Source organism: Eretmochelys imbricata, chromosome 6 (assembly GCF_965152235.1).
Source record: "Eretmochelys imbricata isolate rEreImb1 chromosome 6, rEreImb1.hap1, whole genome shotgun sequence".
In the NCBI taxonomy this organism is placed as follows: Eukaryota; Metazoa; Chordata; order Testudines; family Cheloniidae; genus Eretmochelys; species Eretmochelys imbricata.
In genome coordinates, this window is record NC_135577.1 from 24,096,977 (window position 1) to 24,241,155 (window position 144,179).

At 41.6% G+C, this 144,179-nt stretch overlaps 1 protein-coding gene across 6 annotated transcripts; it reads left to right on the forward strand.

The window, feature by feature from the left end:
* Positions 1-2,675: 2,675 nt before the first annotated feature.
* AP2A2 (adaptor related protein complex 2 subunit alpha 2) lies at positions 2,676-110,826 on the forward strand. 6 transcript variants are annotated; one of them, XM_077818248.1, is made up of 23 exons: positions 2,677-2,841; positions 38,275-38,343; positions 62,238-62,380; positions 63,369-63,562; positions 66,195-66,324; positions 66,731-66,832; positions 68,980-69,088; positions 69,314-69,464; positions 71,822-71,990; positions 73,134-73,271; positions 75,082-75,264; positions 79,548-79,645; positions 79,848-80,079; positions 82,920-83,093; positions 86,727-86,890; positions 89,236-89,313; positions 90,099-90,181; positions 90,769-90,858; positions 94,292-94,415; positions 101,775-101,891; positions 102,105-102,174; positions 104,011-104,145; positions 105,336-108,568. In XM_077818248.1, the coding sequence occupies exons 1-23, from the start codon at positions 2,775-2,777 to the stop codon at positions 105,411-105,413; spliced, it is 2,898 nt and encodes a 965-aa protein (XP_077674374.1). In that variant the 5' UTR covers positions 2,677-2,774; the 3' UTR covers positions 105,414-108,568. The 6 variants fall into 6 exon arrangements, with proteins under 6 accessions (XP_077674369.1, XP_077674374.1, XP_077674368.1 ...); XM_077818243.1 differs by lacking the exon at positions 89,236-89,313 and adding an exon at positions 110,671-110,826 and having other exon boundaries at positions 2,676-2,841; positions 68,980-69,464; positions 105,336-105,415; XM_077818244.1 differs by lacking the exon at positions 89,236-89,313 and having other exon boundaries at positions 2,678-2,841.
* Positions 110,827-144,179: the final 33,353 nt, after the last annotated feature.

Below are 144,179 nucleotides of genomic sequence, written 5' to 3' on the forward strand. Positions count from 1 at the left end.
AAAGAAGTATGGGCTGGATGAATGGACTATAAGGTGGATAGAAAGTTGGCTAGATTGTCGGGCTCAACGGGTAATGATCAATGGCTCCATGTCTAGTTGGCAGCCGGTATCAAGTGGAGTTCCCCAAGGGTCGGTCCTCGGGATGGTTTTGTTCAATATCTTCATAAATGATCTGGAGGATGGTGTGGATTGCACCCTCAGCAAGTTTGCAGATGACATTAAACTGGGAGGAGAGGTAGATACGCTGGAGGGTAGGGATAGGATAGAGAGGGCCCTAGACAAATTAGAGGATTGGGCCAAAAGAAATCTGATGAGGTTCAACAAGGACAAATGCAGAGTCCTGCACTTAGGACGGAAGAACCCAATGCACCGCTACAGACTAGGGACCGAATGGCTCGGCACCAGTTCTGCGGAAAAGGACCTACGGGTGACAGTGAACGAGAAGCTGGATATGAGTCAACAGTGTGCCCTTGTTGTCAAGAAGGCCAATGGCATTTTGGGATGTATACGTAGGGGCACTGCCAGCAGATCGAGGGACGTGATCGTTCCCCTCTGTTCGACATTGGTGAGGCCTCATCTGGAGCACTGTGTCCAGTTTTGGGCCCCACACTACAAGAAGGATGTGGAAAAATTGGAAAGAGTCCAGAAACACAAGGAAAGGTAATATATTTTATTAGACCAATGTTGGTGAAAGAGACAAGCTTTCCAGCCACACAGAGCTCTCCTTCAGTGCTGGGTACCACACTTGGGTACCACACTCAGGTACCAGTGTTATGCTCTGGTGCCCAGACCCTGCAATAGGCTACCCACACCTTGGGGGTGGCAGGGAGAGCTGGTGTTATTAATAGGGCTGTCAATTAATCGCAGTTAACTCACGCGATTAACTCAAATAAATTAATTGCGATTAAAAAAATCAGTCACCATTAATTGCACTTATAACAATAGAATACCAATTGAAATTTATTAAATATTTTTGATGTTTTTCTACCTTTTCAATATTGATTTCCATTACAACACAGAATACAAAGTGCACAGTGCTCACTTAATATTATTATTTTTGATTACAAATATATGCACTGTAAAAATGATAAACAAAATAAATATTATTTTTCTGTTCACCTCATACAAGTGCAAACTCTTTATTGTGAAAGTATAACTTACAAATGCAGATTTTTTTTTGGTTACATAACTGCACTCAAAACCAAAACAGTGTAAAACTTTAGAGCCTACAAGTCCACCTAGTCCTACTTCTTGTTCAGCCAATCGCTAAGACAAACAAGTTTGTTTCCATTGACGGGAGATACTGCTGCCTGCTTCTTATTTACAATGTCACCTGAAAGTGAGAACAGGTGTTCACATGGCACTTTTGTAGCCGGCGTAGCAAGGTATTTACATGCCAGATATGCTAAACATTCTTATGTCCCTTCCATGCTTCAGCCACCATTCCAGAGGACATGCTTGCATGCTGATGATGCTCATTAAAAAAATAACTTGTCAATTAAATTTGTGACTGTACTCCTTGTGGGGGGTGGGGGGAGAATTGTATGTCTCCTGCTCTGTTTTACCTGCATTCTGCCGTACATTTCATGTTATAGCAGACTCGGATGATGACCCAGCACATGTTAGTTTTAAGAACACTTTCACAGGAGATTTCACAAAAAGCAAAGAAGATACCAATGTGAGATTTCTAAAGATAACTACGGCCCTTAACCCAAGGTTTAAGAATCTGAAGTGCCTTCCAAAATCTGAGAAGGACGGGATGTGGAACATACTTTCAGAAGTCTTAAAAGAGCAACACTTCAATGCAGAAGCTATGGAACCCAAACCACCAAAAATGGAAACCAACCTTCTGCTGGTGGCATGTGACTCAGATGATGAACATGAACATGAGCCAGTCCTCACTGCTTTGGATCATTATCAAGCAGAACCCATCATCAGCATGGAAGCACGTCCCTTGGAATCTTGGTTGAAGCATGAAGGGACATATGAATCTTTAGCGCATCTGGTACATAAATATCTTGCAATGCTGGCTACAACAGTGCCATGCGAACGCCTGTTCTCACTTTCCAGTGACATTGTAAACTAGAAGCAGGCAGCATTAGCTCCTTCAAATTGTAACCAACCTTGTTTGTGTGAGTGATTGGCGGACCAAGAAGTAGGACTGAGTGGACTTGTAGGCTCTAGAGTTTTAATTGTTTTATTTTTGAATGCAGGTTTTTTTGTACATAATTCTACATTTGTAAATTCAACTTTCATGCTAAAGAGATTGCACTACAGTATTTGTATGAGGTGAATTGAAATATACGATTTTTTTGTTTTTTACAGTGCAAATATTTGTAATCAAAAATACATATAAAGTGAGCACAGTACACTTTGTATTCTGTGTTGTAATTGATTAATACACTTCCAAATGTAGTAAACATCCAAAAATATTTAAAATAAATGGTATTTTATTGTTGTTTAACAGCACGGTTATTTTGTTTAATCGTGTGATTAATCGCGATTAATTTTTTTAATCGCTTGACGGCCCTAGCTATTAAGCATATAACCCCCCTTGACTCGCCTTCCCCCCTCTCCACGCAGCAGGGGGCGCTGCGGGGCCCTAGCTCACCGCCTCCCCCCCGCCCCCACCTTGTTTTGCCGGCCGGGCTAGCGGGCGGGCCCCGCGTGCGCCTGCGCAGACGGGCGGAGGCTGAAGAGCCCGAGTGCGGAGGTGGTGGCGGTTGTAGCGGGTCTGTTTTGCTGACGGCCCCGGGCTCAGCTGCTGGGCCAAGATGCCGGCCGTGTCGAAGGGAGACGGGATGCGGGGCCTGGCGGTCTTCATCTCCGACATCCGGAACTGTGAGTGCGGCCGCGGGGCCCGGCTGCGCTGGGAACAGGGGGGCGGCGGCGGCGGCTGCTGCGGGTCCGCTCCGGGGGGGCGCTTCGGAGCGGGGCCGTGCTTGGACGGGACGTCGCGGGGGCCAATCCGGGAGGGGCTGCTTGGAAGGGGGGAGCGGGGGCCGCCCTGGGGGAGGGACTGCTGCGGGGGGGAGAAGCAGGGGCTGTTCTCGGAGGGGGGGGGCGTGCTGACGTGGGGAGGCAGGTTGCGGGGGGGGGTATGCTGGGGGAGCTGGGAGGGGCTGGGTTTGTATGGGGAAGGGGGCTGTGTGTGCCTTGCTTTAAATGGGGTGTCTTGGGGAGCCTGTACGGTCAGGGGACAAACAGTATGGGTGGGCTGGGACTCGGGCTTTCTATTATGATGGTGTCTCTAGTTCAGTGGGTGTCTGGCCCGTCCTCCTCTTTCCCCCCCATGCTCGCTTTGAGATCTCCAAGCGCTGCTGCGCCCTGGGGTTTCTTTCTTAGTGACTTGTGGTGAGGGGGACAATCTCATTGCATGATGGCTAGTACCTAGTTCTTGGTTGTGTGGATAAAATGTGGATTGGGGTGGGGAGTTATTCCAAGTCCTCGGTTGTCATTTTAGCCAATGCAAAGGCGTGCAGTGTGTGTTAAGGAGGAAGACTCTGGCCTTGTTCCAGAGAAAACGTTGTGGTAGTGGAACTGATCTCTGTCCATCCCCCAACCCTTCTTCGTGGACACACTTAAATCTGCTTTACAAGAGGGTTATATCAATTTAGCTTAATTCGGGATGCTACTGAATTAAGCTAAATCAATGTCAGTCGTAGGCCCGTTTAATTTTGCCCAAACAGGGTGTTTGTGCCACTCTAAATTGTTTAAAAAAAATCTGTTCGTTAGACAAGTGTAACGTGCAGTCACAGTTTTTGTCCCTGATCTTTGAGAAGCTCAAAGGTGAGGTGAAAAGAGTAATGAAAAGAAAACTGTGTGGCTGAGGGTGATGGCAAGGTGGGGGTTGTATGTGTCAGAGAGAGAGTCGAACACACATACTCTGCTGTGTCTGATAAAGGGAAAAGGTAGAGGAGGAGGGGCGCATGCTAGAGAGAAGCCTGAATTCTTGGAGTTCTTTGTGTGATCTTGGGAATTGGATTAATATTAAGCACAATGATAACTCTTCTTAAAATGTTTCCAACCAAACACTGCAAGTTCATGAGAACTCCTGAACACAAAATTAGTCATTGATCAAATGTCACTGACTTTCAATATGTTAAATAAACTAAACTAACACTGAAGTGTTAACTTAGGTAAAACTCTTATAAAAAATTACCCAACAGTGTTACTTTAATATTCCTCCATGATACTGATGAACTAATGGGATCATTGAAGCCATTTGTCATTCTTTGAGTATATCTAATTCGCTTGGATACAAAACATGTAGGGATTGTGGCTTGTGCTACATATATACAGACTAGATGAGAGGCAATATGATTTTTCACAATCAGAACTGCGCAAAATGAAAATTCCATGGCTGGAAGAAATTAAACTTTGCTTGCAGTTGAAGATGATTGGGACTCTTGGAATTGATAACTAAAAAGGTGGCGCTCATTTCTGGAGCGGTAATGGTTGTCTTAGTGTTCCATATTGATGATTGGCATTATACAGTTTTCCTGCCTAGACACAGTATAAAAAAACCTCATACACTTTGTACGATGAAGACAAAATGCAAGCAGTGGTAATGGAGGCAGAGGTAGAAGAAATGACTCAGCTGGAGTGTGGATAAGGATGGAAATGGGGGCAGCATGGTCTTTAAGTAATTTTCGGATGTATCTATTATATAAACAAGGCAACAAGCAACCTGTTGTATGGTGGTGACATTAAGGATCTCTAGCCTGCAACTGGAGAAGAAAGATGGTCCAGTGGTTAGGGCACTAGCCTGGGACTTGGGAGATCCAGGTTCAATTACCATCTCTGCTACAGACTTCCTGTGTGACATGGGGCAAATCATGTAATCTCTCTGCTTCCATTTCCATTAAAATGGGGTTAACGACACTTCCCTACCTTACAGGGTATTATGAAAATAGATAAACGGATTGACCATGGGGCACTCAGATACTGTGGCAATGGATGGTTAGGCAACTAGGAGGGAGGTATCTAAGATGAGCCAGAAGCAGATTTTCTTATTTTTTCATTTGGTGGGCCCAGCTATATTACAGATTTCCTGGTGAAATTCAGAGTCCTATGTAAGCTCTGGGAATTCAGTGACATTTAACATGAAATATAACTGCTATCATGCTTAATACTGTAGTGACTGCAACCATCGATTGTTTTCAGGCAGTTGTCCAAGAGTGCTGCTATTCTGTTCTTCATAAAGATTGGTTATGCTAGCTCACACTCTAAGAACACATAGCATGTTCCTATTATTTGGGCTGAATTAATGGACCAAGAGAAAAATCAGGCAGGTGATAATGGAACCCGGAACAGATGAAACACACAAGAGAAAATTAATGGTCACACCAGTTTTTCCATAAAAGCTAATTTGGGCTCTTGATTTAGCCCTGTTAGTTTTGCACAAGGACTTGAATTTGGAGGATATATCACATAGTAATAAGTTGGAGAAACTTAAAACGTGTAAGTGTCTAGTAATATTGTGAATCGTGTGCCAAGACACTGCTAGGATGCTAATAGGCAGACATCTCTGAATGTCATCAGCCTTAGAAGGATCCAGCTGAAGAGAAATAAAAAGGCCTTGCTTGTATTTGCTGCATGAACTAGGTTGGCAAAATGTAATTTTGTAATAAAATCAATAAAATATTCACCCTCTCATTCTTCAGACAAGTTTTTTCTTACTATACAGATGCTGCTATAAAACGAAAATAATTGAGCTCATTGTTTATATTTAATTCATAGCAGCAACACTGATCCTATATGAAGACTCTAGTGACTTTCTCTCACATTTTTCTCTAGTATATCCACTGTCTGCCTCTGATAGACATTGTTTTCCTCAATTCATAATATAGAACCTGGTATTATTTTGTTTGCTACTAGTAAGCAAAATGTAATATAGAATTAAGTGCATAATTAAAATGAAGAATGCCTTGACAACTAAAGCAGAGCAGTAATGATCACTTTAAGTATTTCTAAGATAGCACCTACCACTGTTGAATAAAATAGAAGTTGATTCAATAAAAGATATAACCTCACCCACCTTGTTTATTACTTATTGCTGTCCTTTACAGTAATGTTTACATAGTGGACTTTGTTCTTCACCTCTCTGGGGTTTTCCAGCTTTGCGTACTTTTTCTTTTCTTGTAATCCTCGTCTTTGTGGATATGACTGCAAAAAAGTGGCCTTGTAATATGTTATGAAAAAAGCAAAACTCAGGTTCAGCCTTGTTTTCTGGAAGGCAGTTCTACTGAGATGGAAGGCAGACTGGATTGAGTACTTTTCTCTGGATATTGTAAACGTCAGTATGAGAAATGCTTGCATTGTTCCTTAGGAGTGCAGCTGTGTTTGGTTGCGGATGAAACTGGTTGTGAATTAAACTCTGTTGTTAGGCCCTGTCTGTGTACACCCTTAAAGATTAAAACTAGGGCTTTGAATTCCTGCTGGACGTGAACTGGGAATGTGTCGCTGGGGCACAACCCAGTCGTAATATTTTTCATGGGCCTTTTTTGTTAAGGACAGACTTTTGTAAAGTCTGTGTAAAATGGATTTTACATTGCCTACACCCTCATCCACAAACACAGTGAATTATAATAATCCAATCCATAGGTGACTAGCACAAATCAATAAGGTCAGAATTTCATCCTAGACGAAAGAACATAATTTCACAGGAACCAGAGACAGAAGGGTTTCTCACCACTGTTTCTGCCTGGAAATCCATAATTAATGATGAGTGCAGTAGGATCTTACGGACTTGTACTGTCTTAATAAATATAGATCAAATGCTGTGGTGGAAGTGGCATTGTCTTGTAGTTTTTGCAGCATGCATTTTCCCTTTCCAGTATTGCGACTTCTGTCTTGTTTACATTCAGTTTGAGTCAGCTCTTTTTCATTCAGGTGCTGATCATAGTGTCTTCAAGGGCAGTGATTTCTTCTGGTAAGAAGTTGAGATAAAGCTGATGTTATGAGCATGTCGTTGGCAATGGAACTTGTGCCTTCTTGTAACCTCTGCCAGTAGTCGGAGTATGCTAAGCTGTCACATCCCAAATTTAAACCTGATTGAAGGGTATAGGATGTCAGTGAATATTAACGTTGGAATTTGGTTGAGTATTCTTGTGATCGTTGTCAAGGAAAAGGAGGTTGGAAAGAGGTGGAAGCTTAAGAGACTGTCCTTCATTGTCCGTAGTTTCATGAGCCTCTTACTGACTATTGCATGTTTAGGGAGATTTAAATGTCAATTTGTCAGTAGGCTCATTTACTTTTGGGGTAAAACTTTCAAAAGTGCCTAAGTAATATTTTTAAAAGGACAAGGATTTGTTTTTGCAAGTAGTGACACAGGCATTACTTAAACTTTCCAGTACTTCCTGTACATGATTGGGAAACTGGATGGTTGCTGCCCTCTATTCTAGTTTGAATCTTCTGGAATTGGTTCTGTACGTGGGGTGGGGAGGGATCTGTACACCAAGTACAGTTAATTCTACTTAAGTCAAAGGCTAAATATTTGACACACTTGTAATCTTGTGCATAAAGCCCACTGTCATGCTGGGTTTCAAACTTAACTCTGAATTGCTTGGACTCAAATTTTTAAGTGTAGATATTTCTTTTATTACTACTGGATTGTGTCCTGAGGGATTCAGTGTATATTTGTATACAATTTAGATGGAAAGGTTGCAAGCAAATAAATTAGATGGTTGTTCAAACATTGCTTCTGTAACTGATTCCTTCCTTGTTATCACAAATAACGTTATTTGGATTAAGTGTTTGATTTTTATTTGTTAGTACTTTCAACTCGTGGGTGATAGAGAATGGAGGATTGGCTGCTTTTGCAGGTGCCATCATTAGCAGTTGAAGAAGGGAGGCTGCTCATTCTGGGCCTCCTAGCATTCCACAGCTAGACACTTGAGTTAAACTGAAGTGCCTAGACAAATTAACTTCCAAATCTCTGCTGGAATACTAATGAGACTCTCATAACAGATAAGCATATCAATAGATGTTCCTCCTGGTGTTGGAGCTTGGGCTCTGAAACCCAGTGAAAGGGATGGGTTTCAGATCCTGGGCTCCAGCCTGAGTGGAAATATCTATACTGCTATTTTTAGCTCTGTGGCCCAAGTCAGTTGATCTGGAATCTCAGGGTATTCTGCAGTTACACACCCATGGCTGGCCAGTGCCAGCTGACTTGGGCTAATGGGCTGTTTAATTGCAGTATAGACATTCAGGCTCAGACTGGAGCCTGGGCTATATGACCCTTTGAGCTGAGGGTCCCAGAGCTTAGGCTGCAGCCCTAATCGGAATGTCTTCACCACAGTTAAACATCCCCTTAGCCCAAGCCTCAGGTGCCCGAGTCAGCTGGAACGGGCCAGCCATGGGTTTTTAATTGCAGTGTAGACATACCCTTAGGGAGTGGGCAAGCAGATTGGTTTGTTGTCTCTATATGCTATATTTATTTACGAATGTTTTCTCAGTCCCCATACATGTATTTGTGTAATGGTTTACAAAATTCTTTGTATCTTTTGGCTTCACAGATATGTGCTGAGTGGACCATTATCTATATTGCATGGTTCTCTGTTTCGCGTGCACTGTCAGGATGTAAACAGTTTTTTTATTTGGGGGAGCTAGAGTTTAAAAAATAAACTAGCTGTTGAATATCACTTCAGTGAGTAGTTTTGTACCATGAGTAAATTTGTCTACTGCTAGTAAAGTGTAAAAGGAATTTCTGTTCCAAACTGAGTGATTTCTTTCTTTCTTAATGCAATCCCTAGATTTTTTTTTCTTTTGCCCGGAGAGAGGGAAAAGCCCCCTATTGTGTGCACCAGTACTGTAGACAGTTCCAGTAATCATTAATTTCTGCTCTAGACTTTATTCCTAAGTTTCAGAGCCACTTCACTGAAAATGTTGGTAGACCTTTTAAATAGCAAAGGCAGTGGTGGAGGTGGGAGAGCGGGTTGCTTATATGAAATCGAGCTTTTTTTTCTTAATGTTGTCATTTGTTAAGGTTACAAAATGGCACTGAAGCCCTTTTAGGGCTAGCTTCTGCTCTCAGACACAATGTGAGATACATCCAACAATGCAAAATTGTAATGTGGTAACTTAGCAGAGCTACTGATACTAACTCTTAGTACTTCTCCTCAGACGCCAGCTCTTGCACCTTTTTCATCTTCTCCCCCGTACACCAACCTTTTTCTCTTGGGCTCAATCCTTGGTATTGCAAAAAGTTCATTTTGTCTTCTGTTAGTGATGTGATTGCCCCCTTCAGCATTCCCCAGTTGCATGGAGATATCTTACAGACTACCTTTTCCCCACTTTGTTTCAAGAAAACAATCTCTATTTAAAAAAGATCAGGAATATCTCTTACACATTGTAATAGCGTCAGACCTTGGATTTATATTAGAATAAGCCAGACTCTCAAGCCAGATAAGATACTGGATGTTTTTATGTTACCTTTTTCTGTATTTTAGAAATAAAAAACAAATTATAACTACAGGCATTTTAAGAACTGTTTTCAGTTGCTTATAACTTTGCCAAATTTAAACTGTTTAGGTTGAAATTTTCCATGCAGGATGACTTTCGGAGAACACCTGAGGGGAAAAAACTAAGCAGTCTTGATGAATTTAAGGACATTTTTTTGCCAATATTAAATGTTTAAAATATTTCTGAGAAACCCTAGCACCTTCATGCTTGGGGGTGGGGATCGGCACTGATTTCAGAGATGCTATTTATTGTCTCTGCAATCCACTCAAACTTTATATCAGCCTCTGAAAATTTCTGTTAACACATGCACAAAATTTCTATTTCTTGCTGTTTGGGCCACTGTGCTTCCCCCCTAGGTAGCATGGATGAGGAAACTGGCTAATTAGAATGGAACGGGATAAACTCCAGAGGCAGAACGGGTGCCCTGTGTGGGGAGAATGGGATATAGGCACACAGTATGCAACCATCCCTAGAGGGTATTCCTCCAGAACCTGATACTGAGCCCCAGATTTCTGAGTCCCAGCCTTCCTATGCTGTTAGCAAATAGCATGAAACCCATCCCCAGCAGTGTCTCATACCCCTTTAGAGGCTGGTCCACAAAGGATGGAAATCTGCTTGTGCTACCAATTACTTAATTAGCTCAAGTGGTACAGGTTTGTACTATGGATCTAAAGGTGCCAGTCCTGCCATTGACTTATGGAAGGGTCAGTATGATTCCATATGATATTTTGTGTTTTCAGTTTGCTTCTTAAAATTTTTAAAGAAATGTATACCAGAAAACCACATTAAGACAAACATGGAGGTAGCAAAATCAGGCACTCAAGATTAGAAAAGAATTAAGGTTGCCTGCAGCCTTAATTTACCTCCTTATGGATATGCGTTATGGTAGTATTTAGTTGTGACCACCTACTATTTTTTCCAAAGGACTCCTACTTCACTCAGCCCCCAGGATAGATGGTGCTTTCTGAATGGTTGCTCTTCAGTATTTTCTAGACATAAACGATGGGTATGTAGATCAATGCACTGAGCTTCCCAGAAGCTAATTCTAGGCAAACTCACAATGCCTAAAACACTGAAATTATTAAGTGTTTAAATTAAAAACTTTGTTTACTATATCTGTTAAATATGTTCTGTCCACAACATCAAATCAAAATAGTTCTTGCAACATTACAGCCCTTTTACTGGAGTAGGCTGGCCAGTTATTTTAAAAAAAAAGTTATGTTTTTCACTTGGTAAACCATGACACAGCTTAATCCCTAGGGTCATAGTCTGTGGCATAGCTATGAATTGCACTTGTCTTCTGAGCCCCAGTTTAGTGCCTTGGCCACAAGAGCATCTTGCCACAATTAGTTTATATTTCTGTATCCTACCATCTTCACCTTAGTTACTGTAATCTGGAGGCTTTCAATTGTTCTTGCATAATGAGGAAACTTCTCTGTTAACTTGTTCTGTATCCTACTCTTCAGAGGAGATGCTAAATCTCCTGTCGTCCTAGCAACAGATTTGAGGCCACCATGGCTATTCAAAGATCTCCATCTTCTCCCAGGAAACCAATGTATGTGGAAGTGTCACATGAAAAATAGAGCCTTTCTACACAATTAACTTCCAGAGGATCCATTTTCAGCATGATTGTACACTGTCAGTATACAAATGTAGTTTTGCAAGGGAGGCCATTAAACTATGAAATGTCTCCCTACACTTGAGAAGGGGCTCCTAGTACACAGTTAATGATCCTTTACAAGTGATTAACATGATGTACAGAATTATTTTGATTCTCCTCCCCCCTTCCCCCCATGACATTCTGGGGAATAAGAAGCTGAGTCTGAACTGAATTTCAGACTTCCATGGGATATTAAATCTAAGATTACCAAAGCTGCTCACAGTGGAGCCTTCTAAATTAATAATTGAAATGAAAAATAAATTTACTGGTTAAATGTATTGAGTTCTGTGTAGTAAAAAAAAATGCATATATTGGAATAAAAGATCTAAGACTTATAGATGCAATGATGCTTTAAGGATTACTGAATTGATCGCAAGCGACAAATCCAGGAACAGTTTAATCTCATGATTGTCATTTGTTGCTTAAGTTTTGGAGTGATAAGATGAGCTTTGTCTCTGTCAAAGTAACTTGCTGCCCTTAAAACTAAGACATTCCTTTCTAGAGCATGGCATAATGCAATCTTCTGATATAATCCTGACATATAGCATGCCTAGCTCCTCTCTTGATTTGGCCAGTCAGTTTAATTTTAAACTTGACATAAAATGATCCCATCAAATGTGCTTAAATTGTGACCTTATCCAGATTCAGACTTCGAATCAAATGAGAAGTTACAACACTCCAAAAAAATTAATATTTACATCTGTTTTTCCTCCCAAAATGGTAAAACCAGAAACTCAAGTTATGCAAGTTATTGACACAGTCTATTACTGTCTTTGTCCCCTGCAGATGTGTTTAACAGTGCAATTTTAAATCTTAACTCTTGTTTTGATTTAAATTTTAGTGGCAGTGTTCTGGTGACAACTACAGAAGTTAAACATAAGGATGATTTTGTTCTACATTATAAACCGGGGGAGGGTTCTTAAGAGGATATGTGCACCTATTGGTATCTTTTGTATAGTTGTAGCTGTGACTCCTCGCCCCCTCTTGATTGCTAATGAAAATGGAAGTTCAAGTTTTCTGTGGAAAAAATAAACCATTACAAGACATGGTGCCCAAGAAATGTTTTAAAATGCTTCTACTCTCTCCCTTTGTCTGATTGGTCTTACAGAATCTATTTTAACTCTGGATGTGGTAGGTCTTATGATTTAGCTGATGCAAGGTAATGAGTAAGAAGCTGTGAATAGAATAGTGCTACATCTTCATTTCATTAACAGGTTTAACAATAGTAGACAACAAATTATGTCACATCTAAGAAATCCAGCTTTAGGTCACATGGCCTCTGAAATGTGTGTTTTACTAAGTTTTGGACCATTTCATGGAGACCAAGATTTCCAGTTCAAATGGAAATCAACCCATCTGATTTCAGAACTGTGGGATAATGTAGCAGTTCTTCATAATCCAAATACTTTGAAGGTGTTTTAAGGGCTTGTCTACACTGTGGGGTAATGCACTGTATGGGAGGGTGATTTCTAAAGTGTACTAATGAGCTGTGTTTTACTTGGTCCATGTAGACTCTACTGGAGTGCAATAAATGTTCTCTAGCACGCATTCATGTAATATTGTTTCAAACAGCAGTGTTACAATGCACTAGACTAGGGAACCTGTAGTGTGCTCCAGTAAGGTCTGTGTGGACCAATTAATGCACAGCATGTTCGTGCTGTTGAGAAGTCACTTCCCCCTTACCCCACTGTGTTGACAAGCTCCAACTCTAATATGTTGTTGCAACACTCTGTACTCTTGCCTCAACCATCTTTGCAAATGCTTGCTGTTGTTACTACAGCGGTTTCTGAGATGCAGGCGTTTCTGTCTTCCAGTAGTACATTGATTCTGTTGCTCAGTTATCAGAAATGAGGCACAACTGGAGAAAGTAGCATTTCAGCTTCTGTACTTAATCTTGACAACTGGATCTCACATATTTTTCCAGCAAAAGCAACATTCTATCTGTTTGGTAAGGGTGCTAATGGTAAATGGTGAACAGTGGTGCTGAGAAGAACTGCTGGAGGGTTTTACCTTAACTGATCTGAATAATGTAGGTAAAATAGTTAAGTTTGAGTTAAATTTCTTCCTCCTGTCTTAGACCTATTGGGCTTCGGCAACATGGGGCGGCACAGGCCAATGCTTTAGAAATAGCTGTTAGCGTTTTAAAGGCACTCCTGGGGAGTGGGGGCAGTATTGCAAGACTGGCTTCATGCTTAGAATCAGCAAAATAGGTTTCTTAAACTCAAATCTTTCTCTGTATGGTTAACGACACTTACTTATCTCCCAGCAACACAACTCTTCCAAATGGAGGTATGAAATAACTTTTTTTTTTTAACTATGAATCTCCACCCTGAAAATGAAGACTGTTAACAGCCATTTTTGCTACGGAAACCTATATTCCATTGCACTTCTTTAAAGTAAGCACTGATAACCCAACCCAAATAAAGTATCATCTTGATGGAATGTACCTAGAGAAGAAAGTGAGAGCTGCTGCTAGAGACACAGGAAACATGAGACTTCCCCTGTACATTTTTAAACAAGTTTCTCTTGAATTATTAGCTTAATGTAAAATCCAGAAAAAATGCCAACAGCCTGTTTTTAGGCATACTTTTTGTCTTCTGATGCTATTCCCTGTGTCTCCAGATGCTGCTCATACTTTTCTGTCTTTTTTCAGGCATTTTCTTTCAAACTTCTCCCCAGCATTTAGTTTCAAACCTAGATTCTGTCCCCCACCAAATTTCATAGATGCATTTTCCCCCTACCGTGTGCTGAAATGGGACAGGTGTCAAATCCCTTGAGGGTACTGTTTTTATACCTACTGTGACTTGAGAATGGTGTTCCTCTGTGTCTGGTTTGCACATGGGAAAATGGGTGCAATGTGGAGGAGAAGCAGAAGAGTGTAGATTGGATTAGGGGAGTGCACACTGAATTTTCTCTCTGGCAGAAGACACAACCCACTGTGTATCCTTTGTAGTACTGACCCAGGGGCTACCACAGTCAGTGGAAGTCATTGGTAGAACTGCTTTTAAGGAGCTGGCAGTGGGGAACAGTGTGGAGGTACAAGCTTCCCACAGGACTCTTGAGATTGGCCAGTTTGGGACCAGCCTACTCCTTAGGTGGAAAAAGAGAGAGGAACTCATTGAGGTGAGTAAAACTAGTAAGTCTCTTGAAGAGATTTCACTCCTTCCTGTGAAATAGCATGCATGGGAGGAACAGGGCCTTAGTGATCATGTAGTTGTTTAATTAACAAAAGAGAGACTTTGGCCATATTTCAACTGCAGAGTTAACCTAGGTTTACACTTGAGTAACGTTGATCGAGTGAGAGTTGCCACGCTGCAAAATAATGTTCTACCTGTTTTGTGTTAGCAGCTGACAAGTTGTGCTAACTCGAGCTGTAGCTTATGCCTCTTGACAGGCTGGCCAATTCAAGTTAAAAGCACCACCACACTGAAGCTGCAGGTTCTTCTGTGTGAACAGGACTCTAGTTAATATGAACACTTAAGTTGCAACTCAGGTTAAGTTTGCAGTGAAGACAATCCATCTGAAAGCTTTCCCAGTTTTTTTAATACTATATAATGTCTATTAAATGACTACATCATTTAAGGCACTTGTAAAAGATCACTTTTTTGCTTTTCTCTCTTCCTCGATCTATCTTTTTACTCAGTTTTCCTCCTTTTTCCTTTTAATGTGTTCTCTGCTTCCCTTTCTTCTCCTAGTACTACTGATTTAATTTTTAGTATAACAGTACTTTGCACAGTCTAGGGGTCTAGTAGAAGCAGTAAAAATTAACTAAAGCTCATTTCACGCTGGAGCTGCAAACAGCACTAACTAGGAACAGCAAAACTAGAACTTGAACGATTCTCCTTGGGCAATTAACCTGGAGAGGATATCTGAAACATAACTTGTATTTCTGAACAATAATCTTCAACTGTTATGATCTTATCCTCCTTTTGTGCTTTCCTCATGAATTCTGAAGATTTTGTTTCTCGGTGGACGCTTACTCATTAGGGTAACAATGTTAAGAGCAAGCTTTGAGCCTGAATTACCAGCACCTAATTTATAACAAGCCTAAGGATTTATAGGGGTTTGATGGACCTACTATGTATATCTGACTCCTCTGCCCCATCCCCCCCAACTTTGTTGCAATAAACTGTTGTTATTATCTACCGGCTTTGAAATATGAGGCCTGATGGACCAAAATCTGGGCTAAGTTAACAGAGGCTTTTGTGGATTGTCACTGAGAAAGTGCAGTTTAGCTGTATCAACTTCTGTTTCAATCATGTCTGAGCATGCTTATTGTCATCCCCAAATCCCTCTGAAATAAACAAGTTTAGAAACTGCAGATGAATAAGGAGACTACGTGGGCAAAGCCAGACTACTTTTCGTAGGTTCAGCTGGCATTCTGTAAAATCTTTTTAGAATAGTGTAATAATATAGCATTGATCTTAGAGATGTTGCCATAATCTTATGAATGTGTTCACATTGCTTCAGAAATATGACTACTTAATTACTGATTAGCGAGGGGGGGAAATAATTTTTTGGTGACTAATGCAGAAGTGCAAGAGTAGAAGCTTTAGGCTATTTTCATCAGGGTATTTCTTTCTTGAAGCTGTAATTTTTGCGGTAGGAATTAATGTCTCCTTAAATTAATTTACCAGATGAGGTTCAGATGTCCTAAAAGTAGCCAGAATTGAACTTCTTGTGATAAATGGTTTATCTGGATTTTGGGAAAGTTGTACACTTAAGTATTGGGTGTGGGAACATTATATTCTCACTGGAACTAGGAATTCTGTTTCATAGACCAGATTTTGGCATAGTTCACTTGTGATGATGCACTAAGTACCAAAACAGTAGACATTTCAACTAACTCAGGAGTAAAAACAAATACACTGTTTATAAACTTGCACTGAAATATTAAGTGGGTAATAATTTTCATATATGGATATCTTTGTGTCACTCGTGTTTAGTTCAGTTCTTGCTGTCTTTCACTGGCTGTCACAAAAGCAGACTGGAGGTTATTGGGAATTCACTGGAAATAATATGGATCAATGTAAAACTGAGAGCTTTCTATTGATCTAAATAAGTTAGCATGCTAGTCCCCATCTGTTCACTCAAGTGTTTCCCAAAAATGAAGTGGAAGACATTTGGCAGCACATTTGAGGAAAATAGGTTAGAAAAAGGGGAAAGGACTCCTCTTATTTTGGTCAGAAATTCATTGTCATGTAATAGCACATATAAAATGCCCATCATCATAGTATCTATTACATTAAACACGATCAGCAGCTATGTAACTACCCTACCTATGAATTCTGTCTGCTCAGGGCAAGATTTTCAAAGGCACCAAGTGCCCAACTACCTGTTTTGCCTTTGGAAGATCTGCCCTGTGGCTGTTCAGAAAAAGAGGACTTTTTTGGTCAAGCTTACTCCCTGCAAGGGCAGGATGTAGTCTAATGATTCAGGTCCTAAGATAAGCACCTGGCAGGCAGCTGCTATGGGGTGCTATAAGTCTGTGCAGTCTGTTTGTTTTCCCCCCTTCCCCCACCCCTTCACCCTGCTGTTCCAGATAACCAGCTGCATGTCAGATTAGGGAGAGGAGGAGGGTGGAATTGGCATCATACTTCATGAAGCTAATGACATTCTCTGTAGGGAAGAGCTAATCCTTACTGTAGTTTTGGCATCAGAGTTCTTCCATTGCTGATTAAAAGGAATAGTTTTCAGTGTATTGGTGCCAGAGCTATTCAGCATAGCAGTTCAGCAGAGCATACAATAGGTACTTTAACTACAAATTTACATGAACCTTTCCATCAAAGCGAAAAGTTGCCATTTAAAGGCAGGTGAAATGAGTAAAAATAATTTGTCTTTATTATACTAAAACTTAGTATAATAACCATGCTGATATCAATGAGTTACTGCAGTGGAGTTTTTAAAGCCTGCGTCCACTGTCAGTGGGGATCAGGAATTCAGGACTTCCTTGTTCTCAACCCTATGCTTGGTTCACTAGACCATTCTGCATCATACTTCTGAGTGCCTTTCTTTTGGCCCCAAAATCACATTAATTGGTCAGCAGAGTATTTAGATGAGATGGAATTAGTCTGAGAGTGTGTAATTCTATGGGCAGATTGATAGAAAGGTAAGGGGGGGGGGTCATTTCATTCTTAAAAATCTGTGGAATCATAATTTCAGTGGTGTCATTCTGCAGTGTGCTGCGGCAGCGGGGACTTGCTGCCCTCCTCCTCTCTTCTCTCTCCCCCCACGGCCCTCTAGTTGGTGAAAATTTTGATAATATAATATCATTGGAAATGGGCCGAGTTGTGTATCATTTGAAAGTCCTTTTTCCCATGAGTACAAGGGTACCAAACAAGACAGACCTAGACCAATTATGTAGATGTTAAACATTTTCTCAAATATACATATTTTTAATTATACTTTTAACACAGGCGTGTCAAACATGTAGCCCTCACAAGTTAAATTGTGGTCCTCCTCTGACAGCACTGTTACCAGTTAATGCTCACAACATGATACCTGGTGAATTTTTTTTTTTTTAATATTACAGATTACTATAAATGGAAGGAGGGCTTCAAGTTGATTTGCTGTCATTGGAAAAAAGGAAGTGTATCAGTGATTTTGATTATCACTTTGTTTGTTATGCCAAACGAGTTGTAATGAGGCACTGGATAAGATGTCAGCACCCAGCCAGAAATTAGTGAAATCCATCTGCAAATGGTATGCACATACATTACGTAACATAATTACAACCCCTAAGTAATTTATTACAAAATCCTTGTTTTTACTTTGGTCTTGATCATTTTTAAGGCATCAGTGGGGAGACAGAGTACCAAGTGGTAGCTAAATCTTCGGAGAGTACTGCTGCAGAGGCTTGGTTAAACACAGCGCTCAGTGGCACCTTATGTGCACCCATAAACTGAATTTGGCAAAGTTGGAGAGGAAGTACATTAAGCATGAGGAAAAAATTGAAGATGCTGGGACAAGTGCCAGCTGTGCGCAAGACTTGTCTTATGCTATGTTCCATGGCACACATTTTGAGAGGAACACCGGCTTCTTCTAGGGTAAGCTGGAAGTGCAGAAGCATCCATTAATCACAGTTTCAACACGACAGGTGAGAATTTGTATGACACAGTCACGCTTAGTGAGAACGACGTAAGTGGGTACGTTGGCCCAAAAGAGGCCCAAGCATATGACATTGCATATTATATTGAGTGCTACAGCAGTAATGCATGTAATGTGTTGTGTCAACAGGTAAAATCAATAGAAATAAATACAGACTTTTCTTTTAAATTTTTACTGCAAATTGTGGGACTCTGCTAGAGTTCTGAATTGCCTTGTCGTGGCTCTAATGGATGGGAAAGTGGTGGGGATGGCTGAAGTGGAGGCTAAGTACTAAGAGCTAAGAATTATGTGCTTTGAATGGGATTGAAGAGGAACAAATGTTTGAATAAGACAGAACACTGCATATGTGCCCAGCAAAAAGCAAACTAATGCATATCCTGCATGGTCTTCCTAAACCAGCACCTACTGACAACATGGTCAGTACCTTATGCTAGCAGAGGCCTTTCAGCATAGCAATCGTAGATAGTATGGCTGAGATGCAAGTTCTTAACAAACCAGAAACTGTTAACACCTGCTGAGATTTGGCTGAACTTTTCATTATAAGGCTACCAAGAACATACTGGACCTAGGACAAAGTCCATCTCCTATGGACACATGTGTAAAGGAATCAATTAAAAATCTTACCAGAAAGAAGAGACTCCATGGTATTGCACCTGTCCAATATAAAATCATTGACTCTACAAACACCTTTAGTGTCGGAATGAAGAAGCTGGTGTTTTGTAATTGCAGAAAGGATGGGTTAACGATGTACTTTGAAGGAAAAAAAGAATTGCTCGAAGAATTTCATCATCACATGGCATAAAGATGATGCTACCTTGCACTCTGTGTAGTTTCTTCATAGTTCCCATGAGGAGGCTGACACTAAAATGATCTTGCATACCATCAATGCCATAGAGAGGTGCTACTAAATGCTAGACTTTCGTACATGACAGATGTTGTAGTGCTTTCTGTGAGATGCTGTCCAAGACTTCTGCAAGGTTCTGTTTTTGTGCCTGCTGCTGGGGAACAGAATTGCTGTTTCTGTCAGAGATGATGTGTTCCCATCACTCGCACCATTAAAAGCTAAGAATATAAGAACATAAGAATGGCCGTACTGGGTCAGACCAAAGGTCCATCCAGCCCAGTATCCTGTCTACCGACAGTGGCCAATGCTAGGTACCCCAGAGGGAGTGAACCTAATAGGTAATGATCTAGTGATCTCTCTCCTGCCATCCATCTCCACCCTCTGACAAACAGAGGCTGGAGACACCATTCCTTACCCATGACTGTGCTGCCAGGTTTCTGGGCCCTTTCAGGGTGTGATACTGCTGGAGGGTTGGTTGCAGAGACCAAATTAACTTACTGGAAGGTATTTGATTCAGCCTCCAAGACACTCTCCTAGCTTTGAAGGTACTCAGAATGGCTGAGATCACTGATGCGGTCATAAATGCACTGGAGATGTGCATATACTGAGTTTACTGTTTGAAGACTAACATTGTGACACTTGCAGAGCTACACTGATGGATATTTTCCAAGAATCAGACAAAGGAGAAAAATTTATATCTGCAAATTATCAAGCAATGGAATAGCTCTGGGGGGATCGAGTATGTCCAAAACTACCCTCCACTATCTGGCATGGAGGGGTCTTGGCGGATAGACGGAGCACACCAGTTATGTGTGAAATACCATGCAGTTCAGTATCAGTCCTTCAGCTAATCAAATGCTTGTGAACAAAGACCAGATGCACACCACCCTGCAGATGTTTGGCCAGCAGCCTGCCTTATACACAGATGTGTGGAATGCAGACAAGGATTGGTGAGAACCATGTCTAGCAGCAGTGCTCTAGATGGAGATGACACTGATGACTTTGATGAATAAATGTGTTCAGTCCTAAATGTCAAGGCTAACTTCCCTAGCATTACCAAAATCAGTATCTTCTTTTATGTAAGCAATGCATCCCTGTATAGAAGCATAATTAACAGTTGTTCTAGGTTTGTCATGTTTGGTACCATTGTGTTTGTGGGAGAAAGGACTTTCAAGTGATATCGAACTTGACCCATTTCCAACAAAATTATATTAAAATTCCAGCAACTGGAGGACCTGGGGCTGGGAGGGCAGCAAGTCACTCCTGCCATGTAGCAGAGAGTGACACCATGAAAATGATGATTCTGTAGATTTATACAGATCTGATTACACCTCCCTTTGCCTGTCTGTCACTAACTTGCCCACAGAATGAGACTTTACTACATTATACTCCTATAGACTAACCCTGCATAGCACTTTCCCTCCTACCTTACTCACAAATATGCTTAGGAATTTAGCAAAATGTAGGGTTCTGTGGCTCTGGCTTTCACTAGCTCCACAGGCAGATGTATAAAGTGGACTAGGTAACACACGATTAGGAAAAAAGTGGTATGCTTCCAACTCTTGCCATCAGTGTACGTTTGTCTTCTATAACGAAGTTTTTCCTTAAGGAGAAGGCCTAGAAACTTCTTTCAAACGAGAGCTGAAATTCTACTTGAGTACAGATCTACTGGATAAGGTTAGATAGCAGTGCCACAGAAATATTCAGTTATACCATTGATTCACTGGAGTAAGTTGAGTGTAATAGTAACTACGAAATCAGGAAACTTGTCTCCATATAGCTTAAACAGCACACTGGGTAGAAAGTTATCTATCTAAAATTCAGTTGTAGTATTACAATTCCTGTAGAATTAAACTAAGTTGGTATTCAAGTTCAATATGCTTAGGAGTTTTAGCAACCTGTCTTGTTAGTGATATTAGAACAGTGGCTTAAGACAGCAAATGAATCTTTGAAATCAAAACCTTTTAGACTGTCTCGAATGTAGAAATACTCACGGAGGTGTTACCCTACTGGATCCTGAACACTTGCTGGACCAATTGCCCTTTAACTATAGCACATCTACACCCAGATAGTATAGGCTCTGCCATCTACTATTACAGTTCAGATGGTGATTCAGTAAGATGCAAATCAAAGGAAGGTAAGCAGAAATTCAAAATAATTGTGGTGTCCGGCACTCGGGTCTTAAGTAGTCCAGTTGAGTGCCAACCATAAAGATCAGAAATTAAAGAACCAAAACAGTATTCGTAATAGCAGAGTAAAGTATCTTACAGTCCAAAACATAGTTCAGTAATAAAGATTGTGCATAAAACATCCTGGTGTTCAGGGTAGCTGTCTGCATCTAATATTTTCTGGAAACTGCTTGATTCCATATTAGGGTATGTCTATAAGATCGACCTAATTTTGTAGCATAGAAGTCTAATTTTTAGAAATCGATTTTATACAGTCGATTGCATATGTCCACACTAAGCGCATTAAGTCGACGGAGTGCGTCCTCACTACTGTGGCTAGCATCGACAAACGGAGTGGTACACTGTGGGTAGCTATCCCACAGTTCCCGCCCATTGGAATTCTGGGTTAAGCTCCCAGTGCCTGATGGGGCAAAAACGTTTGTCGCGGGTGGTTTTGGGTACATGTCATCAGTCTCCCCTCCCTCCGTGAAAGCAACATCAGACAATCGTTTTGCGCCTTTTTTCTGTGCAGACGCCATACCATGACAAACATGGAGCCCACTCAGCTCAGCTCACCGTCATCGCAGGCTGTTCTGTCCTGGGTGCTGCCGTCAGCAGACAGTGCAGTAGGAATGCTGAGCATTGTCATACGCCGCTTCTTGTGCAACTCTGCCCTGCTGCTCCCCAGCGACGAGCTCAGGGGATCTGTTCTGGTCCTCCTGGGTGCTGTACTACTGCTAACAGTCGTCATCCACCTTTTCTGCTGCAACTCTGCTCTCCTGCAGACGCCATACCACTGCAAGCATGGAGCCCACTCTGCTCACCGTCACCGCTGCTGTTGTGAGCATTGTAAACACCTCACACATTACCCTGGAGTATATGCAGAACTGGGCTAAGAGACGCCAGCACGAGGAAGATTTTGATGAGGACATGGGCACAGACATTCCTGAAAGCACGGGATGTGGCAGTTGGGAAATTATGGTGGCAGTGGCGTGGTTGATACAGTGGAATGCTGATTCTGGGCCCAGCAAACAAGCACAGACTGGTGGGACCGCACAGCGTTGTAGGTATGGGATGATTCCCAGTGGCTGCGAAACTTTTGCATGCATAAGGCCACTTTCCTGGAACTCTGGGATTTGCTTTCCCCCACCCTGAAGCGCAGGAATACCAAGATGAGAGCTGCCTGACAGTTGAGAAACAAGTGGTGATAGCCCTGTGGAAGCTTGCAACGCCTGACTGCTACCAGTCAGTCAAGAATCAATTTGGAGTGGGCAAGTCTACTGTGGGGGCTGCTGTGATCCAAGTAGCTAATGCAGTCATTGACATTCTGTTATCAAGGGTAGTGACTCTGGGAAACATGCAGGCCATACTGGATGGCTTTGCTGCAATGGGGTTCCCTAACTGTGGTGGTGCGATCTTGGCACTGGACCACTTTGCCAACTAGTACATAAACTGCAAGGGGTACTTTTCAATGGTGCTGCAAGCACTGGTGGATCACAAGGGACGTTTCACCGACATCAACGTGGGATGGGTGGGAAAGGTGCATGACTCTTGCATATTTAGGAACTCTGGGCTGTTCGAGCAGCTGCAAGAAAGGACTTACTTCCCAGACCAGAAAATTATTCTTGGGGATGTTGAAATGCCTATAGGTTTCAGAGTAACAGCCGTGTTAGTCTGTATTCGCAAAAAGTAAAGGAGTACTTGTGGCACCTTAGAGACTAACCAATTTATCTGAGCATGGGCGTTTGTGAGCTACAGCTCACTTCATCGGATGCATACTGTGGAAAGTGTAAAAGATCTTTTTATACACATAAAGCATGAAAAAATACCTCCTTCCACCCCACTCTCCTGCTGGTAATAGCTGTAAATGCCTATAGTTATCCTTGGGGACACAGCCTATGCCTTGCTCCTACGGCTCATGAAGCCATACACAGGCAGCCTGGACAGTAGTAAGGAGCAGTTCAACTATAGGCTGAGCAAGTGCAGAATGGTGGTAGAATGTGCCTTTGAACGTTTAAAAGCTCACTGGCGCTGTTTGCTGACTAGGTCAGACCTCAGCGCAACCAACGTTCCCATTGTTATTGCTGCTTGCTGTGTGCTCCGTAATATCTGTGAGAGTAAGGGGGAGACCTTTATGGCAGGGTGGGAGGTTGAGGCAAGTAGCCTGGTGTCCGATTTTGAGCAGCCAGACACCAGGGCGATTAGAAGTGCACAGCAAGGCATGCTGCGCATCAGAGAGGCTTTGAAAACCAGTTTCATGACTGTCCAGGCTTCGGTGTGACAACTGTGTGTGTTTTTCCTTGATGTAAACCTGCCTGCTTTGTTGATTTTAATTCTCTGTAAGCCAACTACCCTCCCCTCTTCGAAATAAAGTAACACTTGTTTTGCAACCATGCATTCTTTCTTTATTTCTTAAAAAAAAAAAAAGAAGAGATAGCAGACAAGGTAGCCTGGGTGGGGAGTAGGAGGAGGGAAGGACAAGGCCACGTTGTTTATTGTAGCCACATTCAAAATCAAACTGTTGGTTTGAAAGACAGCCTTCTCTTGCTTGGGCCATCCGCTGGATTGGCTGGGTGACTGTAGCCTCCCCTCCTCCCCCCTGCACGTTCTTGGACGTCTGGGTGAGGAGGCTATGCAACATGGGGAGGTGGTTATACAGAGGATGCGGGGGGGGGGTGGCGGCTGTGCTCTTGTTGGCTTTCTTGCAGCTCCAACAGATGCTTCATCATATCTGTTTGCTCACCCATTAGCCTCAGCATCGCTTCCTGCCTCCACTCTTTGCGCTCCCTTAATTCTTTCCTGGCCTCTGCCACTGAATGCCTCCATGCATTAAGCTGTGCCCTATCAATGCGGGACGACTGCATGAGCTCAGAAAACATGTCATTGCAAGTGCCTTTTTTTCACCTTCTCATCTGTGATAACCTCAGGGAGGGAGATAAAGGGAGCATAGAAACATTTGCACCTGGGGGGAGGTAAAAAGGGAGAGTAAAATTGGGTTGGCTTCTTACACCTTCATAACATTTCGGAATGTTTTCAAACTGCAGCACCCCCCTTTCCCAGAGCAAGCAATGGATTGGGCTTCACATTTAAAAGGAGAGGCTGCAGTATTCGGGTAGATGTCCTTTTACTGTTCCCTTACAAAAATTCCCCTATTTCAACCAGGTTCAACCATGAACACTATTGCTTTTAAACCCTGTACTGTAGTTACAAATGTTCAGTCACCAGAGGTGCCTTCTCCAGCTTCAGGGTTGGGGATCCCGCCTTGGGAGAGTATTGGCTCCAGGGTGATGAAAAGGTCCTGGCTGCTGGGGAGAATGGATTCACCACTTGCCTGTTGCGCATTCTCCTCCTCTTCATCCTTCTCCTCTTCCTTATCCACAAAATCCTCTTCCGTGTGGCATGAGACTACCCCCTTGCAGGGGTCCACGGACAGTGGTGGGATAGTGGTAGGGTCCCCCCCTAGAATGCCATGCAGCTGTTCATAGAAGCGCATGTATGGGGCTCTGACCCGGAGTGACCGTTTGCCTCCTTTGTCTTTTGGTAGGCTTGCCTGAGCTCCTTAACTTTCACGCGGCACTGCTGTGTGTCCCTGGTGTATCCTCTGTCCAACATGCCCTGTGAGATTTTGGCAAAGATATTTGTATTTCTTCTTTTGGATCAGAGTTCTGCGTGCACAGATACTTCTCCCCATACAGTAATCAGATCCAACGTCTTCCTTTCGGTCCATGCTGGAGCTCGTTTGCGATTCTGGGACTACATGGTCACCTGTGCTCCTGAGCTTGCCACACTGACCAAACAGGAAATGAAATTCAAAAGTTCCTGGGGCTTTTCCTGTGTACCTGGCTAGTGCATCGAAGTTGAAAGCGCTGTGCAGAGCGATCACAATGGAGCACTCTGGGATAGCTCCCGGAGGCCAATACTGTCGATTTGCATCCACGCTACCCCAAATTCGACCCAGCAAGGTCGATTTTAGCGCTACTCCCCTCGTCGGGGAGGAGTACAGAAGTCGATTTTAAGAGCCCTTTAGGTCGACGGAACGGGGTTGGTTGTGTGAACGCGGTTATTTTTAAATTAACCTAACGCGGCTAATTTTGACCTAACCCCGTAGTGTAGACCAGGCCTTTGTTTGTACAAGCTATTTCCTAATCTGTGGAGAACTAAATGGCAAAACAGCCTCCAGATAGGCCGTGTGTGTGATACGATCATTAATCTTGATTAATGAAGCCTTTACCATATATAGTGTATATTCAAAGCCAAAGCTGCTTGTTGGCACCCCTTTCTTCTGAGCAACAATATTAAAGCAAGCAAGTTTGGATTAGAATCTCTATCTGCAGCACGTGGACAGTTTTTTTAGATAAAGTACTGGCTTCAATCCCAGTGTTTTTAGCCTTCTCTTCAGGAAAGGAAAATGTGCATCTCTTTGAGAACTGCAGGATAATAGCTGTTAGGTTGTGTAAGCTTCCTCTTAGCAGAGAATGAGCTGCCAAGTCAGGGTTAAGTGAGTACTTAAAGTTGCAACTCCTTGGAGGGTTCCATCTCTGCAGATATCTATGGAGGAAGTTGCCTGGGCACTTAATTAGGGGAAAACTGGTTCCAGTAAAACCCATAGGGTTAGGAAAAAAAACTCCCCGTGCCTCCTAGAATAGTATACTGCAGAGAGCAGTATCTTGGGTTCCTAATCAAGGTCTTTGTTCTCATTTTTAAACCACACAGAATGTTCCTCTGTTACTTCTTAAATGCTCTAAAACTTTCTGTAATTAGCTCTAATTGAGACTATTACAGTTCCACAGTATGCATCCGATGAAGTGAGCTGTAGCTCACGAAAGCTTATGCTCAAATAAATTGGTTAGTCTCTAAGGTGCCACAAGTCCTCCTTTTCTTTTTACTGGTCACAAACTCTACTTTCCATACTCTGGAGTTTATCTACTTTTTACTTTGTTATATATGATGCATTTAATGCCATATCTAACCAAATTCGGGTGTTGAGACTTGCACTGTTCAGCTTTACAGCCCAGTTTATTAAATTCAGTAGCTGGAGCCAACCCTGCACTAAGATATACCTCCTTGAAGTTGGTGATTAAAGAAAGCATTGCAAGGAAAAGAGCTGTCCTTAAACATTCTTAACTCTTAAGGCCCTGAAATGCCTTGCAGCTAGATGAGCCAAACCCAGTTGGAAAAACAAAGGAAAGATCATAAGAACAAATGGCTTTGTGCAGCTGAGAATGATACATCTGTATTAAAGCCTGCATGTGTGTGCCTTGGGCATCAAATGTAGCATGAGCGATTTGCATTTGTCCATGAAATGCATGCATTTACTTAGTCTGGCAATGGCAGCAATTTATCTTACTGGAGCAGCTCACTTATTTAATAAGTATTGAATAATGAACAATCAAAATATATTAAATACTTGGTCTCAGAACCCTGGTTGCTGCCAAGCTGATGTCATAGATCTGAAATGTCCTGTAACTGAACAAACCAAGAAGGATCAATTAATCTCTCGTTTTTAACTCCTCCCTCTCTTGTATCTTTCCAAAATGCTCTTCTGCTCTACTGGTTTCTAGTAAATCTAGCTAGTTCAGATTAGGCTGTTTTAGAGAATTATAATATTTATCTGATTGTGGGCTTATTTACTGTTAATTTTTTATCAGCGTACAGTAATTTTCATTCTCAAAAGCATTGTTTTTGACTGCCTGTGTTTTTCATCGGTTTTGTAATTACCCTGCAGCTTCGGGAAAAGAGGTGTGTTGATGGAGACTGAACACATTGTACATAATGAAGGAGGGTGGGTGGCAGGCTGTAAACTGTTAAATTCTAAGGGCATGGCTACACTTGCAGATGTAGAGCACTTTGAGTTAAACCAGCCTTCGGAGAGCACAGTAGGGAAAGCGCTGTGTCTGTCCATACTGACAGCTTCAAGCACACTGGCGTGGCCACATTTGCGGCACTTACAGCAGGATTGGGAGTGGTGCATTATGGGCAGCTGTCCCAGCATGCAAGTGACTGAATGTACTTTTCAAATGGGGGGTGGAGTGTGACTGACAGGGAGTGTGTTGTGTGTATGGGGGGGAGAGAGAGTGGGTTTTGGGGGGCTGAGCATGTCAGCATGCTGTCTTGTAAGTTCGGACAGCAGCAGACACTCCCCCTCTCCCCCTCCAGCATTCCACACGGACGGTTGCTTTGTCTCAGAGCAGATAAGCAGCCGTCTGTCAGAAACGGAGCTTTCAAAGGGCATATCTGCATTTCTGCAGCGATTCGAAAACAATGACAAGAGTGGCCACTTGACTTAAGGGGATTATGGGACGTTTCCGGAGGCTGATCAGAGCGCAGTAATGCAACACCTCGTTCACACTGACGCCCAGGCATTTCAGCCAAGACGCAGCAAACATTAATCTTCTTGCCGAGGTGGAGTACCAGCAGCGCTCTAGCTGTGGAGTCAGAGCGCTTTACATGCCTTGCCAGTGTGGACGGTAGTGAGCTAGGGCACCCGGGGCCGCTTTAATGCGCTCTATTTCTCAAGTGTAGCCAAGCCCTAAGTCTGGTAAACTGCCAAATCCAGTTAAATAACTAATTTGAAAATGTAAAGGATGCTGTTTGCCCCTCTGCTGACTGAGGTGCTTGAGTTGACTGGTGTTAGTTCTCTCAGGTACTGTTCTCAGGTGCTTTGAAGATGTGCGGCCTCAACAACACTCCTGCAACATCTGGATGTTTCTTTAGGCAGTGAAGCAGATGCTGAATCAATGGATACTACAGTAATGAAACAGCAGGCTCACTTATATAAAACAATTTGATGTATATGGTTAAATCACACAAAGCTCACTTCTAACTTCCTGATAGTAATACCTAAATAAAAGAACGAGGAATGCTTGTGGCACCTTAGACTAACAAATTTATTTGAGCATAAGCTTTCATGGATAAATGTTGGTCTCTAAGGTGCCACAAGTACTCCTCATTCTTTTTGCTGATACAGACAAACACGGCTACCACTCTGAAACCTAAATAAAAAGGTCTCAAGCTACCCTTGGTCTCATTGGTTGGCTTGGAGCTGTTTTGGTACCTTGTCCTCCAGAGAAATGGACCTTGGTGAACTTGAGCTTAGAGGTACATCTAACCACTGGATCACCCCATTTAGCAATTACTTACTGTGATGTTGTATCCATCTTTTGTCCATGACTTGCTGGCCTTCCTTTTCAGCCTCAAGTCTTGTGGTAAACCTAGAAAGACTGAAGTAGCTCAGTCTGAGGGAGAGGATGTACTCTGAATTGACATGGATACCCTTTACATTCCTGCTCTGGCTGTGCTTGAGTCTATCCTTTTCCTGCACAAAAGTATTTCCAAAGCCCAGGTGATCATAATTCAGCAGTTCTAACTTGCTTGGCTTTGCAACACTAATATTCCTGTAGTATAGTTCTTGTATGCAATTTCTCTCTCAAAAAAGAGAAATTTAATGGCAACTATAGCGACACGTTTCCATGTGGCATTGGTAAGGTTTGAACTCTGGGCCTTCAGCATTGCAGCACAGCTTTCTCTCATGTGAACTCAAAAACAAACATCAGCTGGCATCAGGAGTAGGTGGTCAGCTGCCGCCTCCTCTCTAGACCAACTATAAGCAGATGTAAAGCGGTTTCAGAGTAACAGCCGTGTTAGTCTGTATTCGCAAAAAGAAAAGGAGTCCTTGTGGCACCTTAGAGACTAACCAATTTATTTGAGCATGAGCTTTCGTGAGCTACAGCTCACTTCATCAGATGCATACCGTGGAAACTGCAGCAGACTTTATATATACACAGAGAATATGAAACAATACCTCCTCCCACCCCACTGTCCTGCTGGTAATAGCTTATCTAAAGTGAGCAACAGGTTAGGCCATTTCCAGCACAAATCCAGGTTTTCTCACCCTCCACCCCCCCACACAAATTCACTCTCCTGCTGGTGATAGCCCATCCAAAGTGACAACTCTTTACACAATGTGCATGATAATGAAGTTAGGCCATTTCCTGCACAAATCCAGGTTCTCTCACTCCCTCACCCCCCTCCAAAAACCCACCCCCATACACACACAGACTCACTCTCCTGCTGGTAATAGCTCATCCAAACTGACCACTCTCCAAGTTTAAAACCAAGGTAAACCAGAACACCGGGGGGGGGGGGTAGGAAAAAACAAGAGGAAATAGGCTACCTTGCATAATGACTTAGCCACTCCCAGTCTCTATTTAAGCCTAAATTAATAGTATCCAATTTGCAAATGAATTCCAATTCAGCAGTTTCTCGCTGGAGTCTGGATTTGAAGTTTCTTTGTTTTAAGATAGCGACCTTCATGTCTGTGATGCGGCGGGTTAAAAAAGCATTTTACAGAAAGTATAATTAAATGCACAAATCTGGCAAATTCTGTGAGGCAGCATGGCTAAGTGCAGAGACTTTGATCTGCCATGTTAAAGGTGTGTTTTACTCCCAATCCTATTTAACGTTTGAGGCATGAGACCCTGCTCACTAATTAAGAGTTGCGATGGGCACCCAGAGGTTGTCAAAACAATGCAGAGGGTTAAATGCACTGTACTGATGAAATGTTCAAGGATTTCACTTAAATTATAATGTCTTCACTTTGTCAATTTTAATCTGAACAGTAGCAAGATCTTCTAGTTCTGAATTATGTGAACCAAAAGTTAAATTTGATTGCAGTAAATTTAGAAAACTCACAGAAGGCACAACCTGCTATCTTTTAGTCTTGAGCGTAGTAAGCAAAAGCAGCATATTTATGATCTTATGGCTGTTCTCAACCACAGCTGAAGCTGAAGTAGTGGTACAGCTGTAAAAGGAGTAATGCCAGGCAGACACTTACTGTAATCAGCAGCAGGGGAGCCACCACTTTCCCCTGGAGCCACAATAATTTACTGTAAGGAGTCCGGTGGCACCTTAAAGACTAACAGATTTATTTGAGCATAAGCTTTCATGGGTAAAAACCCCACTTCTTCAGATGCAGGGAGTGAAAATTACAAATGCAGACCAATATACTGACACATGAAGAGAAGGGAGTTACTTCACAAGTGGAGAACCAGTGCAGACAGGGCCAATTCGATCAGGGTAGATCAGAGGGGCATTGCTGGCACATAATGATATGTGTATAACATTAGTGACGTGCAGGTGAATGAGCCTCTGATGGTGTGACTAGAGTAGATATGGGGACAGGGTAGGCAACGAGGTTTGCTACAGGGATTGGTTCCTGGGTTAGTGTTTCTGTGGTGTGTGTAGTTGCTGGTGAGTATTTGTTTCGGGTTGCCTGCTCTGTCCCCATATCTACTCTAGCGACACCATCAAAGGACCCAACCACGTCAGCCATATATAATGTTATATATGCCAGCAATGCCCCTCTGCCATGTACATTAACCAAACTGGACAGTCCCTACGTAAAAGAATAAATGGACACAAGTCAGACATCAGGAATGGTAACATACAAAAGCCAGTGGGAGAACACTTCAGTCTTCCTGGACATTCTGTAGTAGATTTGAAAGTAGCTATGCTTGAACAAAAAAATTTCAGAAACAGACTACAAAGAGAAACAGCAGAACTAAGATTCATTTGCAAATTTAACACCATTAATTTGAGCTTGAATAGGGACTGGGAGTGGCTGGCTCATTACAAAAGCAGTTTTGCCTCTCCTGGAATTGACACCTCCTCATCTATTATTGGGAGTGGACTACATCTACCCTGATCGAATTGGCCCTGTCTGCACTGGTTCTTCACTTGTGAGCTAACTCCCTTCTCTTCATGTGTCAGTATACTTGTCTGCATCTGTAATTTTCACTTCCTGCATCTGAAGAAGTGGGGTTTTTACCCATGGAAGCTTATGCTCAAACAAATCTGTTTGTCTTGAAGGTGCCACCGGACTCCTTGTTTTTGTGGATACAGACTAACACGGCTATCCCCTTATTATTTACTGTAGTAGTCCTGAAAAACAATATATTCAAAAGCAAATCCTGTACCTATTTTGATCCCAGGAATACAGGGGGGCCCCGGTATCGATTCCCCCCCCCTTATCTGTTTGGATATCCGTCACTCATCCATAGGGCAAGGTGTTCCAGTTTACGTTGGTCCAGATATCTGTCATTTGCACGGATCAGGACCGACATGAATCGGAACAGCTTCTCCTATTGTACAGTACTGTATTTGCGTCCGCTGACCACGTTCAAGGCTTATTACCTACTGAGGGCGTCCTCCATGCTCATTAAGGAGATGGCAGGTGAAGGAAAGCCCAGTGTAAAGGAGTTTTGGAAGTCCTACAATATCTTGAATGGCTTGGAATACATTGATGTGTTGTGGGAAGAGGTCCCTTCACAATGTATGAACGGTGTTTAGCACTGTGCATGGCTAGATGCTGTCTGCAGCTTCATGGGATTTGATGCTGTTCCTGGTCTCGAGCAAGAAATTGTTAGGTTGTTGAAGGATGTCTGCTTTGAGGAAGTGGAGGAGGATGATGTACAGGAGTTGTTGGAGTCTCATGCTGAGCAACTGACAAATGAGGAACTGATTGAGCTGGACCAACAACGGATATCCGAAGAAAGCAAGGACAATGATGTAGGGCTGGAAGCCAGGAATCTGACGACAAAGAATCTCTCCTGTTTCTTTGGATTGCTGGATGAGATGACGGAAATCATATAGAGCAGTGATACTTTTTGTGAACGGTCTGCCAAAGTCTCCAGGGCTCTCAGTGATGTAATGTCTTGCTAAAGGGAGATCTCTCGTTCAGAGATTCACACAGGAGAGCAGATGTTGATAAAATCCTTTTTTTAAGACTTCTGCAACCAAAAAGCCAGCCATGGAGAAGCCAGCCCAAGAAAACCCAGCCGCCACCCGTACCTAAATTTAGCAAAATTGACATTGTTTTATACTGTGTTACTGTTCTGTATTTACTGTGTTAAAATGTTCTGTGTGTTTGAACTGTGTTAGTAGGGTTCTACATTGAATAAAATAATGTTTTATGTGTAAAATGTGTACTTTATAACCTGTCAGTGTAAGAGGTACACTGTTTAGGCAAAAAGAGCATTGTCATAGGTGAGTGTGGTGAAGTGAATGCATCATCCACCTTATTCCATTATTTATTTCTTAAGGAGAAAAATTCCCTGGTATATGTCGTTTTGGTATCCATCACCCTTTTCAAAAACGCAACCGCAATGAATACAGGGACCCCCTATATGATACATTCCAGGGACTTGTTCTTTTTGACTTTGCATCTTGCTTGAGGAGGCTCAATCTGGACACTTGAAGTTGTTAAAAGGGAATCCTCCAAAGGCAAAGAAAAACTTGCCTCCATGCTAAATTTGACAGTTTGTATTTCTCTCAGTTGCCCAGCTAGTATGGGTGTAGAAGTCGATGAATTCAAGTGACCTTTGTGAAGATGGCTTTCTGGGCAGTTATTAAATGGTGTGTAGCTGAAAAGCAATTGCCTAGTCCTTATCTGTAACAAAAAACAGGGAAGGGACTTCAGTGTCCTAATTTGCAGAGCAGCGTAACAGCTCATTCTACAAAAATACTACACTAGTGTCCAACAAATTCAAGAAATGAAATCTCTAAGCTGTGAAGGAATTACTGATTTTATGTCCAAGGCATTAATGTAGCTGAAATCATAATAATATGTTGACCAAGCAGATGACTTGGGGATTAGTTAAGAGTTTGACTGTTGCTGGCCCTCTTACATGTGGAATATAGTAAATACTGAAGCAGCTTGTTGGCAGTACAGACAGAGTTGCATCAGCTGCCTTGTTTGTGTTTGATTAATCTCTGGCTGAGAAGACATTTCATTTATCATACTTTATGGCCTGGAACAATTTATATACTTTGACTTAAGGCAGGTTTTTGGCTATTGTTGTGACAGGGTTTTATACAAATTCTGGACTCTGCTATACATTTGTGGGTACACTGACTTTAAAAGTGAACGGAAACTTTAAGGATTTTGGAGCGTTCTAGCAATGTGTAGACTAGAACGCTGTTATATAACCATGTTTTCTGCTGAGAATGTAGTCTGGTGGGTTTTTTTTTCTCCCCCTACAGGGGTTGCTGACGTCACAAACGCATGGAGTATTTTGGTACAACTTTCCTTATGCTTAGATACCTTTGTAGTCAACTGCCACTAGAGCAGGGTTGGGCAAACTTTTTGGCCCAAGGGCCACATGGGGGTTGCGAAACTGTATGGAGGGCTGGGTAGGGAAAGCTGTACCTCCCCAAACAGCCTGCCCCCTCCATCCGCCCCCTGCCCCATCCATCTCCTCCCGGACCCTGCCCCCTTATTCAAACCCTTCTCCCCCGTGCCCTGATTGCCCCGACCCTTATCCACACCCCTGCCCTCTGACAGGCCCCCTGGGACTCTGCCTCCCGGGGCCCCACTCACTATCCAACCGTCCCCTGTTACCTCTTCCCTGGCTGCCCACCCAGAACCTGCTGCCTCTTATCCAACCTCCCCGCCTCCTTACCATGCCACTCAGAGCGGCAGGAGCTCTCAGCCATGCCGCCATGCTCCCCAGCAGGAGTGGCGGGGTCAGAGTGCTGGGGGCGTGGCGAGCTGAGGCTGTGGGGAAAAGGAGACAGCGGGGGGGGGGGGGGGGGGCAGAGGGCTAGCTGCCCTGACTGGGAGCTCAAGGGCCGGGCAGGACGGTCCCGTGGGCTGGATGTGGCCCATGGGCCATTGTTTGCCCACCTCTGCACTACAGCAATAAAAACCAATTCCTAGGCAAGAGTCCCAATAGGTAAAAAGCCTTTTTTGAAGTATTCTTTAGGGACAAGGAAGGGTAACTTTTTGTGGTTTAAAGGATCAAACTTGAAACTAAGATCCTGACTCCATTCTAGGCTCTGAGTGAGACCTGGAGCACATAAATTAAACCTCTTGTCTCAATTTCTGTATCTGTGTAATGTAAACCCTCCCCCCCCCATTTTGTAATGCTGATGTTAAATTCTGTGTTTAAAGTGGAGTTAGAGAGTTTAAAGATGTTATAGAAAGTGTTCAGTTTCTCTAATCTTAATTACAAATATTCCTAAATATTCTGTTAGTCTTTATTTTGCACTTCTCTTTTTATAAAAGTGTAGTAATTTGCCTACACAAGAGCTAGGTATTTATTTTTCTTCCTGCTGCCTCTCATAGAAATATCAAGGTTACTTAAATATATTAAATACATAACTGAGTTAAAAGTAGTGATATACCAGACTGATGTCAGCGTTCAGTGGTGCTTAGTAATCTAGATGAACTTTCAGTGCAACATCTCTTGTGACTCGATGCAGGTCTTAAGGTCAGCATTTTATTCTTCCCCTTTCTAAAAGATAAATGCAGGGGCAGCAGCTTTTTCAATAGTCGCTGAAATTTACATGAATGCTAGCTCTTTGTTTTAACACTTCCCACAATTTTGGTCATATAGAAACAAGTGGATTGCTAAAATAGGACCAAGTAACTAAAGACCAAAAGCCTTCTCTGCAGGAGGGTTTCTTACTAGAGAAATTTCCACACACTTCAGACTTCAGTACGTAAGCCGTTAAAATATTCTCATTTGTTATTTGCCATATCGTAAAATTAATGTAACCCCAGTTACTTCATCTTCCTTTCACACCATCCTGTCTTTATTTTGTTCTTGCAGTACAAAAATCCCAAGCCTTTCTTAAAGGTAGTGGGTAGGTAGGGTTGCCAAATTTCTACTCGCACAAAACTGAATCCCCCTTCCCGCCCCCCCCCCCCCCGCCCCCGTCATTCACTCTCTCCGCCCTCACTCACTCATTTTCACCAGGCTGGGTTAGGGGTTTAGGGTGCAGGGGAGGGGGTGAGGGCTTCAGCTGGGGGTGCAGGGTCTGGTGTGGGGCTGGGGATGAGAGATTTGGGGTGTAAGAGGGTGCTCTGGGCTGGGACCGAGTTGTTCACAGGGCAGGAGGGGGATCAGGGCTGGTGCAGGCGGTTGGGGCATGGGAGGAGTCAGGGGCGCAGGCTCCGGGCGGTGCTTACCTGAAGCAGCTCCCAGAAGCAGTGGTATGTCCCATCTGGCTCCTATGCAGAGGCATGGCCAGGCGTCTCTGCATGCTGCCCCATCCTCAGGCACTGCCCTGCACCTCCAATTGGCCACCATTCTCTGCCAATGGGAGCTGCGGATCTGGCGCTTGGGGTGGGGGCAGCGTGCGGAGCCCCCTGGCTGCCGCTACGTTATGAGCCAGGGTAGGAGGGGCCATGCTTCTGCTTCTGGGAGCCGCACAAAGCCACTGCAGGTGGGGAGCCTGCCTTAGTCCCGCTGCGCCACTGACTGTACGTTTAATGGCCCAGTCAGCCATGCTGACCAGAGCTGCCAGGGTCCCTTTTCTACCGGGCGTTTTGGCAACCTGGCAACCCTATGGTTAAGCCATTATTTTGGCCTACCTAATTGTCCTGCTGCATTGTTGTACTGTTTAATGGAAGCATTCTCTCCCAACATATGCCTGGACTTCATTAGGATTTTAGTGCATAAATGGGGCTATGTGTATCTTACAGAATGAAAAGTCAACATAATAATTCTCACAGCTACAACTGTTAAAATGACAAACAGAACCTTCAGTGGGACAAGTCACATTACCTAGCTGTTGGTACACTTCGCTTTCTTTACTTGTGTTTTGTTTACCCTTTGTTGGTACCGGGTAGGAAAGCACGAGTGCACCTACTGTGCTTTCCTTATTCCAGTGTAATAGACAGGGCCATCCCTAGACATTGTGGTGCCCTATGCAGCCACTCCGTGGGAGGGGCTGGCCCCAGGGTGGCCTCCGGCAGGGTGGGGGCTGCGCCCAATGACTGTGGGGAGCAGGAGCAGGCTTGGGGAAATCACCCCCCAGCACGAGCTGGCGGAGTGGAGTGGGTTCTGGCTGGGTCGCTCCACTTTCTGCTGCCCGGTGATTGCAGGGTGGAACCAACCCCTACTGACGGGGCGCCGGGAAGTGGAGTGACCCGGCCCCAACCTGCTCCGCTCTTCTCCCCTGGCTCCCAGCCTTGCCCAAATTGCCCCAAACTTCCTGGTGCCCTACACAGCTACCTAGTTTGCATATGGGTAAGGACGGCCCTGGTAATAGAAGTATTGATGGCAGAACTGAATTTTCCTTTAGTCTTAATCACTTTCCGGTATTTGCAGAACCTGTAGTAAAGCTCCCCAACTTTTTCAGTTCCTCTGAACCTTGCGTTTAAGTAAAAGTTTGAATTGTATTGGCCCCTGGGATTCTACTAACCGCAAAGGCAGGAGTATCATTGGAAACTTTCCTCTGGCCCTAGCTCCCTCACCTGCACAACCAGTTACCCTGGGTATTTCCTGTCCATCCGTTGTCTGGCTACGTTCTTTTGCATTATTGCTTATTGCCTTCCTTGCCGCAGAGGGAGTTTTTGATGCTCCACGTGGTCAGCATTAAATTTGTGGCACCTTGAAAATTAATGAATTATGCAATGCAATGTGACTGCATAGAAAGCATGATCCCTTGGTCATGGCGTTCTAGCTAAATACGGAAGAGTGAGGGCAGGAGTAGTGTTGGCTACTGCTGATATCTGGAAATCTAGAAGCAGCTGAACACCCAAGCAGCCTTCTAAATGTGAATTTACTATACGAATTGTTGGCCCACGTCTCCAATGAAAGGAGTTGAAATGGTCTTTGTCATTTTTTCCATTTTGCTTTCCTCCACCTGCAAACATTACCTCAGACATGCCTTGGTTAAGTCTCAGCCAGTTGATCATAGGGAGTAACTAAAGTTGAAGTGAACATAGTACTATAACTCCATGTACTTTTTGATATTGCTGAAATACCCAACCCAAAAACTAGTGTGTGCTGATTGCTGTGTAAAGTTACTTGTTTGTGAAGCTTAAATTATTTTAGATGATGATACATTTGCTTACCCCAAACAAATGTCAAAACACAGCCACTTTCTCTGAATGTCTGTGTGTATTTTTTTCTCCTCTAAGGAGAAAATACTTGACTCGTAGCTTCTTTTAAAAAAAAAAAAAAAAAAAAAAGGCATTACAAAATGAAAGCTAAACACTCCTTTGACAGCTGGTAGAGCAGTTTCCTATTGCTAGTGTGTAAATGCAAGTCCTCCCACATCTATGCCTTGCTCTTTTGTAGGCAAGTAGTATATTGGCTCATCATCAACATGCTCCTTTTTAAAGTTCTTTATTCCTGTTCTCATTAAGCAAGTAGGCTGATGCAGAGCAGAAAAATGCTGTGCAAGCTCCAAGGATAGTAGAGCAAACTCATGAACTTGTAGTGTAATTAGACTGTAAGGAACTTTAAATCTTCTTATTTATTTATGGTATAAATGTTTGATCAAAAGAAAGGGCATGCAAGCCTACTGATCATTAATGGCCACTTAAACCATTTAAACTTCAGGAGTAATGGTAGAAGGTTTTAAGACTACAGTAGTTTGGTAACTGAATTGCTCAGGGAGAGTTCAGAGGGCAAAATCAAACTATTGACTCGATTTTAAAATTGAGTTAAAAGTTTTGTTATATGTTTCCTGGAGTTCACACTCCAATTTGTTTTTTACGATTTCATTTTTCTATTCCTTACATGTCTTATCTCCGTTCCTCCCCCCCTCCCCTTTTTTTGTAAAAGAGCAGCACACACATGAAAGATAGATGCAAATAAACCATAGGTAAAACTTTAGAAAGCACTGACTTATTTTGAAAATTATGCCATGCATGATTTTTCTTCTAAATAATAGGTTAAAAATCAAACCTTTTTTTTTTTTGTTAAACTTTTGGCTATTTGTCAAATACTTTGAAACTTTGTTCTCCGGACATTTTAATGTGGGAGAGCAGGGTGATAAGCCTTTTTAATTAAAAAAAAAAAAAAAAAAAAAGGCTTTCCATTTCCCCAGAAGATGTTAATGTACTACACTTGGTGTTCACTCTGTAGTCTTCTGTTGCTGGGGGGGCGGGGGGAAGGTTCTTTCAGTGCCTCCACTTTTAATGAGTGGTGAATTGAAAAAACTGTGCTGAAAGAATTATAGACAAATTAGGAGCTGTTTGAAATGCTGAACCTTGATGTAAATTCTTTTGATTTCAGGCAAAAGCAAAGAAGCAGAGATAAAGAGGATAAACAAAGAACTAGCAAACATTCGGTCAAAATTTAAAGGTAAGCGTATTTTAAGTACCTTCAGATCTTTACCTTGTCTTTTACCCTATACTCTGTTCTCTCATCTCATCATGTGATTGTTTTCTTTCTGTCTTGTCTTTTTCATTTTTCTTCCTTGTTCTGGTCTCAAGTGAGCAAAATGCTAGTGTCATCTGTCAAAATATAATACTGAAAACTGAGCAATTGTCCATTCTAAATGATCTGTCAGCCTGTGGAACTCCTTGCCAGAAGATGTTGTGAAGGCCAAGACTAGAACAGGGTTCAAAAAAGAACTAGATAAATTCATGGAGGATAGATCCATCAATGACCTTTTAACGGAACTTCTAAAATTAGGTTCAACATAAGCAGTTCTAAATTTTAATATAGTAATAAAACATGAGCAATACTAAGCATTCTTATAAAGTGAAGGCTAGAGAACACTTAGCTTCCATGCTATGTAGTGTTAAAACTATGCCTTGAGTGTATATTTAATACATCATATATACCTATAATTGTAATCTCATCCAAGGTTCCTAAACATTCTGAATTTAAGTGTGTGGTTTGTGGAGTTGCTAGTGGCTGCTGCCATTTCCTAATGCAGTGTTTCACCAGCAGTGTCTTCACTCAATAAATGTTTATATTGACTTGTTGTACTGAGGGCTGCATTTATGACAATAGTAATGTGTAATTGGGTGAAAGTTGTCTGCATCTCCGAATTTACTATATGGTAAACCTGTTCTTAAGGCTTTTCTCAAAAGCTCCCCAAAAGTCTTTCATTCTCTGTCAAAAGTAGTGCTATTTCTAATCAGAGTAATCACTTGTTCACTTAACGTTTGTCTTAAAAACACCCCCCTCGAACAACAAAAGTTTTGTTGATGAAAAGCACCAGTGTGCTCCCAGCATGGAATATTCATATGCCGCAGGCCTCAGTGAATAGCTAGGAGATCCTGGTGTGCACATTTTACTGCCTGCAGTATATTTCAAACTTAGTAGATACAGCACTTCTGGGCTCTGCTCTCTTGATAACCTTGCAATAGTCCAAAGTTTTGGTGTGTTTAAAACTGTAAAAGCAGTGGACTTCAGATTTGTTTAGCTGGGTTGTTTTATCAGGCAAAGTCTCTGGACATGAAGCATCTTGTTAGTAAAGCATGTTGGGGAGCAAGCAGACTCTAGTTGACATGCTAATTAACAGACTTCTTTTGGAGAAACAAGTGTCTAGGCAAAAAGAAAAGGAGTACTTGTGGCACCTTAGAGACTAACCAATTTATTCTCAAATAAATTGGTTAGTCTCTAAGGTGCCACAAGTACTCCTTTTCTTTTTGCGAATACAGACTAACATGGCTGTTACTCTGAAAACTGCAGTGACAGTACATCAGTGCAATAATTTTCTTCAATGAGAAGTGACAATCACAAGATTGCATTATATTAGAGCATCAAACCTTTTTATCAATGCTAATATGTTCTGTACGTGCTCAGACCTGGAGGCAAACGATATCAGTATAATTGGAGCCAGAAGTGATCCTAAGCCTTGTCTACAATTGTTGATAATGGGTGGTGTTTCTGTAGACTTGGCTAAACAGTCTTATACTTATGCTTTGAACCTTGTCTGCAGTAATACTACCATAGTCCGCCATAGCACTGGTTATAGTGGTTTTGATGCAGGTACAGAATGGTGTATAGGCAAGGCTCTGAGTGTTCATGATTGTATTTCTCCCCCTTGTAAATCCTTGGTATTGTCCTAATAGCCATTTACAAACTGACTTGCAGCAGGTTCTGTGCAGATAATGACAGGGTAATAGAAGTATGTTCTGAACTTCATATAATTACTAGGTTATACAGTCCAGATAGCATGGTTGAATGCTTGGCTTATTCAGTTCTTTGACAATCTGTTTAGTGTTGGCGTAAATTCTGTTTGATGTGAGGTTTTGCATAGCCCACCATATTGCTGATGTAATCTCATCCAGTTCTATTTGTGCCATTTCTGGAAAAGTCACATTAATGTACATCTTCTCAGCTCTTCACCCCAGCTTCTGCAGACATGGTTATCAGACATATGGTGTTGGCTAATGCTTGTTGCTAATACCGAAATATGTAACACAGTGCTAATCAATGGCCAAATTTTCCCTAACAAGTTATTTTCAAAATATTAAATTTTGACTCTACTTAATCATTAAGTTAAGATTACTGTGTCTCTTAAATTTTTAACTATTCCAACATTTTAAAACACAAATTAGAACTCAAATCATGGTTCTAAAATCCACTCAGCACCTATTCTGATCATGTATCCCTACTAACCTTCTACCAATGAGCTAGACATACTTTTACATGCTTACCCTATCTAGATTTCCAGTATGGGCCACAGGCTGCCACCATCTCTACTCTCTACTGTACACTGCCAGCTGAACAGTCCACCTGCTATTTATGGGCCCCAGTCTCATGTCAGAACCATTGCGTCAGGCATGGTAACTTCTTTCAGATTATCTATCCTTCATTCCAAACACATCCTTCTTTATCTGCCATCCCTTGTGGGCCATAGAGTTCAAGAACCTGATATCTCCGTATGTGGCTGGAAAACTAGCTCTAGTCAGTGTGTTTGGCCTTCATTCTCCTCCTAGTTCAAAGATCTATTTTTAGCATGTTTACAATGGAATATCCTGTACATTGAAAGGAGAGACTTCTGCTTTAGGGCTAGAGGCTCACTTAAGTATCTCCACTTTCTAAGAAATAAGAAATGTCCTCAGTTTCTTTTAGAGCTAGTCAAGACTTATTATTAAAATGTTAGACTTTCTGGCCAAATCAGTGTTTCCTGCAGAGGACTAAATCTATAGGTGAAATTTACAAACATATTACAAATTATTTTCATATTCTTTGTCATGGAGCCACATAAATGCAAGTCTTCAGAAATAAGCCAGTTACCCACAAAGCTCAAGTTAATTTGACTGATTTTTTTTTTTTTCAAGAGTGGCATTCAAAATCCTACATTGTTACTCCTTGCAAGCTTGTTTAATCACAAGAATGAGAATTTAAAAGTTGCTGTTTTGATATTTGAAGCTGGGTCCCAACCCCCACTTTTCTCTACATAACTGACTTTTTTTAACAAATGAAAAACTTAGAGCATATGTAAATAGATACCATATGGGATAACTGTATGCTTTGCAGGGTACCAGATTACACTTTGTTAGTATGGCTGCTTTCTGCTAGTAGAATTCCACTGAGTCATTAGCATTGAAGGTCATTACATAAACATTTACAATTCCAGAATGTTAATGTGTTGAATTCCTTATTTTAAAAACCCCTTCCCTTGTAAAGCTGACTTTTCCTCAGATGAGGATTTTTTGAGGCTGCAACTCTCTCCTTTCCCTAATAACAGCTTCTTAAAAATCTGCCATATTTCTGTGCAGATTGAGGAAAATATTAATTAGTGACTTGCCAGGAAAGCGTGAGCATTGGGGCTTGTGTGTGTGTTTTTTAAAAGCTATTTGTAGGCAAGTTGTAGTTCCACAGCTGTTTGTATGGAGCCAAATTTGTAAGTATTCATCAAATGTTAAGTCTTCCTCTTGTTGCTATTATAGGTTTTTCATGTTGGCATTTCCCAAACATTGAACAGAAGTGGCTTTCTAAAATTAACTTGAGTTGTGCAGTCTTCACTGGAGTTGCCTTCAGCTAGCCCTGATCCATATTATTTATACGTTGTAATCTCCCCTCCTCAGGGACATTTTCTGCTGGTTGACAAAAGTTTCTTTTATTCTGAAAGCGGAGCTTGTTAATTGTGGGAGGGGAACATAGATAAGTGAATGTTGCTGTGGAATAGGGCTTAAAATTCTTAAAATCTTTATCATCACTGTGGCACTTGGTCATTAGATCTGCTTATACGCCCAATGTTAAGGAGCAATTTGACTCTGTTCCCATTAGCAGTAACGTGTTGTCTCCCCAAGCCAAAATTGGTGGTACATCTTCCAGTGAAATAAACTTCACAGACCTAAATTGTTTGCTTGCTTTATTTCACTATCTCTCTTTGCTACGTCTTTTAGCATCCTGTGCTGCTTGTTGTGTCCTTCTTCTTTACAGCTCTTTATTTCACAGGTTAATAAACTATATTTCCCTTTTGTATATTCTCCTCTCTTGGTTGTGCCTCTGCCCTTGCTTGGCAGCTTTCCATATCTGGAGGGGAAAAAATCCTACTGTCATTCTAGCATCTATTTGATCACCTGTCTTGTCTTTTTTTTTTTTTTTTTTTTTAAACACACTGAAATCTGTCCCAAGACCTCAATTAAGAATTTTGAACTGGCTGAATATAGTATATCCAATATTGTGTACAAAGTGTTCAAATCCTTTATAAAGCAACATATTTTAAACACTGGTAGGGTAGTAACTGGAGGCAAAATTGGTAGCCATTAAGTACTTGGTGACTTGTGCTGCTGTAAGCATGCAGAGGCCTAGCTGTTCCAATGCAGCTGCGGCGCTGTAAGATCGCTTGTGTAGCCGCTTTGTGCCGATGAGAGTGCTCCCATCGAGATAATGGAAACCACCTCCACGAGCGGCAGTAGTTATGTTGGTGGGAGGCATAGGGCTGTGCGCGCTACCATTTATGTCGGCGAAACTTACGTTGTTCAGGGGGCTGTTTTTTTTTTTTTTTTCCCCCACACTCCTGAGCGACATAAGTTTTGCTGCTATAAGTGATAGTGTAGTCATGGCCTTAGAGAATGCATAATGGCTTAATTGTGCACCAGTACAGAAAAGTTGTTTTGCAAATAATGTATGCAGCACCCTTTTATTATAGGGATTACTATTAGCTCCCCCATACTTAAGTTGCCTAATGCTTTCATTATAAAAGGTCCCTGTGACCTTTTTCTCAGAAGATCGAGTATTTCCATTGTTTCCAGTGAGTCTCTGCCATGTAGCAGTGAGAAAAATGGCCCAAAGCCTTTTCTTTCAAATGATTTTACAGTTTTAGCCAAATCTGAATGCAAACTTCTGAAAACTACAATTTCTCTGCTTTTGTAAGAATGCTGAACAAATTTTGCTGACTGTCAAGGTTCCTCCCCAACTCTGAACTCTAGGGTACAGATGTGGGGACCTGCATGAAAAACCTCCTAAGCTTATCTTTACCAGCTTAGGTCAAAACTTCCTCAAGGTACAAAATATTCCACCCGTTGTCCTTGGACTGGCCGCTACCACCACCAAACTAATACTGGTTACTGGGGAAGAGCTGTTTGGACGCGTCCTTCCCCCCAAAATACTTCCCAAAACCTTGCACCCCACTTCCTGGACAAGGTTTGGTAAAAAGCCTCACCAATTTGCATAGGTGACCACAGACCCAAACCCTTGGATCTGAGAACAATGAAAAAGCATTCAGTTTCTTACAAGAAGACTTTTAATAAAAATAGAAGTAAATAGAAATAAAGAAATCCCCCCTGTAAAATCAGGATGGTAGATATCTTACAGGGTAATTAGATTCAAAAACATAGAGAAGCCCTCTAGGCAAAACCTTAAGTTACAAAAAAGATACACAGACAGAAATAGTTTATTCTATTCAGCACAATTCTTTTCTCAGCCATTTAAAGAAATCATAATCTAACACATACCTAGCTAGATTACTTACTAAAAGTTCTAAGACTCCATTCCTGGTCTATCCCCGGCCAAGACCAGCATATAGACAGACCTAGACCCTTTGTTTCTCTCCCAGCTTTTGAAAGTATCTTGTCTCCTCATTGGTCATTTTGGTCAGGTGCCAGCGAGGTTACCTTTAGCTTCTTAACCCTTTACAGGTGAGAGGAGCTTTCCCCTGGCCAGGAGGGATTTCAAAGGGGTTTACCTTTCCCTTTATATTTGACACTGACAATTACTGAATATACACATTATAATTAGAAGCTGGGCTCATACCACCACCACCACCACCACCACCAAAGCAACAGTACACACTGCATTGGGAGCCCTGGGAGCAGGTAGCCTGTCTTGGGACTGTAGTGTGGAGCAAGCGTCTTGCTGGGCTTCTCTGAAAATCCCTCTGGATTTGCACATAGCTCCAGTGGCCCATAACCCCCCTGAAAAGTGAAAATGGGAAAGGCACTCCTCCACTTTCTGGGGAGAGCTGGGCCATGCTCCTTCAGGCCTAGTAAGTGGCCTGACAGAGTCCCGTCCCCTTCCCTTCCCTTTCTCTTTCTCTCTCTCCTTGCCACCCCCCCACCCCCCCCATGGAAAATGACCTTCTCCAGCTAACATAGGTAGCTCTGTAACACCAGCTGTGTTGCAGTGCTGAGTGTTCAGGGTTCAATCCTTGCTGATGCATAATGAGATTCTTATAGATCACATAACTTGTTTTTAATCTTCATCCCTTTTTTAAAAACAAAAGCAAACTACATAAGCTAAAGAACTCTTTTCTGTGTTACAAAGTCAAGTGCTTAAAAATTAAGAAATACTAGAATTTAGGTTGCCCGTGATACCTTACTCCTGTTTCCTTGTGCCTACACATTATGATGATTTTTTAGCTATTTAGGAAGATTTAAGACTAACAAGTTCTAGCCACCAACATGAAAAAATTCAGCCTGAGGGCTAGGATTTCACTCTGAATTTCAGCCTGAGTAATTTGTCAAAAGTATAATGCATCAAAGCCAAGGTTATAACAAAAGTTTGCGCAAACATGACTAAGTATTACTGTGTGCTCTGCCTATGCTTTGTTTAATGTTCTGTGTGACTCGTGTGTTCACTGCAGAAAAGCCTCTCTCCAGTTAGCTTACCATTGTACGTTTTCTTGCTTAATTTTCAACCTAGAATCATATTTTAATTAGAGTATTACTTTATCTTCACAATATAATCTGATATTCTGCATTGTGATAGTAAGAGATGAAATGTGATTTGTATGGTAGTTGGAAATACAGGAGTTCTTGAGGCCTTGGGGCATACTACTGTCCCAGTCTAAATGAAAAGGAGTGCTTGTGGCACCTGAGAGACTAACAAGTTTATTTGAGCATAAGCTTTCGTGAGCTACAGCTCACTTCATTGGATGCTGTAGCTCACGAAAGCTTATGCTCAAATAAACTTGTTAGTCTCTCAGGTGCCACAAGTACTCCTTTTCTTTTTTGCGGATACAGACTAACATGGCTGCTACTCTGAAACCTGTTCCAGGCTGTGTTTACAAATGCTCTGGCTAGACTAGAATTTTGGTTGATGTAAATTGAGTTAATTGCCAGCTAGTTCCAGTTAACTAATCCGATTGGAAATATTGGCGCTGTAGGGAGAAAGTTAAGGTGAGATGCTTACTTGTTGGATACTGTGTAAATTGCCTGAGGGCAGCCTTTCGAACAATGCAGAGCTTACTGATAGCAGAGCTGGGGGTGGGCAGAGAGTGGTACTAGAAAGCGATGCTGGTGGCTGCCTTTATTTTTTCCCTCTCCGCAGTTTAGTGTTATATTCCTAGCACACCTTTGACTCCCTGCTCTGGCGTAGCTCAAATCCAGTTATCCTCCTCATTGCTCTGCATCCTCAGACTCTATTGGCCCACATAGCTGCAGTACTCTGGCTTTCACTCCTACTCTTCCCCAACCCAATGGACCCGTCATGAGTTCTTTTGTAATTATCTTGTAGGAATGAGTGAAGAATTCCTTGTGGCTATTTCTCAAGGGCTGGGGCAGGCTGGCCCCAGACTTGCGTTCTGTGACTGTTCCTATCCCACTGCATGCCATAGCATGGGGATCTTTAGAAAAAAGGGAACTTCCGTACCCAGCTGGTGGAGCCCAGGCAGCCCAAGTGCATAGACCTGGGCTCTAGCACTGCCTTTATGTCAGCCTCAGGAAGCCCTTCCCCCAGTGTGTTGGAATTTCCCAGTGGTTAAGGGTCTATGCTAAATATGGACTTGGATTTTTCAGTACAAGGAAATTTGGCCACTAGGATTGGGGCTTCCTTGACTGTGTACAACAGAGTGTGTGAAACAAATCAAAACAAAATACAGGCCAAGGACACAATTAATGTTGGTGTGTAAAGACTGAAATCTAGGGGTCTTTGTCTTGAAAGAAAATTCTAATGTAGCCCTTTTATTTAAATATCTAGAAACATTGTGCCTTTTTTCCCCCAGTGGTAAATTGTAAGCATGGCTGTGAAGATATGAGTACTAGCAGTTTTAATGAGACTCTTTACCTGACTGCTTCTTAAGGAAGTTACTGGGTTAATAAATCACTTTAATCTGAAGATCTCAAAGCACTCTTTAAACCCTAAAGCTGTGAAACACCAGTCTCAGGTGCCAGCTATATGCTGATTCTACAGGCAAACTGTGTCTGTCTTCTCAGTGTAGTAAGTCAGAGGTCGAGCTGGGGAAAGAAAAGAGAAGTTCTAAATCCCAGTTGCCTGCTCTGATAACTCACTAAACTGTTCCTTTACCAAAGCTCAGACACTCTAGCCTAAGATGCTTCATTTTTATCCTTAAAATGTTTGTGATTTAACTTGTGCTATTGAAAGATCCTGTAATTGAAATAGTCTGTTCTGATTTCTTATCGGAACTGAAAGTCCTGTCACTGTTCCCTTCCCCAAATTGCGTGCAGAGATGCATCATAATGCACTTTCTACCAAATGATTAAAAAAGGGCTATGGAGAGGATGCGGGACAGGTGCTCGATGATTATACCAAGGAATACAACAGCCAGTTGCTTGTATTAGCGTAATATGAATACTTATTTTGTCTAAGCAAAAATGTTCATACCAAAGGCTGATCTTAGCAGACTGGTGACTGACTGACACACATTTTCTGTTAATGCTTTTTGAAGCAATATTTCTTTAGAGAGTTTATTTAGACCATAAGTATAAATACTTTAATTTAAGCATTCTTGGAGGGGGTTAACAGATTTTACTGTAATCTGATATTTAAATCCTGATTTTACTTCCTGATTTGTAGGTATCATAGTAAGCTTTCTGCTGCTAGTATGCTGGTTGCTAAGTACTTGAGGATTTGTAACTGATATTGTAAAATAACTCCTGGAGACTTTTGCTTGTTCACTTAAACTATTCAGTTAGGCTCCTTTCTATAATTCCTGCTACACTTGCTAGCAGAAGTACATAAATTACTCTAAAGTTTATAGATGTGAACATAGAAGCTACCAAAACTAGATAGCACATTACAAGCTGTGATATGAGTGCTTACGACCAGAATACTTATCTGCTGGTCCATTGGATTGCTGGAACTAGTGTACTAACTACACAAAAGCAAGTCATACAGAACTTAAAGCTAAATCATTGAACTGCACAAACTGGCTAGCAAACTTTTTGCACCAGCATGTGTGCTTGAATCCATTTTCTCTCTCCTCAATGTAAACCATTACCCCCTTAACATAAAATTGAAATCTTTACATTCCAGTTGGTTACTGGCTCCAAAAAAACTACCTTACTAATGCCCCCACAAGCTAATTGGACTGGTCGGGTGTTATCAATTTTGTGTGTAGACAGTCCAGTCACATAGAATTGAGTGTTCTTACTCTTTCTGATTGTATTCCATAGACTATACTTTAAAAACTGCTGTAAAATTGCAGACAACTCAGGATGTTTTCCTAATTTTCCTCTTTCTGTTGTGGCTTCGTTTATAAACTATCATTTGTACCGTATCCTTGTTTACGTTTCTGGTTGGAATAAATTCAGAGGAGATTTCATAATGTTGCTTTTGAAGTATGCTTTTCCTGTATTGATTATATGTCTGAGAGAAGCATGACCCACAACTGCAGTTCCTATTGGTGTGTGCACAGCTCTATAATTTGGTGTTAAAATCTCTGAAGTGGTGGGAGAAAACAAGAAGAAATTTGAAAGTGTAATTTGCCCTTCTTTACAACAGTGGAATTTACCTCATCAATGGATAGTAATTCCCATCAGATGACAAGAACACCAAGTTTTCTAGGGAAAGAGAAGTAATTTTTGTCCTGTTTGTTGTGGTTGAAACTGCTGACCAGAATTCTTTGGATCCTTCCTGTTTCTGCTGAATTTCAAACATAAGTTGTTACAGAAACTTATGTATATATCTTTCATTGAGGAGAACCTGATCAGAAGAAAAACATTTCCTGTTGCTTTCTGTTTCCTGTGAGCAACAAAATACGAACTTGCTGTTGGGGGTTAGAGGAAAATATATAATGCTTTGTCACTAAAACACTTGGTTTTTTGTGTAGTGAGATTCATCATGTACAAGGGATCTTTGTGCAATTTCAGACTACAGTAAACTGTACAAATCAGAATAAGTGCTAGGATGGAGACTTCAGTTGCACAAATTGAGGTTTCTTCAGCATACATAAGTGTGTCCAGGCATGTGTGTTTGAAGTGGGGCGGCTGTTGAGTTCTCACAACATACTTAAAATAACAAAGCTGTGTTTAAACTATTAGTAAGGTTGTTTAAACAAACTATACACAGTTCAATTTAGTCCTCGGTATTGGAATCCATTTTAGATTTTATTTTGTAATATAAAATGAAACAAACTAGGGCTGTCAATTTTAAACGCAATTAACTCACGTGATTAACTCAAAGTAATCACGATTTAAAAAATTAGTCGTAATCGCAGTTTTAATCAACTGTTAAGCAATAGAATAACAAGTGAAATTTATTAAATATATTTGGATTTTTTTATCTTTTCAAATATATTGATTTTAATTACAAAACAGAATACAACATTTACACTGCTCACTTTATATTATTTTGGATTACAAATATTTGCATTGTAAAATGATAAAAGAAATAGTATTTTCAGTTCACTTCATACAAGTACAGTAGTGCTGTCTCTTTATCGTGAAAGTGCTATTTACTAATGTAGATTTTGTTTAGTTAGTTTTTGAGTTCAGTTATGTCACAAACAATGTAAAAATTCAGAGCTTACAAGTCTACTCAGTCCTACTTCTTGTTCAGCCAAGTAACTAAGACAAGGAAGTTTGTTTACATTTACGGGAGATAATGCTGTCTGCTTATTATTTACAATTTCACCTGAAAGTGAGAACAGGCATTCACATGGCTCTTTTGTAGCTGGCATTATAAGGTATTTACATGCCAGATATGCTAAACATTCGTATGCCCGTTCATGCTTTGGCTTTCATTCCAGAGGACATGCTTCCATGCTGATGATGATCTTTTTTTTTAAAAAAAAAAAAAAAAAAAAAAAAAAAGCGTTAATTAAATTTGTGACTGAACTCTTTGGGGGAGAATCATATGACTCCTGCTCTATTTTACCCAAATTCTACCATATATTTCATGTTATAGCAGTCTCGGATGATGGCCTAGCACAGGGGTCAGCAACCTTTCAGAAGTGGTGTGCCGAGTCTTCATTTATTCACTCTAAGGTTTCACGTGCCAGTAATATATTTTAATGTTTTTAGAGGGTCTCTTACTATAAAATATAACTAAACTGTTGTTGTATGTAAAGTGAATAAGGTTTTTAAAACATTTAAGAAGCTTCATTTAAAATTAAATTAAAATGCAGAGCCTCCTCAGACCGGTGGCCAGGACCTGGGCAGTGTGTGCCACTGAAAATCAGCTTGCATGCTGCCTTTGGCACACGTGCCATAGGTTGTCTACCCCGGCCCAGCACATGTTGTTCATTTTAAGAACACTTTCACTGCAGATTTGACAAATCTCAGAGAAGGTACCAATGTGAGATTTCTAAAGATAGCTACAGCCCTTGACCCAAGGTTTAAGAATCTGAAGTACCTTCCAAAATCTGAGAGGGACGAGGTGTGGAGCATGATTTCGGAAGTCTTAAAAGAGCAACACTCCAATGCGGAAATTACAGAACCCAAACCACCAAAAATCAACCTTCTGCTGGTGACATCTGACTCAGATGATGAAAATGAACATGCTTCAGTCCACACTGCTTTGGATCGTTATCGAGCAGAACCTGTCATCAGCATGGACTCATACTCTCTGAATTGGTGGTTAAAGCATGAAGGGACATAAGAATCTTTAGGGCATTTGGCATGTAAATATCTTGCGACACCAGCTACAACTGGGCCATGGGAATGCCTGTTCTCACTTTCAAGTGAAGTTGTAAACAAGAAGTAGGTAGCATTATCTTCTGGTAATGTAAACAAACTTGTTTGTCTGAGCAATTGGCTGAACAAGAAGTGGGACTGAGTGGATTTGTAGGCTGCAAAGTTTTACATTGTTTTGGTTTTGAGTGCAGATTTTTTGTACATAATTCTACATTTGTAGGTTCAACTTTCATGATAAAGAGATTGCACTACAGTACTTGCAATGGTGGGGATTGAAAAATACTATCTTTTGTTATTTACAGTGCAAATATTTGTAATTAAAAATAAATTGAGCACTGTACTCTTTGGATTCTGTGTTTTAATTGAAATCAATATATTTGAAAATGTAGAAAACATCCCCCAAAAATTAAATACGTGGTATTCTATTGTTGATTAATAATGAGATTAATCGCGGTTAATTTTTTTAATTGCTTGACAGCCCTAAAACAAATTACTCTTCTTCCTCAGATATGCATCTCTGTTGCCACCTGTAGAAGATGAGTAGATAGCAGGGTAGATTTGATTTAAATCATGATTTAAATCACTAGTCAAGAAGACTCAATTTAATCATGGTTCTCTACATAAAAGTGTATTCCTGTTGGTTGTTTTAACCTTAATCCATATTCTTGACAATTCAGAGATAGATGTAGACTTCATTTTTAGAAGGTACACACTATAAATTTTTTAAATAGTGATTTAGTTTGAAAACTTTTCAGATTATGATATAGCTGTAAAACTAATGAATGATTGTTTGGTTATTTCATTTACTAAAGGTAATTGAAGCAGGTATTTATGAAGTCATTGGGAGGTGAACTGTCTCCAGTTCAACAGGTTAATCATTAATATTTGGAGTATTTTCTTGCCATGTTGTATTAGAAGGAGAACGTCACCAGACAGACATTTGTAAATAGTTTTATTTAAAACAACAACGTTAAGTATTCTGGATTTTTTTCTTCAACAGCAAACATATTTTAACAAAACAAGCATATGTCCCTTGCTTCTCACATTTATCTCCAGACTTCTTCTCCTTGTCCAGATCTATTCCGCCCCCAACAATATTCTATTCATTGAACTTTTTGAAACTTTGCACTCTTAGAGAGAGGTGAGGGATTGACTCTGAGTACACAAATTTGTAGAGGGACAATAGAGTTGAGATTTGTTAGTTCTCACCTCTATTTTATTTATTTAAAAACATTTTTGCTGTTAACAAGCATGTTACCTCTAGAGACACAAATCCACAGTTTGAAAACTGCAAAACTAAGCATCGCTGATGGTATCTTCTAGATTGAGCACTGAGTCCCATTGTGTGGGTAAATTAACCTAAATAATCTATACAGAAGCCTGTGGACTTCATAAAATTAGGTCCCTAATCCATTAACTATTGGAACTCCTTTACAAAACTTTTCTTAAACATTACATGAATATATTGTCTCATACTATAGAATTAGAATTTATAATCCCTGTTCCATGATGAGATATCTTTGAGCAGTAATGTATCTTTAGATAGATTTTTTTTTCCCCTCAAAAAGCATTTTATCAACAAAATCAGATTTAAATTTAAAACTGTGTTTGTGGGTTTTTTAAAAAAAATAATTGATTTTTATCCACCCTGATAGGTAGCTGCTGCTTCTCTTAAAAGCCAAGCTGGTAAAAAAGGAGAATCTCCAGTCTGAAATTTTCTCCCCAGTACTTCATCGAAGAACAGTGTGGTAGATGCAACGTCTGCGACTTGTCTTTCAGGACAGCTTTTAAAAGCTTTGTTTTCCTAATCTTGTTTTGAAAGATGAGTAGAAGTGCCAGGAAGGAGGATAACCAGTTTCCTTCCCTACTCAAAACTGCAAGTGCTCTGGCTGTGTTGGCACATGAGCCTGCATCACAAGAGGCTTTAGCTTGTGCTTTGGTCGTGGTCGTTCCCGCAGTCTGATGGAATTGGTTTCTGGCAGCAGAACAAAATATCAGTCTGCTTCATTGCTACTTGAAGCACAGCTTCAGGGATGCCTCTACCAATCCTAGAGGACAAACTGAAGAAAAAGAGCCCGAACACCACAGACACCGTTGTTCATTTTCTCCATTTGGAAGTGTCTTGTGAAACACTGACAACTGAGGTTAAAATTTCACAGCTGTCCAGACCCTTAACATACAAACAAATCTTTAGGAGCAAGCACTTGGGAAAGCAATCATTCTGGTGGCCTTTCCCTGGGTGACTGCAGTTGTTGGTAGGTTTGCCTGTTTCCTTAACCAGTGGATGCCAACAGTCTAAGTGGGTGTTATCTGTAGTAAGGGGTACTGTTTCATTGCCTTTCCTTTGTCCCCAGATCATGAAGGCCCTGGGTGTGTGTGTAGGTAAAATTTAAATTTGCATTTAAAGAAAGGCTTAACCATTTAATTATGTATGTAGAATACACCATATTCTCCTCAATTACAGCACTTGCAGTGTTTTCTGAGAGTTTACAAATAAATTAAACAGTTAATAATAATTTAAAGAAATTTAGCACTGTCAGATTTTCTTGTTCTGAATTTATCTCAACTCGGATGTTGTCCATTCCCACAAATTCACAGGGAAGTGGATCTTGAGTATGCCTTGAATAAAGTGAATGTAGATTTTTTTTTTAAACCCTTTAATTATAAGTTGTATCTTTGTTGTTTAGCTGAGGTAGAACACCAATTTACAGAAAATTTTAATTGCTATCTTTTAAAATGGCTGGCATCTTTTGCTCTCATTGGGAAGGAAGCCATGTGTTGCCTTTGGCAAAGATGGTCACCAGCACCTGCATTCACTCATTCCTCACAGTGCTCTTCTGCTTTCTGCACAAAATGTCCTTGAAAATCAGAACTTGTAATCTGGAACCACAAACATATTTATTAGTTACAATTGTATGGTTATTGCATGATATCACTGCAAGGCAGGATTATGATTGTTTGGATGCCTTAATTGTGTATTTCTGTAATTTAATGTGTTTGGGTTAAATTTAATCTTAAAAGAAATCCAGTATCCTTTGCTTGCTTGTTTTAGGGATAGTTAAAACATCCCCTGTAATACCTTGACTATAAACTACTGCTACTCAGGGCTTGTCTATACTGACACTTTACAGCACTGCAACTTCCTTGCTCAGGGGTGTGAAAAAACACCCCCCTGAACGCAGCAAGTTTCAGCGCTGTAAAGCACCAGTGTAGAGAGTGTACCAGCGCTGATAGCTATGCCCCTTGTGGAGGTGGGCTTTTTTTAGAGCGCTGGGAAAGCGCTCTCCCAGCACTCCGCTGCGACTACACAAGTTACGTTAAAGCGCTGCCGCCAGTAAAAACTAGCCCTCAGCTTTAATTTCACCTTTTTAAAGTTTTTTGTGTAGCACTGGAATACAAATGGTTTGCCTATTGGGGTTGACTGGTCTCATCTTCACAGTGGGATCCTTCAGCAGTTCTTGCAGAGTCCAGATGGTCATTTCTCTGACACAAGAAATTGGTTCCTGCAAAGCATGTTAAACATTTTTTTGGGACCAAGAAAGAGCATTTGAGTGTCCACTGTTCTGCAGCTGAGAGAGAACAAGGGGATTATTTAATTTCTCCTGGTTCCCAAGATATTCTCTTCCTTTCTGTTTTACTTAGGGGGAGGTTTTCAAATGCACAAGAAGGCATTTCAAGTACAGGAGAAGGAATTAACACCCACTTTCCATTTGACAGTCAGTAGGAATTTGGACTATTGTAATCCATTCTAGTTAGGCCTACTCTGGAACATTAATTGAAAAGTTCCTCTAGCACAGAAAGCTGTGGCAAGTTGACTTAATGAGTTGCATGCACATGACTGCAATACTGCACCTATGCTCTGAACTGCACTGGCTTCCCATCTGCTTCTCGGTGTAACTGAAAGGTGTTTTCAACCCATAAAATTTTAAGAGTTGGGGATTACCCTAAAAGGATTATTATTCCACATGTACCAATATCAATGCTATTTAAGTACAGTAACCAGCCCTTAATTATGAGGGTTCCAGACACTAGAGAAATCCAGGTGAACTTAGTCAATTTTTACAATACTCTCCAATCACCCAGCTTTGAGACACCCATATCTGATTAAGATATTAAATATCAGATTGCTTCTTGATCAGTGGCCTAACCACAGATTGTTTAAGGTTGGTTCGTGTCTTCGTCTCCAAATTAATAAACCTAAATTTCCCCCTCCCTTTTTCCCTTTCTTCCCCCCCCCCCAAAAAAAAAAAAACAAAAAACACACCCTGGCTTTTATCAATCAGAAGTATTCTTCCTTCAGATCACAGTGAACACCCATCACGTTTCCAGGTGTTCTACAGGAGACCTGGAGAAACTTGCTGGGGGCAAGTGATTGAAGCAGCCAAACTGCTGATCTGCTGACATCTGATTAAAGTTGAAAGCTATTAATTCATCTCTTCCCTTGGTGTGTTTTGAGGCTCCCCTTTTCAGTGGATTGCAGGGTTCTGTGTATGCTCCCTATTCCCATATGTCTAGGTGATTGAAAGAGACTCCTCTAGTTAAATCCTATATTAGTCTACTAGTGAGATACTAGTGTCATGTGAGGTGCTCACTAACCCTGCCTTGAGTGCAGAACTATCACTCTCTTGCTCCTTAAGTTTGGCAGAGACTAAAGACTGTAGCAGACATCTGTCCTAGATTCATGTTGACACTGCAGTATCCATCTGACATTTTTTAAATCCAAGCTGCCATCTCTCCCAGTTCTCTCTCCTTTTCCATCTCTTCCCAACAATCTCGTCTCCCACTTGCTCTTTAGTATTGCCTTCTGTTGTATTCCTCCCTCCCTTTGCTTTTTGCCTCCTTTGGTTGCTTGCCCTGACGTGAAGGTACTGTTCCTTTTTCACTAAGTGACATGAATCTAGTGGATTTTCACTTCACTGCTGTTGCTGATAGTATTATCTTTCTGCAGAATCAGCAGAGTTGTAAACATGATTCATTGCTGAGGGAATGAGAGATTTATTTGTTCTTTTCAGTTGCTTCTTTATAGATTGCCCCATCAGCAAAAGAAGATCCTGTCTGGCTGTACTGCTGTTGCTGTGGTGCTTCCGCAGCAAGAACAGCATAGTAAAATTGACTGTTTTGTCAGTTGACCTGTGTTGTTGCTTCTGTATTAGTCCTGTGGGAATACTGCGCCAAAACATTGAAAACTCTGCCACAGTAATTTAAAATTCTGCATATTTTATTTGTCAGAATAACACTATATAATCATGCCATTTTCAATTATTTTTGGTAATTTATTTAAAAATCAATGTCCACAAGTATGTAACAAGAAAGACAAGAACAGATTTCCCCCAGGAATAAAGAGTTAAAGAAGCCGCTATTTTGTGCTTTTGTTGGGCACCTCAGTATGGGTGTGCCGCACATCTTGGGGGGGAAAACTCTGCCCCTTTGATCTCAGACACCCGCACCTACTACCCCTCAGAGCCCAGCTGTGCGGCACCCTCTTCCCCCACCCTCCCCCCGAAGAGATCCAGAGGGAGAAACAGCCTGATGCTGGGTCCCAGGCTTATACGGAATTTTCTGCACGCCACCGCCTTCCTTCAGGACCTGCTGGGAACTGCAGCTGCCCAGAACCCTCCAGCTCCCCCTTCTCTCCTCCCCTCCTCCCCCACAGTGTCCTGTATTTGGGAGCTGGAGAGCTGGGCTCTGCTGGATCCAGCAGCCCCTAGTGGCAGCCAGCAGCTCTGCAGCATCAATGCTATAGGGAAAAATGAAATTTGGCACAGAATATTAATTCTACATTGTGCAGAATCCCCCCCATGAGTACTATATGCAGAAACACAGGCATGATTCATGGATAATTTAAATCCTTGATCTAATTGTTCTGGCACTCATGGTCTCTAGAAGTCAAGGCAATCTTGTTTGCCTTAAAATAAATATATTTTTAGATTATGTAAAGGGATTTTCTTCATGCTGGTCATCTGGGTTTTTTCCTGTCAGTTTGTCATATCTACACTTGTCTGATATAGGTTAGAAAACGGTTTCTTCCCATTTTTTCCACAAGTCTAGTGATATTTGGTATTTTCTTCAAGCCCTAGCTCCAGGAATCAAGTGATAACATGAAAATCTTCACTATATAATTTAAAAATTTGTTAGCCTTCATGCTTGTAGAGAAACTTGAAAATTTGGATTCTCAAAGCAGAAATAACAAAAAGCAAATACCTCCCCCTTCCCACCCACCCCTCCCTATCCCCCCAATCTTATGACTCTTCGGAGCCTCACCCAGTTTTTTTGGCAATATTGTAACCGGTAGGCATAATCTGCAATATGCCAGGCACTCTGTCTGACACTTTGTACAGTCACTGAGCTTGCTAGGTCAACTGCAACTGATTGAATTTATGTAATAGCAATGCTTAAAAATTTCTGAAATCTTCATAGAAGTGAATGCTGAAGTTCCTCAATATTTAGGCACCAAGTTAAATGGCCTGATTATCAATACATGTCAGTGAGTTGTGGGTACTTGGCACCTCTGAAAATCAGGGTCACGTCTTTAACTACATAAACATGGATTTGTTAACCTAGCTGTAGACACCCAAGTTTGAGAACTGGCCTGTTGATTCAGGTGCTGTAGATTAAGCTGGTCACTTCGCAGCCCGTTAAATACATGCCATGAGTTGGGTTTTGTGGCTTTTTTTGATAAGAGCAAATATGATTTTGGGATAATGTAACCTTTCATATAAGGCTTTATACCATACAGTCCTGTGCTGACTAATGCTGCCCATCAAAAAAATTGGTCATTGATTTGACAGATATCTGTTCCACTCTGAGTGAGGCAAAAACAGTTGAAGAGTTTTTACAAGCTTCAGGGAAGAAGCTTCCCTGAAATTTTGTTACACAGACAGAACTCTAGGAAACTGTCTGATCAGTAGACATTTCTTTGTAGGCTTGAATGAGGAAAGGAAGAGGCTGTTTGCCAAAAGGCACAATGTTCATGTTTCTCTACAAGAAAATAATTCCTATACTGTAACAGATCATCTGCCGGAAAGATTGCACTTGTTAGGGGGCTTATTCCTTCACTCGCTTACTTCCCTGGTCCTTCTCGCATGAACAGAGAGCAACAATACCCGAAGTCCAAAGGTGCAAACAATTCGACGTTTATTGGGGTGAACTTCCAGCAAGCATGATTCCAGTTTCCTTCCTTAGTGTCCCCCTTCCCAGCTCTGACACCACAGAGCCTTACCTGCATCCCTGTTCCCATTCCTGCCCTTAGCAAAACATGATTCCAATTTCCCCAACCCCCATTCACTGTTCCCATTTCCCCCCCCCACCCACACACTTCCTGCTTGACTGCAGACCATATAGTAAAACTTGAGTTCTGCTTAGCTATACCTTAACCAATCATTTTACTGAAATTTAACTAACCAATCCTAACATATTGTAACATGATTATTTAACCAACTATGTCCCACCACCTTAATTAGTTTACACCCAGAAAAATTAATTGTACAGCAGACAGAATCAATCACAGAACCAGACAGAGATTATACAGACAAACAATAGGGAAATGGGGACTACAATGATAGAACAACACAGAAATGAGGAAATAAATTGGTTAGCTTCTAAGGTGCCACAAGTACTCCTTTTCTTTTTACAGAAATGAGGATTTCACATCCCAGCTATTGATAAGTGAGTTCTTGCCAGATAGGATGCTATCAAACTAAGTTTTCTTTTACATCTTCTAGGCACTTCCCTTTCCCTGGAGGTGATAGGCATTATCAGGACAGGATTGGATTCCTAATAGCCCAATAGCACCTTATTTCAATGTAATTAGTTTGGAATGTGAGGATGGGATCATTCGCTTCCCAGCTTATGTCTGCCTCTGCTGCTTAGCCAAAAGCCTTAGCCTAAGCACAGGGCCTCAGACTGTCACAGTAAGAGAAGTTTCAGAGTAACAGCCGTGTTAGTCTGTATTCGCAAAAAGAAAAGGAGTACTTGTGGCACCTTAGAGACTAACCAATTTATTTGAGCATGAGCTTTCGTGAGCTACAGCTCACTTCATCAGATGCATACCGTGGAAACTGCAGCAGACTTTATATATACACAGAGAATATGAAACAATACCTCCTCCCACCCCACTGTCCTGCTGGTAATAGCTTATCTAAAGTAATCATCAGGTTAGGCCGTTTCCAGCACAAATCCAGGTTTTCTCACCCTCCACCCCCCCACACAGATTCACTCTCCTGCTGGTGATAGCCCATCCAAAGTGACAACTCTTTACACAATGTGCATGATAATCAAGTTAGGCCATTTCCTGCACAAATCCAGGTTCTCTCATTATGCAAGGTAGCCTATTTCCTCTTGTTTTTTCCTCCCCCCCTCCCCCCCCCCGATGTTCTGGTTTAACTTGGATTTAAACTTGGAGAGTGGTCAGTTTGGATGAGCTATTACCAGCAGGAGAGTGAGTTTGTGTGTGTATGGGGGTGGGTTTTTGGAGGGGGGTGAGGGAGTGAGAGAACCTGGATTTGTGCAGGAAATGGCCTAACTTGATTATCATGCACATTGTGTAAAGAGTTGTCACTTTGGATGGGCTATCACCAACAGGAGAGTGAATTTGTGTGGGGGGGTGGAGGGTGAGAAAACCTGGATTTGTGCTGGAAATGGCCTAACCTGATGATTACTTTAGATAAGCTATTACCAGCAGGACAGTGGGGTGGGAGGAGGTATTGTTTCATATTCTCTGTGTATATATAAAGTCTGCTGCAGTTTCCACGGTATGCATCTGATGAAGTGAGCTGTAGCTCACGAAAGTTCATGCTCAAATAAATTGGTTAGTCTCTAAGGTGCCACAAGTACTCCTTTTCTTTTTACAGTAAGAGAAGACTCTTACACCGGCAGACAGTGATTTTGATTCTTTCTTTTATACCTCTATAACTAGCTAAGTGATACAAATACACCTAAATTCTTAGAGTATAGGCCTTTACAGACAGGCCTGAATATTTATATCCTAACAGCACTTACAGCCAGATGGCTTTGGCTGTACTATTCAGTACATAAGAATTACCATACTGTGTTAAACCAACAGTCCATCTAGTCCAGTATCCTGTCTTCTGACTGTGGCTGGTGCCAGATAATTCAGAGGGAATGAACAGAACATCCATCCGCTGTCATCCAGTCCCATTTTTCTGGCAGTTGGTGGTTTAGGGACACACAGAGCATGGGGTTGTGTCCCTGGCATCTTAGCCACTGATGGACCTATTAGCCATCTTCTATGAACTTTTTCTAATTCTTCTTTGAACCCAGTTATACTTTTGGCCTTCACTACATCCCCTGGCAATGAGTTGCACGGGTTGACTTTGCGTTGTGTGAAGAAGTAATTCCTTATGTATGTTTTAAACCTGCTGCCTATTAATTTCATTTGGTGACCCCTATTTCTTGTGTTGTGTGAAGGAGTAAATAAAACTTGTTGTTCATTTCTCCACAACATTCATGATTTTATAGACCTCTATCATATCTCTCCCCCCTCCCCCATTTTTAGTCATCGCTTCACTACAATATGATTTTAACAAAAAAAAAAATAAGGTTGGAAAATAATGCTGATGAACTTTCAGAAATACATATTTTAGAGTTCTGTACTACAACCATAAAAGGTAAGCTGTTTTAGAGCATGCCCTTTTGTTTAAAAAATAAAAATAAATAAAAATGAAACCTCTTAACCTTGTAATCTAAACCATTTTGAAATTTGACTTGTAAAGCTGACTGGATACTGGGTATTTAAGAGGAACTTAATCTTATCTTATGGCCTCTACACATGATAGTCAATCTAATGTTTTAGACTTTATAAAAAGGCATAATCAAAAATTTTTTTTGTCAGACTATTCCTCCACTTCCTGATGTGTGCATTAGCCGTTGTAGAATACTTAAATGCCTTAATCCAGAGTATTGGGGTTTTGCCATTTCCACGGATTGTGGGGCAAAACTGACATTTGTATGTTCTAGGGCTGTCAAACGATTAAAAAGATTAATTGCCCGATTCAAAAGATAATAGAATACCATTTATTTAAATATTTTTGGATGTTTTCTACATTTTCAAATATATTGATTTCAATTACAACACAATACAAAGTGTACAGTGCTCACTTTTTTATTTATTTTTGATTACAAGTATTTGCACTGTAAAAAAAATAGTAATTTTCAATTCACCTAATAAAAGTACTGTACTGCAATCTTTTATCATGGAAGTTGAACTTACAAAGGTAGAATTATGTACAAAAACATTGTTTTATTTTTAATCAGTGTAAAATTTTAGAGCCTGCAAATCCACTCAGTCCTACTTTTTGTTCAGCCAGCTGCTCAGACAAACAAGTTTATTCACATTTGCAGGAGATAATGCTGCCCGCTTCTTGTTTACAATGTCCTCTGAAAGTGAGAACAGGTGTTCTCGTGGCACTATTATAGCCAGCATTGCAAGATATTTACATGCCAGATGCGCTAAAGATTCATATGTCCCTTCTTGCTTCAACCACCATTCCAGAGGACATGCTTCCATACTGATGACTGATTCTGTTTGATAACAATACAAAGCAGTGCAGACCGACGCATATTCATTTTCATTATCTGAGTCAGATACCACAGTCAGAAGGTTGATTTTCTTTTTGGTGGTTCGGGTTCTGTAGTTTCTGCGTTCGAGTGTTGCTCTTTTAAGATTTCTGAAAGCATGCTCCACACCTCGTCCCTCTGATTTTGGCACTTCTGATTCTTAAACCTTGGGTCAAGTGCTGTAGGTATTTTTAGAAATCTTACATTGGTTCCTTCTTTGTATTTTGTCAAGTCTGCCGTGAAAGTGTTCTTAAAATGAACAACATGTGCTGGGTCATCATCCGAGACTACTATAACATGAAATATATGGCAGAATGTGGGTAAAACAGCAGGGGACATAAAATTCTCCCCCCAAGGAGTTCAGTCACAAATTTAATTAATGCATTATTTTTTTTAATGAGCATCATCAGCATTGAAGCATGTCCTCCGTAATGGTGGCCAAAGCATGAAGGGGCATACAAATGTTTAGCACTTGCAGTGCCGGCTACAGAAGTGCCATGCAAATGCCTGTTCTCACTTTCTGTTGACATTGTAAATATGAAGAGAACAGCATTATCTACTGTAAATGTAAACTTGTTTGCCTTAGCGATTGGCTGAACAAGAAGTAGGACTGAGTGGACTTGTAGGCTCTGAAGTTTTACATTGTTTTGTTTTTGAGTGCAGTTATGTAACAATAAAAAATCTACATTTGTAAGTTGCACTTTCGTGATAAAGAGATTTCATTACAGTACTTGAATGAGATGAATTGAAATACACTATTTTTTCTTTTATTTATCATTTTTACAATGCAAATATTTGTAATAAAAATACAACACAGAATACAGTATATATGAAAATGTAGAAAAACATCCGAAATATTTTTTATAAATTTCAATTGGTATTCTTATAATTTAACAGTGCGATTTCACGATTAATTTTTTGGAGTTAATCACATGAGTTAATCGACAGCCCTAGTATATTCCATTACTGGTGTTCTGGTGCCAATGTTTTGTAGACACATCTGATCAGCGTTTGCTTGCTTTGCAGCTTAGTTCAAAAGTATTGTAAGCCACTTTGGGTTGTTTTAAATCTGAATGTATTAATGGATATTTACAGTCAGAAGTGTCCGTCAGAATATCTAGTCAAGCTACCCAATAACTTTTTTGTATTGTGTAATAAGCACTTGCATAGATTCTCTCATCTAATGGATCAAAAGAACCTTAAACATAAATAATGAAACCTGACAGGATAAAACTATAACTCTTGAAAAAACATTTAGCACATGCTGCAGTACTTGAATGGTACTGTGCAGTACTAGAATGCTAGTGTGGGGTCGTACAGAGATATACAAATGTTGGCCTGTGCTGCATTTCAAAGAGTCTTGGTTTTCAAATATGCTTTTTCTTAATTGTTTACTAGGTGACAAGGCTCTGGATGGCTACAGTAAGAAAAAGTATGTCTGCAAGCTACTTTTCATCTTCCTCCTGGGCCATGATATTGACTTTGGCCACATGGAAGCTGTAAACCTACTGAGTTCTAACAGATACACAGAGAAACAAATTGTGAGTAATTTCTCAACCCTGAAGAAGGAAATATCTATGAAATGTCATACTGCCTAGTTGCCTATCCTGTCCTGCCTCACTATATAACTAGCTGCTTAAATAAATTGTGGGGTTTTTTGTGTTTTGGTTTTTTTGTCCCCTCCCCCCCCCCACACCTTCTTTCTGCATGGTCTTAGCTTGGTTCTAGCTGGTATTGCAAAGTAACGTTTAGCTGTACAGATGAGTCCTTTACTTGTTTGGATAAGTAACTTTGAAGGATTTTGTTGCCTTTTTTAACCTCTAAAATAAATGTTGCACTAACTGCAACAGAAGACTAGTCATGTTACATTTTTAATGTACCTTACGAAGACACACACATTCCATTAGACAAGGTACTTTCTTTAAGTAGAACATTAGACATTTTATGGAATCCCTCTCAGAGGAAAACCTATGTTTAGGGGGTAACTGAAAGGATACAGTCAAAGCTTAAAAAAAAAAATCAGATACTTAGGACCTCTGTTTAACAGCACATTTGGGGGTGAGAGGTAGGGAGGGGGAATAAACCAGAGTGAGTTTAGTTAACCGTCAGAATCTAGAAGGTTTATTCTCCTTTTTAGTGTCTCTAACAGGAGAACTAACATTTACTAGGAGCATGTGAAGTGATGGTTGTGACAAGTACTGAGCAGAGCACAGGTCTTTGAGGAGCAAAATTTATGATTTGGGTGGAATGTACATGTGATGGGTTTTTTGTTTGTTTTTGTTTTTTTCCCTTCTGAAGACATTGCTGTTGTACTCTGCAACTCTGGACCTCTTTATTCTATTATTGGATTGAAATTCCAGGGACTTATTTACACAGAACTCTTGGGAGAGCTGTAAGGACAAGTATTGCTGGAGGGGAACTACATGAGTTCATAGAATACCTTACAATATTAGCAAAAGACAGAAAATTAGTTTTAGCAGGCTTGATTTATCAGAAATATTACTTTCTTATTCCTTTTCTGAATCACAGGGATATCTTTTCATCTCAGTGCTAGTGAACTCCAACAGTGAGCTGATCCGCTTGATAAACAATGCAATCAAGAATGACCTGGCCAGCCGCAACCCCACCTTCATGGGACTAGCTTTGCATTGTATAGCCAATGTGGGTAGCCGGGAGATGGCAGAAGCATTTGCTGGAGAAATTCCAAAAATACTTGTAGCTGGGTATGTATTGTGTTTGAAACAGCTGCACAGCAATAGGTAGTACAAGTGGTTCTCAGCATGAAATTAGGGGTCGAAAGCCATATTTAGGCACCTAAGTGACCTGATGTTCTAGAGGTGCCAATTGCCATCATTAAGAACTGAAGGTAAACAGTGCTCAACACACCTGAAAACCAGGTTGCTTGCTTAAGTGACTAAACATAGATATGGAAACTTAACTTTTTGCACACAAGTTAAAATATTTTGGCCTAATTACCTTGTGTCCTCTTTGGCTAATAACCCAAATTGCATTTTTGCAGATTCTAGTTCATTACCCACGTATCTATGAAGAATTTTTAAAAAGTATCTACTTTTTGTCCCAGAAGTGTGATCCCAAATATTTTGCTTGGGAGAACAAAAGCTGTTCCCTTTTTCCTGTTCAGATAAATCCTATTAGAATGGGCAGTGAATGAATCTGAAAACACCATACCTCAACTACAGATTTCCTTATTAGAAATGTACTCCATTGAAAACTCATTATTGCTGTCTATGATTTCATTAGGAAGGTGAAAACTTTTCTTGCACTGTATATTCCAGCTTCCTCCAAAATCCACATTCCCTTTCTAGGTTTACATAGGGATAGGCAAGGTTTTATATCCACAGGAAATCATTTGAGTGGCTGTTTTCTTTTAAATTGCCACTAATATTTTTTCCCTGTTTTGCCCAGCAAGACTGTGGCCAAAACAAAAGTTTTGCAACTATTATCTGACTGGAGTTCACCCAATAACTGTGTAATGAGAAATTATGATCATAGGACTAGGCCTATGTCCATGAGAATTCTCAGGACTCAAAAGAAATGAAAACCTCCAGGTAGTAATTCAGTTCAGTTCTGCTTTCTTTATTAGTATTAAGTATTCTTAATTTGTATGGATCCTTCTCATACATTTCTTTGAAATACTAACTTGAGTTTTGGTTGCCTCATTCACCTCTCATCATTGTAATAGAAAAATAATTTGAATGTATTGCATACTAAAAAGACAATTGGGTTGTAAAGTCAAGCCCTCCAGATAGTGCCAGATGTACTTGCTTGTGCAAGATTAAGTCTGGCTTTGTTCATTCTGTGCACTGAATACGCCAAGGATCCTGTGGAAAAAGTTGCATATGATCATATAACTAGAAATTGCATCACAATGCACATGCAACCCTAATTGTGCACATGCAATTGTAAATCTGTCATTTTCTAACTTAAGAGCTTGACTTTGCCACTTAAAAACCATTCTTCCAAAGATTCTTTGTATGCAACTTCCTCAGTGGTTTTTTTTATTATTATTATTTTTTATTTCTACCTATTTTCATTGTGTGCAGCTAACAATCCCCTATCATGTGTCTTCATCAGGGGATTCACCATCCTTTCATAGGCGGTCCTCGAGCTTCTGCCTCATGTGTTGGTACCCAAAGGAGGATGGGACACTGAGTCATTTACTGGATCTGAAGGGATCAGGCTCTGCAAGGCTCTCTTCTTCCTTTTCCTCTCCCTGGTCACTTCCACACATGCTCTGGCATTTTCCAGTTGCTCCTAGAACAGTGTTGTGGTGATACTGTTGTTGTGGCAACACCAGCATGGGGCTGGCTTGTTAGAAAAATCATAGTCAGTTACTTTGACTTTTCTGATGTACACAAGCAACAGAAGCTAAATAAATGGTGATTGAACATTGCAGAGCTCAGCCAAGCCTGAACAGAATTTCATGAGACAAGCAAAACCCTCAGGGTTTTGTCCTTGCTGAATTTCAAAAGTTATTCAGATTTTCATATTAAATCATCTAAATTTAGGATTCGCTACCAGCTCCCCATCAGATAAAGGGCTGCATTTAATTTTGTATTACATTATGTGGCTGAAAGGAATACCTTTAGTTCCATAATATGTTATCAAGCAGGATACCACTACAGAAATCAAGTAATGCCCTAGAAATTTAAATGTATTAGCTTGTTCATGAATCACTTTTCCTAAAGATTTGTGAGTTATTCTTAACGGACAAGGCAAATTAAGTATATGAAGTTTGATGGTGCTTTCCAGACAGAATCTTTCGATATCTCTTCTCTGGGAAATAAAGGTCATACAATATTTGTAAACCATTTTTCAACTACGAACATCTACCTTGAGATCCTGGTTTCACTCTCATCCTTTCTCTAATTTCAAATGTATTCTGACTGAATATCATTGGTATTGCTTTACCCTAGACTTATCACATCTCTAACACTAGTGTACTTCCAGCTGTAGAGTGAAGAAAAATCTCCTATGTACTGTTGCTTTAGAAGACGACGGAGTGTTGTCTCACTATTGCTTTTATGTTGCCAAATAGTGTTTAGCAAAGGATACAGAAGTTAAACTAGGTAGTTACACTCGTGTAACTAGCCAAATTTTTAAACCCCTTATCAAAGTACTTAATAACAAATTTAAAGTAGTTGAAAGTAATTTAAATAATTAACTTGGGGATCTAATACTTTTAATAAAAAACCCAACAAAAACCTTGTGCTGGTTTCCATTCTTGTTTACTTCTGGATAATAGTGTTTAGCGGCCTGTGAAAAGCATGACCAGATACTGGTCCATTGTACCAAGACTCTTAATTTGGGCTGAAAAGAGGTGTTATCTTGCAGAGACACCATGGATAGCGTGAAGCAGAGTGCTGCCTTGTGCTTGCTGCGTTTGTATAGAACTTCTCCTGACTTTGTTCCCATGGGAGATTGGACATCCAGGGTGGTGCATCTTCTCAATGACCAGCATTTGGTAAGCTTATCATAGCATTATTTCTTCTGGGATGCCAAACATAAATAGTAATCATTTCAGCTTTTGGCCAAAAGGGAGGGTTACCAATTCTGGGGCCATGTAGTGGAGTAAGGGTGGATAAGAGGGAGTATCCAAGAAGTCTCACTTCCTTTTCTTTTCCTACTTGGAAAAAAATTGATAAAAGCCAGTTAGCTTATTTTAAGGTATCACTTACAACTATGGATTAATGCAAACTGAATTTTGGCTTTTAGGCTTAATAGTATAGTATAATCGTCCTTAGTGTAAACTTAAGGATAGATTTGGGTGTCTGGTACATAACAAATGTCCATCTTTCATTTGACGCTGTTAAACAATTGCACATGTTAAATATTTGAACAAAAACATTAGTAATTCTGTTTTATTCCAGGGTGTGGTTACTGCTGCTACCAGTCTTATCACTACTTTGGCACAGAAGAACCCAGAAGAGTTTAAAACTTCAGTATCTTTGGCTGTCTCTAGGCTAAGCAGAGTAAGTCTCATTAAACAGCTGCAGAGAAATGTAACCAGGGCCGTTTAACTTTCTTGATCAGATTCACTTGGACTGAGTTAACAGACTTGGGTTACAGTTTACTCTGAAACAAACTTGCTGTATTGCTTCTGCAAGCGATTTCAGTCTCTGTTGAATAGTAATGTTTGCAAAGTGCTTGTATAGCCCTTCTTACATTAATATTTTATTGGTCTGTTGCTGATGAAGTGAACATCCATAAACATTTCCTCTTGTCGCCTATGTCCTTAAATTATGCACCAGTGGATTTCTTCATCTTTAACTGTAAGCAGTGACATATTTTATTTTACTATTTACTACAAATTATTTCCCCTTCATGTCCAGCCAACTTCACATAAGGAAACTATTCTATTACAGTATGTGGAGACACATCAGACTTTTGAGCTGGTTAAGTACCCACTCCTCTAAAAGAATTGCCAGGAATTCTGTCTCGCATAAGTGGCAGATTTCAGATCTCCATTTGTGCTAGTCTTTCAGTGGACTTCCCAATATTTCTGGGTAACTTATTTGCTGATTTTTCCGATGTGTTCTCTTCTCAAATGTTAATACCTGTCTCCAACATATAAACCCAAACCTCTAGAAAGAAACACTTCAAGTATGCTTACATGGTCTGCAGGACAGCCTAGGGGATGAGCTAAGTGGCTAGTTCACCTCCAATCACAAGTGGGAGATCAGACTCACTCGAAAATGGAATGTTGCACCAGATAATTGATTGTTTGGTGTTTTGGATTATGGCTACCATTGCGTGGACCTGTTTGTGATATACAACAGTACACAAGTGTCAGGTCTTCTGTTCTAGAGAGATTTATCATCCCAGGCTCTCTTTTGGTTGCTTTTCTAACTTGGTGCTCAAGGACCCAATATATACAAACCCACCTATTCTGTGTTTATTCCTGAGGGTCTTACACAAGATCAGGCAGTACTGTGCAAAGATTATATTAATGGTACCAAGGTAGGAGATACACAATCTGCCACCTAAGATCATTGCCTCTGATTCCAGATCTCATGTTACCAAATAAAAGGTCAATTTTGCACCAGATCTGAATTCCCTCGGTCTCCCAGCCTTGCTGTCGGATGGCGAATGAACCGAGAGAAATCTTGTTCTACATAGGTTCAAAATATTTTGATAAACAGTAGAAAAGATTCTACAGTACAAACTTTCTTGGGAAAATGGATGAGAGGTCGTGAACTCCACAAGGCACTTCTGTATCTGATATTTAGGGCTTCTGATTTTAGGTTTTAATTGCTGAACACTGATAAAACACCACTGATGCAAAAAAATGAAATTGGTGTTTATCCAATAATCACCAGAAAAATACAAGAAATGATTATTTGTATCTATGGTTTTGTCTAGAAGTCCACATTACTGCTCTGTGTAAAGTGGCTAATGTGTTGTGCATTCATTAGTCCGTGTAGACCCTGCTGGTGTGCACTAAAGGTTACCTAGTACATTTTAACATAATTCTGTTTTAAGTAGTACTACATTCAAGTAGACTAGGGAACATTTCAGCGATTACTGTGTAGGTAAAGAGAGCCCTGAAAAACCTGAATTTTGAATAACTAAAAAAAACCTCAATTGTCAAAAATTACTCTCTCAAAATGAAATTAATAAATCCTGAAAAAGAAGCGCTGCTGACTTTTTGCAATATCAATCTGAAGCATATGAATCCATTAAGGGTTCACTTTGCCACTATCTGTACCATCTGCTGGTGCATGGGTGCGTGATTTTTTTTTCCTCACTCATCTGTTTTCAAACAAACACTTCTCAGTCTTTATTAAATTAGGCTTCTTTAGTCCTATAAAACTAAATATAAGACCTTTCAAATTGGCAGAGTTATTGATTACTGATATTGGTACAACTGATATTTTTCAGTGTCTTATTTAGATATATTGATTTTTGAATTACTTGCACATTAATCCTTATTAGGTGATTTGTTCAGCCTACTAAAAATGAAACTTATACTTTGCCTTTATATATTATTAAAATTTGTTATGTCTAACTGTAAGTTCATTTACACATTGTATTGGTACTTAAAAGAACAGTGAACATTTTCATAATATCAGATCTTATGAACTTCTGTCATTCAGATGCTGATTTTGTGTTTTTACAGATTGTGACATCTGCATCAACTGATCTGCAGGATTATACCTATTATTTTGTCCCTGCTCCTTGGTTGTCTGTAAAGCTTTTGAGGTTGTTACAGTGCTATCCACCTCCAGGTAATGGGGTAAAGAATCATGTTAGTTGCCAGCACTGTTCCATGCAACGTCGGGAGTCTTCCAATTCCACCCTTATGTTCATGGAGTTCTTCTGTAAACTTAGTGCTGACACCAACAATTTTCTTCTCAGTTGGGGAATAACTTCATCTTACGGCAAGGATGGGTATTTAATCAGTAGTGTTGAGCAAAATGAAGTTGTCCAACAGTTTGTCTTGTTTCCTCCAGAAGATGCTGCGGTGCGAGGTCGTCTCACAGAATGTCTGGAAACTATCCTTAACAAAGCTCAAGAGCCCCCAAAATCTAAGAAAGTGCAACACTCAAATGCAAAGAATGCTGTGTTATTTGAGGCAATAAGCTTAATTATACACCATGACAGGTGAGTCGGTGAGTCCACTACTTGTAGTGCAACGCTTAAGACTACCACACTTGACGTTGTCCTTAACATTAATTTACCTCCTTATAAAATGCAGTTTCATTTTCTTTTACCATCTCCTGAAAATTACTACCTGTAACCTGCTATTTTATGATAACTGTCTCCGTTTAGATTTTAAAGAGTGCAGTTGAACCCTGGTCACTTGAAAGAATATACGCAAAGGACACATGAAATATATAAAATCCTATTCATTGAGCAAGAGTATAGCTTTCTCCTCATGTAAATGTGTACCCGTAGGGTTATCTTGTAAACTTGAAAAAATAAAAAATAAAATTATTTTTGCAGTCCGCTCAGTTTGATGATAGACTTGTGCTTAAGCTGCCTGCACACAGATATTGCATGCTCACTGGGTTTGAGAATGGTTTTGGCTTCAAAATGGGCCATCATTTTAGCTTTTGCTTCTTGTTCGCCTTTGAATAATGCATAACCATAACTCTGCTGAAAAACACTATTCAGTTTGTACAAGCTGAGTCCATGTTATCCATAGTGGAAGCAAAGTCTTATATTCACCTTTTTTAGCTGTCTTTGCTGCGGCAAAAATGCTAAAATGCCAAGCAACTACAGCAGGTCTACTATTTCTGAGTCCTAGTATAGATGAAAATCCATTCTAACACTTAATTGCATGAATATCTATGTGGAGTCTTGACTGTTTATGCCAGATGTGGGCAAACTACAGCCCGCGGCCCACGGGACCGTCCTGCCCAGCCTCTGAGCTCCTGGCCGGGGAGGCTAGTCCCAAACCTCATGATCTTTAGGTTTCACTGAAAACTTAATCCTCCTTACCACTTTCACTGGAAAGTTGGGGGGGAGGTGGGAGGAAGGATGTTAATTGTAGGGGTGGAGAACTGTTTAAGTGGGAAGCGGGTTTGTGGTAGGTTCTCCCCCCGCTGTCCCCCCTCCCCGCGGTGACGCCGCCGCACGGGCAGCGCTCTGGCCTGCCGCTCCTACTGGGCAGCGTTGGGAGCGCGGCTGCGAGCTCCTGGTAAGGGAGCTGGGGCTCCTGGGGGGCAGTCAGAGAGTGTGGGGCGTTTAGATTGGGCAGAGGTTCTGGGGGGGCAGTCAGGGAATGGGGAACAGGGAGGGTTGGGGGTGGGAGTCCCGGGGGGCCTGTCAGGGGGCAGGGGTGTGGATAGGGGTCGGGAAGGCAGTCGGGACAGGGAGCAGGGGCGTTGGATAAGGGGGTGGGATCCTGGGGGGCAGTTAGTTGCAGGGGGTCCCAGGAAGGGGTGGTCAGGGGATGAGGAGAAGAGGGCAGTTGGATAGGGGATGGGAGTCCTGGGGCGCTGTCAGGGGGCGGGGGTGTGGATAGGGGTTGGAGCAGTCAGGGAGTAGTAGGGTTGGATTGGTTGGGGGTTCTGAGGGGGCAGTCGGGGTGGAAAGTGGGAGGGGGAGGATAGGAGGCAGGGGTCAGGCTGTTTGGGGAGGCACAGCCCTCCCTACCCAGCCCTCCATACAACCCAGATGTGGCCCTTGGGCCAAAAAGTTTGCCCACCCCTTGTTTATGCTATACTAAATTTCTTCAGTAAATTTCAGATACTTAAATTGTACTTAATTTAAAAACTGAATAACTGTTTGGGGGCCAACAAGCCTTCAGACAATCTGGGCTGGGCTGTATCTTGGATAAACTTCTTTATTTGACAATAAAACTACATTGGTTTCTGCTTCAATACCAAGATATATCTATCAGGGTTGTGCTTTTATGGTAGTCTGAGCAGCCCTGTGTAGCCTCCTGGGATCCATATTTACTCACCATCACAATAAAATACAGGTTTGATACTTTTTAATGTGGAAACTGCACAGGATGCCTCCATGAAGGAGGAAAACAGTTTTTAGTCATCTGGTAATGAATGGGAGGAGGAGTGTATCTGTGTGAGTCCTGCATTCATCTGCATAATGCAGGGAATTACATGCCTTAGTTGGGGGCAGCTGGATATATTTCGATTGGAACAATACTTGGGGGGTATGGAATGGTGCACCGGAGAATTGATTGTTTTGGTGTTTCAGAAATAGCCCCTGAGTTGGTGGATCTGGGCCCTGTTTGTAGTCTTAACCCACTTCTATAATCTAGAGAGAGGCTATGAATGTTTACAATATCTGAAAACTTAATTACCTTCTGCAGTTCATAGATGTGCGCTTACTATCTCCGTAGGGACACTTGAGTAGTTTGTTGGATTCTTATCCCTTTATCATTCCAATTCTGATGCACACTCCTCTTGTGGAGTAATTACCTAGCATTCTTATAATATTTTTCTAATTTGTTGCTTTTTACCCTCTTTCACTTTCTCTCCTGTTCTGTGCAGTGAGCCAAACCTGCTAGTCCGTGCCTGTAACCAACTAGGTCAGTTCTTGCAGCACCGGGAAACTAATCTGCGTTATCTAGCACTGGAAAGCATGTGCACGCTTGCCAGCTCTGAATTTTCCCACGAAGCCGTGAAAACTCATATAGAAACAGTTATCAATGCATTGAAGGTAAATATCAAGGTTTAAGAATTCTGGTATATGTTCTGCATCAGTTTTGAATCTCTTGCCCTTGTGCTAAGCTCATCAGTGCTCTTACTTCTCAGAGTAGTCATGTCATGAGTTTTCTTACTTTAGCCACACTATAATAACATTCAAATGTCAGGAGACAAGACTTGAAAAGGAAGGAAGCAGTAGTCTGTAATGTACATTCTTGCAGGTTTTTATCGGTGGACGGATGTTTGTGCCTCAAACCCCACTACTCTAGGCTCAATTGCAATTCAGACATCCACTGAGTAAAAACCTGCTAATGAATTCAACACAAGGGCAACAGATTGAAAACACAGTACAGAATTGTTTTTTATCAGATATCTTGATTTCTTCAGAGTTCTGTCCAGTAGCACCTCTGAAGTATATTATTTTCTTCTAGATTCATAAGGTGGGCTACATGCCTCAGTTTGTCACAACAAGTACCCTTAATGCATTTAACTGCAACTTCCATTAATGTTGAATAAGTCTGATTTAAAACCTCCAGATAGCTAGTTAATTTCCCCTTGTTCTGACAGCTTGACAATCTTAGTAATGCTCATTCATGTCCCATAAGGTGGCAAATGCTTAGTTCTATACAAAAAGGTAATAGGCCATAAGGATTAAATGAATCAGTACTATCTCTGCATTACTTGGTAGGGTTTGATATGTCATTTTATACTAAGTGCCTTTCCCGTCCTCCAGGCACTTCTACATGTTTTAAAATATACAGTAGAAAAACAAAGTGCACTAACTATGAAATAACTTTTACACAATCACTCTTGCCCAAAATAGATAGATAGACCTCAGCTAATCCCTTCCCCTTGATGCTTGATGGAGGTAGGAATTAAGCAAGCAGCTTGTATTACTGGAAATACAGTGCACTCCTAGGTTCTTGGTTGCAGAATGAACTTGCATAGTATTTCTGTGTAGGAATAACACAGATAACTGTGGCAATTGTTACAATCAATCCTTAGTAGTAATTCAGTGTTCAATATGGAAGCTGCATCTCTTCAATAAATTACTTAAATTGCAAATGGGAGCTGAAATAATTTTGGATTCTCTTGCCTGTCACATGATTTTCCATAGAATTTCTACTTTGAGTGAACATTATGGCTTCTCTTACAGACCGAAAGGGATGTGAGTGTAAGACAAAGAGCAGTAGACCTCCTGTATGCTATGTGTGACCGAAGCAATGCCCAGCAGATTGTGGCCGAAATGCTAAATTACTTGGAGACTGCTGATTATTCCATTAGAGAAGAAATTGTGAGTTATTTATGTCCCCTTTGCCAATCTCAATTAGCCTGTGTTGGAAAACGCAGTATGCTGTTGGATGTTGTGTAATTGCTCTCTATTAAAGATATTTTCAAGGTAGCAAAAACTAAAAATGAGATCTGAAAGGTGGTTGTAGTCTAATAATTCAGCTTTTTATTGTTAGAATTGTGTGTTTCCTCCTTGGGAGGAGTGTGATATTAAAAATGAAACTTTGTTCTCAAATTCTGGATGTTGTAGAACTGCGTACTGTACTGTCAAATTTCCTTCACTGGCCTCAAGATTTTGTATTTGTTAGATTAGTGTTAAATTGTATGATATACAGCAGAACTCTAGTTTGATTTAATCACACTAAGTTTTTAAACAAAGTGCTAATTTGTATAGTATGTCTGTATGTAATACTCTAATTGTTCCAAAACATAGAACTGTCTTTCAATCCAGAGTACTTCCTGGAAATCAATACTTTATATGAGGTGAGAGTTAAAGTGGATAGGAAGTGCTCAGGTATATTTTCTTAGTACCCTAAACATGCTGGGAAGATTTGAGTGAAGATTAGTAATTGAAATATCTATTCTTGGGTACTTGATGTAGTATTAAGTAGTGGCCTCCAGAACCAACTCACAACTATAACCCTTTAAGGCAGAGGTGGGCAAACTACTGGCCACATTTGGCCTGCGGGACTGTCCTGCCCGGCCCCTGAGCTCCTGGCCGGGGAGGCTAGACCTCAGCCCCTCCCCTGCAGTCATGCCACTGGGCAGTGGGGCTGCACGCTTCTGCAGGGTGGTGCGGCTGCCAGACATGCTGCTCTGAGCAGCATGGTAAGGGAGCTGGGGCTGGGGGGTTGGATAAAGGGCAGGGGGTCCTGGGGGGCAGTCAGGGGATGGGGAACAGGGGGAGTTGGATAAGTGTGGGAATCCCGGGGGGCCTGTCAGGGTGTGGGTAGGGGTCAGGGCAGTCAGGGAGTAGGGGGGTTGGATAGGGGGTGGGAGTCCCGGAGGGGCCTGTCAGGGGCCGGGGGGTCCCCGGAGGGGGCGGTCAGGGGACAGGGAGCAGTGGGGGTTGGATGGGTCGGGGGTTCTGAGGGGGGCAATCAGGGAGCGGGAAGTGGGAGGGGTCAGCCTTCCTTACCCGGTCCTCCATACAGTTTTGCAACCCCAATGTGGCCCTCGGGCCAAAAAGTGTGCCCACCCCTGCTTTAAGGCTTTACCCAGGGTATGAGAGTGTTTTATATGCTGGTAATCTGGGAATATTTTTTCCTCTGTACAACTGCAAAAAATTAGTGATCTGATCAAGAATCTTTAATTGGCTGGTTTAAATTGATCAAAGATCTCACTCGTTCTGTCCTATTCTGACAGCATCTTGGATTAATTTATTAATTATACAGCTCAAGGATACCGTAGTCTGCTTTAACTTGTTTACTCTTCTCTCAAGAAATGCTGTTACAGATACCTCATCCAGGTGCTGTGTGTATAACAAATGCCCTCTGATTTTCAGATACATAGGTCTTAAATGGTTCAAATCTTATTAACTATATTTTTCTACGTTGTTTGGCCTGCCTTTGCTAATTGCCCAAGCGTATATTCAGGCAAAACTGACACTAACATCAATAAGGATTTTATTTGAGCAAGGATTTCTGGAACCCTGTCATTAGATACGCTGTTTGCTACATTCCTCCTCGACTCAACGCTTATTTCAGTGAACAGCGCTTCACAGTAACTTCTTGGCTTGGATCATGCCTTTTTGCTAAGGATACCCATTCACTGTAGATTTCTTTAGGTTTACTTCAGTTTCTTGTTTTGCTCAGGTGCTGAAGGTTGCAATTCTAGCTGAGAAGTATGCAGTGGATTATACCTGGTATGTGGATACAATCTTGAATTTGATTCGTATTGCCGGAGACTACGTCAGTGAAGAGGTGTGGTACAGAGTTATTCAGATTGTGATTAACAGGGATGATGTGCAAGGATATGCAGCAAAGACTGTCTTCGAGGTAAGAATGACAGTTTTTACACTTCCAAGATGGAAAGACCCTCTGCTTCTGTATGGAAGTGCAAACTACACACAATATTATCTAATTAAAAACTCTGTTCTCATTAGCCATTCCCATGATATGTTGATGGCAATTAAATGGCAGTGCTTGAAAAAGAAGAATGACTTCAGTCACGCACTGCTGAAGCTTTGTGTCTTGAATCAGTGAATGGTCTTGTCAGAGACCAAAGTCAGTAGGATTTGGTTTTCATAGGTAATGCCACAAAACCTGGAGGATTTGTTACTTCGAAAGCTTCTATTTTCAAACACCTTTCTGGTGATATTGATAGTCCATGCTCTTTAATCAAAGTACATAGTACTTCTGAAGGTATTTTATAAAGGTAATATCTAGTAAAAGTGAGACTTTAGCAAGTTTAATTCAAGCAGTGGATTTCCTCCATTATATTAGATGGCATTGACTTCTTATCCCTTTTTTACATACAGTCAGATCACACATACAGAATTGTAACCTTGAATTGCTTTTTTGCTTTTCAGAAATGTTGTGTTCATTGTTGTACCTCACCTATTCCTTTCTATGATAGTGGAGTAGGGGTCACAGCATTAGGGTGCTGCCTGCTTGGAAGCGAGGAGACAGTCATGAACTTGCACCCCAGATTGCATATGCCGCAGACAGATGTCTCGCAGCTTGCTTTTCCTCCTCAGCTTAGAAGCATAGAGTCTTCGCATTCTTTCCTGCTGTCTTCCTCCTGTGTCTCCTTCTCTTCATGCTGCCCTGTCAGGGCTCCATGAAATTAGGGAAAAAATAAACAAGGACAGAAATGAAGTCTGAAGCAGCTTCCAGCATGGGGACTGAGCCACCACCGCTCCTTGCTGACTGTTGTATCAGATACTTGTGGCACCTTAGAGACTAACCAGTTTATTTGAGCATGAGCTTTCGTGAGCTACAGCTCACTTCATCAGATACATACCGTGGAAACTGCAGCAGACTTTATATATACACAGAGAATATGAAACAATACCTCCTCCCACCCCACTGTCCTGCTGGTAATAGCTTATCTAAAGTAATCGTCAGGTTAGGCCATTTCCAGCACAAATCCAGGTTTTCTCACCCTCCACCCCCCCACACAAATTCACTCTCCTGCTGGTGATAGCCCATCCAAAGTGACAACTCTTTACACAATGTGCATGATAATGAAGTTAGGCCATTTCCTGCACAAATCCAGGTTCTCTCACTCTCTCACCCCCCTCCAAAAACCCACCCCCATACACACACAGACTCACTCTCCTGCTGGTAATAGCTCGTCCAAACTGACCACTCTCCAAGTTTAAATCCAAGTTAAACCAGAACATCTGGGGGGGGGGGGGGGGAGGAAAAAATGGCCTAACTTCATTATCATGCACATTGTGTAAAGAGTTGTCACTTTGGATGGGCTATCACCAGCAGGAGAGTGAATTTGTGTGGGGGGGTGGAGGGTGAGAAAACCTGGATTTGTGCTGGAAATGGCCTAACCTGACGATTACTTTAGATAAGCTATTACCAGCAGGACAGTGGGGTGGGAGGAGGTATTGTTTCATATTCTCTGTGTATATATAAAGTCTGCTGCAGTTTCCACGGTATGTATCTGATGAAGTGAGCTGTAGCTCACGAAAGCTCATGCTCAAATAAACTGGTTAGTCTCTAAGGTGCCACAAGTACTCCTTTTCTTTTTGCGAATACAGACTAACACGGCTGTTACTCTGAAACGTATCAGATACTGTGACTCTCACCTCCTGGTGGGTGTTGAGATGAGATGCTGAAATAGCAGTTATGATTTCACTGGCTCTGTAGCGACTCAGTTCCTAATGGATTTTAAATCTGATGAGCTTAGTGGTTATCCCCCGCTCCCATTGGACATTGTCTGAGATTCCAGACTTGTTCTTTCTGGGACTTGTGTTCTGCAACCACCTTTTGGGTTGGGCTTGTCTCACGCTTAGTCTCAGATCTGGAAGATCTTTATCACTTGCTGTGATACCAGAGATGCTGCTGCCTTGTCTGGCTAACTCCAGTATGCTGGGACTTCATAGACAATTTCAAGAACAATCTCAAAGACCTGTAATGCATTCAGTGATACCTTAATGGGATCTGACCATCCTCCTGCAGGTTCTGATGGGTGTCTTGTTTGAGTTCTGCCTTATTGCTGTGACCTTGTCCAAATGAGGTGGTTGAACTTTCCCATTTCTTCTTGCCCACCTTTCTTTTTAGAAAGGTGGATTTTCAGCATCCTTGGGGATTCATTCCAAAGAGGAATACTGGATTTCCCCCTTTACGAAGTAGTATATTCACCCTTATCCCTATCACACAGTGCTGGTCTTGTTTGGATATTGAGCATGTTCTTAAGTTCAGAAGAAGCTGAACAACTGTTTTAAGGCTGTAAGAAGGGAAAGGTTACAGATTAATATTTTTAGATGGGTCTGAGGTTGCACTTAGGCTGGTATGCCTCATCCTGAGTTTTAGAGGCCATTTAACTAGGGAAGCCTTCACTTCACAGATGAGAACTTTCACAATTTTTTTAGCTCCTTCCTTCCCAGTAGGTGGCACCATAGAACACTATCCTATAATTCACTACTGTAGGATAAAGGAGTACTTGTGGCACCTCAGACTAAAATTTATTTGAGCGTAAGCTTTCGTGAGCTACAGCTTACTTCATCGGATGCATTCAGTGGAAAATACAGTGGGGAGATTTATATACATAGAGAACATGAAACAGTGGGTGTTACCATACACACTGTGACAAGAGTGATCACTTAAGGTGAGCTATTACCAGCAGGAGAGCTGAGGGGGAAGGGAGGGGAGAGAAACCTTTTGTAGTGATAATCAAGGTGGCCCATTTCCAGCAGTTGACAAGAATGTCTGTCTGAGAAACAGTGGGGGGAGGGGGATACTTTTACTTTGTGTAATGACCCATCCCCTCCCAGTCTCTATTCAAGCCTAAGTTAATTGTATCCAGTTTGCAAATTCATTCCAATTCAGCAGTCTCTCGTTGGAGTCTGTGTTTGAAGTTTTTTTGTTGAAGAATTGCAACTTTTAGGTCTGTAATCGAGTGCCCAAAGAGATTCAAGTGTTCTCCAACTGGTTTTTGAATGTTATAATTCTTGACGTCTGATTTGTGTCTATTTATTCTTTTACGTAGAGACTGTCCAGTTTGACCTATGTACATGGCAGAGGGGCATTGCTGGCACATGATGGCATAGATCACATTGGTAGATGTGCAGGTGAACGAGCCTCTGATAGTGTGGCTGATGTGATTAGGCCCTATGATGGTGTCCCCTGAGTAGATATATGGACACAGTTGGCAACGGGCTTTGTTGCAAGGATAGGTTCCTGGGTTAGTGGTTCTGTTGTGTGGTGTGTGGTTGCTGGTGAGTATTTGCTTCAGTATTTCCATCTCACCATCAACCTCAGCATGGACCAGTCCACACAAGAGATCCACTTCCTGGACACTACGGTGCTAATAAGCGATGGTCGCATCGGAAACCTACTGACCGCTATTCCTACCTACATGCCTCCAGCTTTCATCCAGACCACACCACACGATCCATTGTCTACAGCCAAGCTCTATGATACAATCGCATCTGCTCCAACCCCTCAGACAGAGACAAACGTACAAGATCTCTGTCAAGCGTTCTTACAACTACAGTACCCACTTGCTGAAGTGAAGAAACAGATTGACAGAGCCAGAAGAGTACCCAGAAGTTACCTACTACAGGACAGGCCCAACAAAGAAAATAACAGAACGCCACTAGCCATCACCTTCAGCCCCCAATTAAAACCTCTCCACCGCATCACCAAGTATCTACAAGCTATCCTGAAGGACGACCCATCACTCTCACAGATCTTGGGAGATAGGCCAGTCCTTGCTTACAGACAGCCCCCCAACCTGAAGCAAATACTCACCAGCAACCACACACCACACAACAGAACCACTAACAGGAAACTAACGGAATTACCAGTCAATAACTTTCCCTTGCCCCATTGCTTCTATTTCTTGTGGTGTGTACTGCTTACATATGCATATTCCACTTTGTACTCATAGGAGATAATGTGACCTGGCAGCTCTTTGCAAACCTGTGCAAATGCTTTGTGGTTCATGCTTGAGGACCGTTTTCCTAAAATTTGTAGAGTAATGTAGCATCACTATAGTGATATTGTCTAGAGTAGAATAATAGTCTTTCTTTTGGTTGTATCATTGATTCTTGATTGATTTTTTCTTTGTCCAGTGGTTTTGACTGAATGGTCTTTTACAGGCCCTTCAGGCACCAGCATGCCATGAAAATCTGGTAAAAGTAGGTGGTTACATCCTGGGAGAATTTGGAAATCTAATTGCTGGTGACCCAAGATCCAGGTGAGAATACTTTCTTCTAAAACAGACCACTTAAAATACTATAATTGTTTATCATGGAATCTCAGTGCATCTCTTTACAATGAGTTCTCCTCTCTCTCTCTCAAATATTATGGTCACATACAGCTGAATGTTGAACTGTTATTAAATAATGCATATGTATTATGATATCAGGAAAACGGAACTATATTTTTTTTCCCTTAAGTCCTCTGATTCAATTCAACTTGCTGCACTCCAAGTTTCATCTGTGTAGCGTCCCCACCCGGGCACTGCTTCTGTCTACCTACATCAAGTTTGTGAACCTATTTCCGGAAATCAAAACTACCATTCAAGATGTACTGCGCAGTGACAGTCAGCTGAAGAATGCTGATGTTGAGCTACAGCAGAGAGCCGTTGAATACCTGAGGCTCAGTACCATTGCTAGTACTGATATCTTGGTAGGTACATAGAGTTAAACATGGAAAAGTCTTTGCAAGTGAGTGACTTCTGTCTGGGCAGGATTCCACTTAAATGTTTTAGTGGATGTTGTTCAGTAAATGGACTGCCCAGAACTTTGTTAAAATGAAGTTAGGGTTGCCCAGTACTGTCTTATGCCATTCCAGACAATCGAGTTCTGCTACATTCCAAACTTCTGAAAATCAAAAAATGAACAGATATGGTATAATGCAAATATAAATTTCTGAAATAGAATAGAGTTAAGATGCATGCCACCCCGACAACCCAGCTTTAACTCTGCTCCTGGGATCTGGCAGTAGTCGTTGGAATGGCTCACGAAGAGTGGAGCTATAGTAGGTAGACTTGAAGGGGCTATGGGAAAGTGTGTTGTTGTTACGTTCCACTGATACAAATTGCAGCATTTATCTGCATGTACTCCAGAAGTGTTCATTGTTCGGTGTAGCTGTTTTGAATGGTGGGAGGGATTAGTTGGAGCAGGTTGACAGAGCTGCCACGGTAAGATGAAGAGAGCTTCATGTGTACCTTGAGTTAAATATGACTCTTCTCAGATTTGAGCTCTTTAGGTTGTGTCACTAATGATGCACAGAAGTCTTGTCATGGGGATTGTCAGCAGTCTGGTGACATAAAGTCTCCAGGACTAAGTGAGATGTAAGTGAAGACAAAGTCTGTGATGTAATCCTCATGACAAAGGTGAGGAAGTGGTAACAGTTAGCAATTCTGGGGTGATTTGTGGGTGGTGACCTCTGTGTATGAGTGCAGACCAGGTGTAGGTAGCTCTTTTGCTATAATTGATCTAAACCAGAGTTTTGCCTCAACAAAGAGAAGGTTTAAACTTTGTCTTAGAGTGATTATGATCTGTTCCCAGACTGTTGGGTAACATCTCTAAGGGTATAGTGGTGGTATGTGTTATGGCATATTGAGACATTAGTCAGAGTTAATGTTGGTTTGCAGGAGTGGTGTATACCTTAACTCTGTGTGTTTCTTAATTTTTAGAGGTTTTAGTGTAGCTGAACTTGATGTCCTAGAATGGCTTGAGGCAGCGCCAGGCAACCTTAATGTTGCATCAAAGATTTTAGACAGATAGAAGAAGAAGAGGAAAAAAAAAAGGGAATTTGTTTCTGCTCTGTCAATATTTTTGAGATCTTAAAGAGCAACAGTTAGAGGTGTGGAATTGCACTGAAGGATCATAGTAAAAATATTTTCAGAAACTCAATTCTTCATCAAAGCCCTAGACATTGCACTGTGTTTAAAAATCAGTGTTTGGATAATCCCTTACATTAAGGGGTGGTCACACTGAAAAGTTATAACAGCGTAGCTACCTCTCTCAGGGGTGTGAAAAACCCACATCCTGAGAGATGTAATTAAGCCAGCCTAACCCCTGGAGTAGACAGTGCTAGGTCAATGGAAGAATTCTTCTGTCTACCTAGCTACTGCTTCTCGGGGAGGTGTATTAGCTGCAGAAGAGGTTCTGAAACTGGGGGCATGGAATGTATTCTTCGGGGGTATGGGGTGAGAAACCACTCAGTCTTCAGAGAGGGGGCGATGAGAGTGGTGGTTGCTGAACCCCTCACGTTGCTGTAGTTAAGTGTCTACACTGGAGCACTACAGTGGCACAGTTGTGCCACTGTAGCATTTGAGTGTAGATGTAACCTAAGGGTTTTTTGTCTTGGTGTGTGCTAGCCCCTCAATAGTTAAGTCAGAGCACAGCCCTAATGGGTGAAGGTTGTTAAAAGGGTAGAGCCCCTGTGTTGCTTCAACAGCCCTTGCACTTTCCACCTCACAGCTCCAACCCCATTCCCACCCCAATATACTCCCTTGCTACACCAAAAAAGTTAAGAATCTGAATGTTAGCATGGCTATGTATTAAGAAGCTGTTGAGCAAATATCCAGTGACGACTTTCCTTTGATCACACTGGATTGAGGAGCATAAGTCATGATGATTACATTACTCCAAATGCTTACTGCACAGTCATTATCTTCTATATCACTAGTGCTTATATCACTGACAGCTTCTAAAGTAAAATCAGAATCTGCATGTGGATTTTGGAGCACTTTAAAATATCTTAAACCAGAACAAAACTTCAAAAAGGAGCCACCATAAAATGCAGGCAAAGAACAACTAACTTACATAACACATTCTCCAAAAACTGCCACAAGTAGGACTTTAACTCTCAGTGCATGAGTGTTGCTTAGATTTAGTGTCCACAGCGTGTCACCATGAGCCACCCAATTACGTCTGTGATGAAAAACAACCTGCAAACCCTCTCGTCTTGGTGCATGTGTGTATTTCACTGTTTTGTCAGTTTAGGTCAACTTGACCTGGAGCTGTAAACTTACTAACTCTCAGTACTGCTACTCCAAAGGCACATGGGTGCTCTGCACTACTGAGATAAATCCCAAGGGGTGATATCAGTTTGGGAAGGATCAAAACCAGGTGATTTTATAAATGTAATGGGTTTTGTTAAGCGGATTGCATCTCAGGAATCACTTGCTCAAAAGACCTTAAATTGGGACCACAAACCCGACTGTGCATCCCCATGGGGCACAGCAAATAAAACCGAGTCAGCTTATGGCTTTAAAGCACTTGCTTACTGTTTGAAAGAAGCAACTCTCAAACTTAACTATAGCAGAGCTATTTCTCTACTATAATGTGCTGCTGTCTGTTACATAGGTGGTGTATTTCTGTGCTCTGCAACAAGAAGCAACTCTACAGTGGTGTATGCCTTGAAAGGTTGGGGTGATCTGTTTTCTTGCAAGTGTCTACCCGTCTGAAGACACATGTGTTGTATTGAAAACTAATATTCACTTATTTCATGGCAAGGCAACTGTGCTAGAAGAAATGCCTCCATTTCCAGAGAGGGAGTCATCCATTCTGGCTAAGCTGAAGAAGAAGAAGGGCCCCGGCACAGTTACTGACCTAGAAGAGATCAAAAAGGAGAGGAACTCTGATGTGAATGGAGGCACTGAATCCACCCCTGTTAATGCCAGTACTGTGGTATGTTTCCTTAAGTAATTATACCACTTGTGATAACCAATCTAATACAAATTATGATTTTCTAGGAGGGAAATACAGAGATTCCTTAACATTTTGCTTGTTCAGTGGCTTGTATTGTGCATTCACCGTTTCTTAAATTTGAGGCTCCTGATGTTTGTATAAAGTAGCTGGAAAAGTTGGATTTTAATTCCAGAGGTGGGGGAAGTAGTGGGTAGAATTTGCAGAAGTTGAAGTCAGTGGGGCCAAATTAGACCAAGACTCTGTGCTTTTGATAATCTGCGTATAGTTACTTTGAAACTGTTAAAATACGTATAACTAACATTTTGAAAAGAAAATGTTGACATCCCATTCTTGGGATAAATTTTGGACAAAGTGTGTTTGAATAATCAACTTCATTAACACTCTTAGAAAGAAGCTAATTATCTGTAATGGAGTTCTGTGAAACATTTTAAGTCTAGATGTTCTAATTTTCTTTACTATAGACTGACTTTTGCCAGTTTATTTTTCTGTTTAAAAGCATTCAGGACACTGCTGCACTTTTTTGTACTTAAAGTAATCTAATGTGGATGTACTTTAAACTGATTTAACCATTACTTATATTCATTTATATAAAGTCATAACTTGAGTTAAATTGGTGCACATTTTAAGGACTTACATTTTAAGTGTAAACAACATCAGTCCTGGGCTTTTCCGTATCTCCCAATTATGCTGAATTGCAAGGTGGTTTTGTGATGGAATGCTGTCTACTCTACTAAGATGAGATTCATCATCTCTTGTGACTAAAAGCAAAACCAAAATCTGTAACTATTAGGATTAATTTTCTAAGTTTTTTTTTTTTAACGTCTTGCCTGATTCTCCACTTCAGGGTTCACTGGCTGAACTGGTTACTGGGCCCAGACCTCGCCCTTTTCGTCTGAATTCTTCTCGTTTAGCCATCCACAACCTTCAGACAGGAGTTCCTTGTTTGTTTAAAGGATTCTTCACTTCTGAGGTCTTTTAATTAGTCCTGTTGCAGGCATGAAGTCTTAAAACTTTTTGCTTTTTGGTGCTTGCAGTTATTCATGACAAGGCCTGCGCTACTTTGGGAAGTGGTTTGGGAGTGAATTATTAACATGCATGCCTATTTCAGTTTAACTATCCAGTTGTCTTAAACATTGATATAGAGACAACTCAGAAATGCAAACTTTTTATGAATAATCAGATACTTACTGTAGTGAATTGTTTCTAAATCCTCCTGTTGCTGTAATTTCTCATGTTCCCCTGCTCTCTGTTATTTGATAGATGTCGCTATACTTTCATGGGTTTCCCTCATAGCTACTCTGCAAATACTAGAAATGTCACCAAACTAGAGTCCATCCCATTCAAGACCACCTGTTCTCTTGCTGCATGAAATTTGCACAATAGTTTAAAACCTTGGTGTTGCTAGGCTACTTTTATTGTTTGGTAATTGTAATTTTCTCTTGACATAAGTGCATTTGGATATTTCAGAATTCCCAGTAAGGCAGGATCTTACTCTGCTGTCTCATTTTTTTTCATTAGTACATACCTAATACTAATTAACAATCACTTGCTGCTTTTCTTCCCATGGCAAGGGAGGTAATAAACATTTAACCCAAGCCAGTAAATGCTTTGCATGCATATCTTTAGCACAGCATTGATATTACTTTTTCCTGTTGGTGATGTTAATTCCCTTCACATTTTAACACTGGTTTTTTTCATCTTTAAAGAGAAGCAATAACATGGAAATTTTTCCCTAACTTCGTCTTTACCTGTAATGGGAGTTTAATTTTAAGCACGCTTCTTCAACAAATTAGCTTTTCATAGTGGATTTAGAAGACCTCTTGTGACTACAGATATATATTTGCCTTGATTTTTTTAATATATATTTTTTAGGGGTGGTACCCAACTTAAGATGCCTGATCTAACATAATTCTCAAAGTGAGCAGCCACACTCAAACTGAGGCATCTTTAAGGTGTCTCAACTTGAGTACCCAAAATCACTGGTCACTGCTGAAAATTTTGACCATCAGTGGTGATGAAGGGTATGAGAGGTGTTGTCAGTACTGTGTATATATGTGGTAAGGTTGAAGTTTTTAATCGTATTAAACTAGATGGACCTGAAGAGCAGTTGTTGGTTTGATTCTCCACTTCACCCAGGTTCTGCTTAGGAGGCTGAGAGCAAGTCAGTCCTAGCTTGCCTGGTTCTCATCTGCCAAGCCCCAACATAAATTAAACTTGCAGGGGGTAGTGTAGACTTATGCTGCTGGTGAAAGACCAAGGGTCTTATTCCAATGTAGAATTGGGTGCCGTGGTGCCTTGTTCAACTATGCCATCTCCTATGCCGCACCCTTGATGTCCACTTTACCTCCCATTATGCTGGAAGGGGTGTGGTTCCAGCACAAAGGTGGTAGAGCTGCCAGTGTAGATGGAAATCTCCAATGCAGATCTTTAGCTGCTTCAGGTTTGCTTTGTGCACCAGAGAATCTGTCCCAAATAACCATTGCCGATTTAAAAAATGGTCACTTTTAAAGGCTTATGACTTTTTTGAACTTTTCAGTGGAATCACTTAAAACTTTAGGAAAAAAAATACATCTAGCTCTGTTTAGCACATGTTGTAAAGTTCTGCGAGAAGGACAATATTTCCTTTCCAAATCAGTATAATAAGGCCCCAATTTAACTTTCATTATCTTCACTGTGGAATCGCAACTGGCACACCTGTACACATTGTGTCTGGGAGTTTACGTAAGTAGATAAATTGTTCCGATATGTTCACTTATTAATATCTTGCTTTTCCAGGAGAAAGTTAACTATCTTTCCCTCCATCTCCTTCCCTTTGAGGAAGAAGAAAATTCCCAACCAGCAGTCCAAGAAATACAAGTTCATCAAACTTTTAATGCCAGATTCTCCATCCACTGGAATTCCTCGTTCATTTTACTTCATTTGTGACTTAAGTGTTGTTACTCTTCTTGTGTTGGGGAATCTTATTCTAGATTTTATTTCCTTTCTTAACCAACTTTAATTTTAGGAGCACTCTGGTTTCTGGCTTATTAGTCTCAATACTTCTCTTTTGAGTGTGTGCATGGCTTCAGAACTGAACATTCAAGTGTATGAGCAAAGAGCTACATTTGTTAAAAGGAAAGGGTTTTTAATATTCAAGAAAAGATCAGTTTTAGGCGTCTGGGTTTGTCAAAATATCCTGAAATTTAGGTTTACACAATAGTCCATGAGGTTGGGGGACATAAGTATTTTGGATTAGAGTTATGTAAAGTTGGAGTTTGCAGAATAGTACAGATTGACCTGTACTGCTTTTAATGTTCAAAGGTGAATGAGGGAGGTAACGTAACGCACCCTAATTCTTCATGGTATCTGGTTTAAAACTGGCTTTATGGGAAGATAAAATCTAGTGATGGGAAACTAGCAGCTTTTTGGATATGAAACTACCTGTCTGAGGCCATTTAAAGGGCAAGGTGATAGCCACATGTGGAAGATTGTCTTTATTTCCTACAAACAAAACTATTTTAAAAATCTGAGCCAGTCTTTATTGGGGACTGGAAGGTGAGGCACAGTTTGGGATTTGTATTAATCTATATGAGTTAAATGCAACTTTAAAGTGTTCCATTTTATCTTTTACAGTCTACTCCTTCTCCATCAGCAGACCTTCTGGGCCTCGGTGCAGCTCCTCTCACCAGCTCTGCTCCTCCCCCTTCCTCTACTGGCAGTTTGCTGGTGGATGTATTTTCAGACTCTGCTTCTGTGGTTGCACCTCTTGCTCCTGGCTCTGAAGATAATTTTGCAAGGTAATTAAAATAATTCTCAACTGAGTTGGGAGTAGGTGTTTCCTCTTATCTTCCACCTTTTTCCACCCTACCCTAATGAAGGGTACAAACAGCTGAAACTCTCTCTCTCTCTAAGTCGTCGTCGTCCCGTCCCCCCCCCACCGTTCCCCCTTAAGAACAACATAGCTTTGTCAGTCCTACTTCTACAAATATGTTCCTTAATGTCATGTGAGATGAATTCATTTACTGATATAATCACCTATGGGCAAATCTAGAGCTTGTTATTTTATGCTTAATATCCAGATTATATTGAGTACAGTAAGACCTAAAGGCAATGATGAGGTCAGTGGATAACTTTGGACCTGGCCATAAACGATTTCTATTTTATTGCTTTCAGTTTTAGGTGCATAAGGTAAGCTGCTATTACATTAATACCTACAGCCTGATATTGAAATGAATGGATTAGTTTGTAGTAGTGAACTGTTATTTTACATATTCAATTTAGGCTAGATAATCCAAAATAATTCCTTTCTTATTCCTGTGCCATACAGGACTCTAGCAATTGTGTCCTTGCATCTGTAACACATTCCTGTTGTTGGCCTGGGGTGGGTAGGTTATTGCTAATTTTTGTCTCTGTGACAGCAGATCTCCTAGAGCTATTAAACATAGTCTATCCAAATGGATTAAACCAGTCGCAGACCTGAAGGCATATTTAATTTGGATTTTATATATTGTTTATGATCTAACTACAGTCAATGGCCTCATTGTATAAAGGTATTCTTGCTTCTTCACAATGTCCCTTGTATTTAAAAGTACATATTATCCTACATTCCAGCATGCCTTTTTAATTCAATGATCAATAACTGCTTTTATTGATTGTTACCAGCATTTTAGGTGAAATTCTCAATATAAAGCTTTCAGGCGCTGTTCGCAAGACATTAAATTCTTGGGTGTCAGTGGGTATATATCATGAGAGGCTCCATCTTACTGCTAGCTTTTTCTAGCAGAATTCTAGCATGTGAGGATAGCTAATATTAAATAGAATATGTAACCTGAATCTCTTGTCATTGAACACTTAGCTGAAAAACATTTGAATATAGTTAAGACTGCCTAGTCAACCAGGGTGTTTAATTAAAAAAAACCAAAAAAACAAAAAACCTCCCACTGTGTCAGACCTCTGCTTATAACATCTACTAAACAAGATTGAATACTACTATGGACAAAGTCTTTAAAGTAATGGAGGGCAGCTGAGCCGTTGAAGTATACAGCAGTCATGCTTTGTGTGTTCTTGCTGCCTATGAAGTATAGCGATAAGTATGTGCTCCAGCACAGCTCTGTAAAATTGCCAGGAGAAAGTACCAGCCCAGGCACAATCTACTTGCCTTCTGTTTGCTATAGTTGAAAAATTTCATCCTAAAACATTTCCTTCTTGCAAGATAGTGGATTGTGTGAGACAAATATAAGTGGCTCATACATGGTAACCTTTAGTGTGTGGCAGTAAAGTTAAACGATGTTTTAGAGCTGGCATCTGCGTACCTCTTCTCTGTCCTTTCTCTTCATTTAGTGTTAGGCTAGTAGTTCAGGAGTGATCTGCAGGGGTGAAGAATTAATGCTTTATATGTAGACATTTGCTGCAGAAAAATGACCGGCCTTGCCGAGAACTCTATCCTGATTGCAGTCATTGCATCTAGTAAAGTGCTTGTCTAAGGTAGTTACTACCTAAGCGTCTTCTACAGTAACCTTTGCCACTTTTCCATAAGTAGTAAAGTGGGACTAAGGAGGAAATCTGTTACTTGGTTAAGGGATGTTCTGGACAGTCTACCAGTGTATTGACTGTGGCATGATTGTTGTAAAATGTTTGGGCAATGCTTGTTCTTTCATTCAAGCCGTGCAGTTTTATTAGAGTTTGAGAAAAGCACAACTGTAACTAGAAATGCTGCCAGTGCCAATGAGGGCCTGGCATCCGTATGCAGACTAATGAAAGTTAATGGACGTTCTTAAATGTGGACTTAATCCAAATTTTTTGTACAATGGTGCCTGGACTTAGATGTCTAACAAGGATTTAGAGGCCTAAAGTGGTATGATTTTAAGAGCTGAACATTTCCACTCTTATTGACATCAGTGGGGACTGCAGCCCCTCTGAAAAATCCAGTTGCTTAGGTGGCTAAAGTATTTAGGTACCTAACTCAAGGTGTCTTCGTTCAAAAATGTAGGCCTTGTCAAATCCCAAAGTGCTGTTCTGAGGGAGGAAATAAAGGAAATGACTAAGCTCTCTCTCTTTTTTCTTTTTTTTTTTTTTACACTAATTTATAACTCTTGCCATCTCTGTTGCTACCTCCTTTCTTCCTTTGTGCTGCTTGAATTAGCCCTGACCTGGCTTCATCTGAGGTAGTTTCTGAGGAACCAGCTGATACTGTGCATGATGCTGATGAGCTTATTCACAAGTAAGCAATATTAAAATCTTGCGAAGATGGGCGACTTCCAGAGCATTATCACGAAATAATCAAAAATCACAAAGCAAGGGATTAAACTAAGTATTAACCCACTAGTTTTCAAAGTGGCCAGTGTTTTTTCTAGACATGCAGTAAGACTGGTAATGCACAGAGCTGGTTATAAATGCTGTGTTGCATATGCTATATACTCAGTCACAACTTTGCCAGTGCAGCTCAGTGCTCCCCTGCAATGCCACATGCTGCTTTAAAGTTAGGCCTCTCTTCATCAGTGTTAGTTGTATGACACGTTTTGCAATCATTTGGGGTTGAGAACAAATGTAACTGGGGATTAGATAGGCATAGCCAAGGGTATTGGTATTGCAAGTGCACTTTGTTCAAGTGCTTCGTAGGTGAAACACTGAATTGAAGTTCATTAATCCACTCGATTAATGCTGGATTGAAAAATCTATTGCCTGGTCCTTGTATAGCATGTTTGCGTGTCTTGGTTTCCTCCTGTTTTCGTTTTAAGCATAACATTGAAATAAACTTGAATAGTTAAAATAATGATACATTGCAAGGAAGGTGTGGGCTAGAATATAAATTCATTTGCATTAAATTTACAATTTTTCTGTTGTCTGTCCTTTTTACTGACTACTTCAAAGCACTTGGGCCCACAGTTCTCTTTTTTATGCTGACCACAAGACCTTTACATTCCATGGCTTTGATTGCTTTGTAATAATTTGTCTTGCAGTTAAAATATAAACTCTTATCTTTCAAATGTGCCTATCTTTCTCTAGGTTTGTATGTAAAAATAATGGAGTTTTGTTTGAAAATCAGCTGCTACAGATTGGACTGAAATCTGAATTTCGACAGAACTTGGGTAAGACCAATAATTTTATATGTTTTGAATAGATCTGGTAGTTAACATGGTGCTAACTTCCCTGTTGTATCAACAGCAGTGTCAGCACAGAATTGGGAATAAACCTTGTTAGTTAAAAATGGTTATTTTATTAATTTACTGGTGACAAATTTTCTAAACATCTAAAGTGGATCAGATTTGAGGCCTAACCTTCTTAAGGAACCCTTTTTGTGTTGATGGTGGAAACCAGTTGTCTTAGGCTATAGAGTAGTCATAGCTTATGTCAGCAAAAGTTACGTCACTCGGGTGTGAATATTCCCCCCGGCAACATAAATTACACCAACATAAGTGCTCGTGTATGTGCATGCAACTCTGTGTTGGCAGGAAAGCTTGATACTGACAGGAGAGAGCTCTCCCGTCGGCGTAGAGCATCTTCACCAGACGCACTGCAGAAGGACAGCTGTATCTGTGCAGCTGCACCGCTGAAACACTGTACATACAGACACAGCCCTAGACTCTTGCTCCAGATATAGTCAGTATACTTACTTAATGTTCTGTGCTATACTTGAGGATTTTATAATGAAATGTTTTTACCTATTTTTTTCCAGGTCGGATGTTTATATTTTATGGTAACAAGACTTCCACTCAGTTCTTGAATTTTACTCCAACATTAATCTGTTCAGATGAACTTCAGTCAAATATCCTTGATTTAATTGATCCGCCTCATGCAAGTAGTAGTGTATGCACCTGACCATTACATATATCAAATGCAAAAATAAACAAGAATAAAGAAATATTTTGGCTAATGCAATAGCTGCTAGATTCAAAATCTGATACCTCACAAGATGAGGAAGTTGGCACTTCTGTGTCTTAAAAATACAACCTTTTGGTGTCAGATTTTGCTGAATTAATTTTTCTACACTATGGCTCTAGAAAAAATACTACACATTGTAGTATTGTGTAGGATTTGTATAGGGATATCTTTTTGTTGTGAGAAGTTACCTAATACGCTTTTGACAAGATACATTGTATTGCATGGGCAAAGTTGCAAAGTACCAGCTTCCAGGAGAAAAAAGGAGCATATTAAAACCAGATATTTGATTAATTTACCACAGAGCTATTATCTATTGCCAACTTTAGTTTAGGCCTCTCTGCTGGTACTAAAGTTGAAATGGTTTTAACTCTTTGGTACCAACAGAGTTAATTAAAATTTAATCACAAAATACACTGCGAGTTAAAAGGGAATAAGTCAAATTAGACAAATGCAAACTAAATGAGGATTTTTAAACTATGCAAGCTAATGTGGAGAGAGTGCTCACTGCGAGTTAAAATATTTGTTGCATGACCAAAACAATCACTTTTAAGCAGTTAGTAGAAGTCTAGCAATGGATTTTGAATATATACCTGATAGTATCAAAGAAAATAAGGGTGCTTTATTAAAAATTCCATGAATATAGCATGTGGTAAAGTAATCAATTTGCACATCACAACATTGCTTGGTTAGTTTGCTGAAGTCAACTTGGAAGCTACAAGAAATGTAGTTAAGCCTTTGGTTATTAACTAAAGACCTTGATGCTAAAATATATATTTTTGGCAGGCAAACTCTTTAAAAATGTGGTTGTAATTAAACCTCTTCATTCTTCAGAAATGGCTAGATTAACTTTGACTTCTTCCTTGCTTTCCCCATGAATTGAAAATATTTGTTTTGCTCGGTCTAGCTTTTCTAAGTGGTAACTTCCACTGAGACCACTTATGCTTGTGGATACAATGAAACAATTCATAAATCCTTTAAAAAAAATTAATGGAATTTTAATGATAGAGTTTAACTGACGAGGCTTAGTGCATGCACTATATAGTATTTTACAGACATTAACATAACACTGAAATTGTACTTACGTCTTAATGACCTACCACTATTACAAGTAATGCCTAAAATTACTAAACTCAAAGATTATATGGAGAGAGGTTTTTTTCAAATTACTTTGCACCCTTGACATCACTGTAAGGTTAATTTACTGTTTCACCATAGTCAGGTGCCATTGTTCTTGTGAGCCTTTGTGGTAACGAAGGGGAGGGGCAACAAATGAAACAAAAATTAAGACTTTTCTTTTCTTTTAAATGATTGCTGATCCTCTTAGTGCCATGTGTTGTGAAAGCAATAGGGAAATCAGAGAAGTCTCAAATTTTAGAATAAATTGAAACAAGTCCATGATATTAACATTAGTCCCAGCAAATATATTCCAAAATAAAATTTAAATTTTGTTGGAAAAAAGCTTCATAACGTACTTATGAGTCTGCCTTTCCTCTCATGTGGAAAGAATATGGTGTAAATTTTAGTGCCTTTGTTAAAAATTTTTCAGGTAGGTGAACAGTACTGTGCATTAGTAGAATCATATTAGTAAAAATGAAAAAAAAAGAATGCATATTAGTAAAGACTGAATAGCTGAATGAGAAATGCAAAGAAATTGGATAGTTGGATAAAGAGAATAACATGAGATGTATCAAAAGATAAGAGCCTTCAATTAAAGAAAAAAGGTGACCAATACAACTGTTAAGGACAAAAATAGACAATATTTGACCAACCCTAAAGACAAGAACAAGAGACGGTGAGACTATATCAAGGGACTATATGGTGTGATAGGCCTGAAAAACCTTTGCTAGAGATTAATTAAATCCATGAATAATGGATGAAGAAATCTTGGCATCAATAAAAAGACTTCAGAATGGAAAAGCACTAGATTGTGATGGAAGACTGGCTGAATTGTTAAAGCACAGGGGATGAAGACTTGAAAGCCCAGTCAGAGGTAATGAAGAATATATTTAAGACTGGAGAATTGCCAGAATACTTCAGGTTTCAGAATAGCAGCCGTGTTAGTCTGTATTTGCAAAAAGAAAAGGAGAGCTAGTGGCACCTTAGAGACTAACCAATTTATTTGAGCATAAGCTTTGCTCAGATAAATTGGTTAGTCTCTAAGGTGCCACTAGTACTCCTTTTCTTTTTTCAGAATACTTCAGTACCTTACATATCCAAACTGCAAAAAAAGACCACTGCTATGGATAGTAAAGACTACAGAACAATCACATGCCTCTAAGGGGAGAAAAGAGAAAACAAAACCCATGGCAGTGTGTCTGACTCTGGGACTACAGACGCTACATACCCTGATGGTATGTCTACACTGCAATGTAAATCAGGTCTTTGGGCCCTGGGCTTGTGAACATTGTGTTTCCAAGCCTGCACTTGAGCATCTACACTGCATTGTAAACCTGGGCTTAAAGTTGCTTGACCTGGGTCGCACATCCATACTGCACTACAGACATTCTGACTTGGGTCTGCGGCTTGAACTGCATTCACGCTGCAAAATGACAGGCTTTTGACCTGAGGCCCAGTGGGGTTCCTGAGTCCTTGTTGACCCAAGTCAGTGATTTGTGTGTGGATGGAAGGGGAGCTTGACATCAAACTTGTGCCAGAGCCTGGGCTAAGTGTGCAGTGTAATTATATTTCTAAATATTTTTGTGAGTTGTTCAAGACCTAATACAAGAAAAAATTGAAAAGGAAAGAAGTGACCAATAATACTGCTTCAGACATGGAAAGGGCATGATAAACACCATTATGAACTTGAATCTCATATTAGAAAGATCATTTGAAATGGGGAACACAGTATAGTTGTATTTTATTGACTTCCAAAAAGCATTTGACAGAATCTCCTGCTACAAATTACTCAATATATTAAGATCTGTAGGGATTGATAGATACAAAATGTGAGTAAAAATGAGTATCCCTAGCAGTTTAGAATTACCATCTACAGCATATAAGACTTGTTTGGACATCTTGTGTTTGCATACATTGCATGTACTCTATGCAGTGTTTAATACTCTTCAAGGGTTACTAGCAAAAGTGGTCTCTTACTATCTTGAATCTGTACATTGGTATGGTGCTTGAAAAATTATCCATTTAACATCTTTTTAGTATTGTGGTGTTTCACAGGGACATTTAACTTACCAGTGAAAGTCTTCCCCCCCTCCGCCCCCCCCCGTGGCCAGTTTATCCGTATGAAGGTATAAATCTATATTTAAAGCCAATGGTAATGATTAAAAGCACAATCAATTTTTTCCTCCTTAACAACCTCTCACAACTGAACCTGCAAACAAAACCAGTCGACCCGACAGTGGATGGGGGCGCTCAGGTGCAGCAAGTTGTGAATATTGAGTGCATATCAGACTTCATGGAAGCTCCAATCCTAAACATTCAATTCAGGTAAAAGGTGTTTTGTTTTTGTTTTGTTTTTTTTTAGTTGAATTTGTTTGGTGTTTGAAGTAAAGCTTAGCACAGACATGGACTTCGGCATGGACTTCTGAATCTAAAAATGTATTGGAAGCACAGAAGAATTAAAAGGTACTCTGGACAGAGCAATTGCCTGAGGGCTTGTTCTAACAAGTTGCTAAAGACCTTCAACTTAGAAAGACAAGGTGGGTGAGGTGATATCTTTTATTGGATCATCAGCTATGGGTGAAAGACAAGCTTTTGAGCTACACAAAACTCTTTCAGGTTTGGAAAAGGCACTCAGTGTCACAACTAAATACAAGGTGGAAGAGACTGTTTAGCATAAATAGTTAACATATACTCAGAAACCCTTCAAGGTGGAGTGCCCTGCTAAACCTCTTCAGCTATATGACCAAAAAGAAGGGTTAGTGGGTTACAGATAGTTGTAATAAGCCATGAATCTTTAAAGGTGTTGCACAAGTTTTCTCTGAGGACAAGGACTGAGGGGTTAGATGTGGAAAGATCGTTTCCCAAGTGGTGTTTGCCCACTGGGGATGTGGTGTTTTGTCTTTTATCATTTTCTGAGATAAGTTATTTGAGAACATAGAGATTGTCTGGTTTCACCCACATCGTTGTTACTGGGGCACATAATTCACTAGATAAAGTATACCATATGTTGTGATAGGTTTGTGTAGGACCCAAGGATTTTGAAAGGTGTGTTGGGGGGGGGGTATTGATCATTGTAGCAGTGGAGATATGTCTGCAGGTTTTGCATCTGTTCTGGCAGGGTGTGGTGCGACTTTGAGTTCGTGAGTCCTGGTCTGTGGGGAACTTGCTACTGATAATGAGCTTGGTGAGGATGGGAGATTTGTTTTGAAGGCCAGAAAAGTGGGTTTGGAAAAGATTTCTTTCAGGATGTCGTCCACACACTTGATTGTTACTGTCATAAATATAAAGGGAAGGGTAACCACCTTTCTGTATACAGAGCTATAAAATCCCTCCTGGCCAGAGGCAAAATCCTTTCACCTGTAAAGGGTTAAGAAGCTAAGATAACCTTGCTGGCACCTGACCCAAAATGACCAATGAGGGGACAAGATACTTTCAAATCTGGAGGGGGGGACAAAGGGTTTTGTCTGTGTGATACCTTTGCTGGGAACAGGTCAAGGATGCAAGCTTTCCAACTCTTGTGGAGTTAGTAAGTAAGTTAGCTAGAAAATGCGTTAGGTTTGCTTTGTTTTTTGGCTTGTACATTCGCTGTGCTGGAGGAAATGTGTATTCCTGTTTTTTGTGTCATTTTGTAACTTAAGGTTTTGCCTAGAGGGATTCTCTCTGTTTTGAATCTGATTAACCTGCAAGATTATCTTCCATTCTGATCTTACAGAGTTGTTCTCTTATCTTTTTTTGTTCTTCTAATAAAGTTCTGTTTTTTAAGAATCTGATTGGGGTTTTTTGGGTGTTAAAAATCCAAGGCTGGTTTTGTGCTCATCTGGTTTGTTCTCAAGCCTGCTCAGGAAAGGGGGGGTAAGGGCTTGGAAGGATATTTTGGGGGAAGACATCTCCAAGTGGTTTCTTCCCCTGCTCTTTGTTTAAATCGCTTGGTGATGGCAGTGTACCAGGTTTTTAATCTAAGCTGGTTCCCAAGGCAAGAAAGAAATCTGTGACTTGGGGAAGTTTTAACCTAAGCTGGTAAGAATAAGCTTAGGGGGTCTTTCATGCGGGTCCCCACATCTGTACCCTAGAGTTCAGAGTAGGGAAGGAACCTTGACAGTTACATTGATTTCTTCTGGAAATCTGGAAATTGACTGTGAAATCCTGAACAAAAATCACATCCACCACAATCACTCCGCCACCAGTAGGACAGCAATGTGGTCCCTGAAAACCAACCCCAAGACAAAGGGGTCCCATCATACTTCTCAATCATGATAACTATGTCAGCGAGGCCAACCAACAACTCTCCGACACCACCTACTACAAAGAACTTGAAGACCCCACACCACAGTTCACCCAGGAATTTAAGGTTATCATACAGTCCTTCTCCAAACAACTCTAAGAGAAACTCTACAACCTCATCCCCCACGAATCTACTCCAGGGACCTCACAGGCTCCCAGAACTAGGCTCAAGCCTGAACCTGAATATTTACACTACAATTAAACGGCTCCTTAACTCGAGTCAAATGACACAGGCTAGCCGTGGCTTTTTAATTGCAATGTAGACATATCCTCGGAGTACCTTTCCCAGAAAAAAGAGCTCTGTGTAGCTCAAAACCTTCTCCTTTCACCAACAGACATTGGTCCAGTAAAAGATAACATCTCCCCCAGCTTGTCTCTCTAATATCATGGGACCAACACAGCTACAACAACACTGTATTCAACTCAAATAGTCATTCTTTGGAGCAGCGTGGTAGGTAACTTCTAACTGAACGGGCGACCATAGTTCTCACTTATCTTTCCATTTTATTCAATAAGGTTGAACTCTAGATTGCTATTCAATACAGAAAGGAAGTTTCCCTCCATGAAAGCTGAAGATTAACTTCTTGTCCAGAAACATTTCGTGATACAATGGAATTTTTTAAACTGGTTTTCTACAGTACTTACAGCCAATACATGTGCTCCCAGAATATTCCAATGACGATCTAAAAGTGAAACTTAGTAGAAGCTGTCTGCTATTTTTCTGGGTCCAAGCTGAGTGAAATGCAAAACAGTGACCAGGCAACATGAACTGTAAAGTAAATTCAGTTTTAATAATTCCTTGACTTACCCAAGGTGATGGTTCTTAATATAAATGAGAATGTGTTAAACATGATTAACCTGAGTGTCAATTTAAGAGTTGCCCTGAAATGACTGTATGCAGTTCATTAATTGAGACGCTGGCTGCTTGGAATTGTTTAATAAAGGAAGGTGTCAGAGTTTCTCCTCACCTAACTGTGTAATCTTCATATAAGCAAATATCAAAGCAAGAAGGTATATTATAGGTGAGTATTTCAACTCAGGCTTTCCACATTTCTTAAAGCGTCTTTTTAAAAAATACAAAGAACAAAAACTTTTATCATCAGAACTGTTGGGGGAGGAGAATTTAAAACCGTTGCCTGTTACATCTTGATGTTGTGAAATTTTTTTAGGCAATATATCCTGTTCCCAGTTTTTAGTATTTAAGAAGAATGTTAAAGATGCCTGGAAAAGAAATGCACATGGTAACAGTGTTTAGATGGCTGTTTTAGGCAAATTGTTCAAATAAGGAATAGACATTGTTCAGTCATGCCTACTTAGTAATTTAAACATTAAGATTATCAGTCTTATAAAGGCGAGATGCTAGCTTTGAATTATCTTGATTTAAAATGGTGGTATTTTGCATTGGTGTATTTATTTCCATAGAAATAAATCTGTTCACCCTCTTGTGGTTTATAGTGAGATTGTACCTTTTGAAATGTCTACATGCATGTTCCCACTAAAGCGTAAACCTGATTAATGATTTATCTATTGATTATTTTTATACAGGTTTGCTATTGTTCCATTCGTTCTGTTGCTGTGGATGAAAATTAATATTTTTACATGTAGAAAGCCACAGTTTTAAAATAAGCAGTAACAGATACTACTGTTGCTGTTTACTTTGCTTTTTCTCCATTACAGTTGGGCTTAATACATGGGAGGCTGCAGATGTGAGTCCATTCTCAATGTTTATTTGGATGGCATTATCTAAAATGAAAAGGAGTACTTGTGGCACCTTACAGATTAACCAATTTATTTATCCAGGGTTCCCCCCTCCTCAGACGTTCTTGTTAAACCCTGGATTTGTGCTGGAAATGGCCCACCTTGATTATCATACACATTGTAAGGAGAGCGATCACTTTAAATAAGCTGTTACCAGCAGGAGAGTGGGGTGTGGGGGGGAAAGAAAACCTTTTGTAGTGATAAACACCCATTTTTTCATGGTTTGTGTGTATAAAAAGATCTTCTGTACTTTCCACAGTATGCATCCGATGAAGTGAGCTGTAGCTCACGAAAGCTTATGCTCAAATAAATTGGTTAGTCTCTAAGGTGCCACAAGTACTCCTTTTCTTTTTGCGAATACAGACTAACACGGCTGTTACTCTGAAATTATCTAAAATGGCAGCACTCTAAATGTGGACTTATACTCCAGTTCAGATTCATGGAATTCTTATTGAGGTATGGATGCATTTAACTATTTCTGCCTTCATACGCATCTAAAATGAGTTATTTCTAAACTTCTATTTTCATAAGTACAAATTAACTAGCAAGAGATGTTAAGAGTAACAAGAAGGGTTTCTTCAGGTATGTTGGCAACGAGAAGAAAGCAAGGAAAGTGTGGGCCCCTTATTGAATGAGGGAGGCAACCTAGTGACAGAGGATGTGGAAAAAGCTAATGTACTCAATGCTTTCTTTGCCTCTGTCTTCACGAACAAGGTCAGCTCCCAGACTGCTGCGCTGGGCAACAAGCATGGGGAGTAGGTGGCCAGCCCTCTGTGGAGAAAGAGGTGGTTAGGGATTATTTAGAAAAGCTGGATGTGCACAAGTCCATGGGGCCAGATGCGTTGCATCCGAGAGTGCTAAAGGAATTGGCGGCTGTGATTGCAGAGCCATTGGCCATTATCTTTGAAAACTCATGGCGATCGGGGGAAGTCCCGGATGACTGGAAAAAGGCTAATGTAGTGCCCATCTTTAAAAAAGGGAAGGAGGAGGATCCTGGGAACTACAGGCCAGTCAGCCTCACCTCAGTCCCCGGAAAAATCATGGATCAGGTCCTCAAGGAATCTATCCTGAAGCACTTACACGAGAGGAAAGTGATCAGGAACAATCAGCATGGATTCACCAAGGGAAGGTCATGCCTGACTAATCTTATCGCCTTCTATGATGAGATTACTGGTTCTGTGGATGAAGGGAAAGCAGTGGATGTATTGTTTCTTGACTTTAGCAAAGCTTTTGACCCGGTCTCCCACAGTATTCTTGTCAGCAAGTTAAAGAAGTATGGGCTGGATGAATGCACTATAAGGTGGGTAGAAAGTTGGCTAGATTGTCGGGCTCAGCGAGTAGTGATCAATGGCTCCATGTCTAGTTGGCAGCCGGTATCAAGTGGAGTGCCCCAAGGGTCGGTCCTGGGGCCGGTTTTGTTCAATATCTTCATAAATGATCTGGAGGATGGTGTGGATTGCACACTCTCAGCAAATTTGCGGATGATACTAAACTAGGAGGCGTGGTAGATACAGTGGCAGGTAGGGATAGGATACAGAGGGACCTAGACAAATTGGAGGATTGGGCCAAAAGAAATCTGATGAGGTTCAACAAGGATAAGTGCAGGGTCCTGCACTTAGGATGGAAGAATCCAATGCACCGCTACAGACTAGGGACTGAATGGCTAGGCAGCAATTCTGCGGAAAAGGACCTAGGGGTGACAGTGGACGAGAAGCTGGATATGAGTCAACAGTGTGCCCTTGTTGCCAAGAAGGCCAATGGCATTTTGGGATGTATAAATAGGGGCATAGCGAGCAGATCGAGGGACGTGATCGTTCCCCTCTATTCGACATTGGTGAGGCCTCATCTGGAGTACCGTGTCCAGTTTTGGGCCCCACATTACAAGAAGGATGTGGATAAATTGGAGAGAGTCCAGCGAAGGGCAACAAAAATGATTAGGGGTCTGGAACACATGACTTATGAGGAGAGGCTGAGGGAACTGGGATTGTTTAGTCTGCAGAAGAGAAGAATGAGGGGGGATTTGATAGCTGCTTTCAACTACCTGAGAGGTGGTTCCAAAGAGGATGGTTCTAGACTAGTCTCAGTGGTAGAAGATGACAGGACAAGGAGTAATGGTCTCAAGTTGCAGTGGGGGAGGTTTAGGTTGGATATTAGGAAAAACTTTTTCACTAGGAGGGTGGTGAAACACTGGAATGCGTTACCTAGGGAGGTGGTAGAATCTCCTTCCTTAGAAGTTTTTAAGGTCAGGCTTGACAAAGCTCTGGCTGGGATGATTTAATTGGGGATTGGTCCTGCTTTGAGCAGGGGGTTGGACTAGATGACCTCCTGAGGTCCTTACTAACCCTGATATTCTATGATTCTATGAAATGATTCTTTTCTTCAACCTATTGCCCCTCCAAAAAGGAGTTTATAATCAATAGTCTGAGTCTGAGATATGTTTACTTCAGAATTCTTTGTATTCTGTGTGAAATAGTGAATGGACCTTGATAAGGCAATATAATTATTATGCTGTCTGGAGTGGCTCATGACAGAGAATGCTGAGCTCAGGGCAGACTGTCGAAAGCAGGGCAGACACCCCAAACTGATGGTGAAATCTTATTATAGAACATACCAACTCAGTAACAAATGTGAACTCCTAGATCGCTGTAACAGTTCTACCAGAGAGTCACAAACAGTCCCCTGGGGCTCTCCAGTCTCTTGCCACATTGGCAAGCTGGACTTAGTGATAAACAGTCATTTATACAAAAAATTACAAAATATTCAGGTTGCTTCCAGTCCTAGGAGATCCATCACTTACCCCAGATCAATTTTTACCTTAGATCTCATGCCAAAGATAACACATGCAGCCAATCCTGTAATTAACTAAAGATCTATTAGCTAGGAAAAAGAAATGATTTATTTACAGGTTAAAACAAGCAAGCGTATAAACACAAATGAGTTTCAGTCTGTGATTCAAAAGCGGTCAGATGTAGTAATCTGTCAGCATTTAATGTCTTCAGGGCTGAACCCAGGTCGACCCTGGGGATCTCTGTTTTTTGTTTCATAGCTCCAGCCCTTGCGAGAGTCCAAACAGCAAAGAGATGAAAAATTTTCATGTCATCTGTTTTTATTTCTCTCTTCCAACATTCAAATAGATGGCCGGAGGCCTTCTGTACATTCTTGTAGATGGTTGGATGAGGCAATTAACAAAGCTTTTTTTCTATGATGGCCCACTTAATTTTTGATAGCCCTTCTGAATGGGCAGTGGGAGCCACTATTCCCATCTGAATTCACACATTCAAAGCAGGCATTTTTATAATTATAAAACACTTACGTTTTACCTTGCAGGGTAGAATACAGACATTACAAGTGAGATTAATGCATACAGCAATTTACAATAATTTCATAGCTTCTAAGCTTTAAATACATGCTTATAAGACTAATATCTGTTTTGAACAAAACTAGTATATAGGTAAACTGCTTTGGTTTCCGGCTATGAGTTTCAATTCTTCGCTAACGCCTACGGCCTTGGCCAGAACTGGCACTTGGTTTACCAGCGTCACAATATCTTTCAGTGTTTCACTTTTTTTTCTGAAATTGGTTCTGAAATACAGTCCTGTAATTCATCATAACTTGTACCACATTTTCTCTTTATTCTTCATACAGATATGGGGGAACATTTCAAAATATTTCAGTAAAACTACCAATCACATTGAACAAATTTTTCCAACCTACGGAGATGGCCTCTCAAGACTTCTTCCAGCGCTGGAAACAACTGAGCAAGTAAGATTTGAACCCAGATTGTAAATTTCTCAGTGAAAGGGCTGTGTTGAATAATATCTAGCTTAGTGGTGCTTCATTTCCCATTACTTATATTTACTTATATCAAATACTTCAATATAAGTAAATACTGCTGTTGAACTTCAGCACTCTACCAGCCATGCTCTTGTGTTATATATTTTTATAGCATGATACTAACTTGTATGTTTCTCACAGTCCTCAGCAAGAAATGCAGAACATCTTTAAAGCAAAGCATCCAATGGATACAGAGATCACAAAGGCAAAGGTAGGTAACAGTGTGATATTTTAACAGACGGATTTCAGATTTGGAGCAGTGGCATTAACAAATCTATTGATGCTGACATTTTATTTTGTCCCTCTTTTTTTTTTTTTCTTCGGGGCATTTGAGTCTTGCTGCTTAGGCATGAACACATTGCAAATTAGTCAGTGAGGTAATTGCACTTAGCAGCATGGAAATATCTGTAGGATTTCCATAGGTCTTAATCCAATTTGGTTTATTTCGAAAAGTTCTAGAGCTTGTTGAGAAGAACATTGAAATGGTTTATTCTGAAATGTGAACTTCATTCATGTAATTGAATTGCAGGGAACTTCAAAGCCTACTCTCTACTAGAGCTACTAAAAAAAAATAGATTTTGAAAATGTTTTTCGTGTAAGTGTTTCCTTTTTGTCAAAATGTTTTGGCTAAATCTACCTGGTCAAAAAGCAGGGTGAAAACTGACTCTTTGTTGACATGGTGAAATAAGAAAACTTTCAGCCAGCTCCTCCTCTTTTTACCATTCATGCCCTGTTTATCGCTCAACTGTTTGCTGTTATACTTGTATATTCCATGAAATCCTATTAGCATGATTAAATATTCCAGTGAAAACTTCACTGCATACCATCTGGCAACTGGAGTTAAAATCTGGCCAATCATCAGATAGGGTGATGAATATCTGTTAGCCGTTTAGCATGGGAGGTGTGTCAATATGGGGCAGTTTTGGGCCACTCTAGTTCAGTGCCCCTTCACCGTACATCCATTTTTATAATCTTTGTAAAGAAAACGTAACTGACTGGATTGCTTTGTATACTTTCTATGCAAGACTTCCTGTATAAGTTGAAGTTCCTTGTTTGAATTCCCTTATTTACTAAAAGCAAGCAAATTAGTATTGTACATTTAGACATTGCTATCTCAATGATCCATACCTGTTTGCTCAGAAAGAGACCATGTTAAGCTTACCGTGCTGCCAGAGAAATAGAGCTGAACTATAACTCCAGATATAGAATCTGCTCTCAAACTTAGGAAAGTTCTAATTCTGATTATTAATCATGTTTATTACAGTAATGCCTATGGACAAGCAAGATCAGGACCCACCACTGTCCTGAACACTGTGCAAAGAATAGTAGACAGTCCCTGCCCTGAAGATCTTACAATTTAAATAAACAAACAAGCCAGAGGGCAGGGGAAAGGGCTAGAGCATGCAAGCAGAGTGTGATAGTGGCAAGCATCATGTTCCATTGAGTCTTTTGTGGTGCTAAATGCATCAACACCTCAATAAGAATTCCATGAATCTGAACTGGAGTATAAGTCCACATTTAAAGTGCTGCCATTTTAGATAGTGCCGACCAAATAAACGTTGAGAATGGACTCACAACTGCAGCCTCCCATGTATTAAGCCCAATTGTAATGGAGAAAAAGCAAAGTAAACAGCAGTAGTAGTATCTGTTACTGCTTACTTTAAAACTGGGGATGGGGTTTAGTTAAGAGGTGATTAAATGGAAAGACCGTGAAAGGAAGAGGGGCTAGGGGAAATGGAGCAGGTGAGGAGGAGGAGGAGAGGAAGGTATGAGGGACAGGTGTGGAGAAGACTTAAATGTCTGAATCTAGAGAACTCAGATCCCTCATCCTATTTATAAGTGTTGCTACTACTTGAGTGCCAAACAAGTTTATCTTCAAAGTTCAGTTTGTGGTATAGGAGCAGTGTTCAGATGTCAGAATTCCTATGCTACTATTGTTGCTGTGAATAGGCTGTTTCATGAGCATTCTTGGACACTTTTTGTACTTTTGTCTTCCTGCCCCTGCAGTGTCTCTAAACCAAGTCTCTGTTTGGGTTTTCTTTGATAGATCATTGGCTTTGGCTCTGCCCTCCTTGAAGAGGTAGATCCCAACCCTGCTAATTTTGTTGGTGCTGGTATAATACACACAAAAACTACCCAGATTGGATGTTTGCTGCGTCTTGAACCCAACCTTCAGGCACAGGTACCTGCTTTTGTATTTGCAAGTTAAATATAAGTTCCGGTTTACAGAAACAGAATAAAACTTATCTTACCAACGTTTCTGACTAAACATGCCTTGTGCTTTTTTTTAAAAATAACGTGCAATAGAAGTAGTTATGTGATGTCTCACTCAGTTGTTAATGTAAATAAACCCCAATAGGTTGAAAACCAAGGCCGCTGGTTCTGGCTTTGGCTTTCAGCAGGCTACTTTTCAGCTTTCCAAAGGCCTCCGCTGTTTTGCATGCATGCTCACGTATTTTGTTACTCTGAGATTCTTCCCTGGAAAATATACCATCCTATCATCAAACTACAACTCTCCTTATTGTACAGAGGACGCTAAATTAATCTTAATAGTCTTTTTTGTATTTGTTTGATACACCCCTGAAGGTTTAAAAGCTTCTTACTAAATTTTCCCTTCAACATCTTAGACAAAACTGATTTTTTTTTGCTATCTCTGTTTCTAAATGAACGAAATATAGCTCTGTTTTGTCTACTGCTTTGTGAATCAGCAGTGGAAGAATGCACATCTCTAGAAATAGTGTTTGCTACTGTTGTAAAATCAAAGGGACTGAACGTGATGACTGTGTTTTATGTTTCCTGGTGATATTGGAGTTGAAGAAAATCCATATTTTGGGGGGTTGTGTTGGTTCTCAGTGGGAATGAAATGTGTTGCTTGAGAATCCAGGTTTGGTGTACAAATCTCTGCTTCCCAAGTTGATGGGGTTAGTGAGAATGCCTTTATTTGCTCTGAATCAGTTCCTCCTCTTCCTGCTGCTTAATGAGTGATCACTTAATGGGTTTTCAAGGATTGTCCATGTTTCAGTACCAAGGTATGGTAGCAGAGATTTGAAAATTCTAGATAGGCAGTTAAACAGGAAAAACTATTTATTTTAGAGCAGAGTCAGATCTGGGGAAATCCTAGTGGGAAAAGTACATTAAACACCTTCAGAGCTCAGAGGACCTGTCCCCACAGACTTTCAATATTATTTGTGCCTGAATAAAATTGTCAGTGTCTCACATGAAAATTACTAGCCATTGCTCATATCACAGCTAAGTGGCACCTGTACCGCTTTGTTACTTAATCTGTACACTTCTTCTGATACATCCATCTAAATGCAGACATGTTTCACTGTTGTCTTATAATACATAGATTTCTTATGTGCTCTCTTTCAGATGTATAGACTCACACTACGAACAAGTAAAGAAACAGTATCTCAGCGATTATGTGAACTGCTGTCAGAACAGTTTTAATGGTAACAAGATGAGTCCAGTTTTGTTTCTCCATTTCTGCCATAGTTGTCCTCATCCTACTGCAAATAAATGTCTTGTACATCAGTGTCTGAGTACTGCAGCATTACCCACCACCAACTTCCAGCCTTAAAAGGACTTGTCCCTTTCATATGAAATTAAGGATGTAAAATGTACGGTATAAAATGACTTCTAGATATAAAAAAATCATGGCTTTTTAGCTTATGCTATATAAAGGGTGGGAGAGATGTCTATCTTAATTGTGCTCTTTTTTTTTTTTTTTTTGCCGAAGCTGGGCTTTTTAAAACTTAACTAAAGGGAAATGAGCTTAGGCAAGTGTGATAACTCTGAGTATTTTCATTGAAATGCCACTGTAAATTGCTGGTAGCATGGTGCTTTAGTGCCTTTACTAAGTGCACCTTTCTGCTTTGAGCTAAAAGAAACCAAATGTAATGTCCAGTGAGCTTAATTCGTATGTTAGCAGAAGATCAGACTGACCAATCTGCAAGGAATTGATCCAACATTTCTGTTCTGGATTAAGATAGTCAGAAGTGGCGTGACTGGTTGACTGAACTCATGAGTGAAGTTTCTTAAAGGTTTTGGCATCTAGTCTGTGATGGGTAGAGAGGACCGATTCCAAGGTATGTTTTTAAATTTTGTTGTTCAGTCAGAGCACTGCAATATCACACAGAATATATTGCTTAGTCAGTGTAGCATTAATATTCAGTTGACTTCTACTGCACATGGAAAATTTTTTAGGACCAAAAAATTTGAAAAGCTTAATATTCTCAACATCGCCCTTTAAACTAGCTTTGAGTTCAGTTTTTTTTCTCCTTTTTGCAGTACAGGACTCAGGAGGAATTTTTTTGCTTAGCAATTATTTATAATTCAATTGAGGAAGAGGAGGATGTAAGAAATCCAAAATGAATTGCGTGAATTGTCCTCCAGAGTCAATATTGGGTCATTTGTCTATACACGTCTGTTTTTTCATCTTGAGGAAAGCACTACGTTAACTAGGCTTGGTTTTCCTGTTCTTAGTCAAATGGAGCAACTGAGGATAGGAAGGATGTGCATTTGGTTTTTCTGTTCCCTGTCAGATTGTTCCTTGGTAATGCTGATTACATAGTTAATACTGCATTAGTCATGGAGAGCAGGTTATGATCACATGATGCTGCAACACAAAAAGAGAGGGTGGGGAGAAATCATTCTGATCCTCAAGGCACAACATGTCCATCTGACTTTTTAAAAAATGAAGTACAGGATCTAATTTTAAATCATATTTTCTCAGATAACATTTGTTTAATCGTGTGACCAAATTGCTGGGCAGTGAACAATTAATATTTGTACAATTCCTTCTCTGCACTGCAGAGAAGCATAGTACTGGTGAAAATCTCCTACAGTCTTGTCAGGTATGTGGGTTGGTTTCTTTTGAGGTGGGAGTAGAAAGGCTATAATTAGCTTTTACAGTAGTTTTCCTGACTCTATGCATTAAATAGCTCATTGTTCTACAAGAGCAAAGATTTGCATCTTCTCTGAAGAAATCAAACATAATTATCTTATTTAGATCCTTCAGACTTTTAGATGCACCAAAGGTTACCTAAGCAGATCAAGCTCTGCAGTTAAGACAGCTGCTAATTCCCAGCCTATCAACAGTAGCGATGTGTGGGACAGATTTAATACAAAGGAGCGTGTCTGCCATCACTGGAGTCACAAGTTACAAGCAACCCCTCATATTCAAACTGTAAAATTTCTCTTTGAGACAATATATAAATCTCTTTGAGACATACTGTCTTACAGTATGTACATTTGTAACCAGGCACACCCTTACTATGATGGCTTGAGATGCAGTGCTAGTAAGATGTTGGAATTGCACACTAAATGAGGCTTCTGTTGCCATGCAGCACAATGCACTTGTGAGGGAATTGGATTCTGCATGACTAAACATGCCTTGTGACTTCTTACTTTTTAGATGACTTAGGCAATGGAACTGGATAGGTATTAACTTGGTTCAGTCAAGGGCCAGTGATGTATTTTGAATGTAAGTTAAAAATGAAAGACAAAATCCTTCAGAAGTGACTAGTGATTGTGGATGCCACAATTTTTGGATGCTTAAATTGAGATTGCTTACGGGGGCCAGATTTTCTGAGTGTTGAGCACCCTCTGTCTGAAAATCAGGCCCCTTTAGGGTTTCCCAAGTTGGGCACCAACAAATCACTAGCCATCCTTTAAAACCTCTGACGTCTCCTACAAACAAGTTTGGCTAGGTAAACTGAAGTACTGTACGAAATTACCTTCTGAATTTGGCAATTAAAAACAATGGACAGTAACTAGGACCAGTGAAGTCCCAAATGACCCTTTGTTGGGGGGTAAAGGGGGTGTCCCAAGTAAGTCCTTTTAATGGGCCCATTTTTGTGCCCTTGGAACCTGTGCTGTTGTGTGCTATATTATAAAAATTTGAGATGTTAAACTATGCTATGTTAAAGTGAGTGCTGCAGCAGATGCAAGGAGAGAGCTGCTATTTCATTCTTCCAAATCCTATTGTACATCTGTCCCTCTGGAAATACAGATACTATACCTTCATTAAAGGACACCCTGAGACACTGTTTTTGTGTACTGTTTTAGTTCACTTTGCTTTGGTTCAAGTTGTGGTGAATTATGTATTAAATATGGGGAGGAGGAAGGAGAAGGATTAATAAATGTCTTAGAATGTTGGATGTATTAAAAAAAAAGTAATCAAGCTTTATTCAAATGTCCACAATTCTGTATTGGATGAGATGTTTCAGAGAGCCACACTAGCAGTGTTGTGAACAAAACTAAAGACACACATTGTTCGCTTTGTGAAATGATGGTTGGACATTACCAAAGTGATTGTATCCTCTCTCAAGCAGTTTATGCAGTGAAAACAGTATTATTGTTCAAAGTACAGTATTAGGCATTGACACATGAAAATAACTGAACAGCAGGACAGAATATCATGCACTTTTTGATCTACACTCCACTGTGTAACATTTATGGTGATCATTTCATTTGTATGAATCAAAAGAAAATTCTGACAAATTGGAGGATTTTCTTATGACTATATAGAAGATTGAAAAGAAATAAATGCATCAAAAGAACTATGTTACCTTGAAATGAAAAATAAATGGTTAGAACAGTAACCTAATATTTATCTGTCTTCCATGTTACTTTCATGTTTTGGAGGGGGAAGGGGGAGTATGCTAAAATGTATTCGGATGTAATACATCATAGTTTTTCAAATACTGTACTGTACAGTACTTCATCTGCAAAACAAAAAGGCTTTCTTCTCCTACATGTAATGTGGGAAACAAAACTACATAAATGAGGTTTATGTTTTGAAAAGTGACTATTGTGTGTATATATAGAGTAACGTGGGGTTCTGTACTAATCTCTTAGAATTCTTTACTTGAAGAATCTGAAAGTCTGTTTCTGACTTTCACTTGATCACCAGTTATTAAAAATTACTGCATTTGAAACTGTAAAATAATTTGGATGCATGAGCTGTAAGACAATCCAGCTCACTCTCCCATGGTGGGTTTTTAGTGCCAATGCACTAACAGGAATAAAGTAATGAAAATGTCTCAGTTAGCTGATGGAATGCTGAATACACACAAGGGCCCATCTGCTAAGTAAAGTGGTGTTGCTTTTTTTTGGACCACAACATCACTTATTTTATCTGTATCAAAACTCCTTCATTGTGGTGCACTTTCCAATTGCACATACTAAACTTTTGCATTACTCTAGTCAAGCAGTTGTGATTTGCAAAGCAAATTGTGCAAAGTTATAAAAACTTGCACTGATTTTCTGCACTGTCAGTTAAGTGATTTTGCAGGTAATCTTGACTTTTAAGGTCTTTTTTAAGAATTGTTGAGCACCCTGAAGTCTAAAGAAAGCTCCAGATGCTCAGCATTTCTAAATATCAGACTGTTTAATTCAGGTGCTACCATTCCCTCATATCTCTTGTTCCATTTACACAGTTCTCCTGTGGTATGTAACCACAAATTCAAATGAGTATGGACTGGTTGTGTCTCTGTATCCAGTAAAATACATATCATGAGTAAAATACCAGTCTCCTTGACAGTATTTGTGTGTTACTCTAATCTTAATAGGTTAGTCTTTCGCCTACCCATTCTGCTTTGAACTAATTACTTATTGAAAATATAGGCAGCCATATTCTGAACAGCAAATTGGATCATTTCACTATAGAGTCCATTAGATATTAGGTAGTCTGGTTCCTGTTGGAATAGGATTGCTCCTTACTGTACATTTGTTGACATCCTGAACAAAAATGGGGTTTTCTCTGGATCCCCTAGTATCTGAACTGATACTGACCACCTTAACTTTAATCTTCCTTTCAGCATAACTGATAAGCTGCCTCAGACTGACTTTCCTTTGCTCTTCAGTCCTTATGTGCACCCAAGTAGTGCTCTTCCATTCCACCTTCCAGCACTTACAGCTTTGGCTGATCTTGTTGGGGGCCAGAACAGCACACGAGCTACTGTCCTCTTTCTTGAACTGCATGCATTGAGGTGCATTGGGTGAATCACCCCAAACCCTGGGGTGTGCAATCTGGAACAGTTTTCAAAACCCCTGTGCTGTCAAATGCTCTATGTATCAGGGAAGAGGGCAGCTGGTGCACAGAGGTGTCTGGGTCAGAAGTTTCTTGTTAATATCGGGAGGATGGTGGGAGTTTCCCTGCGTAGAGGAGAGAGCCAGGGAGGGAGTCTGGAAGGCTAGGAAGGGTGAACAGCAATTTCATCTCATTGTTAACAAATACCTATTTCTAATCTGCCAGACTTTCCTGCACTCACATGGAAAAGCCCCCACTTCAGTCTGTTCCATACCCACAATAACATTTGGGCCTGGAGGATTCTCTAGGAGCCCATTAACACTTTTTTTTCCCCAGCTACATAATTGCTTCAGAGCTATACATATAAACCGTCCTCAGCAAGACTTGATCATCTGCTGCCTTGAGGGAGTCAAAGATCAAATTATAGAACCCAAATCTCCTGTGTGGCTGCTAAATGCACTAATCATAGAACAACAAAATCTAACCATTAGGTAGACTTCTGATTAGTCAAATAATTTACACTTGTAAGTGTCTTATTAAAAAAGTTGTTGGCTATTGCAAGTCTCTCTCCTGTTATATGGTTTAATTGCAAGAGTTCCATTAAAACTTGGTCCAGCACTTCAATACATTTAATCATATTCTGAATTAATCTATTGTTCCTTTCTTATGTAGGAAACATAGGAATATGATGAATGCCCACTAAACAAAAATACCTGACCAATCATGCAGATGTGGGGAAACACCTGAGGAACTGTGCTGGTTTTGATATTTCCAGGACTGGTGATCATCACATAAAAAGCTAGTCATACCATATTTTATTGTAGTCCTGAATTACCATGACATTTACCATTAAAATATTAGCATTCCAAGGGTGGTACAGTAGTACATTATCTAACACCAAATTTCTCCTTGTGTAAACACTTCCAGCAACCTAACAATTTTTGTTGTCTGATCTCCATCTCACGTTAGCTTTCTGACAGTGAAGTGCCCAGAGCTGAATTATTCCTGATTAAGCTGCACTAGAACTGTGTTAAGTGTTCTGTAGGAGGAGAAGAAGAATGCAGTGATGCACTGCGGGGGTAGAGGGCACATAGTTGGCCTCTCTCAAAGAATAGCTTAGGAGTAAATGCTAGGGTTGGGGTAACTTCCTGCATCTGGAGTTCACCTGTGTCTATATCTAATATCCTTACGCCTCAAGAGCACGTTTTTTGCCTTAGGAATCCATTGTTGGACATTTTAAAAATTCCTTAGGGGCTGGTACTATCAGACTGCTTTTAGAAAGGTGTCTAAACCTCTTTTCCCAGTTGAAATTAGAGAAGTTGGACAATACCATACTATCAATATACATGGTGTATTTTTCAGAACTTAAACATGTCCAGCAAGTGTACTTTGTTCGCCACACGGTGTCTGCATCTCCTCATTGGAAGACATGGTTAAATGGGAAAAACACGAACAGCTTCCCCATTCTCTCAGTGTACTCTTCTGCAAGCGCACATGGTTTGATAGACAAAGGGGAGAAATTTGTTAGCCTTGCAGACGGAGAAAAAGAGAAGAGTATTCCCCCTGAAGAGGGGGAAAGATAGATACAATGTAAAGGAGAGGATATATGATGGTGTCAAATGCAAACTAAGGGGTCAGATAAGATGTGGATGGCATAGAGGCCATAAGACTTGGCCAGAAAATCTTATTCAAAATCTTTGAGTGGCTTCAGTAGAATGAAGAGGCAGAGTCCATATGGGAAAGGATCTAAGATGGAACTGGAGGAGGAATTAAAAGGTATGACAATAAACATGTTCAGGTTAGAAGAGAAGATGATGGGGCAGTAGTTGAAGTAGGAGGAGATGAGGAATGATTTTGAGGTAAGGAGGCCAGGGTTTGCTCATGTAAAGAGGGGAAAGAAGCCAGAGGGCAGAGAGTTTGATGAGGCTAAGGCTAGTGCAGCAGTGAGATGAGTGCAGATGGGATGCAGCTTAGAGAAGAGAAGGAATTAAGTTGGGGTGATAGTTGATGAAGAGCAGGCAGGAGAGTCTGTCTGACATGGGAGGCGAATGGGGCATGAAAGAAAGAAGAGAAGAGGAGAGTGAAGGAAGATTCACATGCAGAAAAGAAGGAAGGGGCAGTTGAGGGAGAGTGTTTTATGGAGAACTGAAGGTTGCAAATAGTTGAGGGTAGTGGGCATAGGAGTTTGAGAGGATGAAGTAGTGCTGCTTGTCCAAAAAGATAGCAAAACTGAAGGAGAGAAAAGAGCAGGAATTTGTGGGTCTGGAACTTTCTCCAGAGGTAGCCACTGGTGCAGGGCTGGAGGAAGTGGTTGCTGGTGAACCAGAGTATGGAGTTAGTGGAATGAGACATTTTGAGGACCACTCCGACCAGTGAGAGGTTCTGTCACCACTTGCCCTTTAACTTGGCCTTTGTTCTGTGCAACCATGGTTTAGATTCTTGACAGCAGTAGCCAGACCACAAGCATAAGGTCTCACCCTGGCTTTCACCAGCCCAGTTACTCTGTGCAGGGAGACACCATTGGCATTTCCAGTCTCCTGAGTCTCCCCTGGTTCTTAACGATCAGACATTCAGACTCCATTCCTCTCTGTTTTGTCACCCCCACAGGTGTGAAATCAGCCCCCCAATTAGCTCAAATTGGCATACACACTCCCCACAGTTTGCATACCAGAGACCTGTTTGGGATAAAAATAAAAAGTTTAATAGAAAAATTTGATTCTGAGATGAAATAGTAAAGCCAAAATACAAGTTACACAGAAAATAAATATAAAGATACAACTTCAGGCATTACACTTCCATAATAGATAAAGTCCCTTTTTCAATAAGATGGCTGTTGCCTAAAACAGTTTTCCAGTGTACCCCTTACCTGTAGGAGTGCTCCAGCGTTCATTGCAGCCTCCTGCCTCACGACTGTTCCTTAAATTCAGATTAAAAAAGCTCACTTCCAAGCCTACTTTTAAAAGGCCTTTTTGTTCCCTTAGTCCACAGTAACTCATGGTTAATCAGAGTGTGGGCGGGGGGGGAATCCCTCCTGACTGGATGTTCAAGAGCGATGATTTTTTTTTTTCTTTTTCAATTTGGAGTTGTCTCAGTGTCTTTCCATTAACTCTAACGATCCATCATTGTCTTTTCCTGGGATGGACACTGGGTAGTTATTTTAAACCAGTTTTGTGTAAACAATTGGCTTGGGAGGTGCCTTTCCCTGACTGCTCACCACCCTGCTGAGAGATGGACCTGAAGTTTCATCACGGACGAGGAGCACAGGTTTCTATAGACGCAAATACATAACCACAGTCTGTAGGCATCTAATGACTATCAAGCTCAGAACTTTATAAGCTCTCATAAAAGACCTTACTTGATATATTTTTATAGTATAATACAGTGTGCAATCACTTGGTTTAACCGCTTATTTTGCGGGGGGGTTATAACAGTCTGTTCTCCCCTTTGAGTGTCTGGACCATGATTGTCACAGTATGTGTGTGGCAGGGGAGAGATGCAGAAGGATGAGAAATGAGCATGTCGAAGGAGCCATTGCTGGTTAACGTACCTTCTGGGCTTAATCGCTGTAATTCTGTTACAAAACCACTCTTGGTTCAGAGAAACACCTGTTGCTCACTGGCCTTCTGCTGTTCCCACCAATTTTTGTTCTGCCTCCACAGTTGTCGACAGATTTAACAAAGAAGGCTTCCCTGCTGCAGAGATTTACCGAGGGGAAAATGCTGACATTCTTTTCAAACTCTTGGTTAACAGTTTAGTTCAATAATCTGGCTAATCCCCAGGTGTATCCAGTGCCGGGGTTTACAATGGCATCAGTGGCCTTATGGAGCCGGGCCCATGCTCAGAAGGGGCCGTGGTCTGCTCTACTTGCACTGGGCTGAGACCCCACCAGCCTGCTGGCTCCCCCGCCCCGCCCATCTCTTGCTCCTCTCGGCCTGCCCTCCAGCCGGCCGAGCACTCCTCTCTGCCTCCTGGCTGGCACTCAGTGCACCTCCAGCTCCAGGCAGTCTCTCTGTTTCCCACCACCTGTGGGGCCCTGCCTGTCTCCCTGGAGCTGAGCCGCCTGGGACAGGTGCAGAAGTCTGGCAAGTCTCGGCAGTGCGGGGGGTGGGCTTGACTGGGCCCCTCCAGGCAGGTGGTTCCTGAGAGAGAGTCCAGCCGGGGCAGCCTCTGGCCTGGCTGATCGCACCTCTCCAGAGGGGCTAGAGCGATTCCCGGCCCCAGGACCAGCCCTGGCTGCACTGCCCGCTCAGCCCAGCACACACAGTCACCTCCCAGCGGGCCTGGTGAGTGCAGCTTGGAGGAAGGGTGTGGGGGAGCGGGTCTCTGAAGGGTCTAGGGGGGTGCTGGGCTGTGAGGGGATGGGGAAGATCTGTGTGTGTTGGGGCACTAGGGAGTGGGGGTTCTGTGTGGGGTGCTGGGCAGTTGTGGTGGGACTGTGGGCAGGGGGGTACTGGGCAGGGGTGGTGTTGGGCAGGGTGCTGTGCATTTTGGGGGTTTGGGAGCGTGCTGGGCATAGCGAGTCCAGGGGGGCTCTGGCCATAGGGAGTCAGAGGGGGGTGTTGGGCACGGCAGCTGTGTGGTGCGGCATGGGCTCACCCCCAAGAGGAAGAGGCATGGTGGCAGCACAGGGCTGGGCAGGACACTGTGTCTGGGAACTGCCTGTTTGTAAACAGTGCCCTCGCACTGGACTGCGTGGAGCGGGGTTGCCCCTGGCTGGCCACTTGCTCCGAGGACCAATCTACCCGCGCTGTGCTTCATTACCCCCATGGGGGCCCACAAATATATTTGGTGCTGGGCCCACAAAAGGTTAATCCGGCCCTGGGCGTATCCAAGGCTGCCTCTGCCATTTGAGGACTTTTCCTGTCAGTGTTGCATCATCTTCTGAGGTGCTGTAACACCTGGTGCCCCTGCAGTCTTTAGGGAGAAGATTAAGCTGAGACAGCCAAAAGGAAAAGTCTCTCCTGCTTCACCCTGCTGTGTGGTCTCCCAAGGGAGCTCCACTGTAGGAAGAAGGCAGTTCCCTCCTCACAGCCCAACTTTGAGTAGGTTCACGTGTGTGCCCCCACCTTTGTTGTGAAAGGAACCCAGATGGGTTGGAAAGGCCGCTTCTGCCTAAGATGCATGTCTCCCACTCCTGAGCTTAAAAAAGAGGCAGATAAGATGGGAAAAGCCAGTTATAGTGGGATCTCTTCCCATCTCCATGATGGGAGTGACTCCAGAAAGAGGGTATGTCCACTGGAAGAATATGTGCGAGTCCCTAGAGCCTGCACCAACTGCCTTGCTCCTGATTTGCAAGCTTAGCTGCTACCTTCCTTCAGACTGCAGATGGAGGATGTTAGACACAGAATGGATCCTGCCATACCGATAGCGTGGCAAGGATGGTAACCTGGTCCCTCCCATCTTCAGTACTAATATTCCAGGCAGGGTCCTTTAGGACAACAGACCTGTATGAGACTCCATGTGGAAGGGAATTGTAGAACCATGGGACCTCCCATCCTGGGCTTTTGAGGAGTCCATCTTGAACCCCAGACTACTCCATTAGAAGACAGAAGTGGGGGTCAGAGCAGGTGAGGAGACAATCAGTTTTTGAGGGTAAGGTGAGTCCTAATCATCTGAAATAATAGAATCATAGAATATCAGGGTTGGAAGGGACCTCAGGAGGTCATCTAGTCCAACCCCCTGCTCAATGTAGGACCAATCCCCAATTTTTGCCCCAGATCCCTAAATGGTCCCTTCAAGGATTGAACTCACAACCCTGGGTTTAGCAGGCCAATGCTCAAACCGCTGAGCTATCCCTCCCCCCTATTTGAGTGCTCTGAGCCCAGTTTCACTCCTCCCTCTGAAGCGGAGCATAGGCCCAGAAACACAAGGCGAACAAATGAAAATTCATTCTTTAGTGGAGGGAGAGTTAGCCATCTGAATGGGTTAGCGGCTCAAAAATATTTAACTAAGAGGATAAACTTTTTCATTCAGAATGCTTTGTAACAGAGCAGGTCTGTTGCTGCCCTAAGTAAGCTATAATAACACTTTCTCTCCTTCCCTGGGAAGATATCATTGACAGGAATGGGAATTGCCAGCCACACACAAGCTGTGAAAAGTACTGGGCTCTTGTCCCCAGATGCTGCTATAGGTCACCATGTCCTGCTAACCCCCTGTCAAGGTTCCTTCCCTACTCTGAACTCTAGGGTACAGATGTGGGGACCTGCATGAAAACCTCCTAAGTTTACTTTTACCAGCTTAGGTTAAAATTTCCCCAAGGTACAAATTAATTTTACCCTTTGCCCTTGGATTTCCACTGCCACCACCAAACTTTATCTGGGTTCCTGAAAAAACGGAGTTTGGACACTTCTTTCCCCCCAAAATCCTCCCAACCCTTGCACCCCACTTCCTGGGGAAGGTTTGGTAAAAATCCTCACCAATTTGCATAGGTGACCACAGACCCAAACCCTTGGATCTTAGAACAATGAAAAAGCATTCAGTTTCCTTACAAGAAGACTTTTAATAGAAGTAAAAAAAAATCACCTCTGTAAAATCAGGATGGTAAATACCTTACAGGGTAATTAGATTCAAAACATAGAGAATCCCTCTAGGCAAAACCTTAAGTTACAAAAAAGACACACAGACAGGAATATTCATTCTGCAGCACAGCTATTCATCAGCACAGCTATTTTCTCAGCCATTTAAAGAAATCATAATCTAACACATACCTAGCTAGATTACTTACTAAGTTATAAGACTCCATTCCTGTTTTGTCCCCGGCAAAAGCATCATACAGACAGAGACAGACCGTTTGTTTTTCTCCCTCCTCCCAGCTTTTGAAAGTATCTTGTCTCCTCATTGGTCATTTTGGTCAGGTGCCGGCAAGGTTACCTTTAGCTTCTTAACCCTTTACAGGTGAGAGGATTTTTCCTCTGGCCAGAAGGGATTTTAAAGGGGTTTACCCTTCCCTTTATATTTATGACACACACCCCCACCCCCGAAGCAAGCCCATGGGTGTTTGAGACGGGGAGCAGCCCAGTTGTGGAAGAATAAGCAGCTCACTATTTCCTACTTTCCAGACCTCACCCCCATTTCAGGATGCTAAAAAGTTCCCCAGTGTACACTAATTCACGTTCAACTTGGTATCAATACTGAAGGTAAACATGTCTGTCTTGCCTGGTGATGAAGGACATTGTGTTCCTAACCCAAGCAGATTTTCACATGCATGAGTGGGCTCCTTGCTCAGGAGGAATTAAGGGATCACCTGATAGGTCGAAATATAGTGCAACCAGTGTGATGTGCTCTCAGCAGTTTTTCAAGCTCTCTTCTTGGGCTTCCTGTGAACTCAGCAAGGTCAAATTCAAGGTTTCAGTCCTAAATGCCAAAACCTGTCGTGGACTGGCCAAAGTTCCCTCACCCTGTGTGAGCATGACCCTCTGACAGCTACATCCTCCTGGAGCAACAGAAATCTCAACTTCCAACAGCAAAATGTATGCAAGGAACAGAGCATTCTTAGCATTGGCTATGAATCTGGAACAAATCATTTCCTGAAGAGATCAGGATGGTCCTGAACCTCAGTATCATCAAACCAAACTATAAAACACATAATTTTGGGTTTGGTTTTGGGGTTTGGGGTTTTTTTTGGTTATCTAGAAATAATACAACCCCAGCCTCTGCTGACTGTAGGGATATGACGAGTTTTTAAGACATGAAAGATGCTAGTACCAGGAACATAGGTATGACTGATAACTTTAGTAAAAGGGCACTGCAGTTGTCCCAATTGCAGATGCCTGCTCTTCTGGGAAACATGGCTGCTAAGCCTTTAAGAGTTGTTAGAGGTTAAGAGTCCTGAGTACTGGATGGGCTGAGTAACAGGGGAATTCTGCAGTTAGCAGTTCTGGAATCCTCAGACAGCTTGGAGTTGGCCAGTCAGTGCATCTGCCCTGAGGTGGTGAAGGAAGAAACAGTGGTGAGGGGAAAAGCCTGCAAATTGAGAGATTTAGAGGAAATTAAGTTCCATAGATGGAAATAAATGTAGGATGTAATTAGAAATGGGGAAGTAGCTTGTCCAAAGCAGAGTTAAGGAGGGCATCAGGGATATAGTAAGACAACCTGTCAGAACACTTTATCATATACATTATTCTTAACTCCCCCTCTCAGATACTTGATTTTTTCCCAGTTTTCTTCATTTTCAATTTTTATTCCATTAAATTCTTACATGGCCAGGTACCTGTCTCATTAATGCTTTCCATGAAACCTAAGTTTGGTGTAAGGACCTGTTCTTTCACTCTGTGCTGAAGTGACCGTGTTCAGATAGCTGGGGTGAGAGGCTGACAAAGGTCAGGACTGAGCTGTACTGATGGTCATGTAGGGAAATAGAATTTTATTAGTAGGGACTAGAGCTCAGGGGTTTGAGAAGCTTCACAACAGCTCACTGTACCCAAACACACACCATTTTATTGGGAGTGATGTGATTTTTGGCCTCTGCAGCAAGCTGTCTCACAGGGACAGAAGAAGCTGTAGTCTTTATCCAGTTTTCAGATCTGTCCGCTCCCACTGATTGGCTGCCTTCCCCACCTTTCCCTCTTCAGGGTGAGAACAGCCAATCACAGCTGCTGCAGGAAGCAGAGTGCTTTTCCCCGTTCCACTCTCCCACAGAGGTAGACATTGGTGTGGGGGGTAGAGGGAGCAGCAGATACCGTTTGCTCAAGAGGCAGGGAGGATGGACAGTTCAGGGCAGCCCTGCTTCTAACTTCCCTCTGCCCTCTTGTGAAAAATGGGTTAACTCCCCACTACTTCCCCTCTGCACTGTAACACCGGGCTTGGGGAGAGGGAAAAGAGGACACCTTCCTCCATCCAACAGCTATCCCCAGATCTGGCATGTGGAGGTGGGCTGCGGATATGTGAAAAAGAGCCTCTACAGCTGAGGGAGAAGCAGAGGTAAACTAGGGGCATAAGGGGCAAGTTCATAGATTCAAAGGCCAGAAGGGACCATTGTGATCATCTAGTCTGGCCTCCTGTATAACATACACAAATAGAACTTCCCCAAAGTAATTCCTAGCGCATGTCTTTTAGAAAATCATCCAATCTTGATTAAAAACTTGTCAGTGCTAGAGACTTCACCACGATCCTTCAATTTCCAGCCATTGGATCATATTATACCTTTCTTTGCTAGACTGAAGAGCCTATTATTAAATATTTGTTCCCTATGTAGATACTTATAGCCTGTAATGCAGTCAACTTTTAACCTTCTCTTTGTTAAGCTCAACTGAGCTCTTTGAGTCTATCACTTTAGGGTATGTTTTCTAATCCTTCAGTCATTCTTGTGGCTCTTCTCTGAGGGGGCAGAGCTGATGTAGTTCTGGGGGATGAGGCAGACGTCAGAGCTGGAGGTACAAAATTATGGGTGTGGGATCACTGATGTGGGGTTGGAGAGCAAAATTAATTGGCATTTTTGGGTTTTGGAAAAAACCTGGAGGTTCTGCACCATTAGGCAGCACGTAATATATTTGTAATTTGATCTCAGTTGAGTCTTTTAGAAAGAGCTCCTCTAGGTGGGCCCAAAATGGCACGGACCATTATGAATTTGTGAGAATTGACAACACTAGCTGTCTCACAAACTGGGGTGGGCAGGGGGAGTTCAAAAATCCAGAGACAGACCAAAAATATAATTGTTTTTTTTGGCCAATCCCCAGACTTTTGGGGTTGGCTCATGATTTTGACTTTTTGGGGTTGGCAGTAGTACTATTCTCTCAGTTGCTCTAGGTCATGAACATGTAAAAATCCCCCTGCCACTCCCCTCCCCCATAAAATATATTTAGAAAAAAATCTTGTTTTTGTTAAATGAGAGATGGGAAAGGAAACTATTGAAGGAATACACAGATGACATCACTGCTGTGCTAGCTTTTTATTAGCAATTTATTGAACATATATTTCTTTTTTAAATGTATCTCTAACCCATAAAACTGCAAATGAGAGTACACTTCTCGATAAAGGGCACTGAGCAACAATGGACAAATATTCTGTTAACAGGTCCCTCCTACAAAAGTGCCTCAACCTGACTCCAATTGTCCAGGCTGCCAAACTGTCCTGCAACTCCCAGGCAAACTACTCTACTGAAATCTCCACCTGCCTGTCAAGTGACTCCTCACACTCTTCCAGCTGTTAAATCTTCCCATAATATCCCTCATAGGTGCTCTGAGACCCAGCTACTGAACCCTCTCACACTCCCCAGAGGAATGCTTTCACCCAACCTCCCCTCTCTGCAGAAAACCCCACCTCCCATCTTGCTGTATAACTTGCCTACAAACCCCTCTAACATCCAACTGCTGACTCAGCCTCAAGACCCAGTAAGCATGCTGGACTTTCCTGCAATCCCCTCTCTAAAGAGCACCCCATATTTGCCAGCTCTCCCTATTTTTAGCAGAATATTTATTTTTCAGTGGCTGATCATCCAAAAAGTTCCCCCAGTCTGCTGGTTCAGTGGCATTTTTAAAGGTTGTTTGTATTTTTTTCTGCCTATTTGTCTCTCTTTATAGTATTCATGTGTTGGCAGGTATGTTCCCTTCATCTCTAACACCCTCAGGAAACCCTCACCAGTCACAAATAAGTGTGATGGCTTCCTTCCTAGATATCATACCATTTTCTCACTTCCTGGCAAGCCTCTAGGCTAACTTATTCTCTTCTCTCCTAGTTACTCTTTTCAGATGTCATCCACTTAGACATTGACTAGCATTCTATGGATTAGCAGATCATTTTATGAATTTATAGAAACACTGCAGCTGTTTACAGTAGAAAGCGCATTCTAACCCAATCGTCACTTGAACATAGATGTAAAGAATTAGCAGTTCATTACAGTGTATTTGAAAGAGCAAAACCCCCATGAGTATTATATGGTACATAATCAGTCAGGCCAGCCTTCAGCATTTGGTTAAATAGTGTCTTGAGCAAGCCAGACACTCCTGGATCCTCCCTTACTCCCCCCCAATTTAGAAATAAATTATTCACATCATTCTAATATTATAGTTATCTGCATTCTAGATAACTGCCCTGGTTGTTTCCCTACAAAGCTGGCCCACGCAATCAGCAGAAATAGATATGAGAGGTCATAGTAATGAACAGTCATTGTTTCAAATGTTGTAAATTGTTATTGTGTAATTTCATTTAAAAAAAATCTGGTTTGATACTGTTTGAAAAGGCCCAGCTAGTGCGTGCAACCATCGTAGTTACATACGCAGCCACCAAATATGATTATCTCCATAACAAGCCTCTTTCCAGGGTGATCTGGGTCTAGGCAAGGCATTTTCAGTTCCTTTTTATGCAGTGTGACTGGCATACAGCAGCCACATTCCACATCTACCATCATCTTTGCGATATTTAGCCTGTTAAAATGAAGAGAAATAAAGTATTTGATTAGGCAAAACAGCTGTTTGCAAGCCTTTAGCACAAGAGATGGGAGACATTTCCTGGCTTACTTTCTACCTTTATTTGTAAACTTGAAGATTTTTGACAATTTTAGTCTGTGGTGACCTCCTCTGTACAAGAGAACAGAGCAGCTTGACATCCTTAGAAGTGACACATGTCTTGGACGTAGATGTCCATGTTTTTATTTTAAGGAAGTGGGGAAATGTAGTTCTCTCCCTTGTAAAGCAGTTCAGCAGACTGGTGCTTAACAAAGCATATTCTTTTTAAAAAAAAGGTGATAAAATAAAGCAGTGTGGTTTACTGTGCAATTTGCTGTGCAATTTCTCATAGATCCTTACTTTGCTGAAGATGGACACATTCCTTCACAGCGGATCAAGGTTACGTTTGTAGAACATCCTTTGTAAGTCACTTGCTCTTCATATTCAATCTCTCTACAATGTTCTGTCAAATGTAAAAGAAAAGAAAGATAATTATCAAAAATCTAGCTTAAGAAGATATTGGATTAGCTCTGGTGGACTGAAAGCATACAGGCTAAATCCTATGGGAAAACATTTCAATTAGAAATTTCCAATAGGCTGAAGAGAACTGATAATTAACAAGCCAATAATATAAAACAAGTAATTTTTAACTTAGGCACCTAGGTTGAATCAGAGCTGAAACAAGAAAACACATTTGAGAAAAGGGTAAGCAACTGGAATCACTAATGAACAAAATAGAATCCAGTTTTAAAGAACAAAGTGAAAATGACACCCAACGGGAAACACTTGAATTGTATTACTGATGAGAATGAAAGGATACAAATAATACAGGTTATCAAGCCAGTTCTGGTTAAAAAATCTTTGATTTCTTTGCCTTCTAAATAGCATAGAGGTTAAGGACTTAAAGTATGTCTCTCTGATAATAACGTGTCCGTAAACGAATGACAATCTGATTTAGCCATCATACAGGATGTCCATACTGTAGCATCAATCGGGTTAATCTTATCAAGCTTTCTCTCTCCTTCCCTCCCCACCAGACTTGCATTCTAGGTGGAAGACACAATGTTACTTGTTGCTTAGTGACTATGCTCAATGATGTTACCAAATGAAATATATTGACGTCTTATTTTATATTACGAGGTAACTCAAATTAACACTACACACTGAGCAATAAGTTGACTGAAAGGTCTAATGGTCCTAGTCTGGGAGTGCTGTGAACAGAGATTGCTTTCCCCCTGTGGCTCAGCACCTCATGCTACTCTTAAGTGATCTTCTCTAACGAACACTTAGAGCAGTGCTAAGCCTCTCATCGAAAAGAAGGGTTGCTGGGCTGTAGAACCGGACTATAGTGTTGACAAAGTAAATGGAATAAATTATTAGGAACCGGAAAGTCTATCCTATTAGACACAAGGATGGGATGCCTCCTTCCAATCATTATTTTATAGTCTGTATCTCAAGAGCAATGATTTGAGCCCTTCATTTTGATTAAAACTCAACATTTTGAAAGGCATTGGTAATGTCCTGAAAGGTCAGGAAACGTATGTGCGTTACCCACGTAGGGGATGAAAAAGTGTTAGAGGAAAGAAAATAGCATTATAAATAACAAAACATCATGGAAGCCAACACAGCACTATTACATTGCCTGCTGACTGAGGAACTAACCTTTTGAAGGTGTTGTAGCTTGAGAAGGCAGTTTGCCTGTGAAAAAGGAATACACAGTAAACCATGTGAATGAAAAGAAACAAAGCAGATATCAAAACTTAAAAGATCAAATAGTGGAGGAAAACTTTTGAGATTTAATTTTTCTCCCATTCCAACAAAGGGCTCATTGCCTGAGTGACATCAAGGACAGTACAGGGTATTTTAATCTGGTATAAGTAGCAAAATGTCATATCAGGGTGCTCAATCTTCATACTACAGAAATGATCTTGGATTTATATAATCCCTTTCCTACCCATGGTATCAGAAAACACTTGACAAAATGAGTTATACAATCCTTTTCAAATGATGGCTGTTGCATAAAACAAGATACTTTTCTCTTTCATCAGAAAAATAGACAGAGCTCTTAATCTGAATGCTTTTCCCCCTCAGTTACCAAAGATAGTCAGCACTTCGGTACAAAGAGAGCATTTGGTTGTCAGACACATAATGTGAGTGACGACAGAATTGTGACAGGCAGTTATACAATTGGTTAAGCAAGCAAAGATCTGCAAAATATAGAGAGCTGCTCTGACTGCAACTGTCCTCCAAAATTTTCAAAAGTGTATCCTCCAAGTTATATTTTCAAAAGAGACTTAGATACCTAATTAAGTCAGTGAAACTTAGGGTCCTAAGTCACTAACATGCTTTTGAAAAACATTACCCTCTAACTTTTCCAAATAGCCTATCAAAGGAAAGATCTTCTGAATAAACAAGTATGTAACCTTGAGGAAACTCGAGTATTTGTCAAATTCTTAACAGGTATTCTCATCCTACGTGCACCAACTCAGAAACAGTTGGGAATTCATCACTCAAACACAACACTCTCATCCCGCTCACATAAAACTGGTGAACAGGAGAAGTAAGTTGAGAGAAAAGAAAGACTCAAATATAGGGGGACAATTTAAATCTGCCCATCCTACAGTGTGAAGTACCAATTTTAACAGTGGCCTGTGGTACTTTCAGCCAATTATAATGCATTTTCTGCTCTAAAAGCTAAAAGTGGAACTGTTCAATTGCCAAAATTATTTTTATAACAATGAGTTGAAGATGGTGGTTAAGCCGTAAACCAATGCCGACAGAACAGCACAGTTTGTGGCAGGCAAGGAAGGAAAAGGTGTCTAAATACTCCACAGAGCCTAAAAAGAGAGAAAGGATCAGTAAAATAAATGCAAAATAAAAAAAAAATCATTGGGGAACTTCGTCATTTCCCCACTTTTTTGTCTTGTTGTAAAAGGAACTATTTTCACAGTAGAAAGGTAGATAACATTGCAAAAGCATGTAAAGTTAAGGCATACCAAATTAACAATATGACCAATAAGCTATGACACTTCTTGGCTATTCTTGCATTAATAGTCTACTAAAGTGAAAATTCTGTCCTGGTTAATGGCCATATTGATGAACCTCTAAATGGCAGAGTTCTGTTCAGAATATAATGAAAAATAAAAAGGTTTTGAATATATCAAAAATTGCATATTATCTCACCAAGGAATACTAATGATGATTCTTACACATTTAGTGGTGGGACCTTAAGAAGGCTTGTCACAAAAATAAAGGGAAGGGTAACCACCTGTCTGTATTCAGTACTATAAAATCCCTCCTGGCCAGAGGCACAACAACCTCTTATCTGTAAAGGGTTAAGAAGTTCAAGTAACCTCGCTGGCACCTGACCAAAAGGACCAATAAGGGGACAAGATACTTTCAAATCCGGGGGTGGAGGGGGGAGAAGAAAGGCTTTGGCTGTTCCATGTGGCTTTTGCTGCAGACAGAACAAGAAAGCAAGCACTCCAACTCTTTAGTAAGTATTTAGCAAGGAAGTGCGTTAGATTATCTTTTGTTTTGGCTTGTGATTTTCTCTGTGCTGAGAGGAAAGTGTATTCCTGGTTTTTCTTTTTGTAACTTTAAGGTTTTGCCTAAAGAGAAATTCTCTGTGTTTTGAATCTAATTGCCCTGCCACTGGGGGCAGCCCAAGGCCCCTACTACACCCCAAGGAAAACCCCAGACCCCTTATCATTCCACCACACCATTCTCCAGCAACCCACGTCGCCCCAGTGACCAGTCAGCTGGGCAATGTTTTAAATGTAATGGGCCGGGGCATGTAAAGTCCAACTTCCCCAAGAACCCCAAGATATTACAGTTCATTGCATCGGGGTCACACCAGAAGTCCTCCTGCCCAGATACCTCCCAGATACAGTTTCCTTCGCTCTGAGGGTAAGTGTGGGCAGGAAGAAGGTTACAGTGTGGAGGGACACTGTAGCACAGGTGTCAGCTATCCACCAATCCTTAGTGGACCCCAACTTAATCAACCCAGAGGCCCAAGTGATGATTCAACCCTATAAGTCCAACTCTTTTGATTTGCCTACAGCCGAGTTGCCTGTCCAGTACAAGGGCTGGGCAGAAATGTGGACTTTTGCAGTCTATGATGATTATCCCATTCCCATGCTGCTGGGGGAAGACTTGGCCAACCATGTAAAGCTGGCCAAGAGGGTGGGAATGGTCACCCGCAGCCAGACTAAGCAAGCTTTCACACCTATCCTTTTTCCTGAGCCTTCCACCAGGGCCCTGTCTGTGTTATCAGATACTCAGCTGGAGGTGGTGGAACCGGATCCCCTGCCAATGACTGAAACAGCAGTAGTGGATCCAGTCGCAGAAACCTAACCAAAGCTAGTCCCAGAACCAGAACTGGCAAAGCAACCAGCACCAGAACCATTGCCAGCACTGAGTCCAGCGCTTGCAACCCCATCTGCAGCTCCAACACCAGAGGGCACCACCGAGCCTGCACTGGCAACAGCAGCAGATAACCCTGCACAAAAGGCTCAGCCAGAGCCTGAAATACCACATAGTGCACCAGCGGAGAGTGGTTCACGGTCAACGGAACCAGCCCCATCACCTGCATTGCTTCCAGAGGGACCAAGCCCAGGGCCACAATCCAGTGAGGAACTGTCGGCTCCACCATCAAGGAAACCGTTCCAGGCCGAACAGGAAGCAAATGAAAGCCTCCAGACAGCTTGGAAGGCAGCACAGAGCAACCCACCACCTCTCAGCTCTTCTAATTCATCCTGGTTTGTTGTAGAAAAAGGACTTTTATACAAGGAAACTCTTTCTGGTGGGCACCAGGAAGACTGGAATCCTCAGAGACAGTTGGTAGTTCCAGCTAAGTACCGGGTAAAGCTCTTGAGCTTAGCCCACAATCCTCCTAGTGACCATGCTGGGGTGAACAGGACCAAAGACCATTTGGGGAGGTCATTCCACTGGGAGGGAATGGGCAAGGATGTTTCTACCTATGTCCGGTCTTGTGGGGTGTGCCAAAGGGTGGGAAAACCCCAAGACCAGGTCAAAGACCCTCTCCAGCCACTCCCCATCATTGAGGTTCCATTTCAGCGAGTAGCTGTGGATATTCTGGGTCCTTTCCCGAAAAAGACACCCAGAGGGAAGCAGTACATACTGACTTTCATGGATTTTGCCACCCAATGGCCAGAAGCAGTAGCTCTAAGCAACACCAGGGCTAAAAGTGTGTGCCAGGCATTAACAGACATTTTTGCCAAGGTAGGTTGGTCCTCCAACATCCTTACCTATTCGGGAACTAATTTCCTGGCAGGGACCATGAAAAGCCTTTGGGAAGCTCATGGGGTGAACCACTTGGTTGCCACCCTTTACCACCATTAAACTAATGGCCTGGTGGAGAAGTTTAATGGAACTTTGGGGACCATGATACGTAAATGAGCACTCCAATGATTGGGACCTAGTGTTAAAGCAGTTGCCCTTTGCCTACAGGGCTGTATCACATCCCAGTTTAGGGTTTTCACCATTTGAACGTGTGTATGGCCGCGAGGTTAAGGGGCCATTACTGTGAGTGAAGCAGCAATGGGAGGGGTTTACGCCTTCTCCAGAAACTAACATTCTGTACTTTGTAAACACCTACAAAACACCCTCCGAACCTGTTTAGCCCTTGCTAAAGAAAACCTTAAAGATGCTCAGGAAGAGCAAAAGGCCTGGTATGATAAACATGCCAGAGACCATTCCTTTAAAGTAGGGGACCAGGTCATGGTCTTGAAGGCGCTTCAGGCCCATAAGATGGAAGCATCATGGGAAGGGCCATTTACGGTCCAAGAGCACCTGGGAGCTGTCAACTATCTCATAGCATCCCCCACCTGAACCCTCAAGCCTAAAGTGTACCATGTTAATTCTCTAAAACCCTTCTGTTCCAGAGAATTAAAGGTTTGTCAGTTTACAGCCCAGGGAGGAGATGACGCTGAGTGGCCTGAAGGTGTCTACTATGAAGGAAAAAGTGACAGTGGCGTGGAAGAGGCAAACCTCTCAATGACCCTTGGATGTATGCAGCGACAGCAGATCAAGAAGCTGTGCACTAGCTTTGCACCGATGTTCTCAGCCACCCCAGGACAGACCAACGGGCATATCACTCCATTGACACAGGTAATGCTCACCCAATTAAAGCCCAACCTTACCGAGTGGCTCCCCACGCCAAAACTGCTATAGAACGGGAGATCCAGGACATGCTACAGATGGGTGTAATCCACCCCTCTAACAGTGCATGGGCATCTCCAGTGGTTCTAGTTCCCAAACTGGATGGGGAAATATACTTTTGCATGGACTACTGTAAGCTAAATGCTGTGACTTGCCCAGACAACTATCCACTGCCTCGCACAGATGAGCTATTGAAGAAACTGGGACGTGCCCAGTTCATCTCTACCTTAGACTTAACCAAAGGATACTGGCAAGTCGCTAAATGAATCCACCAAAGAAAGATCAGTCTTCATCGCCCATGTAGGGCTGTATGAATTTAATGTACTCCCTTTTGGGCTGTGGAATGCACCCACCACATTCCAGAAACTTGTAAATAGTCTCCTAGTGGGATTGGGAGAATCTGCTGTTGCCTATCTTGATGATGTGGCCATATTTTCTGATTCACGGGCAGAACACCTGGAGCATCTACAAAAAGTCTTCGAGCACATAAGGGAGGCAGAACTAACTGTCAAATAGGCCTAAACAGAGTGACTTACCTTGGACACCAGGTGGGTCAAGGAACTATCAACCCCCTACAGGCCAAAGTGGATACTATCCAAAAGTGGCCTGTCCCAAAGTCAAAGAAACAGGTCCAATCCTTCTTAGGCTTGGCCGGATATTACAGGCGATTTGTACCGCAATACAGCCAAATCGCTGCCCCACTGACAGACCTAACCAAAAAAAAAAAAAACAGCCAAATGCAGTTCAGTGGACTAAAGAGTGTCAAAAGGCCTTTAACCAGCTTAAAGCGACACTCATGTCTTATCCTGTGCTAAGGGCTCCAGACTTTGACAAACTGTTCCTAGTAACCACAGATGTGTCTGAGCGTGGTGTGGGAGCAGTTTTAACACAGGAAGGACCGGGCCAAGAATTCCATCCTGTCGTGTTTCTCAGCAAGAAACTGTCTGAGAGGGAAAGCCACTGGTCAATCAGAGAAAAGAAATGCTACTCCATTGCGTACATGTTAGAAAAGCTACGCCCATACGTTTGGGGGTGGCGTTTCCAACTAGACACCTACCATGCTGTGCTGAAGTGGCTTCACACCGTCAAGAACAATAACAAAAAACTTCTTCGGTGGAGTTTAGCTCTCCAAGATTTTGATTTTGAAATACAACACATTTCAGGAGCTTCTAACAAAGTGGCTGATGCCCTCTCCCATGAAAGTTTCCCAAAATCGACTGGTTAAAATCGTCCTTGAGATGTGGGAAATATTGTTAGTTTTTATATATTCAGTAGTATATCTAAAGGTACATGTGTCTTATTAACTCTGTTTTCTCCTCAAGCTCCAGGAAGAAATCACAGCCAGTGTGGAACCAGCTGTCCTACACCGTCTGTGATTTGGTGGTGGTGGGGGGTCATAAAATCCCTCCTGGCAACAGGCACAACAACCTCTTACCTGTAAAGGTCTAAGAAGCTCAAGTAATCTCGCTGGCACCTGACCAAAAGGACCAATAAGGGGACAAGATACTTTCAAATCTGGGGTGGAGGGAAAGACTTTGGCTGTTCCATGTGGCTTTTGCTGGAGACAGAACAAGAAAGCAAGCACTCCAACTCCTTAGTAAGTAATTAGCAAGGAAATGCGTTAGATTACCTTTTGTTTTGGCTTGTGATTTTTCTCTGTGCTGAGAGGAAGGTGTATTCCTGGTTTTTCTTTTTGTAACTTTAAGGTTTTGCCGAGAGGGAAATTCTCTGTGTTTTGAATCCAATTGCTCTGTGAGATTATCTCCCATTCTAATTTCACAGAGGTACTTCTTTTACCTTTTTTCTTTCTAATAAAGTTCTGTGTTTTTTTAAGAATCTGATCGGTTTTTTTAGTGTCCTAAAAACCCAAGGCTGGTCTGTGCTCAGCTTGTTTATTCTCAAGCCTCTCCAGGAAAGGGGAGAGTAGGGCGTGGGGGGATATTTTGGGGGAATAGGACTCCAAGTGATCCTTTCCCTGATTCTTTGTTGAAATCACTTGGTGGTGGCAGCTTTTACCTAATCTAAGGTACAAGGGAGAATTTGTGCCTTGGGGAAGTTTTAACCTAAGGTGGTAGAAATAAGCTTAGGGGGTCTTTTATGCGGGTCCCCACATCTGTACCCTAAAGTTCAGAGTGGGGAGGGAACCTTGACAGGCTGCTTACCTGAATACATTCTAAATACAATATATTACTTCAGATAAAACCCATATTTTTCAGCTGTAGCAGTATATGTATCAAAATAAAAAGGAGAAAGTGGGATGGAGACAGAGAATGCAATTAGGGACATTTGCTAATGCTTGTTTAAATACCATCTTGTTTGAGGCTTATGACTATAAGATGTATAAGCTCTTACATATAAACATTCAGAAAAATGATTTTAAAATTAAGTTAAAAGTGATTGTAGCATATAAAAAAGACAACAAATTATAACTGATTACATAATATACATTTAAAACTTACCAGTGGTGTGAAAGGTTGTAGTAAATGCGGTAGAAGCTGTAGTTGTTTCATTGAATAGAGCTGTGGTTTTTGTTGTGGTTGGTGTTATGTATGTAGTTGATTTGGTTGTGGCTGTCTCAGTGAATGAACTACTTGGGGTAGTTGAAAAAGTTGTGATTTTGATGGTTGTGGTTTTTGGAGTAGTGGATGTTATCATAGTGAGTGTCGAAGCCATAGATGTGGGTGTAGTAATTTTTGATACAGTTTTTTTGGTGATTGAGGTAGTAGCACTAGGCAGAGTGGTGGATTCCAAAGTTGAAAATTCTCTTGAGGTAGAGATTGCAGTAGTTGTTGGTGAAGTACTTGTAGTGGATTTAATATAAGTACTGGAAGTTGTGGTTTTTCTAGTTGGCTTTATTACTGCAAAGTAAGAATTTAAAGAAAGGGAAAAATGAACATATGATGTGGCTAAATGAAGACACCTTCTCAAACTATCAAACAAGATATTTAAATTGGCATATAATATTTTGGACCAGTGAGCTTTCTGAGGTGATCAAAAGAACGTAACAGAGTAATGATTCCAAAATTTTTGAATAAAGAAATTTGTGTAGCATAAAAGCAATTAAAAGACAGGTATTATACCAGTAATTTCCCATGCACAGAATTAAAGGAATGACTAAAATGTACCTGTTGATGTTGGTGTTGTCCTCGTTGTGGATTTAGTTGAAATAGCAGTAGAAGAAATTCCCGTCAGTGATGTGGCTTTTATGGTGCTTGGGGTGATGGACTGTGATGTTGACCTAGTTGTTGGGACCGTTGTCATCAGAGTGACAGATGTGAGTGTAGTTGGGGTGGTGATTGTGCTGGATATGGTAGAGGTAATGGAAGGTGTAGGGGTTGTCAGTGATGTGGTTTTTGTGGTGGTAGAGGTAATGGTTTGCGGGGAGGTAGACTTTGATCTGGTAGTCTCCGTTGAACTAGTGGTCAAGGTAGTTGTCGTCAAAGTGACGGTTGTGGGTGTAGTTGGTATGGCGGTTGTGCTGGACACTGTAGATGCAGTAGAAGGAGTCATCGTTGTCAGAGTTGTGGTTATCAGCCGAGTTTTTGGTGAGGAGGTTGGAGTGGGCTCTGTAGAAACAGTGGTTTTGGACGTTGTAGAGACAGATGTTATTGGTGTTGTTTTCGTTGTACTGATGGGGGTAGTTCTTTGTGGTGGTGTGCTTTCTACAGTCTTGGTTACTGGGAGGGAGAAATGTGAGTTGATATGGTGAGACTGAAAAGAAAACGATGGATTGCAGAAGAACAGTTTACCATAAATATATAAATATGAACAAGGTTTTTCGAGCAAGCCCAACTTTTGTGCTAAATTAAATAAGAAAAAATTGGAAATAACTGACAAGTGACTCTCTCTCATCCTTCAGTAATGAAGAAATGGGGGAGCACTTCAGGGTGGAAGTTATGACTTGAGGCAGGAGTAGTAGGTTTAGGTGACTCTTTTCATGAAAAGCAAGAGTGTAAAGAAAAGAAAGCAGCTCGAACCCTGTGAGTGTGACTAAAGGAAGCCAGCCTTCTCAAACCATGAACCAAGGGTATTATATTCACCTAACTGAAAAACAGCTGTGGATATGCATGGAGTGTATCAATGAGAGAGACAGCATTCCCATTCTTTGACTCTTATTTACAACCCATTTCAAACTCTCTAGTGTGTTTTCTTTCAATCACATCGAGTGCAAATGCTTTTTAGTATGTGCCTTTCACAGGAAGGTATAGAGAATGCATTATACTGGAATGAATCGGGTGTATTGGCCTCTGTGTCCGTACCCAGGAATTAGTTCGAGTTATATATCTACAAGGATCTATGCAATCCTAATGATTAAGATTCTGAAAAAGAGGTGAGATATATTGGAAGAATGAGCTTTGTGTTGTGAGAAAAAGCAAGTGAGATAGAAGAGGAAAAATGCTGTGTTTACACCATATACATCCCACAAGAATGGGCTTCAATCTCCTATGCTGGAGGTTTGTGTACCTGTTGGTGTTGGCCTTGTTGTGGACTTAGTTGATGTAGTAGTTGTAGAAACTGTGGTCAACGTAGTTGTTTTTATGGTGCTTGGGGTGGTGGACTCAGATGTGGTGCTCTCCGGTGAAGTGCTGGTTGGGGCCGTCTTCGTCAGAGTGACGGTCGTGGGTGTAGTTGGTGTGGTGGTTGTGCTGAACTTGGTAGAGGTAATGGAAGGGGTAGGAGATGTCAGCGTTGTGGTTTTTGTGGTAGTAGAAGTAGCGGTATGGGTGGAGACAGACTCTGAAATGGTCCTCTCCGTTGAACTAGTGGTCAAGGTAGTTGTTGTCAGAGTGATGGTTGTGGGTGTAGTTGGTGTGGCAGTTGTGCTGGACTGAGTAGACATAGTGGAAGGAGTAGTCGTTGTCAGAGTTGTGGTTATCAGCTTAGTTTTTGATGAGGAGGTTGGGCTGGACTCTGTTGACGCCGTGGTTTTGGACGTTGTAGAGACAGATGTGGTTGGTGTTGTTTTCCTGGTACTTCTTGGTGTTGGGGTTTCTACGGACTTAGTTACTGTGAGGGGGAAATGTGAATCGAGATGTTGACATTGACAAGAGAATGGCAAATTGCAGAGGAAGAGTTTACTATGAGTAAATTATTGTATCATTATGAACAGGGGTTTTAGAGTGAGTGCACTTTTGTGCTAGATTAAAAGGGAGAAAATTGGGTCAACGTTTGAGAAGTGGCCGCCTCACACCTTTAGTAACGATGATATTTGGGAAGACTGACAATAAGGAACTTAACTGCCAATGTTGTGACAAGAACAGAATTGCATAAAAGGAAGTGCATTTACTGTTTTGTAAAGAAACGTAGACATTTCTGGAAAGGAGTACATTGTGATCTGTTGTGGTGTTTTAAATCCTCCTGATGGAAGATGTATCGGGTGTGAACAAAGCATGTCTGACTTCTGTACGGTAGTATATGTCTTTGTGCAAGGTTTTGTGTTAAGTTTGTTGCTTCTTTGAGGTACGGTGATCTAAAGCTTTCTGGGTGACACCATACCTCCAGAGATATGTACTCTCTTCTCTATGCCACCTAATGTTTCTATGAGAGAGTATGCTTGCAAACATTAACCAACCGAGAGAAAATGAATGCTGGGTTATTTCATCTTGCAAGTTTAGGTCCCTATTCCTGGAAGATGCTGAATGCTTTCTGCTCCCTTTGTTGAAGCTAGGCGTGGGAGCTGGGATCTCCTCACCTCACAGGGTAGAGTCCTTCATGCTTTGTTAACTCCCTACCTCAGTTCAGCTCTTCTGATCAGGGCACAGTGAGATCTATGAAACCCCATGTCCGCTTCTTAGGCCCAGAAAAGATACTGTAGGTGGAGGGAGCTATTTCAGCTTCCAGAGGGCACCTTGCCCCTAGTGTCTTTGCAACCTTATCTGGAGGGGCTCAATATGAGGGTCGAAAATCGAGACGAGCAAGGCTAACCTGTAACTCTTATTTTACAAACTGACTGTCAACTCACCAGGTGAGGATGGAGTCGTAGGTTTAGTTGGCTCTTTTCCTGCAAAGGAAGAGTGTCAAGAAAAGGAAAATGGTTGAATCCCGGGAAGGGGACTAAACGAAGTAGGCCTTCCTAAACCATCAATCTCTGCAATTATATTGGCCTAAGTGGAAAATGCTCCTTGGCAGTGAGTACCACAGCAAGGAGATGTGGCTCTGCCTCCTGTGGAGATGATTGGGCTTCCTTGCTCTCCCAGATGGGAGTGACTGCTGGGCACTGTGGAAGAGGACCTTTGCCAATTAGTCTAAACAGAGAAATGTCAGAAGGAGCTGGGTGGGGGGCGAGGGGGGAATGGGGAGCAGAGAGGAAGGCCAATGAAGAAAAATGTTCCCTGGCCTTTCGACATCTCCGAACCAAAGAGTAACGCTTTGGTTATGTTTGGCTGACGAAGCCTATGTGGTGGAAAAGCGAGTTATTATTCCAGTAATTGCCCAGGTCCAGAAGGAAATCAATGACTAAAATGTACCTGTTGGTGTTGGCCTCGTTGGGGACGTAGTTGAGGTAGTTGTTGGAGAAACTGTCGTCAGCGTAGTTGTTTTTACGGTGCTTGGGCTGGTGGTCTCAGATGCGGTGCTCTCCGGTGAAGTAGTGGTCGGGGCCGTCGTCGTCAGAGTGACGGTTGTGAGTGGAGTCGGTGTGGTGGTTGTGGTGGGTGTGGTAAAGGTAGTGGAAATGGTAGGGGTTGACTTTGACGTTGTGCTCTCCGGTGAGCTAGTGGACAAGGTAGTCGTGGTGAGAGTGTGGGTTGTGGGTGTAGCTGGTGTGGCGGTTGTAGTGGTTTCGGTAGAGTGGGTGGAAGGCGTAGTCGTTGTCAGAGTTGTGCTTCTTGGACTTGTTTTTGGTGAGGAGGTTGGGCTGGACTCTGTTGACGCCGTGGTTTTGGACGTTGTAGAGACAGATGTGGTTGGTGTTGTTTTCCTGGTACTTCTTGGTGTTGGGGTTTTTACGGTCTTAGTTACTGTGAGAGAGAAATGTGAATCGAGATGGTGACATTGACAAGAAAACGGTAGATTGCAGAGGAAGAGTTTACCATGACTAAATAATTGTCACACAATAAAGAGGGGTTTGAGAGTGAGGGCACCTTTGTGCTAGACAAATAGCAATTTTTTTTTGCAAACAATTGAGAAGTGGCCCTCTCTCATCCTTTAGTAATGGAAAATGGGCCAGCAGTTGAAATAAATGACTTAATTGCCAACCGTGTTGAAAATCCACACCTTTGAAGGGGGTTTATTGGGTGGGATAGTAGTGGGGCGGGACAGTCTGAATCATTTTGAGGGGCTAAAATCAAAGCAGGTGAGGAAGGCTGATCTAGAATTCTGATTTTACCCACCGATTGACAAACTCTCCCCTTGAGACAGGAGTAGTATGTCTAGGTGAGTCTTTTCATGCAAAGCAAGAGGGTAAAGAAAAGAATAAAGTTTGAATCCTGTCAGTGTGAGTAAAGAAAGTAGGCCTGATCAAACCATCCACCATGGCTGTTCAGTTGGCCGAACTGGAAAACATAATTTCATGGACTGGAGTGCATCAATGAGAGAGAAAGCACCCAGATTGTTTGACTCGTATCTGCAACCCACGTAAAACTCTCTGGGTCTGTTTTCTTTCAGCCCCATTGAGAGGAAATGGTTTTCAGTATGTGCCTTTCTCAGGAAGGTAGAGAGACTGGATTGCACTGGAATGAAGCGGGTGGATTGCCCTCTGTGTCCGTACCCAGGAATTAGTCTGAGTGAAATAGCTACAAGGATCTATGCATTCCTAATGATTAAGAATCTGAAAAGGAGGTGGGATATATTGGAAGTGTGAGCTTTGTGTTGTGAGAAAAAGCAAGTTAGACAGAAGGGGAAAAATGCGGTGTTTACACCATACACTTCCCAGAAGAATGGGCTTTAGTCTGCTATAGCGGAGGTTTGTGTACCTGTTGGTGTTGGACTCGATGTGGACTTAGTTGACGTGGTCTTTGGAGAAACTGTCGTCAGCGTAGTTGTTTTTACGGTGCTTGGGCTGGTGGTCTCAGATGCGGTGCTCTCCGGTGAAGTAGTGGTCGGGGCCGTCGTCGTCAGAGTGACGGTTGTGAGTGGAGTCGGTGTGGTGGTTGTGGTGGGTGTGGTAAAGGTAGTGGAAATGGTAGGGGTTGACTTCGACGTTGTGCTCTCCGGTGAGCTAGTGGACAAGGTAGTCGTGGTGAGAGTGTGGGTTGTGGGTGTAGCTGGTGTGGCGGTTGTAGTGGTTTCGGTAGAGTGGGTGGAAGGCGTAGTCGTTGTCAGAGTTGTGCTTCTTGGACTTGTTTTTGGTGAGGAGGTTGGGCTGGACTCTGTTGACGCCGTGGTTTTGGACGTTGTAGAGACAGATGTGGTTGGTGTTGTTTTCCTGGTACTTCTTGGTGTTGGGGTTTCTACGGACTTAGTTACTGTGAGGGGGAAATGTGAATCCAGATGTTGACATTGACAAGAGAATGGCAAATTGCAGAGGAAGAGTTTACTATGAGTAAATTATTGTATCATTATGAACAGGGGTTTTAGAGTGAGTGCACTTTTGTGCTAGATTAAAAGGGAGAAAATTGGGTCAACGTTTGAGAAGTGGCCGCCTCACACCTTTAGTAACGGTGATATTTGGGAAGACTGACAATAAGGAACTTAACTGCCAATGTTGTGACAAGAACAAAATTGCATAAAAGGAAGTGCATTTACTGTTTTGTAAAGAAACGTAGACATTTCTGGAAAGGAGTACATTGTGATCTGTTGTGGTGTTTTAAATCCTCCTGATGGAAGATGTATCGGGTGTGAACAAAGCATGTCTGACTTCTGTACGGTAGTATATGTCTTTGTGCAAGGTTTTGTGTTAAGTTTGTTGCTTCTTTGAGGTACGGTGATCTAAAGCTTTCTGGGTGACACCATACCTCCAGAGATATGTACTCTCTTCTCTATGCCACCTAATGTTTCTATGAGAGAGTATGCTTGCAAACATTAACCAACCGAGAGAAAATGAATGCTGGGTTATTTCATCTTGCAAGTTTAGGTCCCTATTCCTGGAAGATGCTGAATGCTTTCTGCTCCCTTTGTTGAAGCTAGGCGTGGGAGCTGGGATCTCCTCACCTCACAGGGTAGAGTCCTTCATGCTTTGTTAACTCCCTACCTCAGTTCAGCTCTTCTGATCAGGGCACAGTGAGATCTATGAAACCCCATGTCCGCTTCTTAGGCCCAGAAAAGATACTGTAGGTGGAGGGAGCTATTTCAGCTTCCAGAGGGCACCTTGCCCCTAGTGTCTTTGCAACCTTATCTGGAGGGGCTCAATATGAGGGTCGAAAATCGAGACGAGCAAGGCTAACCTGTAACTCTTATTTTACAAACTGACTGTCAACTCACCAGGTGAGGATGGAGTCGTAGGTTTAGTTGGCTCTTTTCCTGCAAAGGAAGAGTGTCAAGAAAAGGAAAATGGTTGAATCCCGGGAAGGGGACTAAACGAAGTAGGCCTTCCTAAACCATCAATCTCTGCAATTATATTGGCCTAAGTGGAAAATGCTCCTTGGCAGTGAGTACCACAGCAAGGAGATGTGGCTCTGCCTCCTGTGGAGATGATTGGGCTTCCTTGCTCTCCCAGATGGGAGTGACTGCTGGGCACTGTGGAAGAGGACCTTTGCCAATTAGTCTAAACAGAGAAATGTCAGAAGGAGCTGGGTGGAGGGCGAGGGGGGAATGGGGAGCAGAGAGGAAGGCCAATGAAGAAAAATGTTCCCTGGCCTTTCGACATCTCCGAACCAAAGAGTAACGCTTTGGTTATGTTTGGCTGACGAAGCCTATGTGGTGGAAAAGCGAGTTATTATTCCAGTAATTGCCCAGGTCCAGAAGGAAATCAATGACTAAAATGTACCTGTTGGTGTTGGCCTCGTTGGGGACGTAGTTGAGGTAGTTGTTGGAGAAACTGTCGTCAGCGTAGTTGTTTTTACGGTGCTTGGGCTGGTGGTCTCAGATGCGGTGCTCTCCGGTGAAGTAGTGGTCGGGGCCGTCGTCGTCAGAGTGACGGTTGTGAGTGGAGTCGGTGTGGTGGTTGTGGTGGGTGTGGTAAAGGTAGTGGAAATGGTAGGGGTTGACTTTGACGTTGTGCTCTCCGGTGAGCTAGTGGACAAGGTAGTCGTGGTGAGAGTGTGGGTTGTGGGTGTAGCTGGTGTGGCGGTTGTAGTGGTTTCGGTAGAGTGGGTGGAAGGCGTAGTCGTTGTCAGAGTTGTGCTTCTTGGACTTGTTTTTGGTGAGGAGGTTGGGCTGGACTCTGTTGACGCCGTGGTTTTGGACGTTGTAGAGACAGATGTGGTTGGTGTTGTTTTCCTGGTACTTCTTGGTGTTGGGGTTTTTACGGTCTTAGTTACTGGGAGAGAGAAATGTGAATCGAGATGGTGACATTGACAAGAAAACGGTAGATTGCAGAGGAAGAGTTTACCATGACTAAATAATTGTCACACAATAAAGAGGGGTTTGAGAGTGAGGGCACCTTTGTGCTAGACAAATAGCAATTTTTTTTTGCAAACAATTGAGAAGTGGCCCTCTCTCATCCTTTAGTAATGGAAAATGGGCCAGCAGTTGAAATAAATGACTTAATTGCCAACCGTGTTGAAAATCCACACCTTTGAAGGGGGTTTATTGGGTGGGATAGTAGTGGGGCGGGACAGTCTGAATCATTTTGAGGGGCTAAAATCAAAGCAGGTGAGGAAGGCTGATCTAGAATTCTGATTTTACCCACCGATTGACAAACTCTCCCCTTGAGACAGGAGTAGTATGTCTAGGTGAGTCTTTTCATGCAAAGCAAGAGGGTAAAGAAAAGAATAAAGTTTGAATCCTGTCAGTGTGAGTAAAGAAAGTAGGCCTGATCAAACCATCCACCATGGCTGTTCAGTTGGCCGAACTGGAAAACATAATTTCATGGACTGGAGTGCATCAATGAGAGAGAAAGCACCCAGATTGTTTGACTCGTATCTGCAACCCACGTAAAACTCTCTGGGTCTGTTTTCTTTCAGCCCCATTGAGAGGAAATGGTTTTCAGTATGTGCCTTTCTCAGGAAGGTAGAGAGACTGGATTGCACTGGAATGAAGCGGGTGGATTGCCCTCTGTGTCCGTACCCAGGAATTAGTCTGAGTGAAATAGCTACAAGGATCTATGCATTCCTAATGATTAAGAATCTGAAAAGGAGGTGGGATATATTGGAAGTGTGAGCTTTGTGTTGTGAGAAAAAGCAAGTTAGACAGAAGGGGAAAAATGCGGTGTTTACACCATACACTTCCCAGAAGAATGGGCTTTAGTCTGCTATAGCGGAGGTTTGTGTACCTGTTGGTGTTGGACTCGATGTGGACTTAGTTGACGTGGTCTTTGGAGAAACTGTCGTCAGCGTAGTTGTTTTTACGGTGCTTGGGCTGGTGGTCTCAGATGCGGTGCTCTCCGGTGAAGTAGTGGTCGGGGCCGTCGTCGTCAGAGTGACGGTTGTGAGTGGAGTCGGTGTGGTGGTTGTGGTGGGTGTGGTAAAGGTAGTGGAAATGGTAGGGGTTGACTTTGACGTTGTGCTCTCCGGTGAGCTAGTGGACAAGGTAGTCGTGGTGAGAGTGTGGGTTGTGGGTGTAGCTGGTGTGGCGGTTGTAGTGGTTTCGGTAGAGTGGGTGGAAGGCGTAGTCGTTGTCAGAGTTGTGCTTCTTGGACTTGTTTTTGGTGAGGAGGTTGGGCTGGACTCTGTTGACGCCGTGGTTTTGGACGTTGTAGAGACAGATGTGGTTGGTGTTGTTTTCCTGGTACTTCTTGGTGTTGGGGTTTTTACGGTCTTAGTTACTGGGAGAGAGAAATGTGAATCGAGATGGTGACATTGACAAGAAAACGGTAGATTGCAGAGGAAGAGTTTACCATGACTAAATAATTGTCACACAATAAAGAGGGGTTTGAGAGTGAGGGCACCTTTGTGCTAGACAAATAGCAATTTTTTTTTGCAAACAATTGAGAAGTGGCCCTCTCTCATCCTTTAGTAATGGAAAATGGGCCAGCAGTTGAAATAAATGACTTAATTGCCAACCGTGTTGAAAATCCACACCTTTGAAGGGGGTTTATTGGGTGGGATAGTAGTGGGGCGGGACAGTCTGAATCATTTTGAGGGGCTAAAATCAAAGCAGGTGAGGAAGGCTGATCTAGAATTCTGATTTTACCCACCGATTGACAAACTCTCCCCTTGAGACAGGAGTAGTATGTCTAGGTGAGTCTTTTCATGCAAAGCAAGAGGGTAAAGAAAAGAATAAAGTTTGAATCCTGTCAGTGTGAGTAAAGAAAGTAGGCCTGATCAAACCATCCACCATGGCTGTTCAGTTGGCCGAACTGGAAAACATAATTTCATGGACTGGAGTGCATCAATGAGAGAGAAAGCACCCAGATTGTTTGACTCGTATCTGCAACCCACGTAAAACTCTCTGGGTCTGTTTTCTTTCAGCCCCATTGAGAGGAAATGGTTTTCAGTATGTGCCTTTCTCAGGAAGGTAGAGAGACTGGATTGCACTGGAATGAAGCGGGTGGATTGCCCTCTGTGTCCGTACCCAGGAATTAGTCTGAGTGAAATAGCTACAAGGATCTATGCATTCCTAATGATTAAGAATCTGAAAAGGAGGTGGGATATATTGGAAGTGTGAGCTTTGTGTTGTGAGAAAAAGCAAGTTAGACAGAAGGGGAAAAATGCGGTGTTTACACCATACACTTCCCAGAAGAATGGGCTTTAGTCTGCTATAGCGGAGGTTTGTGTACCTGTTGGTGTTGGACTCGATGTGGACTTAGTTGACGTGGTCTTTGGAGAAACTGTCGTCAGCGTACTTGTTTTTACGGTGCTTGGGCTGGTGGTCTCAGATGCGGTGCTCTCCGGTGAAGTAGTGGTCGGGGCCGTCGTCGTCAGAGTGACGGTTGTGAGTGGAGTCGGTGTGGTGGTTGTGGTGGGTGTGGTAAAGGTAGTGGAAATGGTAGGGGTTGACTTTGACGTTGTGCTCTCCGGTGAGCTAGTGGACAAGGTAGTCGTGGTGAGAGTGTGGGTTGTGGGTGTAGCTGGTGTGGCGGTTGTAGTGGTTTCGGTAGAGTGGGTGGAAGGCGTAGTCGTTGTCAGAGTTGTGCTTCTTGGACTTGTTTTTGGTGAGGAGGTTGGGCTGGACTCTGTTGACGCCGTGGTTTTGGACGTTGTAGAGACAGATGTGGTTGGTGTTGTTTTCCTGGTACTTCTTGGTGTTGGGGTTTCTACGGACTTAGTTACTGTGAGGGGGAAATGTGAATCGAGATGTTGACATTGACAAGAGAATGGCAAATTGCAGAGGAAGAGTTTACTATGAGTAAATTATTGTATCATTATGAACAGGGGTTTTAGAGTGAGTGCACTTTTGTGCTAGATTAAAAGGGAGAAAATTGGGTCAACGTTTGAGAAGTGGCCGCCTCACACCTTTAGTAACGGTGATATTTGGGAAGACTGACAATAAGGAACTTAACTGCCAATGTTGTGACAAGAACAAAATTGCATAAAAGGAAGTGCATTTACTGTTTTGTAAAGAAACGTAGACATTTCTGGAAAGGAGTACATTGTGATCTGTTGTGGTGTTTTAAATCCTCCTGATGGAAGATGTATCGGGTGTGAACAAAGCATGTCTGACTTCTGTACGGTAGTATATGTCTTTGTGCAAGGTTTTGTGTTAAGTTTGTTGCTTCTTTGAGGTACGGTGATCTAAAGCTTTCTGGGTGACACCATACCTCCAGAGATATGTACTCTCTTCTCTATGCCACCTAATGTTTCTATGAGAGAGTATGCTTGCAAACATTAACCAACCGAGAGAAAATGAATGCTGGGTTATTTCATCTTGCAAGTTTAGGTCCCTATTCCTGGAAGATGCTGAATGCTTTCTGCTCCCTTTGTTGAAGCTAGGCGTGGGAGCTGGGATCTCCCCACCTCACAGGGTAGAGTCCTTCATGCTTTGTTAACTCCCTACCTCAGTTCAGCTCTTCTGATCAGGGCACAGTGAGATCTATGAAACCCCATGTCCGCTTCTTAGGCCCAGAAAAGATACTGTAGGTGGAGGGAGCTATTTCAGCTTCCAGAGGGCACCTTGCCCCTAGTGTCTTTGCAACCTTATCTGGAGGGGCTCAATATGAGGGTCGAAAATCGAGACGAGCAAGGCTAACCTGTAACTCTTATTTTACAAACTGACTGTCAACTCACCAGGTGAGGATGGAGTCGTAGGTTTAGTTGGCTCTTTTCCTGCAAAGGAAGAGTGTCAAGAAAAGGAAAATGGTTGAATCCCGGGAAGGGGACTAAACGAAGTAGGCCTTCCTAAACCATCAATCTCTGCAATTATATTGGCCTAAGTGGAAAATGCTCCTTGGCAGTGAGTACCACAGCAAGGAGATGTGGCTCTGCCTCCTGTGGAGATGATTGGGCTTCCTTGCTCTCCCAGATGGGAGTGACTGCTGGGCACTGTGGAAGAGGACCTTTGCCAATTAGTCTAAACAGAGAAATGTCAGAAGGAGCTGGGTGGGGGGCGAGGGGGGAATGGGGAGCAGAGAGGAAGGCCAATGAAGAAAAATGTTCCCTGGCCTTTCGACATCTCCGAACCAAAGAGTAACGCTTTGGTTATGTTTGGCTGACGAAGCCTATGTGGTGGAAAAGCGAGTTATTATTCCAGTAATTGCCCAGGTCCAGAAGGAAATCAATGACTAAAATGTACCTGTTGGTGTTGGCCTCGTTGGGGACGTAGTTGAGGTAGTTGTTGGAGAAACTGTCGTCAGCGTAGTTGTTTTTACGGTGCTTGGGCTGGTGGTCTCAGATGCGGTGCTCTCCGGTGAAGTAGTGGTCGGGGCCGTCGTCGTCAGAGTGACGGTTGTGAGTGGAGTCGGTGTGGTGGTTGTGGTGGGTGTGGTAAAGGTAGTGGAAATGGTAGGGGTTGACTTTGACGTTGTGCTCTCCGGTGAGCTAGTGGACAAGGTAGTCGTGGTGAGAGTGTGGGTTGTGGGTGTAGCTGGTGTGGCGGTTGTAGTGGTTTCGGTAGAGTGGGTGGAAGGCGTAGTCGTTGTCAGAGTTGTGCTTCTTGGACTTGTTTTTGGTGAGGAGGTTGGGCTGGACTCTGTTGACGCCGTGGTTTTGGACGTTGTAGAGACAGATGTGGTTGGTGTTGTTTTCCTGGTACTTCTTGGTGTTGGGGTTTTTACGGCCTTAGTTACTGTGAGAGAGAAATGTGAATCGAGATGGTGACATTGACAAGAAAACGGTAGATTGCAGAGGAAGAGTTTACCATGACTAAATAATTGTCACACAATAAAGAGGGGTTTGAGAGTGAGGGCACCTTTGTGCTAGACAAATAGCAATTTTTTTTTGCAAACAATTGAGAAGTGGCCCTCTCTCATCCTTTAGTAATGGAAAATGGGCCAGCAGTTGAAATAAATGACTTAATTGCCAACCGTGTTGAAAATCCACACCTTTGAAGGGGGTTTATTGGGTGGGATAGTAGTGGGGCGGGACAGTCTGAATCATTTTGAGGGGCTAAAATCAAAGCAGGTGAGGAAGGCTGATCTAGAATTCTGATTTTACCCACCGATTGACAAACTCTCCCCTTGAGACAGGAGTAGTATGTCTAGGTGAGTCTTTTCATGCAAAGCAAGAGGGTAAAGAAAAGAATAAAGTTTGAATCCTGTCAGTGTGAGTAAAGAAAGTAGGCCTGATCAAACCATCCACCATGGCTGTTCAGTTGGCCGAACTGGAAAACATAATTTCATGGACTGGAGTGCATCAATGAGAGAGAAAGCACCCAGATTGTTTGACTCGTATCTGCAACCCACGTAAAACTCTCTGGGTCTGTTTTCTTTCAGCCCCATTGAGAGGAAATGGTTTTCAGTATGTGCCTTTCTCAGGAAGGTAGAGAGACTGGATTGCACTGGAATGAAGCGGGTGGATTGCCCTCTGTGTCCGTACCCAGGAATTAGTCTGAGTGAAATAGCTACAAGGATCTATGCATTCCTAATGATTAAGAATCTGAAAAGGAGGTGGGATATATTGGAAGTGTGAGCTTTGTGTTGTGAGAAAAAGCAAGTTAGACAGAAGGGGAAAAATGCGGTGTTTACACCATACACTTCCCAGAAGAATGGGCTTTAATCTGCTATAGCGGAGGTTTGTGTACCTGTTGGTGTTGGACTCGATGTGGACTTAGTTGACGTGGTCTTTGGAGAAACTGTCGTCAGCGTAGTTGTTTTTACGGTGCTTGGGCTGGTGGTCTCAGATGCGGTGCTCTCCGGTGAAGTAGTGGTCGGGGCCGTCGTCGTCAGAGTGACGGTTGTGAGTGGAGTCGGTGTGGTGGTTGTGGTGGGTGTGGTAAAGGTAGTGGAAATGGTAGGGGTTGACTTTGACGTTGTGCTCTCCGGTGAGCTAGTGGACAAGGTAGTCGTGGTGAGAGTGTGGGTTGTGGGTGTAGCTGGTGTGGCGGTTGTAGTGGTTTCGGTAGAGTGGGTGGAAGGCGTAGTCGTTGTCAGAGTTGTGCTTCTTGGACTTGTTTTTGGTGAGGAGGTTGGGCTGGACTCTGTTGACGCCGTGGTTTTGGACGTTGTAGAGACAGATGTGGTTGGTGTTGTTTTCCTGGTACTTC

Coding starts and splice junctions, on each gene's coding strand:
- AP2A2 (XM_077818243.1), top strand. CDS start 2,775: ATGCCGGCCGTGTCGAAGGGAGACGGGATGCGGGGCCTGGCGGTCTTC. Junction 71,991..73,133: donor CAGTTATCAATGCATTGAAG/GTAAATATCAAG, acceptor CTTCTCTTACAG/ACCGAAAGGGATGTGAGTGT. Junction 90,182..90,768: donor TGAATTTCGACAGAACTTGG/GTAAGACCAATA, acceptor ATTTTTTTCCAG/GTCGGATGTTTATATTTTAT.